General features: G+C 37.5%; 2 long non-coding RNA genes across 3 annotated transcripts; one reads left to right on the top strand and one right to left on the bottom strand.

Moving 5' to 3' along the window:
• Nucleotides 1–25,226: 25,226 nt before the first annotated feature.
• On the top strand, nucleotides 25,227–90,427 carry LOC135296528 (uncharacterized). The gene is made up of 5 exons (XR_010358615.1): nucleotides 25,227–25,506; nucleotides 48,058–48,135; nucleotides 61,775–61,981; nucleotides 69,139–69,249; nucleotides 89,964–90,427. It is a non-coding gene; the product is annotated as an uncharacterized LOC135296528 (long non-coding RNA).
• A 13,569-nt stretch (nucleotides 90,428–103,996) lies between these two features.
• On the bottom strand, nucleotides 103,997–143,826 carry LOC135298064 (uncharacterized). 2 transcript variants are annotated; one of them, XR_010360034.1, is made up of 4 exons: nucleotides 143,726–143,826; nucleotides 142,821–142,910; nucleotides 107,904–108,029; nucleotides 103,997–106,323 (listed from the first exon to the last, which is right to left on the bottom strand). It is a non-coding gene; the product is annotated as an uncharacterized LOC135298064 (long non-coding RNA). The 2 variants fall into 2 exon arrangements; XR_010360033.1 differs by lacking the exon at nucleotides 143,726–143,826 and adding an exon at nucleotides 143,062–143,156.
• Nucleotides 143,827–144,179: the final 353 nt, after the last annotated feature.

Raw genomic sequence — 144,179 nt, 5'->3', positions numbered from 1 at the left:
ACCTATTCACATATGTTATTCTTAGTCCTACACAGTGACTTACAGCAGTTTATAGGTAGCAATATTGCTGCCTCAGACTTTGTATTGTAATATAGTTTGTATAACATGCTGAATTGCACAACATAAATTGAGAGTAAAGCAACTGTTCCCATGTAGACCCAACATATAACTGAGATCACCTTAACAAAAATGAGTAGGCCAAAGAATTCCTCTTTTTCATGACTTCTTAGATCAACTTGAGTTTAAATGGTTATAAGTCAGTTTTGTATTACACTGAAGGAAGAATAATTCCACCTTCTTCTAAAATAATCTTTTTTCATTTTAGGACAATGCTAGCTGACAATTTTTATTACAAATGTGATGAGAAAAATACCAGGTCAATCTTCATTTTAGGTCAAGTCTTCCTGGATGATTAATAGACACTGAAATTATAGTTGCACTGGAATGGTACCAGTGAAGCCCTCGAGTGACAACAGTGTACAGTTAAAGACACACTGCTCCAGAGTATTACATGACTAACATGTGATTTGCTAATATTCATTCACTTGTCATTTATTGTTCTGAAGAAGTTCTGAAAAAGTTCTGAAAAAGTTTAAAAGAATATCTTTGCATTCAAGCGTCTTGAAATGCTTGAAAAACTTTAAGAGTTTTCTCTCTGAAAGTCATTAATACCTGTTCATGCTTTTGTTTCCAGCTCTCTGAAAGCTATTGCATAGGTTACACAAAACTTCTTTGAGAATGTAAAGAGCTTCATGTTGTCTTTCTCCTCCTAGGATCCCATTAGCTCTTGCAGGAATGTTCTTAGATTCAGCCTCCATTGACAATAATTTATGTGTCATTCTACAACATCATTTAATATGGCATGGTCTTTGTAACACTGGTACTAAAACAACTGAGAATTTCTTGAGGCTAATAGAATTGGATTATTGCTTTGAAGTAGTGCCACAGGCACTGACAAAAGTTTCTCATGCTGTTACTCTGTCTACATAATGTGGCCTTGGTCATACTGCTATTTACATTTTTTCTGTACACAAACACCAGTAAGATAGTACAGAATTATTAGTCCTCATTGTCTGGTTTTTGTTTCCCCTAAAGATGCTGCTGACAGCCTCGAGGCTCTCAGCTTTTTCTGTCTGAGGGCTGTTGTGCAAGGGTACACTTACACTGTGAAGTGTAAATTTGAGGGTTTTACCTGTCTCATATCCAAATGTCCTTTTTTAGGTAACCAACACTTATTTGGGTTTATATGATCACAGGATTTGTCTGTCTGCCATTGGCTATAAAACCACCTATGCAGCTAATTTTCTAGGGTTTTTTACTGTTTATTATTATTATTATCATCATCATCATCACCATATACTAATGTATCTGTCATTTAAAATTATCAAGACTTCTCTAAATACTCATGTAAAACCACAATACTATAGTACAGTAGTACCAACCACAGAAAGCTGGTTCTGGAAAGGAGAAGCAGGTGTGAGAGTGCAAATTAGATAACAAAATGCACATAGAATGATCTTCCTGAAAAAGCAGCCCAGGCATTCACTCATTCAGCTGAGTCAAGTCTCACAGCATGCTAAAAAGCCTTGGCTTTTTAGCATGCTATGAGACTTGACTCAGCTTTGGATTTTGTGTTCTTTGATAGTGTTATCATGAAACTGCATTGTTTGATACCACTAAGACACAAAAATAGGCGTTTGGAAGAAGACAAAATGAGGACTTGCTTCAATAGATACATCTCACCATATAGACTCAAGAGAATAGCATCAGCTGTGCTGGGGTTCAATAGTGCTTCCACTAGTATGACTGTGATGGATTATAGCAATGGTATTGACACACTGTGTATAAAGCCATTTGGGATTTAGGATACTTGCCATGAGTAAAATAATTTGATTGTGTGAAATTTATGCATAGCATGAAAGAAAAACTTTTTAAAATCAGAATTATGGTATTTGTTAATATGCTAATCATTGTAGAATTTTCAAGCAGAAAATGGGTTAAGATAGTTAACAACCACTTCCAGTTAAGATAGTTAACAACCACTTCCATTTCACTAGAGCATTTCAATAGTACTGTGAGCTGCAGATATACTCTAAGGATTGCCACACATCACTGCTGGGTATCTGGAAGAAAATAATTAAGTCTGAACACAGACAGATAGTTTTGTGAAGAGTGGTTGATTTTGTCAACCCATATTTTAGGAAAAAAATTTATTTGAATGTAATTGTGTGAGTTCTTACCCTTTTTTAATTGTACTTTCAATAGCAGATTGATCAGGATCTCCAGGCCAAATGGCCAAATGGCATTTTTGTTTAATTTAATTTGCATAGAATTTATTAGTTATAACTTTTCATGTTTTTGCTAAGGAGCTTCAGTGCGATTTTGGATTTGGAACCAAACTGGAAGTCAAGTGATTTCATTTGTGGATTTAATGAGAATGCTCAAGCCTCTTTACAAATCCATGTTCTGGTTTCACATACATAATGTAACATCTTAACATGATGCAATAGCAGCTGCATACTGTCATCTTTTGGATCAAATGTAATATAAACACTATTATGTAAATGTAATAGGCACACTGAATACCAGAAATAAGAAAAATATCTCAGGGCACTTTTATAATTGAAGCAGAATTGTTGTCTTGTTTTGACTCTAGTAGTTAAACACGTTGCACTTTTTCAGGTTTTTCCTTCAAAAGGTAAAACTGATGGTGGAACTAGACCCCACTGGTGGAGTTATATTTGTACTGAAAGCACACATCTCTGCTTCTCCAGCTGCAGGCCATCGCAGCATGCTGCTTCTTGGCACACACTCCCAGTCCTGTAAGACCTCATTCAGGTGGTGCCTTCAGGATATTCCCACAGCCCAGCTCCACTCCATCTTCTGGGCTGCCTTTTATACTCCTTTCCCCTTTATTTCACAGACAGTTGAACATACATAAAAGTAGTTACAGCAAAAGATCTGCTCTTATGTTTTCTTCCTGTTGGGCAGTGGGCCATTCCTGTTTCTTGGGGAATTCTTGTGGGTATTTTAGCAACCTTTTCCCCCAAATGAATTTCAATAGATTCTCACATTTACTCCTAAACAAGGTGGCAGGTTTACCCACTGTTTTCAACATTTATTAAATCAAAACATAGCAGTATTAAGGGACTTTCTTAAGGGACTGATCTAACAGTTCTTAGATGAGTAACTCTTCCAAAATATCTGTCTGACTCATTAGTTTCTTCCCACATAAACTCCCTTCTAGTTTCATTTGGCTTTGTGACACTTTTCACTTCCTGTCCTAAACTATCAGACAGTGTTTCTGTGAACTGTAAACAGTGACAGGGTTTCCACGTAAGAAACTTCTGCAGTGGGTGATGTGTAGAGACAGTTTAGGCAAAGTGTGCTGGAAGGCTTTGCAGTGTCAGAGATAGAATCCAGGTAGGGGGTCAAGTTAACTTCAAAATTCTGCAAAGTCTTCTTTACAGGAAACATTAAAACAAGCTTGTCACCCATCACAGACAGATGGTCATCCTGCTTAAGAAGCATATTTCTCTGTTATTTATATAATACAGTCAAGGCAGATTTTTCATCCTCTTCTGCGTTTGATTGCAGCCACTCTTTCTCTCCCTTTGTGCTCCGTTGCCTGGAGAGCTGTCCTCTCCCCGCTCCACTGTCACAGGCCACTAGTCTGTGACAAAGCTCAGTCTCAATCTCCCACAAAGCTGAAAAAGGAAAAGTCACAAAAGAGTCCTTTTTTCTTCCTTTTGGGTTTTGCCTTTTTCTTCACCCTGGCTGCAACAGGAGGTGCACACAGCATGGAGATATCTTGCAGCAGATGAGAGAGGGAGGCATGTCAGAGGTAGGAGCTGGCAGCAAAGCCTCTGTTCATGATGCACAGGTGGAATATCTCACATCAGAGATACTGCTGCTGTCTCTGCCTTTGCCATTTTTTACTTTGCCTGCATTGCTGACAGGTCTTTTCCTCCTTCATACTTTTGAGAGGTTCTTTCACTAAACTCTCATGTAAGCAAGGCTTGGGTATTTGGGGACAATTAATTCAAATGGAAATAGCATTCTTGTTCTTTTCAGGGAAATGCATAAATGAACTGAAATGATGTTTCCAGGAAAAATTAAATTAATATAGAATTTTATACTGCTATTTTTTATGGACTGATAGTTCAAAGGTGTGCTGATGTCACCATCAGAGCCTAAACCTGGCTAAAAAGAAATAATTACTACTAATGACATAACCTGAAATTCACAGAACAGTGCGATAAAGTAGAAAATCTACTGGAGAATCTGATGCAGGGGTTGTAGCTCACACTGATTTTCAAGTCCCTTAGAGTATTGCTTAGTCACTGATTGTTTCACTAAGCATATTTATATTGCTTAATGTACATCTGTTGGTACAGATTTTCACTGCAATGGCGATACAATCTAGACTAAATCAATTCCATGACCTTAAGAATCAGAATCCTCCTTTCATTTCTCCTATGGAATGTCCACTCAGGTTCTTCAATAACAGGTAGGTGGGCTTGAGTATTTAAGGTTGACACCAATGTGAATGAGAATGCCTCAAACTTTAGGCATCTCTATAATTTTATTCTACATGTGGAATTACTGAGAACTGCCTCTCTTCTATGGTGCCTGATTTGTGACACCTGTCTTTTCTTTGCATCCTTCCACAGTCTTCTGCTGAGCTATGCTTTGGAGATTTTTTTGGCAAACATTCACAGAAACCATCCTCTAAAAGGGCAGAGATAATCACAAGCTTCAAATGATGTTTTCACATTCATATACCTTTTCTTAACTTAGTAGTATATTGTAGTTATAGCACACAACAAGGAAGTGGGAAACTGAGGTAAGTTTCCTTCTCTGTTTTAAGGTCAGAGTAGTATTGACACAAATTCAAATTATAGCATACCTTCTTCAGTTTGGCACTACTGTTTTTCTCTGACTTCCGTAATCTTCCTGACAGTCGGGAGACTTCTGGACTAGGACACCTCTGTGGATTTAGAGGGCTCAGTGCTGAAGATATTCAGCTGATGTCACTCTCCTGCATTTCCTTGTAATCATTATGATAGAAATGCTTCATTGCCACACTCAATGAAGAAGACAGAAGGCAGAAGGGGAAAAAGACTAATTTTATTCCAGTTTATCAATTGGACAAATATCAATTATTTGTCTGCAAAAAAACTGGAATCTTAGTTCAAATTATGTACTGGGTTGGGAAAAGCTAGAGTTTGGAGTTCTATTTCATACACCAGCAATTTTCTCCAGTGATTGTTTCATTCAAGCATCAAGGACAGCCAGAGACAGACATAATGTACATCTCCCTTTAATCAACGATTGATTTTTATTTTACTAGTTTGATTATTACCAATGTAATTTCCTTATAAGGCAGCACTAAACTCTAAATAAGATAGATGTCTGTATAATCCATGGCTTAGAATTTAGATTATGTTTAGGAGTTTCATATATGATTAGTTGTCTCACTGTTTTTTGTATGCATTCACCTCTGTATTACAGTTGTGTATGGGAAAATGTGATCCAGATACACCACAGCTTTCACCTAAATGATAGGGGTTTTTTTTTGTTAAGTTCTGTTATCACTCCATTTCATATAGCAGAAAATGTGTCTTTGCTAAGCCTTTTTTTTTTTCTTCATAGTTTTACAGGGTGAACTGAAGTTAGTCCTGGAGTAACTCCAGTAAATCTAATTTCATTTTCCTGGTGAAAAATGTCTCTACCCACAGGAGAGGAACTAGATGAACTTTAAGGCCCCTTTTAACTCAAACCATTGTATGATTAAATTAACTTTAACATTGGTTTGGCCCAGTGTATTTCTAGTATGAAGTGGTAAATTGTCCATAAGAAGTGTAGTCTTTTACTTTGCATGTGGTTAATTTCACAAGAATGACAAGTATCATTTCTGAGGCTAAACATCCTAGGAAGCAATCCTGTGAATCATGCTGAGAATGAAAAATATCATGTGTACATAGCATCAAAGGCACCAACATAAAGCTATAGTTTAAAAAGTCAGCATTCCTGTGGTATTGAAAGGAATTAATCTGAGGAAGGGACAGACATTATTCCTCTGAAAGGGGCAACACTGATAAAATATGTGTGTTAAAAATGTGTAAGTGCTTTACTGTTGTCTAAAATTGAATTAGGTTCCAAGTGAATGAAGGGAAAATAAGACTGGAAAAGAGCAGTCAGTCATACTAGTTGATTTAACATCAAAGAGAGAACATGACAAACTGTGGCCCTCCTTCACCCAAAAAGAAGAGAACACCATGTGAAAATAAAATCATCAAAGAAATCTTCAGAATAACATGTACAAATCATAGAATTCTAAGAATCAAAGAATATCTCAAGTTAGAAGGGTTTAATACAGATCATTGAGTCCAATTCCTGGTCCTCTCAGGACTACCTACAACTAAACCATATGGCCAAGAGCATTGTCCAGACACGCCTTGAACTCGGGCAGGCTTAGAGGTGTGCCAACTTCCCTGGGGATCCTGTTCCAGTGACTGACAGCCCTGATGCACACCCTGACCATAGAGATGTGCAAATACATCTTTGACAAGGAGTTATCTTTGCTACTTGTGAGGAGAGTGACATGAGTTACTTAATTTCACACCGATTCCTCACAAAGTTTTCTTAGTGGAACAGGAAATTCTGTTTAGAAATCAGGACATACAATGAGACTCCTTATGATTAGATTCAGTTCAGAATTACAATTCTTTAGCAAGGGCTTCTATTTACTGAATGAGTAATGAATTGCATCTCTGCTTTCAACACTATTTCAAATCAAGAAAATAAGGCAGGGAGTTGTTAAGCCCCTATCTATCCCATTGAACTATCATGATATAGGCCCTAGAACTTAGGTACGGTGATAAACTCATCTTGTAATTACCCATCTCCTGTGATAGCATTCTTCCACTTGGAAAAATTTTTCAAAATCCAAGCAAAAAAGCAGCAAATCTAAAAGTAGTAGCTGGCTAGTTTATTAGTTTATTTTCTGATGCAACACCTGGGTTTCTGTTAGACAAAATGCACTTACTGAAAGTGGAAAATTAAGAGAAAAGACTAAAATATTCTACACCTTAATGGCCAAGATTCTTTCCTAAGAGAAAAGTTAATGAACAAGACCCAGATGTCATAAACTGTCTTCTACAGTATTTTTTTTTTCTGCAGCTTTTTTTTTTTTTTTTAACTGAAATGTGGTGTATTAGCTTGCTTAGTTGGAAAGGTGAATAAGACATGTATTACAGAAGCAAACTTTTTTTCTTTATTCTTTCCAAATAGCATTATTTTCTCTTTCAATTTTCCTAAGATCAATGAATTTAAAATCTCTTCTTTGCAAGTTCCCGTTACTTACAAAATTATTTGATTACAAAATAATTTGGATAATAATTCACCCCTGGAGGCCATCTAGACTAATATCTTTCATGCGGCAGGACTAACTTCAAAATTAAATCAGGGAGATGAGGTCTTATACCATGTCACTACATCTACTCAAGCTTTTGAAATCTTCAAGAAGAGAATTCTACCTTAATTGTTAGAAAAGACTATTAACTCCTGTTTTCTTTATTCTCATATTTTAGGTTTATACCTGATAAAAAGCTGTAGTAAAAAGACAATCTTACTTAAATTAGTCATCAAGGACAATTTTCTCTTGAAAAGGCTTGGTTCTGTAGACTATGAAGGAATGAGATATATTTTATGTCTTGTACTTCAGGATAGCAAGCTTCAGCATCTTCTCTGGGTCATCCTATGAAGGAAGGTACCTCTGAGGTCTTAAAGAACTTTCCTACTTTTGGATTATGCTTTGATTTTCTATACTTGCCAACTGTTCTTCAAAACAAGCATGAAAGCAAAAAATCCTGTTTTATTATTCTGAGGTGTTTTGATTGTATTTATTCTTGTACAGGAGTGCTTGTATGACTTCACCACATGGGTTCATTTTATGCTTACTATGTAAATTAAGACTCGGTTTGATTTTGAGCCAGGCAAGTTGCTGTTTATTTGTGTGCCACCGTATATTCATATGTGCTTCCAGAATTTACACTGTATTCAGTTCCACTGTTTATTTTGAACTTCATTCTTCCTTCATTTGTTGCATCACTAAGAAAAAATAAAAACAAATCCAAACGAATTTTACAGACTCCTGTGAATATTTACAAGAAATAAGTGAGATAGTGGTTTGTCTCTGCCTCACAATCAGAGCTTTATTCTCCAGTCTCTGTTCTTGGACAGATTGTGATTTTAATCTCTGTTATTTTTGCAGAAGATCATATGGACTCTGCAAGACATTTGCTTTCTTTATAAGACATGATACCCCAGAGCCTGATGCCCTTGAATTGTGACTGCCCCCACATTTATTGTGTTTGCTGTTGCTGTCTCTACAGTTTATTTATCCTTGCCTTCAGTCTTTCTGACCTTGCATCCACTTTGTACCAATATATCTCAGCCCTTTGACTCTTTGTAAGCACTGCCATTTTTAGTTCCATTTCACTGAAAACATGCATTCATCATTTTAAAAATCAGGTAAATTTCTGTTGGTGACATTTCCTTCAACACTGCCGTCTCACAAAACTTTTTCACTAATTAAGCTTTTTGTTAATGCTGCTTAGTTCAGTTGGTTAGATTTGCAATGTAATCACCAACATTAGCAGCTTCTTGTTTTTGCTTTTAGCAAAGCTGTGTCTTTCATTTTTTATTTTCTATTTCTCCTCTTTCTCAGTACAGGGGACCCTAGACATGAATTGCTTCTCAAAATTTGCTGTAACCTTTTCTGGCCAAGGGGATACTTCATCAATCTTCTTGTAGTTCCTGGTTAGAGCAATTAGGTTATGCTTCACATTATTTCTTCATTGGCTCTTGAATCATTTAAGAGGACTAAACTGCAGGTATAATTTTTCTAGAGATTCCTATTTGGTGTCTGTCATTTTAACTCAGTGTCACCCTAAAGACACTGAGACCTTCAGCTATGCCCTATGTTTGATTTCTCATAGATTTCATGTAAATTCTTTTCAGGCTACCTAACATAATATTTAAGTTCTTAGTGTTCCCATAATACTTTGCTTTTAAATGTATTAATTTTATTCCATCTTATTTTGTGTATTTCTCTTTTCATCTGTAACCAGATCTCAAGTCTACATAACATAAAACACTTTTACTGTCTCAAGTTTTCTATACCTTGGTCTTTCTTAGAGTACGGGTCCTGACAACAAAATCTAGAACTTCTATTTACCTTCTAGACAGTCTGTGCCATCTGTTTCTAGTTTGTTACTTGATTAATGGATTTAATAAGCTAAACAGCCATATTTTTCCAGTGTAGTATTCTTTCATCTTAATTATTTGAATTACCAGATGAATGCTGGATCCAGGGAAAAGAAGGAGGTATAAAGTGGTGACAAATTCATTAGTCTGCCTCTGTAATAGTGAGGAATTGTTGAGATTGAAAAGATGTGCTTATGAAACCAAACATTTCTTAGCTTTTTAAGTTAGTCGCTCTCCCTATGAAAATGTAACAAGCTTTCCTGCTCTTTCATGTACCTTAATTTCTTGCTTCGAAAAATTTGTTGTGCGTTATGTAAGATTTCTTGATAGTCCCAGTCATAATATATTGATATCTATGATATCAATAAAGATGAACATTTCATAGGTCTTCAAATTCCTTATAAACTTGTGCATTTGATTTTATACACATTTTCCAAAATCTGTATTTCTTGATACTTCTTAACGCAGTGTTAGTGAACTTTGTTAAGCCAACAAACGTTATCAAAGATCAGGTTTTTAGGTTACAATAATTTGATATCTGACAATCCTCTTGTCCTTGGAGCTTTTCCAGATATCTTTTTCCTCCTGTGATTTAGCTTCTCAAGGCTTTGTGTTAGGTCATTCCTTACTTCCTTTCCTTGAATAAATATCCAAGAGGATCTGGATATGATGTTGTTCTTGACCATTTTGACTGTAGTCCATCTACAGTCATTGTCTGAGTCTTAAATAGAACCTATCTCTGAAGATTGACTGTGCTTTCATTTGTTTGGTTTTGTCCTTGTCTAACTAATTATATTACCCCATAATTATAATTTAAGAAACAAAAAGCTTCATTTTTATCTTTTCTTGCTGTCAACCTGATACCTTTTTCCCCCAAATAGTTGTCTTCCAAAAAGTATTTCCAATTATTAAACCTTTTATCTTGTCTACCATGACATATGAATACTGTATTTTTTTTATTTTATTTTAAGAGTCTTTTGGCTCTTTTTAATTTTGGTTTGGTTTGGTTTTGGGTTTTTTTTTTTTTTGGTTTTGGTTTTTTTTTAAGTCTGGTTTGGTTTTTTGTTTTATTGGGGGTTGTTTTGTTTTGTTTTGTTTTGTTTTGTTTTACCTAGTCTCTCAACAGAAAAGTGACTTAAATTCTGAAGACATCTGGTCTTTGATGCATGTTCACTCTGGGTCATTTTCCTACCCTATTGATCGCATCATGTTGTGAATGATATTTATAGTCTCTTTGTCAGCTATCCTTATCTAATCTCTGGGAGTTGTCTCTCTGATTTTAACATGATGTTTTAAAGTTTCAAGCTTGTTAACCTGCTACCAGCCTTTTTTTTGTCTGTCTTTGATATCCTATGTTATAATTGACTCATGCTTCTTTTGTGTGGTTCTTTCATGCTGCAATTCTTGCTTTCTTGCACTTTCTTATTTGCTTTTATGAAAGAGTGGCTAAAGTCACTGTTGGCTTTTGGTAGTCAGATGTTAGTCCTGTCTCTTGAATCAATAAATACACGGGGCTGATTGTAGTACTTTCATTCTTTTTCAGTGACTTTGTTCAGCACTTTCAGATCTTCAGTGAGCTTATTGACTCCAGCTTCTGATCAATAAAATGTGTTTCCAGGAAATTCTGGAAGTGTTACAGGCAACTCTATCACTCTCCACCACATTCCTCCCTCATAAAACTGTCAGATTTTTTGCTATGATTGTTCTCTTTAGATATTTAATTTTCTTAGGCACCACAGCTATGGTGAAAAGGGCTATTGCTAGGAGACTGTTCTGTGTTTCTTGGCCATGCTAACCTGACATGTGCCAATAAGATTACCAAATGTCATATTCCTTCATCATATGACAGGAGCCAGCATCCACTTGAAACAAATGCCTACTAGCTGAATGTAGCTCTTGGCAGCATTTGATTTTATAAGTGGAAAACCATTTATTTTTCTCTTTTTATTTATTGTAGTAGCATAGAATATGAAGGTGTGGTTTTTTTTTTCTTTTGGCATCCACTGAAGTTTTATGGAAGCCATTGCAATTTAGAATTAATTAATATTTGCATATAGCAAAGTGTTGACAATTACTTTCCAAAATTGTAAATCTGACATTTAGCAGCATCATTTAAGAGAGCAAGAGCTTTCCCAACTGCAGTTGAAATTAAATTAACTGTGATATAAATGTTTATAACTTTAGTCACTTACTGAGTGGCTAAGGAAGTTTGTGTTACAGCTGGAGACTTCCACATGGATGTTATGAGATACTTCCTTCACAGTTACCTTGCCAGACATTATGTTTTACCTCAGGTATTTCTATTCAAAATGCTCATTCTTTTATCTTGCACAATTAAAACTAAAATTCTGTGTACCAGGACCAGTTTGCTTTAGTGATTTCTTAATTCAAATGTTTTAACAACATACTACTGCTTTAGTTCATAGCCTGTGAAGGATTCCAAGGCAAGATGTTTGAGGACACTGGAAATCATACTCAATAATGGCTATCTGCCTCTCTCAGACCTTGTGTTCGTTTACTATGTCAAAATGATTCAGTTGTCATACCCATAATTTACATATTTGCCCAGCAAATGAATCAGTTTTTAATGTACTCAGAGAGAACCCTCTAGACTGTTTCCCAAAGAGCCTCTTGAAATGGTTTTTGCCTGAGCTGTGAAGAGTTCTAAAGTTCCTCCAAATCACTTCTTTTTTAGAAAAGGGATTTAATCCTTTCTACTGACTGAGGGACTTGTCTTTCCCTATCACATTCCAGGGAGACAAGCGTGCATCAGATGTTTGGCTTTTTACACCCACATTAGTATTTGAAGAGGTATGAGGCAATAGTTGCTCTGTTAAGGCATTCCCTGATGTCAGTAAACAAGAGTCCACAGTTACACTAAGTGATTAAGTGGGAAGCTGCCAACACTTGTTTGATGAAATTCATAAGGCCATTGTTGAGACTGTATATGTTGTACAGATGAGCAGTCATGACCTTCAATCTGGGAAGTATTGATGCATGTGCTTGCATCCATCACAGAGGGACTAATTATAAAAGTAATAAAATTTACCTCTTTGTTATTCAATTCTGTGCAGCAAGGGTGAAGGAATGCTTTATTTACTAAATGACCAGGACATGAACCCTTGAGTTTCCTTGTGCATTACAAATGTTGGGAGTTTCTCTTTTTCTTCCATTTAAGAAGATTACATATAACATATTGTTGTGATGATGATGAACTTTCAGCATAAAACGTGTGTTTCAGTACCTGAGCACTGCTAAAAGTGTCAATAGACATTTATGCAAGACCAACTTTTATTTTAAATAAAGCTAAATAACTAACAGGTATTTAGCCAGCTAGATTTCCTTCCTTCCTTCCTTCCTTCCTTCCTTCCTTCCTTCCTTCCTTCCTTCCTTCCTTCCTTCCTTCCTTCCTTCCTTCCTTCCTTCCTTCCTTCCTTCCTTCCTTCCTTCCTTCCTTCCTTCCTTCCTTCCTTCCTTCCTTCCTTCCTTCCTTCCTTCCTTCCTTCCTTCCTTCCTTCCTTCCTTCCTTCCTTCCTTCCTTCCTTCCTTCCTTCCTTCCTTCCTTCCTTCCTTCCTTCCTTCCTTCCTTCCTCCCTCCCTCCCTCCCTCCCTCCCTCCCTCCCTCCCTTCCCAAAATAGAAGGTAAGGGGGGAAATAACAGTTAAAAAGAGTAATTTTTTTATTTATTAAAAAGAGTAATTTATTTATTTTTTTAGATAGCCTTTTCTGCAGCTCTCTGTCAGTCAACACCCACTCCACCCTGCCCAGAGAAGGGACTGTGACAAAAAGTGTGTCAGGTACTTCAGATCCCTCTATACGTGGCAGAGTTAATTAGCTCTTTTCTGTGAATTGCTTGTTTGTCCAGGTGTAGGAAAACGACCCTTTATCGACAACTCATGGCCCTTTAGCAGTGGAATGTGCAGACAGACTCTGCAACAGGGGATTTATCTGGCAGTGCTACTACCATGGAATGTTTCTTTTCTGCCTGTAAAGCAGATCCTCCCTCCCCACACCCTTCCATCCCTCCACTCGGTATTTGTCTCTGTAGACCCATGAGTCTGTGATTTACTACCTTTCCTGGAAAGAGGAAGACTAAATCTATTTTGAAGTATAAAATTATATTCATGTTAGAGCTAGAAAATTAACTTTCTTTTTTCCTAGATTATTTTTCCTTGATTTTTTATTTTGTTGTTGTTGTTGCTTTGTTTTCCTCTGGTTTTTGTGCAGATTTTCATAGACTTACTATTGTAAGTATTGACTTACTATATCACAGATATTTTCAGAACATAGACAATCAAAGTGAAATGACAAATTTTGCAATGGGTTATACAATTCTAGAATCAAAATCAGAACCCTCTTGCTTCATGTCTGTCCAGGTAAGTCTCCAAGCCTGCCTGGTCTCTGTGCCTATCATTCTGTAGCTAACAATTAAGGTATCAGTGGCATGAAAAGAATTTTATCAGCACAATAGCAGATCTTTATATCACTGGGGATATCTCTAAAGGAGTCTGTTTTGGTGGTCATTATGTGTAAACCTTACATGCAGAATGTTTCATCAGTGATGAATTTGACTGTCCCCTTTGAATGGAGTGGTATTTGTTTGCTTTGCAGAGACAATGACTGATAGACAAATATTTCTGTCTCTTGTCTGGATCAGATGGGTTATCAGAACTATTCAAGTATCATTGAATAATCAAGGATAAGAATGCTGAAGGACTACAGACAAGTTGCAGTGGAAACTAGAGAAGACATGAACTGTATGTGATGGAATGAGTCAAGGCCTTTTTAATGTATAGAGTCTTCATTACTGCTGAAAAGGGAATTTGTCAGTGCCTATCAAGAGAGAGAACCATCCTTGAACCTCTCTTGACACATTTTTCTCTTTTCCTTTTGCTTTCTGCTACTGTCCCCTTGAAGGACTATATAATATTGCTCGTGTATGATAATGTACCTCTACCTCCAGTATTTGCAAGCTATTTATGTGTGCTGCTGCTCAGTAGAATGGGCAATTGCCCAGTGCTCTTGCATCATGTTAGCAGTTCTGTAGGAGGAAATAAGAGATTTCACTTTGCTTACAAACTGACATTTGACATATGGTCTATACATGTTTCATCTTGGTTTTTCAGACGTCTCTAGAGGTGTGCACAGAAGCCATGCTCACGGCATGTCTGACAGCTTGCAAATACGCACTGTTTATGCCATAGTCTGTGCTGATTGGTTCTTCTTCCCATGTCCTTGGGGATATTTCTCACACTGGAGGGGCAGGCAGCTCACTCTGCCTACCAGCTTCTTGTCAGATGCAGTTCAAAGCATTGACCATCAGCTGTATACCTTCCTCCTGTATAAAAGCTGAAATGCTACCCCCAATAAAAATATGCATTGTTATTTTTTTTAAGAAAAATGTAATTGATTTTAACTGTTTAGTTAATTGAATAAGCACCAGTACCTCATTTGTCTTTGGATGGTGACCTTGTAATGGATTACTACTGGCCTAATTTTTTATTATTCCAAACACATTTCTAATCTCAGTCATCAATTTTAAAATGTGGGATTTGGAGGGCAGGAACTTCATTGTCATACATGGTTTATATAGGTGTAAACTGTTTCTGAAACTCCAAGTTATTGTTGTCCTTTGTCCTTCCTCTGCCCTCATACTCACTGGAAATGGGCAAAATCTCATTACATAGTATGAGAGATGTGACCTGAATAAAACAAATTTTATTGAGAGATATTTTGTCCAGTTGTAGTTGTCTCAAGCAGAAATGTCTAAATTCTTGTGATTGTGAGAAGGAAAATTCATCTGTCCAATACTGTCCCAAATCCAAATAGAAAAGGCTCATATTTCACCATTCCATTAACATCTCTACCTAGTGTTATTATTTGCTTATGCCAGATTTTTACACAAAACAGACAGAACGTGACACATGAGAGTGATATATTTGTCATTAAGTGTGCCAGATCTTTGGTGTATACAAGAGCTATGTACTTCTGGGGAGCTTCAGACCCACCCTGTGCTTGCTGTGGAGTCAATCACTGCACACACATTAGATCTGGTGTGGAGCTCTAGGCTTCTTCTGTATGCAAGGAAAGCTGATGCTTCAGTGTGCAGGTGATATATCCAGAATCTCTTCTGTATAACCTGGAATCCTGGGCCAATACAGGAAATTCTGCTTGGCAGAATTTCTAAACATAAGAAAGAAAAAGGCACAAAAAAATGGTGGCATAATAGCTCTCATACTACAAAGAGCTGCCAACCTCATCTCACAATGAATCTCCATTATGGGTCATTTTTCATCCTTCTGTGGGCAAGGACCATGTCTATGTAAGTCTAAACTCTGAGCCTGTGTAGATCCATCAGCATCAGGCTGGTTTACTTCTGCTCCTGATATGGCCACATTCTCTGGCTTTTTATTAACTGATTGTTGGTTGTTGGTGGTTTTTTTTTTATTTGTTTGTTTGTTGTTGTTTTTTTTTTTAATTTGATTGTTTTTTAACAGTCACACAGTAGTAAATGATAATAATAGATTGCTGCACCGATGGGTGTATCAGCATATGTCTGTAGGGGGATGTGAGAGACTGAACCGTGGGATGACCTCCCTGACATTCTCCAAAGCCTTTTTTTCTTTTCCCAGGCTTTTTGGGAGGGTATTTTTCTGAGGGGGGAAATTCATTAGGTATGCTGGAGAAGAGATTTCTTATGTTTGCTTGCAGATCTTTATAGCTTTCATGGAGTGGGATGCACAGTTCCCATAAATATGTGATAATGATCATTTGGAGTGTGAATGTTAATTTGTGTAATGGGTTCCCAAAATATGGGCCATGTGCCTGCTGAGTATGTCTTATTTTAAAATAAATGTGCATACATAATACACACACAGACACATGCTGCCTGCATATGCATCCATAATTTAAAATCTAAAATTATAATTTGTTTCTGAAGGAGACAAAGCAACAGCTCCCCCAGTACACCCGTAGCCGTTGAGCAGGAGCTCAGCCGTCAGGATGGTTTTGCGAGCCCTGCCGGAGATCACAGTCCCACACGGACAGCTGCAGCTACAAAGCACCCCAGTGACCTAGATTCAGCTCTAGATTACTGTGTGCTTTGGCCTCTGCCTCCCATCACTGCACCAGGAGTCTGATTTTGTTGCACAAGCTAACTTGCTTACTGCTCTGACCCATTTTACCATAGCAACCTGGTTTGCTGTACCAGAGGCTAGAAAAAGCACACAGGCGACTTTTTCAGGATTCCAAGATTAAATTCACTCTCTGCTCTTTTTTTTTTTCCTTCACTGCCCTCCTTCCCCCCCCAAGAATGTGCTTAGCAGACATGACGAAGAAGAACTAATGCTTTCCAACAGCCCTAGAAGCCAAGAAAAGATTTAGGCGAGGTATTACTTATGTACTTCTAATACATTGCTTATCCTGATGAATGTTTTTGACTTATTTTGCTTTCCTTGGCAGAATTAACCAGATGTTTCCCTTGCCCCAAATGCCTCTTTCTTGATTTTCCCTCATTCATCCCCAACTTTTTCTCCCAATATCCTGCCATTTTTGGTTTCATAAGTATATTTCATTTTGTCCTATTATTTAGATTTTTTGATAACACAGGAATAAGTGCAATCAGATGTGCAGGACTAAAGCTGCTCTCACTGCAGCAGTATCCTATCCAAGCATTTGTATGTTTACAAGGGTCTATGTGTTAGAAACAGGAGGAGGTGGTTTAAAGGCAGCTCTTCTCACACATTAATTTAGTTTTTTACAGATGTGATAATCTGGGATCCATCAGGCATAGCATTGCCAGCTGGGCAAGGGAGTCCTGCTCTGCTCTGCACTGGGGCGGCCTCACCTCGAGTGCTGTGTGCAGATTTGGGTGCCAAAATGTAAAAAAGATATAAAGACATTAGTGAGTGCCCAAAGCAGGGCTACAAAGATGGTGAAGGGTCTTGAGGGGAAGTTGTATGAGGAGCAGCTGAGGTCACTTGGTCTGTTCAGCCTGGAGAAGAGGAGACTGAAGGGAGGTTTCATAACAACCTGCAACTTCCTCATGAGGGGAAGAGGAGGGGCAGACACTGATCTCTTCTCTGTCGTGACCAGTGACAGACCTGAAGGTGTCAGGGGAAGCTTAGGCTGGATATTAGAAAAAGGTTTTTCACCCAGATGGTGGTTAGGCACCGGAACAGTTTCCCCAGGCACATAGTCACAGCATCATCCTGACAGAATTCAAGAAGCATTTGGTCAACACTTTCAGGCACATGGTGTGACTCTTGGGGATGTCCTGTGTTGGACTTGACAATCCTTGACTGTCTCTTCCAATTCAGAATCGTGATTCTGATTATGACTGAGAAAAAAAAAAAAGATAACCCAAAACACTATGTATAACAGTGGTAAGATTTCAGAAAATCAGATGATGATGATGATTTTTAAATATTTTGTACTTTTTTTAATGTTGTTGAGGTAACACTTCATGTTTTCTAGGCTTGGAGATGTGCACATAGATATAAGAATATGCAAAAAAATATGCCAGATCATCAGAAAGTCAAAAGGAGACAAATGTTATGAAAGAAATTAGCTTTCTCCTCCATGTTTCATGTATTTCTGAAATGCTCTTGAAGCACTTGAGCATTTTTGCTAGCCAGCCAAAGCAACTTTTCTCAACACCTCCCAAGCCTGTCTGTGACTCTTCCTGCCCTCATGGGTGCTGGGAATGGTTCAGCCAGGCTTCCAGGCTGACAGACACCAGAAATACATTTCATTTTGCAAAATAATTTGGGAATCTGTTTTGCAAATCACACAGAGAGTCCCAGATATTCACAAATCACAAAATTCTGGAGTCTGCTTTTGGCAGTGCTGCTCTGGGTGAGTGTTTGATTTGGGTTTCTTTCTGCTGTAGACACATAACTCCTGGTGGTGTTGTCTCATTTATTTTTAGCTTCAAAAAGCTGTTAAGTGTCTTCCTCTTTCACTAATCAGCACCAGTATTATAAAAGGTTCAGACTCCATATTTGTCCCAGCTGACTAGTAAAAAAAGGCACAAAAGTGGTACTATGTAAGGCTCTCAAAAGTGGTTCTGATGAAATTGAAAAGTACATCTCTCAACATTCCTCCTTCAGAAGAATTGTTCTTATCTCCAGGTATGTAAATATTTGAGCTGTTTGAGCTGAGCACTCTTTCAGACATTTTGGTTTTAATACAGGGGCGAAATTTCTGAGACAGCTGATAGCCAATGGCTTGAACTTCATCTGGCAAGAACTTGGTAACCAGTGATCCTTCTAACCCCACATGTAAGAAACATCTTCAAAGACATGGTCAGAAGAGCAAATCAGCACAGACTAAGGGATATGGTGTGTTTGTGAGGCCTGCCTATATAGCTCTCCTTGCCAGCATGTTGTAACACCATAACTGGGCTTACCTCAGAATCGTGTATTGTACCATATCCTTCATGGAGGGCAGAAGTTGTATTCTGTGTAAATGGCTTTCCAAAGTTTCAAAGTGTAATTGCAAGACTGTACATGAACAAACCACTCTGGAGAGGGGCAAAGAGGAATACATCAACCTGAGTTACACTCAGAAAGTTTCAGACTCTCATCAAAAGACTTTTAATAAATCACATCACTGGTGTCTTTTAACCCTGCAAGAACATCCAAGAACCTCAGACTTTCTACCTTATGGACAACCCCTATCCAAAGAAAAAAAAAAAGTAGTTGAAAAAAAAGAGTTGGAAAAACCCTTAGTAGTTGCTACTTACTCACCTCAGCATCTGGTTATTTGACATGATTTCTGCTCAATTGGACTAAAAGTCGTCTCTGGTCCTTATGAAGAGATTGGAGATCTGGCTTCTGGTGCAGACAGGCCTGACAGGTGCCAGGGCCAGAAGGATGCTCTTGGTGGGCAGCACTCCTACCACTTATACCTAGACTGGCTGTACGCTTTCCTCCTCTCCCATGTCCTTTGACAGACCTAACTGTGACTAGCCTTGCCAAAATAGTGTGAAAGCCAATTTACTTTGGCTTTCAGGCAAGTAAATATCTTTCTTCCTTTGTTAGTGGAACAAACCTTGAAATTCTCCAAACCTAGTCTTAATTAAGTCAAATTAATGAAGTTTAATTGCAATAGGGTTTCAATATAAATGGAAAAGATGCTGTGTTGACAGTCATTGTTGTGCTCATGGTACAGGAATTCTAAATTTGTCCTCTAGGCTGGCCTAACCTGCATGGTGAACATGGAAGTAAACAAGGAAATAATTACAATGCACAAGGAATGACAACTTCAAAGACAAAATTACCCTTCTTCCAAGGTTTCAGAGACCCCCAAAACCATAGTGTTCCTGAGAAATTCTATCTTCTAAACATTGGTACTGAGCATAATTTTCTAGGCTTCCTGAAGAATTTAGAAACTTTTATGTGTAAAGAGAGAGAGTCACTCTCATACATCCACTGCTATATGCCCTTCAGTTATTTCACAGACTGCATGGGAGTCATTAACTTGTCTCGTGGATGGACTCACCTTAGTGAACTGATCATTTTTTATTGCTTCCTGAGGCTTTAATGTTCCTAATCATGGGGATTATTAGACTGTTTGCAAGATGAAGAACCATCAGTTGTGCAATTTGCCAAATGTGGGGTATAAAGAAAGAAATGGTATGTAGCTTGAGCAAAATTACAATGGTTCTTGGCACTGTAGGCTTTGTCACTGTGCAGAACCTTGAATATCACCCAAAAATTAGATTTCTAGAGGCCTAAGTGTTGCCTTTTCTGTAATTTCTCATGTAAAACAGTTACCAACTGAACAAGGGATATTTCAGACCCTATGACCTCATGGTCCATATATCAAGTAGAGGGAAGAAGGAAGAGAGGAATATTTGGAATGATGGCATTTGTCATCCCAAGTCATTGCTACATCTGATGGAGCCCTGATTTCCTGGGGGTGCTGAAAACCTGGGGGTGCCCATGGGAAGCAGTGAATTCCTTGGTTTGCTTTGCTTGTGTGTGCAACTTTTGCTTTCCCTATTAAACAGCGTTCAACTCAAGCCATGAGTTCTCTACCTTTTGCCCTTCTGATTCCATTCCCAATCCTGCTGGTGGGGGAGTGAGTGAGCACCTGTGTGGGGCTTGGCTGTTGACAGGGCTGAAACCATTGCAACCACAAACTGCAGATGTTGTTTCACAGATCCTAATTTTAGTGTTCCCACATACCACAGACAAAAACTGCAATCTGCACTCTCCAGTACACATCACCTTTGACCTGGCACAGTCTTTTAAATAAACTTCTCTATTCCTACTCATAATTCCAACTCATCTTTAGAAGCCATTGTGTTTAACTTACTATTTTCCATGCTCCCAGAGAGCACCTGGAGGTTCTAGCTAAGATTCAAGAACGTACAAATGAAGTTTTCCATTTCTTTGTCATATATTGGTGAAAGATAGGCAGACCTTTCTCCATTTTTTCCTGAATGCATAGCTACAGATAAGTACATGGTAGCTAGAAACAGAATGGAAACAGTTTATTTAGTTAGAAAAAAACTAGAAAGTACTAGAGAGCTATGGAAAGATGGAAGCATGTAAAGGAGACTACAGCAAGCAGATGTAATGAAGCTGGTACAAGAGAACTTGCAAGAGAGCTGGGAGGGGATGGAAACACAGATCTCAAGAGTATGGGTAGGAAGTTCCTCAGCTGGGAATAGTGAAGCCAGATTTGGAAGATAGCGCTAGTGTCCAGTGTTTATGAAGACATGCAGCTGCTTCTGCTTTGGATGAAATTTTTTTGCAGCTGCTGGCTCTGCTTAGGAATGTCCTCTGCCTTTGGGGCCATATGATACACATCAGTGTTGGAAAGAGATGGAACACTAGCAAGCGTTTAATTCCATCCTAAACTGTGCTGTCACACAGGATGAAGAGAAACATTTTGTGTTTGAATAATAATTTAAACGATGTATTTTTATAATTGCCTAAGTTTTTTTGTGTTTTTTTTTATTTGTACCCACTCACTTTTCCAAAAATATTTTCACAGTAGGTAGGACTGTAAACAGGTACATTTAAAATCACATAGAAACAAGAGTTTCCTTGATTAATATTAATGCAACAGGAACTAAAATAAAAGAAGAAAAAGAAGAATTACGGGAATTTTCAAAGCCAGTGCTTTGGGATAGGTGATAAAAAATCACTTTATTTTTAATGTCAGATAGTGGTGTTTGGGGCCTGGATGGTCTTACCAAAAGAAGAGAATGTGGTGGAAAAAGGAGTCTGTAAGATTGAGACTTGAAGTGCTGGGTTTGCTTTAGTTGCCTCTCCTTAGATGATATGAGAGATGGAGATTGTGACATGCTCTGCTTTTCCCCCACCTCTGAGTTACTGATGGCAGTAAGATTGATTCTGCTTTGCTTAGGTGACAGAGGTTCACATCTCTTTTGAGCAGGTTTTGATCTGTGCAGACACTCTAGTAATGTTTGGATTAAATCTCAGTAGGACTCTTCTAAGAATCTCTGTTCTTTGTGTAATAGGTACAACAACAAGAAGGGTACTTTGAACGATGCATCACATCGATTAAAGAAGAAGGCACTGGGCTTCTTAAAGGCAAGAGACAGAGGATACAGAAGGCAACTGAAGTGAAAAGAAGAATGGCAGGACTGAACCAGGACATGTGCTCCACAAAGGAGGCAAGGATCTTGTTTTAGTTGGAGTCAAGTTGGCATTGAAGGAAATGCAACTGAATTTAAGAGTTCAAGAATGTCTGCTCACCAATTAGCCCTCTGTGGTATGCATACCTTTCCAGAGTCAACACCACTGAGTGTACTGCTAAATACTGAATGCCTATGAAAAATGAATCTTGACATCTGATGAGGAAGAAGATTCCCGTTTTTACAGTGTTGTGCCATATTATTCATAGGGTTGTGAACTAACAGCATAAGGGGCTTTAAAGTTTACATTTTGTGTTGTAGGAAATTATCTATGGTCAAACAAATGCTTCTGATTTTACAGGTGAATGGTATTATACCATTTAAAGCTTTTCAGATATTGTGATATGAGCCTTGTTTGCAATTTCTTATAGATAAAAACAAAAATAAAAATAATTTTAATTTTTAATAGTTCTGTAAATGTAGTATAATAAGCAGTCTAGTTAAATAAGACCAATATTGAAGGTATTAGACTCCTGTAAAGCAGATGAAGCTGTGCCACCTGAAAAGTGAAAAAAATTTAGTATCATAGTTCTGTCCAGTGCTTTCTAGTAGGAGAAATATTTGTAAGAAAAATAAAATATTAATATGTGACAGAAATACAAGAGCATCAACATGTAAATTACATTCATATGCCTATAGTCAAAGCTTACAACATTTTGTGACAATACTATTTAACTGCTTTGGATATTTTCCCCCATCACACCATCTTTAGCTTTTTCAAATGTAAGCAGGTATATAATTGTTGTGCTTAAAAGTGCATGAAGTTGTTCATAATAAGTAGACATTTTGTTTTTATTGAAGCTTATCTGCACATTAGCAAGTGTGCAATCCTGTCCAAGTGGGTTGGACAGGAATGAACAGAGAGCTGAACACCAGGCATCTGTAGCACATACTTTTGCAGTGGGAGTTACTTAGAATTAGCTGTGTCTAATCCTGTGGATCAATTTTCATAGTAATTTACAAAACAGGAGAGCAAATCCTGAAGAAAACCTTTTGTCTCAGCTTCATCCAACCCCAAATTTAGTTCAGGTACTCCAAGTCTGCTGTGATATGAACAAAACTACTCATTGTAGCTCAGGATGCACAAGCTATGCCTTTAAAAATGCACTAATATGCTAATGTAGATTGATCCTGTTTTACTGAGCATTAGAAAATTTGTTTCACATGGCACAAGAAGCTAGGAAGTTTAATTTCTGTCAGTTAAATTCTTAAAGCTCAGATAAGAAAATTCCATCCCACTGTAGGTGTAACAAAGCTGTCATGCATACAGGGCACGTAAGACAAGTTCCAGATAATAGTATTGATGGCTGCGGTCCCAAGAAAGCTAGGCATGCCTTCGAAAGGTGAAGATGTGCCATGCTCTGAATAATCTGGTCTCATTTACAGTGTTCTGGTTTGTTCTTCGTGGTAATTACTGTGAGGTTAGAGGTCCGGTCTCTAGAGATGACTGCAGTTTAATGATGTTTGGTTGCCAGTGAGTTATCTTCAAAACTCTACTTAGCACAGAAAAGGATATAAAATATTTTTTCTTCCTCACTTTGTGGGAAAGAAATCACAGAGTAATTTACGTTTGAATGGATCTCAGTAAGTCATCTGGACTAGACCTTGTTCAAAGCAGGGCTAACTTCAACTGTCTTCAAAGAGAACTAGCACATGCAATCATATAGCTTCCCCCAGTAGTTTAAATAAGTATTTTCCCATTTATTTGTCTTTACTGAGCACTCTATAGCAGATGCCCACCCTCATACCCACCTGTTGACCTTGTCTCTGATCCTAGTTTATGAGTTTGCCCTCTGTCCCTCAGCCGTTCCATAGTTTTGCCTTTTCAAATAACTTCTCTGTTCCTGTTTCATGATTTTCCCAGTGTCATTTTCCATTTCTTATGAAACATTTTGTCTCCAGCTCTTTACAACTGCAGGCACAGTCAATGACAACAAAAAAGCTTCTGACTGTGTCCTGGAGATGCACATAAGCCAAGTCATTACCTTCTTTTTCTGCTATGCTCAGAGAGTAGAAAACAGGAGAGACATTGAAATTATCATCAGAGAAGAAAAAAATTATCAGAAAACACAAAATCTTAGAATATATGTAATTAGAATGCAATGTAACTTTCCATTTTTTTGCCAGACAGTAAAGTTTGTTGCTGTATATTTGTGGAACTATTTGAAGTAGTGTGAAAAGAATGAAACAAAGACATAAAATATGGCTTCAATAGAAGAAAAGGGATTTAATAAAATTTAGGGAACAATATTATGTATTTTGGGTGCCTCTCTAAAGATAATTCCAGGGAGATTAATATCTATATCTATCTATCTATGGAATATCTAAATTTATATATTAGTAAATAGCTGTTCATCAGAGTAGTTTTGTCAGAAAAGTGTGACTTCTAACAATTTTTCCTTTTTCCAGATTTTCACCACCATTGCCTGGGTAGACAGTAGGGAAGAGGGAGCAAAAATATTCTTACATCCATTCTGTATACATGTGACAGTATCATATATGCTCAGAACAAGTTGCAGGGATGTGGAGACTCCTTCTAGTTTTCTTATGAAAAATCCTGAACTTCCTGAAGTTAGTATAATTCAAGGAATCAGAAATTCACTCATTTACATGATGGTGAAGTGAGGTGTTTATATAATATTTCCTTATCAGTTTTTGGAGATATTCTTAGAAATATGCACCATGAGTGGTCTTTCAAAACAAAGCTTCTGTTTTATATCAAAGCCCTGAGATTTAAAAAAAATCTTGTCTTTACATCTTTTATGCTGAAGTAAACAGTGAAACAGCAGAAATTATTTTGTATCTCCATTAACTGAAGTGGGATTTCTCCAGCGTATTGCCTTCATGAATGAGGCTGGCTTTCATTGTTTAAATGGCTATATGGAAAAATGTGTCTTTTCAAGGGCATCTCATCCCCAATAACAAATAATTCTTCTATTTATAGCAAATTAGCAGTCCTGTAGTAAAAAAAAAATTTGTACACCAAGGACTATGTGTTTATTCTCCAGTTTTCAGTAGTTCTTCATGTCTGTTTTGAAGCCAGACTCTGGGAATGGGACACTGAAATCTTCAAGTCAAACGCATGCTAAAACAGGACATCCTGCATAACAAATTAGACATGAAAACTACATGGCTATCCCTTTACTTAAGAGGCAATTAAAACCACTTTCGTGGATAAATAGCTTGTAATTATTATGACAGTCAGGAAGATCCAGTAAGGAGTTTATGTAGCTAAAAATGAAACAGGAATCAAGTAATCTCTAAGGAGAAAGACGGGAGGAGAGCTGAAGACAACTTCTGCCTCAGCCACCATTTCACTTCCAGACATTTTTTTTTCCTTTTACATGAAAATTGAAAAGCGTTCATGGCTTTAGCAACAGGCTTTTGGTTGTTTTGTGTGCGTGTGTGTGTGTATGTGTGTGTCTTTTCATATGTTAATGGAGAGATGCTATGGCAACCATTGAAAACGAAGGCTTGGAAACAAAAGCTGAAGCAGCAGAGGAGCAGTACATATTCACTGTGTCTGCAGGAGGAACGGCAGAGACTCCCTCTTCAGAAAGGTATCTGATGGCAGCCTCTAAAAGGGACGGCTTTGTTTTAACTCAGGCACAGTTAACTCACTCGACAGTTAGTGACAGGATTCCATTACTCCCAAGTTTCACTGTACGTTGGGTTTGGTTTTTTTTTTTTCTTTTTTTCCCCCCCACAAAACCATATCTATGGTAGATGTGCAGTTAATAAGTGGTTAATGCTGGTCTCATCATACTTTGGGGGCAAACAACAGAAATGGGAGACAGAAAAGAAGGGGCTTTGCAGCCAAATGCTACTAACTTCCTCATGACTGGTTACAGTCTCTAATAGAATTCACATATAAATAGTGTAAGCAGGATTGAGTCTGTATAGGACTGATGTAATGTGAAATCAATGCTTAATTGTAGGTTATGAGTAATTACTTTTATGTTGGTCCAAAAAAGGGTTTGTCATCTGAGCAAATGGAGATATGAAATATCAAGCCCAGTTGTTTGCAGAACAGCAAATTACTGTTTTGGTGATTGTGCTTTCCCACAAAGATGAAGCATCAATCTATGTTATGTCATGTAAAGTGATAGTGCAGACATGAAATAGCCTGTAGGACAAGTTACTATAAGTGTTCCTATTATTGACTGCAGGAAGAATATAAGTTCATTCAAGCATGACTTTGGAATAAAGTAAACCAGAAATATTTAAAGGGACAACTGATGAAAAGTAAAAACTAAGTTGAAGAGCAAGTTAAAAAAAAACCCCACACTTTCTATTTGCTCTGTAATGTCACTATTTTTGCACTACTTAGTTTAGAAACCATCACAATGTAGAGATATACTGAACTGATGATTACATTAGGTCGTCCTTCTATTCTTGTTTCAAACATTTTCTTTTTCCTTTAACCATATTACAATTTTTAGTAAATTATTTTATTTAAAAAGTCAAACAAAATTAAGAAAAAAATTATAGGCAGGAAAATTTTGCTAATGCACATGATGATGTATCCTCTGCTTAAAGTGATACTGTGATTTCATTAGCATGAGTTTCCAACAGAATGCTGCATTACCAGGATAGTGCTACAAAGTGAACACCCAGTTCATCATGTTTTGCTCTCAAATGACTAACAGTCATAATATCTCATATGAGATTTAGAATTATATGCCAGCTGTTGAAAAGTAGAGCTGCACATAATTTTCCTGTCACTGATTTTGCAAAACTACCGTATTTACAAATAAATTAATAAACTCCCAGTGAATGAATTCCAGCATCCCAAATCAAAGACAGTGTAGGATTACTTTTAGATTCATTGATAAATTGTTTTGGAAGCTTCAGGCCAACTTACACAGATTCCAGGTAAAAAGGTAAGAGTTGAAAAGGAAGGATGAAATGATAAAGAACAGTTCTGTAAATAACAAAGTTCCATTACCAAGGAAGGCTGGTTCACACTGCAGATTTATTTCTCAGATCTTACCAGTTTATCCAAATATTTATTTTCCTCATACTGATATGCTCTTAGACTTTCATATGAGTCCTATAAACAGATACAACATACACTCTTTTTCTCTTGTTTGTGCGATTGTGTCTTTTTTGTTCTGGATGCAAGTTCACTCCAGTCTGTTACCCTTTCACGGAAAGTTGATCACACAGCAGTCTAAAAACACAAGGGCTCCAACAACCCAGGCTTCCTTACATGCTTCAAAAACTTGAGCTCACACTCTCCAAATATCTCCTTTCCACTCAACACGTCTTTTGTTTTGCAAAGTAGTGGAAACAAGCAAACAAACAGGTATGTTTTATAAAGTTTCCAGAATAGCTTCTGATTTGATTTTTAACACCAAAAAAAAAAAAAAAATGTGTTGACTTAGTCAAACCATAAAACTTCCTGCATTTTCTTGAGTAATTTTTCTGCTCAGTCTCAATCTGTCTTTGAACTTAAGGAAAGTCTCTGGCTGTTTGATTCTCTTCTTCCCATGCTGGCCTTCTTCAGACACTGAATTTTCTCCCTCTTCCTGACCTTTCCTGATGACAGGGGATCTGAAGATGTCGAAGAATTCTATATAAAAGAATTGCACCAGATAGAAACTGAAGGAGAAAAAAAAAAAACAAAACAATTAATACTGATGACTAGCTGTAAAATATTGTATGTTTTTTCCTTCAAAGAAGTCTTTAATAGCAGCTTGTGGAAATTCCACTTTTTCTCTCTTCCTTTTCTCGTGTCAGACTCTGGATTTCCCCAAATAACTTTCTGAAATACAAAAGCAGAAATGATGAGTGGGGGCTTGTGAAGAATTCTGATGCAAATATGAGAAAAATATTGTTGCTCATTTATTATCAAAGACTATATTGTCTATCCTCTGCCTGTGATTCCCCAACAGATTTGGACTTAAAATGCTTAGTTTAACTGCTAAGTTAAAATAGAATGTTCAAAATATTTCACTGCAATTTAGTAGAAGATTGGTGCCCCTCCACCAGAAACAGCAGATATGGACACAGTCACGTCACAAAACATTTTAGTTTCAGACTTGCTCTTTATTCAATTGGAGTAGATTATATGTCTGCTGAGTTAAATGAACCCTATGAAACAATGTGGATTTGATATAATTTTCATGTAAATATGATGAATATGGAAAAACCAGTCATGCCATGTCTGGCCTGTGGTCACTGGATATGAACATAAAAGTCTCAGCTCAAGTCCCTGGACAAAGAAAGGTGCCTACTATCACTGGGGATGCTCAAGGATGCATGGAATTATATTCTTCTTGGGTTCTATTTCCTGGCCCGAAAGCATGTTTTCTTTGCCAGTCTGCAGCTTCTGGCAATCCACCTTGGAAATGGCATAGTGTGTCTCAGAGAGAACTAGATTACTTACTTTCCAGTAACTTATATTGAAACAGATAAAAAACTATAAGAGAATATTCCTGGGCACTGCAACTCAGTCCTCTGTATAGTTAAAATCTTGCCACAGTAAAAGGCATGGTTTGGGCTCACACCAGTTAATATTCCCAAAATAAATCTTGGGCATAATTTTGCAATTGGTGGCAGCCAAAATGGCAGCCAAAAACAATTCCAATCAGAGTTTGGACATCACTACATTATTTTGGAAGGTAACAGGGTTTTATTTAATTTTCAAAAGGAATTTTTCTGGGTTAAATTCCCTAAATTCTGAGGAAGAGACAATATGTGAAGCAACTTATTGAATCCTCTATTCAGTTTTGGGTCCCTCATTGCCAGGAAGATATTGAGGTGGTGGAGTGTGTCCAGAGAAGGGCAACAGAGCTGGGGAAGAAGTGGGAGCAGAAGTCTTATGTGAAGCATAAGGGAGTTGGTTTTGGATGCCTGGAGAAAGAGAGGGTCGGGGGAACTTTATTCCTGTCTCCCAAGTACCTGAGAAAAAGCTGTAGGGATTTGAGGGATCAGTGCCTTTTCCCATGTAACAAGAGATATGACAAGAAGTATCAGACTCAAGTTGAGACAGAGTAGGTTTACATTGGATATTAGGAAAAATTTGTTCACAAACAGGGTTGTCAAGCATTGAAACAGCTCCCAGAGAAGTGGTGGAATCATCATCCCTGTAAGAATTTAAATGATGTATAGCTGTGGCTCTTAGGGACATAGTGGACTTGTCAGTGCTGGGTTAATTGTTGCACTCAATGCTCTTAAAGGTCTTTTCCAACCTCAATGATTCTGTGATTCTACGAAGAGGAGAGAGAAGGGAAAATCCAACATATAGGGGAATAACAAAGCTGAGAAACATTTCTATTTAGTTAAAAGTGACAAAAGAATAATGAAGAGAAAAGGAGAAGTAAAACTACCCTATTCAAGTGTCATAATGGTTAGTCTTTGCTTACTTTATGTGAGATATTGTCATCAGGCATTCTGTCATGTAGGGAAGATAAGACACTAACATTAAAGAAACAGGACCTGATACTCTTCAAGAGAGCAACATCCCTGTTCATAAGAGAAAATCCACTCTGTTCACATAAGAACTTTAGAGGCAAAGAGTTGATTCAAACACATTCATGATGATGAAAATCATTAAAATAATACAGTGACAATACATAAAAGTATTTTTTTAATGAAAGACAGTGCAAAAAAAAATAAACCAACCTCCATAAAAACAATGAAAAAAATGCTGAAAACAACACCCATATTATATAAATGTGGCATGTTATAACGTGCTTTACACTTTCTTTTTAAAACAGCAAAACACTGCCTCTTGGACCAGATGAAAGATAAGGAGTGAAAGAGGCACTCGTGGTGCTCTGGCATGATCATTAAAGGTTGAAAACGTTTTGGCTTTGACCCTTTCTGTGTGAGTCATTTGAGACCCTCTGTATCACTGTACCTTGGATGCCGGGGCAAAGAGGCAGAAGGTCATAAAAATGCATTGTGACCTTTTTTACAGGCAATGTGGTTGGAAACACTATCCCAGATCCATTACTGAATGAAAGCTTTCTAGCCAAAACCTGTCTATTGACCTAGAAATGTTAGTTTGAAAGACTTGAAAAACCCCCCTATTAGATATATCTTCTGGCTAATAGAAATGAAAAAAAAAAATTAATTCCCCCCCTTAAGCTGTGTAATTTTATTTAGTATATTATATGTGCCATGTCTATAAGTATCTTGGACTAGTATTTGAAATTACAATCAGTTAAAGCAACAGCTTTGGGAGGATTTATTGCTTAGGTAAACTAGCCTGTTGAGTTTTTGGGGTTTTTCCCCCCAGCATTCAGAGGGATATACAGGCTGAAAAAAAGTACTGACGTGTGTATACCTAACTTTCATAGGCATTGTATTCTGTGAAACCATAGCTTATTATAAAAAGGAAAAAAAAAAAAAGATTAAAAACATTTTAAAAAAAGCTAAATGGCAAAAAACCTGTGCCCAAAGATACAGACTCAAATCTGTTTTCACAGAACTTGATGTTGTCTTCACATGATACTTCATATAATAAAAATGTGTGCATATGCTTAACTTCAGGAACTAAAATATTTCTCTTCAGGTAAGAATTTTCTGTCACTCAATGTTAAGTATATGTTTAAATGTTCTGTTTCATGAGATACATCATCATGTTTTCTTGAAAGTACCTTTTGACACAGATTTAGTTATAGACACTTTATTCTACTACAGTCAAGTGGCACTGACTTTCCCATGATGAATCCCAGGCCTACTGAATATTGCAGCTGATTCTACGATATTAGATGCTTCAGTTTTTCACTTCATATTTCAAGGACTGAATAGGTGAAAAAGCATAGTAGAGGAAACAGAAATGGGCTCTGCTTTAGCCCATTTCTCTGTGCCTGTGAATTCACATTAATTCTACAATGGAAAGAAATAGAATTTGCATGGTAAATATTTGCAAGGTCTGAGCATGTTTCTCTATTTCACCAGTTTTTCATTGACTTCCCATCAGCAAGTAAAAACAATTGTCAAGTCATCTGATGTATCCTCTTGACAAAAACCACATTCCATTGACATCAGTATGAGGAGATGTTTGTGGAAACGTGTACAGAACATTTTGTTACCTTGCACACTGGTGCTGGTATCACCAGCAAGTGTGCTGCAGTTAGAGGTGACAGCAGTAAGTATCAGAAAAAAAAACAAAACAGGCTCGGTATCAGGTCCCTGCTTGAGTTTGCTATGTTGGTGTATAAAACATTCTTTGCCAGCAAATATGGTATGGCTGTTGCTAAGAATAAAATTCAAATCTATGAAACCAGCTCTGACTCCTCACAGCAATATTGTAACACTGACACTGTCCTCAGAGCATGTGAAGGAAAACTTGCTTCCTGTGAATGCTCATGCAAGCAAAGTGTTTGGAAAAAGAGGCATGAGCATAAAAAAGCCAATTTGTTTTTTTAAATTCAAGTTAATACTTTGCAGACCCTTTTCCTCCTAGAGTTTTCACAGCTCCAAATAACACTGTTCTAGTGATAAGGTTTCACATTTTTATGCTCTTGCAATTGATCTCTCCAGTACACATACTCTGACAGAAAAGTTCCCTGTGGATTATTTTTTATCTCATATATCTATTTCCGGAACCTGAAAAACACTCCCCAGACATTACACACCTCTTTTAGAAACGGAAGCTTTGAATTTCGTCACCACCTTTTCATGATCAGCCCTTTGAAGAAAGAGGTTTTGGAAGATGACCATTATAAAATATAGTACAAATACAATTCTAGGTTGTTGTATATATTGGAATGGGGACATTCTGTTAGAAGAAACATGTTTCCAGGTTTTACTGATCATGTCTTTGAACATATATTCTCTTCTTTTCACATTCCCTGGCATTGAAACTCTTATGCAGACAATGCAGGAGAAATTTCAGATTTGAGGTGATCAATTTTTCTGATTGCTGGTAGGTGGGAAGACTCCATGTAGTGAAAACTGTTTTGTAGCACCAAAGCTAGAGATTCATGTAAACCAAAACAAAAATAAAAATATTTGGTAGTTTTGTCTGGGATGGAGTTAATTTTCTTTATAGTAACTGGTCTGAGTTTATGTTTGGGATTTGTTCTGAAAACAATGTTGATAATGTAGAGACATTCCTATTCTGCTGAGCTGGGCTTACACAGCACCAAGGCCTTTTTGGACACTACCCCACCAGAGAGGGGCCTGCTCAAGGAGTTGGGGGGAGACACAGCTGGGACAGCTGACCCCAACTGACCACAGGAACATTTCATTTCACATGGCACCATACTCAGAATTTAAAGCTGGAGGAAGAACAAGGAAAGGGGATTGTGCAGAGTTATGGTGTTTGTCTTCCTAAGTCATGGTTACATGTGTTGGAGCCCTCCTTTCCTGGGGATGACTGAACACCTGCCTGCCCATGTGAAGTGGTGAATGAATTCTTTGTTTTGTTTTGCTTGTGTGTGTGTGGCTTTTGCTTCACCTGTTAAACTGTCCTTATCTCAACACACAAATATTTTTCACTTTTACTATTCCACTTCCCTCTCTGATCCCACTGCTGAGGGAGTGAGTGAGCAGCTGTGTGGTTCTTAGCTGCCAGCTGGGGTTAAACCACAACAAAATACAGTAACTGAATGTGAAAAGAAAGAAACAAACTCTAAAGAAAGTGAAGAGAACTGTGAGACCACGGCCATAACTAACTCAATGTCCACTGACATCAGCAGCTTTGGGGTTTTTAAGATTTTTTTTAATGAGATTTAAACTGCATGGCAGAGGGTAAATACAGAACTCTGAATTAAGTTGATACGCAGTTGTGTAATAGGTGATTGTATGTAAGTGCCATATCCAGTTAGGCTGACTCTGTGTCTAGAAGACATGAAGGACCAGTTACCAGACTGCCAGGAGTAGAAGCAAAACTTGGACTGCAAAGTACTTGCAGAAGTTTATTGAAAGTTTGCCTTGATAGAACCAGAGGTTTTTGGCAGGTTCCACTTTACCTGCATGCCAAACAAGTATAGAAAGGTATTACTCAATGTGGACAAATCCTAATTTTTCTGAATAATGTAATTAATAGAATTTGATGCTGAATATGTCCTTAAGAGATTTACCTAGCTTAAATTAAAGTGACTCCATTACCAGGCATTTCTAATATTCAGGAAAGTTATTCCTTGATAAGAAAGTATTGATTGCTGTGTCTTTTGTTACCTGAGTCTTCCCTAAAATGCAAAGTAATAGTGAGCAGAAAATGTAAACATAGTACTGGTTCTATTTTAATAAGGTGCATCTTTGGCCTGTTTAGCTCTCATGAATTGGAAGGCAAGCCTTTAGGGAATACAGTGTAAATTACTTGAAACTTTTCCAAAATATTTTGTCTTATCCCACAGTAACTCTATTTCTTTATCTTACCTGGGCATAAAGGGTTGCTATAATCTACTAATTATAATCCACTGATTGCAACACAGAGTTTTGAGTTAAATTTTATGTTATTTGTCATTAGTCACCTCCCAGGTACTATGAAATAACTTTATATTGGTATTGAGGATGTACAGAAAAACAACTTCAATTTTTCACAATGATTTTTATTATTAACATTCTTTAATGGAAGATGTCAGATTAGGGAATTTTATTGACAGGATTCAGTCAGCTAGTATTAGCCTAATTAATGTCTGCTGGTGTATATCTGAATATGTATGTGTACCTCAATGAACATTTGCACACCCAGGGAAGTTCCCTTGAAGTCTAGACATGCTCACATCTCTCCAAGAGAGAGAAGTCTGGCAAAGAAGTCATTGTAGCTGTGTTTTCAGCACTTCCTGGTCCCAGTGTTAACCTTCATGGGCAGCTTATATGAACCCCATCCTCTTCACAGGGGAACTGAGGTGACCATTTGCCCCTACCTCTCACAGGAGTGGTAACTCATAGGTGCTGTTTCAGCACTCTTCCTTCTGCCCATGAGAGGCACTGGACATGTCACAAGTGTAATATGCCTTGATATTTTTTCTTTAACATATCTCAACCTCACAGGAGCCTGGCATGGGGCTTGTTTTGGTAAACAGACCATATTTCCTTCAAGCACTTTCATTTCTGCAATCCTGGGTGTGTGATGTGCTCCCCTGAAGGAAGCTCACTGCTGTTGCCTTGCTTCCAATTGAGCTGCCGTGGCAAAATGCCTTCCACCCGAGAGGCTTCAGGGAGGGTTAGGTAACAGGCCTGGGTTAGTGAAAGAGCCACTTTTTAAAGGATGTGCAATTAAGCCATTCAGATGCTGCTTCAAAGCTGGGGAGCTTTCTCAATAATGGGGAGATGGGAATACCATGCAGGAAATTTGGGTGACCTGGATAGCAAGTAAGACGAAATTTGTGTTATGGTAGACAAAGTCATGCATTGAAGGATTATTTAGGCTTTGTGTGTCATCAGTGGCAAATAAGGAAAGAAAAGAAAATGGGTGAATCAGTCAGCTTCAGGATGGCTGTAAAAAAGCCTCGAAAAAAGTCAATGGCAATCCTAGAATGAAAACTGGACAAAGTTTTTCCAGTTGAGGTAAAAAAGTATGACTGCACCATGCAGGACCCTGAGGAAGTCATAATCTAAGTATTCTACATGGTTTTAGTCAGCCAAGCTCCAGCACAGTAAGTTGAAATGGGAATGTGTGTAAAGGGAAATAATGTATCAGGCAAGCGGAGTACCCACATTGCAATCAAAGTCCAAAGTAACATAGTTTCACTAAGTGAATTCTTCCCATCAGAAGGTCAAAGTGGGTAAAAAGTAGGGATGAAAGAACAATTTAAAGTGGATATGACAATGCAGGCACAAGACCAAGTAAGTATAAATGTGCAAGAATTCCTTGCATTGTGGTGGAGGAGCAGCTGAACTGACCCCAGCAGTATTGCACACCAAATGAGCTCAAACCAAACAAATTGAGCATTTCTCCACAACACATCAACAAGTGTCTGTGGGAGTCCTTTCCATATTCTGCTCAAAAAACAGTTTTCATGAGCTCAAGAATCAATCAAATTAATATATGGGAGAAAAAAAATCCCAGTGAGGTCTATTAAACAGCTTTCAGCTGAGGAGTTCCACAAGCTGGGAGCAAGTTAGGAAGTCCTTGAGCTAAGAAGACATGAAAGTTTCAGGGGGTTGTTGCCACATGCTTATACCATTGTTATTTTCTTCCATGGACATTCATTGTTGATCACAGTTTTCAGTGTGTTTTCAGTAGTTTCTCATAAAGCAGAAAACTAATCAAAGGAAGAAACAATGGACCTAACACCAACCCTCTGTCAATCTTTCCCCCCTCAAAAAAAAAGCCACCAAAAATCCATAATCCCCTAAGCTATTTTCTTTCTACTAAATAAAAATGTGTGGGATTTTTTTGGCATGATCTTTCCTGCCTGTAGCCTGGAGAAAACAGAAGTATCCATCCACATAGTAGACAGTGACTTTGGTGTGAAAGGACAGGCTGTTTTAAAACGCGATAAGAAGAACAGAAAGCAGTAGGCTTTGTCATTTGAGAAAGCATAGTTCAGAGGGCCTCTGAGATGCAGTGGAATAAGACAAGATGAAGAAGTATCATGAAATGGCCAGTTTTAGAAGGCTGAAAATTGAAAGCTGTAGCAAAATTGTTTTGGTGCCTTTGCTGCAGAAGTGACCGCTGGAACACCACAATTGAGCGTGCTCATGGATGAGATTTCTGCACAAGAAAGGGTAGCTGGGAGTCAGTTCAGTAACATGAGCAGGTGATCAGTCTCTCTAACAAATCTTCCTTGTCTCCTCCCCTAGGGGATACCTATCCATTTCAGTATAACCTGTAGTTCTTGTTCAAGAATAGAGTACAGAATTGAATCTTTCAGGAGTTTTTGAGGTGGGTTTGGCTTTTTTTTTTTCTTTTCCTTCTCTATTATCTGTATTTTTTTTTCCTCTGGTAAGGCAGGACTAATTATTTCTGTACTACATCAAAGTGGGACACTCATATATCTGTATCCCAAGTACTCTGCTCCAGCAGTGATTGGCTAATACTATCTGCACCCCAAAAAGATGAAGAGAAAAGAAGTTTTACATGAACTGTTGGAGAATAACCTTCTTCCAGAAAAATGTTCCTTTTTTCTCTCTGTAATTGGAAAAATCTTTTCTGCAATTTATATAATACTGTTCACTACTGTATTTTTAAAAATATTCTAGTCATCTATGCAATAAATATTCTTTTTCATTGGAAAATATTTGCATTAACATTAGACAAAAAAGGTAGCAAGATTACCTGTACCTTGCTTACTGCTTATTAGTTATGAATATTTTTCACTGCTTGCTGCAAGGGCACATTCCACTATATGAGTTAAGGAGAAAAAAATTCTGGTTGCCTCTCTGCTCTCCACTGCCTCAACCTCTGTCCTCTCCCACAAGGCTTTATCTTTTTATTTTTTCTTAGAGAGTCCTGACCTTCATGTCCTTGCTAAATTTTTTGTACCTAAATGCATGTCTTGTAATGCTGCGGTAATTTCTGCTGTGAAGAGTTACAGAGTCAAGTCCAAGTCAGGTAGCACCACTTCCTTAATGCAGCAGCATCTCTTTTTATCATTATTTTTGTCCCTTCTGTGCTTTGGACTTCTTAGAATTCTGCATGTTAAACTGACTTCCACTATTGATAGAGAAAATATCTTCACTGCCTGTTGTCAAACCCAGGTCCATTTTAATACCTTGAGGCAGCAGATGTGAAATTTTGCCCACAGCTGAACTGTGGGAACAGGGAGCATGCTGGCTGCATCATGACTTCATACCAGGATCCCTGCCCTCCCTAAAAAGGAAACCTGGAAGTCATGGACCCAGATGTCAGGCTGGGAGGAAAGGGCAACTTAGGGAGTACACAACTCTTCCCAGCCTGTGAGGTGATCAAGCAGCACAAATGGCTTCAGCTCTGGCATCAGGTTCCTTCTTCCCTTTTGCTGATGGATAAAACTTGCCTGAACTCCAACTGCCTCTAGAATGTTCCTATTCAGAGGACTTTGCAAGACTGAGGGCAAGGACCCAATGGATTGCATAAGGCTTGCAGCAGAATTTCTGGTCTTTACTGTGGATGTCATTTATTACTTGTTCCTCATGTTGTTATCACAGGAATCATAAGATAAGTTTAAAAACATTCATTAACAATTTTGTTACATGGCTTTGATTTTGATAATTACCTCCTTTTAACTTTGCTTGTTTCATTCCCTTCACTTTTCTTTGGAGATTTTTTTCATCAGTAAACTTTCTGTAACAGAAGTTCTTCAGATAGCATATTTTTTTTATCAAGCTACTATGGTTACTGACTATTTTGATAAAGACTTAGTGTCCTGCATGTGTAAACCTATTATTATTCAGAAAATTTCAAGAAAACATTTTTTTCTTAATTATAATGCAGACATATTTATTTATGAACAATTGCTTAACAATTTTAAGTTTCTAAATTATGATATTTGTTCTCTTAATAAATAATTTTAATAAACATGTCCAGATTTCAGTAAACATAGGAGCTTCCATTTAAATATATTCTCTGCTCTTGAGTTCTTTATTAAAAATTTTTTCTTTTTTTATATATGACAGCTTTCATTACAATTACTTTTGAAAAAAATATATTGCAGGCAGGTCCCATGCTGTCTCACCCATGTTTGTTTCTGCAAATCACAAATTGGAAGGGCTTATGAATTTCTTTTTTTCTGCTTTGTTTTCCAACATTTATTGATTTCCAGTCATAGAGCATCATGTATTCTCTCTGGAGTGCGATACAAGATGGTGTCTTTTTTGCATCATTTGCAATATCATCCATTATTAGACTAATATTTAATTTACTTATTATGTACATAATTATATAATTAATTATGTATATTAAGTAATTATATATGGTGTTCATAAACAACAAAATATTATGAAAAGTCACATTTTTTTTGTTATCTAAATTTATTTCACATCTGATAAACTGATCTGAGACTCCAGTGTTTCTTTTCCCTTTTCTGTTTTATATCTATTAATGCCTTCCTCCTACTTTTATTTTCTATTGCAACATTGGCTCAAAAATGACTACTGAAATTGAATATAAATATGAAAAACACACTTATTAGATTTAAACACGAATTACCTCATTCCATCCCTGGCCTGTGATTCCTTTTCCTTTAGCCTGCCGTGTTTCTCGGAATGTATTCATTTTTGGAACAGTTAATTACCATACCAGATTCTTTCAAACAAAATAACTTCCATATTCAGACATTAACAGCAAAGAGCATCTGGATGGCACAGCCAAATGAGAGATGTGCAGCAGCACAAGTCCAGACTGCACTTTTTAGAGAAAAACTAATTGATTCTTCTCTCCTGTCTCCAATCTGAGCATGGCAGCTGTATTTTCCCTCGCACTGCGGATGTGTGACACAGTGCAAAGGTTGACACAATGCTGGGAAAAGCAGAAGAAAAGTGAATGGGACTGTAAAACTCCCTCTTTTGGCTCAGTGGGGAGTCTTCAGAGTTTACTTCAGCAGGGAGGAACTCATTTTGAGTTTTCCCTAAACAAAGCAGCACAGTAAGAGGAGCAAAACTGCCTCCTCTCTCTTTGTGTGCATCTGTTTCTACTTTAATCACTCTTAGCAGGAATATTGTATGGTTTCTCATCCCTTGAACATAAACAAATCTGGTACTCTTCTTTCTTCCTAGAGGATTTCAAGCAGTTCTCCAATATTATTCTATTAATGTCTGCATGTGTCAATCCATGATTCAACAAGTCCCACAAACCGTGCGTGCACACAGGCACACATACACTTTCAGCAGATAGTCACAGAAATAATTAAAAGCTACCAGAAACTCAGTTACCCTGTCCAAATAGCTATAAGCACTTTCCTAATTTGCACACTTTTATGCCAATGACATTTTATTTCACCATCACACCTCTAGTATCTATGGCCCTAAGCTGCCCTTCTGGTAGAAGGGTCCCCATTATCACAGATAAAAGATCTTTTGTGTTTTAAGAAACATATATAGCAGTCAGTCTCAAAGGATATCTGTTATTTCAGTAGGACTTTTTATTAGTGTGCTTTTTTGTTAGTTTTGTTCATGTTCTAAAGCATCATAAGCAATTATAAAACTATTTAAAATTATAAAACTATAAAACTCTCATCTCTGAAAAAAATAGGTTTCACTTGGAAAACTATACTGAAAACAGTATATGAGTGGTAATGTTTGTACTTTTCCAATGTAAGTAGATACACATGACTTTTAGAATTCCTAGTCCAGTTTACTGAGTCTTGTTGGATTAGCCAAGTGAAAGAACCATGTTGTCACTACAGAACGTGTTGATTTGTTGACCCATTCAGCCAGGATCCTCGCTCTAAAAGAGTGGTGAGTGGTAGATTAGCCCCCCCAAAGCTTTAAGCTGCTGTCCTCAGTAAGCAAGGAGGTCACTACATGTCTTCCACAGATCATTATTAGCCCTCAAACATGACTTCATTAGCTACCTACTGTGTAACTGCTGAGTTCACCACAAGTTGGAATTCACCCAAAGAGCAATGATGCTAACAGGAATGAACTAAATTATATCACCAGTTAATGTGACAGTGGTCTACAATGATTGTTTTGCTGTTAAAAAAAAGAAACCTAAAAAACCCCCAAAAGTCAGCAAGCAAGTAAGCAAAAACTACCCAAAAACCCACTCCCCACCCCGCAAAAAAACCCAAAAAAAACCCCAAACAAACCCAAACCAACAAAAAACCCACAAACCACCACATTTGTGAGAAATCAAATGAAAGCACCAGGTTTCATTTGGGGGATTTGAGGAGTCTCAGGACTCCTCATGCTCACAGTCACCCACATGCTCAAGCGCTTGGGTGTCTCAGTGCTAATAGTGACAAACATTGCTACTGAAGTATCACTGGAAGATTTAGGGTAAAGCAAGAATCTCTTCGATAATGTTTGCCATCGATGAAATGTTTCTTCTCACCAAAGTATTGCTCAGATTGTTTCTCTTTGTCTCTGAATTACAACAGTTGTGGACTTTGTGCGGGCACAAATGACGTAAAGACACAGGGCTAAGAAAAGGGCTTGATTGCCTGTGCTGTTTAATTGCTAGCACCCTCCCCTACAGTTTTGATCTGCATCAAGCAGCACTCCACAGGCACTGCTCGGGCATGAACAGGAAATAAATCAAGGGATGTTTCAATGGACAGTGTGATGCAGGTGAGACCAGGGCAACCATGTCCGGGCACCAACCCTATGGGCCAGCAAACAGCCCCTCAACCTCTTTTCTTTTGTATATTTGCAGAAAAAGCATACTCTGAGGGTGTAGATTTCAGCATGAGCTAACCATCAGGTCATTCAAGGAGATTACCTTTTGTCCATCAAAGCAGCTGGGACATAGTGAAGCTGAAAGCCTTGGCATGGATCTGACTCTACTGCTGCCCTCGGTGCCCTGCTCCCCACCTGCCCTGGCTCCCTGTCACTCTCAGCTTCTCTTCTCTCTGCAACTGGGTAGGAGACTAATTTGGCTGAAACTGGAGAGGCACAGATGGTACCAGGGTACTGTCTCCAAACATACCAGCTGCTATAAACCTTGGAGTTTTTGTCAGCATCCCCAAAATGGCTCTGTTAATAGTCTGTGCAATGGAAAGAGAAAGAGAGGTGAGAGACACTGATTTTTCAAGTTCTTAGTATTAAGTCAGTGAAATTTTTTCACCTTAGTATTTTAAAAAAAGGGAGTCAGTAGATTCCCAAGGTCTCTACACTTTTCCTGTGAGCTACAGTGGCACATTAAAAGGAGCTTTCTGAAAGGCAACCTTAGAGTAAAAAAGGAACTGGCATTTTCTTGGTGTCAGAATGGGTGGAATGATTCATCAGGAAAGAAAATATGTGGCAAAAACTGAGGCCTTGCTAAGACATCTGGTGTTTGTAAACAATGACAGATAATCAGAAAGCAAAGACAAAGCTTCTCCCAGCTTTGAAAGACCATTTATTCCACCAAATATGGTTACTGCTCCCTCCCCTATTCCTTGCATCCTCTGTTTCTGAGGAACGATAGTTTATATAACATTCAGAGTTCAGCCCGAAAGAAGCAAAAATTAATTTTGTACAAAACTAATACTGACTTTAGAAAAAAGCAAAACAAATTCATATACATTTTGATTTTAACTCAATTAAGTAAGACTTTTAAAAATTCTTACCATTACTTCTCACATATTAAATATAAAATAAAGGATCAGATAAGGATTGTAGCTGTCTTAGGGCACACAGGACTTACTTTTTCTCATACTCTCCATGACTTTGCTCTTGTCTGCATTCCTGAGGTATATCATGGGTCATAGATCCAAAAGTTGTTTCTACTGTTGTTATAAGAGGATTACAAAACCTCGTATAAAAAGTAAAGAATGTATGATATGCATAGTTTAGTTCTACTACATATGCATCTAATCAACTAGCATATATCTGTATATTTCCTGGTATATACAATTAAAATGTAACTTTATTGTAACAGAAAAAAACCCAAACAAACAGTAAAACTCATTCTCCACCCTGGTTATGAGCATACTTTCTTTCTGTGAAAGTATAAGCAATGAGAAAAGGTAGTATTTTAATATCTCATTTTTGTCATACTTGAATAGCAGGAATATTGCTTTCCTCTCCCCTACTAATGATGAATCAGTCACTCATTTCATAAGTATGCAAAATCCCAAGATATTCAGTATGTTCTTTGTAATAATTGATTTGTCAGTCCTTTTAAATATAAACTACTTTATCTGTCTATCCATGCATGCATTCATCCATCTTTTTGTTATGTTTTATTTCTTAGTTCCATATTTTATGTAGCTTCCAAAAACACAGAAGACCCAAAAGAACAATTTTGTTTATAAATTGTCTCCAGGAATGCTTTCTACTAGAATTTCCTATCAAATGCCAGTAAGAATCTATAAAACTCAGTCAGAAGTTCACAGGCATTAGAATCCTTGTTATTGATGGGTCTTGGGGTCAGATTCAGCTAATGGTAAGGGATCTTTCTCCTGGGAATGAGTTTCTTCAATTATTTGGCCTTCTTCCCCAGCTAACAGTTTTATGAGCAAATGTTGTTGCAATATCTATCTCTGAAATTACACCCTGACCATGTTAAAATGATATAATGATCTCAGGCCCTGTAAAGCCCAGTGCTAACCTGCTACACTCACTGATTAGCCTGGGACTGCTGCAGGATATAAATAAAGCTGGCAGTTGGACTAAAAGGCAACTGGTAGGGCCTGAGCAGACTGAGAAATTTTGGCCTTGGTTATTTGTTTTCTTGCCAACCTTCAACAAGCATGATGCTGCCACTCTGTCCCAGAAACTTTGCTTTAGCCTGGTGTGAGAACAGTCAAGCAACTTTTTAGCCTCCTTTGAGGAGAATTGGAGGAATGGATAAAGTGTATGGAAAAGCAGTGCTCAGACACTTTCAGAGAATAACAGGCTGTTAAAAATGCTTGTTTCCTGGAATCACTATATTTTGTTTTGTAGATGTTCCAACACAGCAGTACAAATACTTGCATTTTCCTTTGGTTAGATACCATCAGGAAAGTAAAATTCAAGTGAAAGTAAAATTTAAGTATTTCTGAAACAGGTATCCTTTTCTTTGGTAGTCTGCCTGCATGTTGCAACTCTCAGTATAGAAAATTGAAAATTAACAAAACCATTCTATATCCACAAATAAATTCTATGGGCATTTACTTAGTTAGGTTTAAAAACCCCAAATTTGATATGTACTCCTAGTTTTAATAGGGATGTATGGTAGAAAATGGCACAAAGAGACATGAACCCCAAACTGGATGGCCTCTACCATCCCCAGAGCTAAATAAACAAAGACCAAAACACAAAACAAAAAACAGCCAAAAGAAAACATAGGACAGCAATCACAAAATATCTTGAAGATGTTTTTGTTTATTACACAGAAGCTGGAAGCACAGGACATTCCACTAGAAACTCTTTTTAAGAGATTTCTAGTATGATTTCCCAAATCCACGAAGTATGGCTAAAATTCTACACACCATAGGGTTTTTCTGTCTTGTGGTTTACATGACTAGGTATTCTAAGGGTCTGTGATAGATACACACCAACCGCAGGGTTGAGTCATTCATAGGAAATTAATTCATCATTAATGAATATTAATTCACTTGAGAGACATCTTAGCAATTGAGATGGGTTAAAATGTGTCAGTGTTGCCAACAAGGAAATACACGAGAAGTAGGCATGGGAATATTGCCCATATTTTTCCGGCTCTAGAAATTTTTACCAAAGACCTACACTTCTGTGTTAAACAAGTCAGATGCAGCCAGCTGGGAATGAAAATAACACTTCAAACTTTCCTCTCAATTGAAAGGTAAAAATCCAAACAGAATTAGCATCTGTAAATCCCAAAGCTTTTCAGCAGCGCTTTCTGTCTCTGATTTGAAATGCATTTTGTGCGGTTAATATAGAATGAAGGGGCCAAGATAGCTGGACTGTAAAAGCATTCATTAGCCAGCCATGAAGATGGAGTTCACGATTAATATTTAGCGTTAAGCAGCACCATCCTTTGGGGTTTTTGCTCACATAGATGTGAGGTATACATTTCTTATCATGTCCTATAATATTTTAAAGAACTGCCCTCCTTGAAGCATTACAGTATACAAATCTTCCCTGGCTAACAGATATTTCATGGAAAGCAAAACCCTTCATACCTCCACCCACAAGGAGAGATTGTAATTTTGGCAGAAAACATTGGAATATTTATTGTAAGGAAAAAGAAAAAAGAAGAAAAATAAATTATTTGGCCATGTTGACATGAACAATTTTAAGTTAAGCAAAACACTGTATTGTGTTTTCATGAAAACATGACTTTAGATAGGTCTGTTAATTGCTGCTCATTTTTGGTACTTTTTGGTAATTTTGAGAAATTGTGGTGGAGAATAGAAATTGAAGTTGGAGAGGATGTTAGGATCACCAATTAGGAAGGGCCAAGTGGTTTCTCAATTCTGGTGACTGTAACAAAGCTTGATTTTTCTTTAACTTAATTTTCAGTTTAGCTTTGTTCATAGCTAATTTAGACCCATTTGGTCTTGGGTCAACTTAATCTCATTTTCAGTTTAAAATATTTGTTTCTAGGCCAGCTGTTTGTTCCATCAAATTTTCATGCAGCTGAAAAAGGCTACCCATTATATGACAGTAGCTAAACCTTGCCAACTTTTCCATTTCCCATAAAAAAGGGTTTTCCCTCACCTGATAGTATCCCAGGTCTACATCTGCTCTACTTGAACACAGATGGACTAAAGCAGCAAAATCTTTTTCTTCCTTTATATCCCAGTGTTATTTCCACCATGCAAGGTTCTCGTGCTTCACACAAAGGAGACATTTTGCACCATTTAATGGCATACTTTATTACTTGTTAATGCTCCTTAAAATTGGTGCAGGACCTGAGCTGAACTCACTGCATCAGTGCAACTTCAAACTGGTCTCAAAGACTGGGGTTTGGAGCCACAGCTGAGTTGTAAGTACACAGTCCTCCACAAGGGTAAGGTTGACCACAGAAATTATGCACTCAGCCTTACATCTCCTGGCTAGAACACAAAAATAATAATCCATTTGGCCTGTTCATTGTCTAATAGTTAATATTTTTTAGCCAATTTTGTTGAGTCAACACTCAGGCTGGAGTGAGAACCAATTGTCAACAAGTCACTATAAACACTTAAAAAAAATTACTTTGTTATGGGTTCCTGGTGTGTGGGTTCACAATAGAGTGAATTTTATGTGTTCAAGTGTAGCCTAAATTTGGTGGTTAACCAGAGAATATTGGGCTTCTTGTTCCTGTGTTTAGATTTCCTCTGGTGCCCAAGCTGGCCAGAAGCCTTTGAATTTTTCTGAAGTAATTTCTGTGATCATGGTGTTGTCATGTCCAGCACTGTAAGGTCAAGAAGGGCTTTGGACAATTTAAAGAGAAAAAAGAGACCAGTACATTCCAATTGTCTGCTTCCCAGTAGTGATTTACCTACCGAACAGCATTGTGCTCTAAACCTTAAAACCCCTTAAACTGCCTTGTTTTGAAATATGAATGTTTCTAGGTATGTGAAATTCAGACTTCACAGCATGAGTTTGGGTGTCTTGTCAGTGCTTCTGTTACCAACTGAAGAATATGTATAAGAAAAGAGCTGTGGCTCAAGATCTGAGGAAGTCTGTGTCTTGGTCATCCTCTGCACAGGGAAATGTAAAAAACCACTGTTTTGCAAAAAAATAACTGTGCTGTGGCCTGCAGGCAGTGGCTTTTCAGGAACTTGTCTATCTCAGATTCACAGAAAGTAACTGGATTTGTCTGGGTGTTGAGATTCAGTTTCCACAGAGAAGTGTACAGAGAGAGACTTATTTTTTAGTTTGTGGGGTTTTTTTAATTCTGAGAAAGTGCACTTAGAATTTTATGTAATGCCTCTGATGCCTCCACACATAGGGGACAATTAAGGTGATCCTGGTAGGAAATATAACAAGAGAGAAGTTGCACTATAGCAATACCTTACTTCTTCTTTGCCCAGAGACTGGAACAAAACGTATCTCAGTTTTCACGTACAGTAGAGAGCTCTTCACAGAAAAAGTTGCTCACAATTGAGATCTGATGTGGAGGAAATAGCAATTAGAGATTTGTTTATTTCAGAATACTCCAAAAGAATGTTTTACATTGATTTGCAATGAAACCAGTGACATAGAACTTCAAAGATTGTGGAAAAAGAAACTTTATGATTTTCTATTTCATTTTATTGTTGTCTTGTGAGAATTTCTATGGCTAAACCCTGTATGGAAGGTGAGTACATAATGCTAGTCCAGAGTTTATTGACCACTAATGTGTATAAAAAATTGATAATTCTCCTCTAACTGCCAGTACCTGGACACATGCAGAAAAGGAAGGAAACTACCTTCTCCATACAAATACATGAAACTAATAAGAAATCATAATTTAAAAAGCTCTTAATTAAAAAAATAAAATAAAGGCTACAAGAAAGAAAATGTGTCTAATTTTCATGAAGAAACACTCTTAAAGCTTTTCTCCTTCAATAAGATTGAAGAATGGAGTTGTATAAGCAGAGATTGCAGAGAGACATTAGTTCTATCAATATTTTGTAGCAATATCTTTATTTGATCTTTCCATGATGAGAAGACTGCCTTGAATACCTTCAACTATGTTGCCTGTTGAAAGACATCTACTGGTGTTTTTGTGGCCACACAGAGTCCAAGCTCCTAGGGCAAGAAGTTCTTCTGGCAATTGCTTTGGGAGCATGCTGAGGGATGTGTTGTACCACCTCTTTTCATGAAGGACAGTGTGAAGAGATGATCTGGGGAGAAGCTGGATTGATCTACAGCCACTTTGCTGTGATTTGCAGAGCCAGCATGTAAAGACAGATGAATGAGGGAAAGTGGAGGGAAGGGATGCGTAATACTTTCTTTATAATGGGTCAGCACAACTTTATTACAAGCAGGGATGTAATGCCAAAGAAACCACACAGCACTTAATTTTTTCCTTCTTCTTTTTACCCAAGCATTTGAAAAGAGACAGAAAGAATTTCAGGCTTTAACAGGGATCTCTGAAAACACCTTGCTTCTCATGCAAGTCTGTCACAGCCCTCCCACACCCTTTGCTGTCCAAATAAACAATGCAAGAGAATGTTCTTTACATTCCCTGTTGAGCATGTATAGAAAAGATTGCTCTTGCACAGCCTGCTCTCTGTTGACAACAATGCTTCCTGTTATTGTGGAGGACTCACAGGCCTGCCTCCAGTCCAGATCTGGGGAGCGGTGGTGTCACAGATGTTTTTTCAGGTGTAGAATTCCTGTTGGCCACACAGGCCGTTCACACAGGATAAAATGGGTGTCTTCAGCTTGGCTCAGTGTCTCTGTTTGCTCAGTACTGTGCTGAGCCAGCTACTCTTTGTGGCAGTGATGAAACTAGGGAATGTGGAAGGGAGTTTTAAAACCCTTCCTGTTGCATATAGGAAATGTTCTGAAAACCTGAGATTTCACTTTTTGTGCCTTTTGTGTGTCAGCTAGGGCAGGGGGGAGAAGAACAGGGAATTGTGAGTTCAAGGACTGCATGATAGGAAAGAGTTTCTTTTTGCTGGAAGAATGTGGTTGAACTTTCTCCCTGAAGAAGATTTATCCTGTTGTGATTTCAAGGACCCTTAAAAAAGCCAGCCTTAGAGAGCCACCCACACAAGACAGCAGCGTAGCAGCTGCATAACAACGCTATCATGGTTAATGACTGCAAATACAGTGTAGTTTTATGAAAAGGTCACTGTGAGAGGGTATCCTGCTGTGCTAGAGCTTATGCAGGTGCTGTGGGTGTATCCATAATAGTATCATATCACTGGTGGCAGGGAATTTTTAGATACCAGCCTTCTCTGTATTAACCTGGAGAGAACTCTGCATTCCATAAACTTATTTAACCCCAACATGAGTGGTTTTACAGTACAGTAGCTACTTCACTAAAACTCATTTCACTGTCACTTTGATGTACTGTCAAAATGTGCTTTTCTTTTTCTTTCCAGTAAAAAATCTTTCTTGCTTTGTAAACACTTTGTTTGTGTTAGATATGTAAGAATACTCCTCCTTAAAATGGTTGTTTTGATGAAATGTAGACTTGCCTGATATTACTTTTCCAGTAAAATGTGGAAAGGAAAACTGTGGTCTGCTGTAAAAGTGAAAAACCATTGCTGAGCTTTGTTTGTTTAAAAAGAAAGCTGCAAGGCCCAGGACCTGCTGTTGCAATGAGGGCAGGCTAAGAGTTCAGATGATCCATTTCTTCATTCTTTCACTCAATTGTTTTTTCACAATGGTTCTTCAGTTTGTTGGAGACAATCCTGAAGCTAACAAAACAGCCAATACTTTGTATTAAAAATCAGTTGTTAAATATTGCACATGGGAAAATAAATGGTTATTTGGCATATTTCTAAAACATCATCAATGCTTTGCTATTCAACATACACACATCACTTTTTGGTGAATTCATATGAGCAGAGGCCTAAGATCAGTGAGAAAACCCAGCAGTGCTGAAGAGAATAACAATATTTTTCAAATATTCTCCATGTTTATCTCTCATTTTGAAATTTCAACAAATTCTGAGAGATACTATAGCTGTGGAAAAGAGGTAATGATGACAGTGCAATTGCACTTTAATTTATTTATTTTTTTCACCGCAGATCAAAAACAACACAGAAGGAATAAAATACCTGGTTCTTTATCTGATGTGTCAGGACAGCTACCAGTAAGTTATTCAGGTAAAATATTTCTCAGCTCACACCTATGCACGCATAGATGCACACAAATATATGTGGGTGTGTGTACACTTCTTTAGGAACAGCTGTCACTAACAGGGGGTTTTTGTCTACTTCAGTGGTAACAAATGAAAATACTAGATCTGATTGAGTTGGTCAGACAATGAAACACTTTATTTTTATGCACCACCTTTCATGTAAGCATATCATGAAATTCTTCAAAGGCAGTTTATCTACACATTCCTGAATGCTGCAAGTAAAGTGCTCAGATTTACAGGAAGCATCTGTACATGTTGCAGGGCAGGGGTGAAGATGGAAACAATGGCCAAGTTTCAGGAGAATGATTGAATGCTAGAAAACTGGGAAGTTCATACAGTGGAATGAACATTTTTTTTAAACAGTTGGAGAGGCTCTGCCTACTGAGCAGATGACTCCTGGAAGGAATTTGAAGAAAATTAGTGGGAATGGCTATTTCAGATGGCAGAAGGAATCAAAATAGAAAGCTAGTTCCTTAGGCCTGGACTGTCTCCTTTCAAGTCTGAAACATATTTCCTTTCTCTCTTGAATCTTTTGTATCCAAGAGCTCTTTATCCTGCTCTGATAATAACAACCCAGAAGGAAGGCTCCAGGGGAAAGAAACTGGGGTGAGCTCTACTTATGACCCCTTCATCACTCAGGCTGATGTGGATAGGACTTGCAAACTTTCTGCCTGTTGTGGATTCATAATGTTTGGATATTTTCTCAGCACACCCCAACAGGATCCCCCAAACTCCCTGCCCTCTCCCTAGCAGCAGTATTCAACAGTATCCTCCAGCTTGTAAACAGGCCCTGGCTGAGTACTGTCTATTAGCAACAAAAGGAACATGTGATAGATCTAAAATGATAGATTTTAGAAATAGATCAGAGTAGACCTTGGAAAAATTGACATTATTTCTATTTTGGCAACAAGAAGACTCATATTCACCCGATAAATATCAGAAAAATTGGCTTCATTTGACAAAATCATCATGTGGAACAGAATAAATTTAAATTATAGAAGTTTGTACTTCAGTTCTTTTCCTTATAAGGTCTCTTGCTATTAATAGGCAAAACTACATACACAGTGTATGTTCAATAGATGTGATTTAAAAAAATTATGAAAATCTCCAGTTTCCATTTGAAAATGATACATACAGCAAGAGTCTGAACTGCAGATTTTAATAATGCTCTGACAAGTTTAATCGATACATATAAAATGCAATTTTGAATTACATGGTGGAAATCCTTTTGGTTTCACTCAGGCAAAGTTCTTATACTGGTCTTGCTATTTCCTAATTTTTTTTCTCTCTTCTGGGCTGTGATTCCCCATTTTTCTCTTACCTCTTTTGTAGAGTTTTGCTTCAGTGTATTTTTTAATGCATTATTGTTAGTAATTCTTTCAGGGGATATGGGGCATAGCTGTTACACTTATAGTAAAAAAAACCCCAGCACTTCAGTACACATGTAAAGAGGGGAATTTTCTCTTTTCATAAAAAGAAGTTATGATACTAATAAGATTTCAGCATCAACAAAAATTGACATCTGTAATTAAGAAGATAAACGCAGAAACAGATTTCAGGTTGAGTCATCAGTGGTCTTCACATCTTGCTGTGGGTTGCAAATCAAAGAAAAGCAAAGCTGAGTGAAGTTGGTATAAGGGCCTTTGGTCTGCTGTGCTTCCTTGTGTGCTGAGTTAGGTGCTCTGGAATACAGGTGATAGCTGAGACATTCTTTCACTCTCAGAGGCTGTGCTTAACTACAGGCAAAAAACAAGGGACCTGGTTGTATATAGTTTTATGATCTTAGAACAGGCAAGTAATGGTGCTTAGTGGGTCAAGGAACTTGGGGCATGATAAATTGAATTTCCAGTTATCTATTCAAAAACAGATGGTAACATTTCAAAACACTTTGTTGCCAGCATGCTAACTTGAAAGGTCACACAGTGCTCTCAGCTGAGTTTTTCTATTGTTTGAGGTTTCTGCTTGCAGGCTGAGAGCAATATCCTGCACATTTTTTTAGCCTGTGGTGATACTAGTCACTGTAATCTGACATAAGTATGGCCTGCCACCCCCAACTGGATGTTCTCTTTACTCTTTAGGTTAGGCATGAGATTTGTGCAGCTGCTTGGTGATCTGACTCACCCTACAAATACTAGTTCTGGTACTGTTGATGATGGTGGGAATAGGCAAGCTGTGAGAATATGGGGCCATCCTTTCTATCAGCAGGCAATATCTACATCAGTTCACAATATCTGAAAGATAGTGTTGAAGTAAAATCATCTTCAGCTTCATGGATGAATTTGAAATATTCTGTAGCTTGGGTGCAACTCCCATACCTTTTTTGTATTGCTTCCAAGTATTATTTAATCTGTAGAAGAAATTTCACATCATGAAATGTTAAATTAGACAAACCAAACTGTGACATCCTTAACAAAACTATACCTGAGTCTCATGGCAAAGGCTCTTTACACTGGCAAATAATTACATGCTAAATGGAAGAATTTGGAGAAGCTTCAAGTTTATTGTTCTCATTGGTTTGTCTGCCAAGGCAGCAATGAAAGTAATTAACTGTTCAGTCACATCTAAACCCAAGTAGCAGGAAAGAAAGGATAATAGAGGGTAATAAATCCGTTTCTATGTCCTGTCTGATTGTAGACTACCACAGTTCTAATATCTTAAAATATTTATATGGTAACAAAAAATAGAGATACAGAGACTCTTCCGCAGTCATCTGTTTCAACCACCATTTCTCATAGTTCATTTTCACTCCATCACATCAGTTTTTTACCTTTCCATATTAGGTAGGTAATTCATCTAGATAGTTTTTCTTTCCTTTATTTTTTTTTCTTTAATATAACCAAGCTATCATTTTTCATCACCTGATTTTTCCAGTTCTGTCCAAAAGCCTAGGTTTTCACCCCTGGCCAGCTTTTAAGGGTTGCTTCTCAGTCTTTTCAGTTAATGAAGAGCCAGGCATGCAAAAGGAAAGAAGAGTCTCCTGGTGACACTGAGTTGCATTTTCTGAGTTTGTCTTTTACCAGCCTTTTCCCACTTCCTCTCCAAGGGGTATTGCACACATGGATTGTGAAGGAAAAGATATTTAAACTCTAACCTCCAAAGAATTAACTGTCAGACTGCGATCTAAAAGAATTAGCTCATTTCAAGCAAAGGGCATTTTTGTTGCATGATCAGTGACACACCACTTTTTCTCACACACTCTTGTTAGATCCCTTTTAGTAGGTACTGTTACATATACCCAAGTGGAAGTGAGTATCCCCAAGAAGAATCTGTGCAGCACAAATTGCTTCAATTTTCTCCTGGCTCCCAATACAAGTGGTTTTTGGCCATTGGTGGTGGTGGTGCTGTGGTTAGTTATTTTTTGTTGTTGTTGTGGTTTTGTTTTTGTTTTCTTTGGGTTTTTTTTTTTTTTTGTTTGTTTGTTTGGTTTGGTTTGGTTTTTTAAAACTAACTCTTCCAGCAGCAAACATAATGTTGATTTCTGCTATTTGAGGCAGTATTGCCTATAATCAGTGCTTCTAGGAGTAATTGTTCAGCCATACTGAGCACTGTTGCAATGCCACCTCTCAACGCATTCCTAGAGAGTACAGCAGGCTTGCACCTCATGCCACCATGTACAAGCCTGCTCAGGCTCTGCAGCACTCTCCAGCACAAGGTTTCTTCTCCCCTCTGTGCTCTGTGACAACACAGATGAAACTGGTCTGGTTTTTATGCAGCTAATGGACCTTCTTTGGGTGTCTGTCCAAAGCAGATTTGTGTCTGAGCACAAGTGCATGTGATACAGCCTGAACCCACAGATGATGTCTAAGAAGCTGCTGAAGAGAGAGATGAGATCACCCATTTCTCTCACAGCAAACCTCAGAATCTTTGGAATGAAGACACAAAGAAATAAGCTAGGTCTCAGAAATTAGTAATTCTCTTTATTCTCCACAAGATGATCAGGATGAACACAGTGAAACAATTAAGTCTACTGGGATACTTCTAACATCTTCCCAATTACTTCAGGGAATAATTCCATTGTCTGATGATCCCCATATTTTTCCTGGGAAACCTATGCCTCATAGATGTTGCTTTTTCCTTGCCTATGTATTTCATTACAATTATTTTTTTTTAATTTCTTGAACAAATTACTAAAAGTATAAATATGTGTTTCAGATGCCTTTAGAACTCAAATAATGTCATTATTTTCCTTGTAATACACCTTGAATTTTTTTCCTGAATGATAGTTTTGAAACCATATTGACTACAAGGCTAAAAGATAGAAGTAGCTTTGCTCTCTTGAAGAGCTGTCTTTTTGCATAAATTCTATGGTAATATCTTCTTTTTCGACAATTACTTTTGTACTGTTTAAGCAAACAAGTTATAATTTGGAAGTCTATTTTCAGGTGTCTACTCATTAATCAGTGATTAAGAAATACCTCTCAAGGCTGATGTCTGAAGACAGCTGTAGTCAAATAAGGATTTTGATTAACTTCCTTTGGTTTTTTTTGTGTTTGAACAATACATTCTTTTATCCCATTTTCATCTTACAATGCCTGGAGTTTAAAACTACTATTGAATGGGCTATTATTATTTTGGAAAACACCAGGAGCATGATTACTTCTTCTGAAGCTATTTATATGGCATATGAAAAATGGAATTTTAATGTACATGAGTAGAGAATTATGGTATATTGTAGTATTTTCCATGCTGCCCAGTTTTCACAATTGTGATGTCCCAAGGTGCAAAGGAATGCAAAATCATGTTCTTGATTAGGAATTCTTTGCCTTTTCAAAAGAAGTTTCAACTGGTAATTTCTTTTTTGTTTCAATTACAGTATTCTCTAGTTGATGCAATTTAGTGTAGCCTGACCTGAGTCAGAAGCATCAGAAAATCTTTGTCTTTGGAATTACAGTTATCAGCTCATGCACTTGGGCAGTTGTTTCCTGCATGTTGGCTTGTTTTACTCTGCAGCAAGTAGCCAGTACACGTGACAAACTGAATGTTGTGGCAATGCATGATCAAGCTGCATGCTTATTACAGATTTTGGAAAGGGAATCCTTTTACAGATGTTGTCTCTGAGTAAAGCATGTCTGTCTTCATATTTATTTGTGTCAGTATTTTCTACTTTTACCTTATGTGAAGATATTCAGTGGTAGAGATGTTGTGCTTGCTTAGAGCTAGCAGTATGCTCAACTTTGTACAATACTCAGCAGCAGACAATTACTGCCCTGGAGAGCTTAAAGTCTAAAAATACCTCAGCTAGTTCTTCCGCATTTTTCAGCCTTTTAACATTCTCAAGATTTTCTTATTGTTTTGTTTCATCCTAATAAAACTCAATTTTAAACTGTCAACCAAAGCAAATCAGCTTGGTTTCTCTCTGAAAATAATCTCCTAAAAGGTAAATTATTCATTTTTAGATATGAAAATAGTGTGGGTTCAGTCCAACATTCACTGCAAAGCAGGATCCCGTTGTTATGGATCCCTCTACTTGTCTACCTGCTCCCAGTAGTGCCTGCAAAGCCCTATTTTCAAGCCCTCAGGCTGTATTACCTGTCTTCTCTCTGGCTGCAGAGAGCAGTTAAATTGAAGCAAACTGCTGGAGCTCTGATTGCAAATGAGGCCATCTGGGTAAGACATCCTGATGCTTTTGTGAATATATGTGAGTATTGTGAAGCAGTGAGAGGTATGTTTCTCTAGTGAGTCTCAATTCAAAGCTGTGCTGTGGGGTTTCTTTCCATCAGGACTGTCAGAAGCAAGGTGAAGATGAGTGTGATCTGCTAGTTCAATATTAGGCAAGGGAAGGATGGCATGAGATGACATTGTGTGCTAATGGAAAAGGACTAAAGAAGAATAAGGAAAAAAACTTTAGCAGAAAGGCTTTGCAGTCCGTTGGATACTGTCTTTTTTTTGCTGTGGATATTTTTGTGTTTCTGTCTCTGTGGTTTCTCCTTTCTAAGAACAACATCAGTCAGCACTGAACTGTGGTATCTCAGATTCTTTCTAGGGATTAAGCTGCAGGTTTAATTTTTGGACTAGCATAAGGACCATCTGTTCAGTGTAGTTTGCAGGCAGAGTGGAGATATGTGTGTTGTGAACATACAGAACACACTGTAAGAAGAGAAGGCAGAGAATAGACTTTAAGATCTTGTTATTTTCAGTTTTATTGTTAATTCTGTTGTGTTGGAAAGAGGGTGCTTCTAAAGGATGAAGCCATCAGGTCCTGTTCTATATATACATGGTGAGTTAAGGGAGGACAGTATCAGGCTCCTCATCAGAGGGGTTGAACTGTGTGATGTCTTACAGAGTTGGTGAGCTATTGAGACATTCTCTGTCCCAAATCTACTACTATATGTTGATGGCTACAGTAGTTTAATGATTTTGAGAAAGGGAGCATTTTACTCTGTATTCACACCTTAGAATTTCCTATCTCCTCAGCACACACCTTGTACTGACTTCCTCTTCAGCTCCATTCTCATCCCATTAAACCACTGTATATAAAAAATTTGTCTTTGCTGTCCCATCTGGCATGAAAATTGTGCCACAAATCACTGCAGGCACTTTTGTGTTTTCCAGATTAAGCCCTACACCCGTATTACCCCCACCTGACTAGGGCTGCTTCTGTTTCATAAATCAAAGCCAGTTCTCAGCCTTGACATGATCCTGGATTACCGAACTAGTTCTCATGCCTTCTCCTACAATTCAGCCTCCATCTTCTCCATCATACATAGGGCTGGTCCTCGCCTTAAGTTATTTTCTTATTGCTTTCAAAGATGTCAAGTTGCTACTTTGATTTAGAAAGAGTATATTGTGTCTCTTTGCAGGAAGAGAGAAAGTACAATAGGAGGGCTCACATCCAAGAGAAGATTGAAGAGTTAGAAAGAGAAATGAAGGAGGGATTGAAAGGGTCACAAGCTACACTGTCACATAGACTTAGCCTCTCTTCCCATTTCTGCTCCATCTGATGTTAACACCAAAGACAGGATATTGGAGATTCATAGGAGAGATTCTTCAGAAGTTCATTACTGACCTTAAGGTATACCTCATATTCCTTAGCTACTGCCCTTACTGATCTCCTATCTGCAGCACTTCAGTCTTCACTGGGAGCCCTATTTGTTTTCTCTGTAAAAGGGTTAGTAAATGCTAGGAGCTAGATGAATGTTTAGAGCTTGAAACACAATGGGCCTCATTGAGAAAGAAAAATATAGAAATTTGTAAACAATTGTGATCTATTTTCAACATCCATTTGGTATGTTTAGGAGGACATATGATGGAAATCCTTACCAGAAACAACTATGCATTTGAATCACTGAGTCCTGACCCACAACCTCAAGAAGGCTAAAATGAGACAACTATGAAATATATCTCTTCCTCGTATACTATTTGCATGGACCTTCTTCTGACTGCAGATCTAGATTAGGTAATCTTGTGGTATTCCCTCAGTCATGAATGATAAACATTCTTTTGTGTGCTGCTGCTGCTGCTGCTCACAAGCACCTGAGCCATCCGTGTGGGGTGGAGAATACACATGGGGAAATGAGAAGCTGATAAATGGACATGGGAAGACTTCACAGTGATCCTAAGCCATGACTGTGACTCATAAATCAGAATCTTTCCTCTAGTGAGCACATCAAAATATAAACAAGCAGATGGATTTTTAGAGCAGTTCATGTACAGAGAAATGAGAAACATCTTGCTACCATAAACTTTTTCTCTCTGCTCCTCACATATCTGGCCCTGTCAGGTCTGCTGCCCCATGAGCAGGCTAGAGTGTCTTTCAGCCAAATTAACCTGATGAACAATCTGTGTTCCTTAATACATTTCACCAGATTGTGCATGTTTAATCCAGATTAGGCATGAATGTGTGATCCCAGTCCTACAAAGTTATCTGTAGAGTGTGATGTATATGCTGACTTTATGCTGGTTTGCACTGGCTTCAGGACGGCAGACCATTTCTAACACAATATGAAGATAGAACAACACATACAGACAGTACACGAGGTAACATCAGGTCTGCTTGGACAAAATTGCCTATTTAGCATTGTCTGAACCAAGCTGAAGTGGCAGTGTTTGTACTGGTGTAATGCTCTGTGCTATGCAGCCACAGGGTTTTTAGCTTGATGCTAATTTTCAGATGCTTTTAAAAACCACTGCATGCTTTCACACTTGATTTATCATCTCATGGTGCTATAGCATTCAAAAGTACTAAATGCAGGTATTTCCTAGTACTGTTCTTTTTCACTGATGCATTGTAAAAGAATTGCTGCTTGGCAATCAGCATAACTGGATTTCCCTATTAAAAGTCAGCCTACAAGCAAAGTGGTTCAATACTCCTGGATGTTTCTATTTTTTTTTCCAGAAAAATGCAACTTAGCCTAAGCAAATGCTAAATAAGCATGAAAGATGCTCTTCCTTTACATTTGTATTAATAAAGTTTCAGGTACGCTCTGGATGTTTTCTACTAGTAGTTGTAATACACAAACTGAAGGGTGTTTTTCAAATGTAATTATTCATTTACAGAAAGGATGACAGAATGAGAAACAAGAGACTGTAATAATGTTCCATCTCTATTTTTTGGAAAATTTTATTTCACACAGTCCTATTTTCCTCCAAACTCTTAATTTTTGATGGGTGACAATCAAGTTATAGCCTAGACATAAAAAATTTAGTACTTTCCATGCCTTCTCTGTACTGCTTTTATATGAAAGGAGGGAACTGTGGTATTTCAGGATGACAACTTCCCAATGAACTGCATATGAGAACTTTTTATTTAGAATAATTCCTTATAAATATATTGCAGCATCAAGATGATTTTTGTAGAAATACTTTTTGCTTCTTAACTTTGCCATTGCAATAAAAACATTCTGTCATCATGTGTTTTCATATTCATTCACCTTTTACTGTATTTTTACTGTATTTCTCAGCTATACCATCATTTGTTGAATGCAAGAAGTCTCCAGGGTGAATACAGAATAACAAATAGGCAAATAAATGTCTTGTTCATAAAATTCAGGCACCTGGAAAAAGGAAAACAGTAAAGATTTTATGGAATAAGTCACCTGGTCTGTAGAAAAATCTTTTTAGGTTCCTTGAGAATGATTGCTCTCTTACAAAAAGTAGAGTTGCATTGTCTGGACTAACCCCTAGGTACCCAGGGCACCTAGACCTGGACTTACATTTCTACTGCTGAACACAGATGAAATACTATTTCTACAAGCTAGCACTCAGCCCTGCACCACATGTGGCTCTTATAAACCCAAGGTGCCTCATGTTTGAGTTTATTGTATCTGAAATAAAATGCATGGTCTTGCATCCCAGGAAAATGATGTTTTTGTAGCAAGAAACTGTTGTGCATCTACTCCCTGTCATGTGGGAGGATATGTAGGATATGTGGGAGTACTGGGGAAAATAAACAGATGAAAAATCCATTGGGTCAGGATTGCAGGAGAGCAGGATATCTGACATGCCATACTGGTCCATTCTGTAGAACTTCTGTCACCTGCATTGTACGTGGGCACTATCTGGAAGACCTGTATGTCATCCCTGTGTCATACTACTCTCTCAGTTTGACAGTAAAACAGCATTTGGGGCTAGTGGTCAAGAATGTGTCAAAAACAGCAGGATTGGACAAACCTTGCTTAATTTTCCAGAGTAGAGATTATCTGAGTGCCTAATCATAAATAAAAAACTTTGTATGTCAGAAAGTGAGACGGATATTAGATCAAGGAGGGTCTGGTGCCAGGTTTAAGAGTAACACTTAAGTGCTTCCTTAACATTTACATCAAAGCTCATGTGTCTGAAAGACTTTAAGACTCACTTCCCCCAAATTTCTGTCTGGGTGGCTAATACATCACAGTACTCAGCATGCACTCTGCATAATAGAAATCACATTTTTAGATATCATTTGGTATCTAAAAAATTCCTTGGTAGTATGACTTTGGTCTATGAAAGCACTTTAGTATAGGATGTGAACACCAGCAAATTATAGCCTATCTTAGAAAGCTTAGGTAGGTTGTCCTAGATTACTCTTCAACCTTATCTCTCAGTTTTGCAAAGAATGTTTTTAGGAATGTTTTTCTTCTGATGTTTCCATTCACAGCAATTAAAGCATTTCATGCTCTTTAAAGTTGTCTTGCAACTGTCTTTTGTAGATGTGTGAATAGAAGAAGAGACAGTCTCAGAAAACTGAAGCTAGCCCTGCCCACTAAATTAATTGAATTTTTCAGATATATAGCCTGCAGGCAATTTGAATAGCTTTTAATTCAATCTGGTCACCCCATCACATGCAGATTTTATATTTCAGTGATATTGAGGGAGGCATAACTCCCAATTTTTTTCCTTAATCTTCCACCACAGTGCAGCAAGGTACAGAGGAGGGACTAGCAATCCACAGCCACTCCATCCATTTGTACCCAGAGAGAGATGGGATGATTCTGCTGTTTCATCCAGAGGGGCTTTGTAAAGTCTTCTTTCCCCTAAAAAGCCTTTCCATTTGACAACTTCTCACCTATATGCTAATGCTTTTGGGAGCTAGGTGTGAAACCAAGAGGAGAAATACACCTGTTTGCACAGTGATTTTTTCTAGAGTTAATAGTGGGAAGTATTATGTAACACGACTTTTGCAAACAACTGGAAGTTTAGCTTGGCAAATGGCAAGCAGCCTCTGCACAATATTGTTCCCTGCATGTGGAAATTCCCAGCATGACTGATTCGAAAGTTTAACATAACTGTCACCTTGCTGGAAAAAAGTATCTCAGACAAACTGAAGTCTCTAAAACACTAGGTGCTCGGACATTAATCTAGCAATACTGAGGAATTTAAGCTGCTCATTCCAAAAAGGGGAGAATAAAAGAGACGAAACCTTTCCTTTTCGTGTTCCGAGCATCTTCATTTCAGGAGAATGCTGCAGTGGTGGGTTTAGCTCCTTTATACATCAAAGGGTAGCTGTAACCCATTCTAGAAGTGGGTTAACATGTGATAATTAAGTGACTTTAAATATTCATTGTCCTATTTAAAAGTAATATTGGCAAAGAAAGACATCTCTAATAAGAGATAAAATTACATTATAAACATTATTCCATTAAAAATGGGGTTATTCAAGTGTTTCTTTGAAGCCAAATGAGAACCGATCCAGTGTCTGAGTACATTCCCAGGGTGCTATGAAGAAGCTGAATTCTTTTCATAATTGTTTGGCAAACTTCTTCTAAAGCACACAGCACACAGACTTAAAATGCATTTTTCCTATCTTGTGTCTGTGTTTATGGGTGAAAACCATGTGGACTTCAGTCTGAACTTTGCTCATCTCAAAAACTTGGTGAGAAGACTCCATGTTTCAGTTAGCTGTTTCCCGTTAAGCAGACAAAATATGTCCATCTAAAGGAACCAAAAATGACAAAGTTATTTTAAGGTAAACAAGCCATTTTTTTTCCCTCAGGGTGTGGAGTAATTTTGTTTTTGTTATCCACATCTGGATAAATAGGACAGGTTAGGTATCATTACTGTTAACTTCTGCTTCTCTCAGGGAAACAAAGACAGGATTTGAATAGGAAGTATTTATATAATTTGAAGGCTAAGCTGACCCTGAAGGCAGTGATCAACTTAAAGATTTGTCCTATAGTAGCATATCGATGTGAACGTTGAAATGAGGTGGATGTGCCTGATTGACACAAGGTCAGGCAGGGCTGTGTTCTCAGAAGGGATTCTGAAAACTGATAAAACTGATGTAAAGTTATTATAAAATTGCTGTCTTTTACAGCTTAATTTACCAGCGATAAAGGAAAATGGGAACATTTATGTAGATTATATTTCATGAATGTGACTCTGTACCGTGGTCTATCTCATGCAGAGCAGTGACTGCAAACTTTCCCATAGGAAACAATCATCAGTAATAATACATTGTTTGGTTAATATAGGAAATGAGTGAATTCTGGTATTGAGTTTTTTTCAGGTCTTTTTTTTTTTTTCTGAAAATGTTGCTTAAGGCCCAATTCTGCTGTTCGTGTGCCAAAAGACATTTAACCAAATGAATGTTGAATATAGTTCTCTGTCCTTAGTCAATTGTTTTTTGAGTTAAATATTCATTGACTTCAACAAGAGATTTTTGCTAAGAGCTGAATTAAACTAAGTAGAAACATCAGGACCTAGCTAAGATACTAACTTCTCCCACGTCCTTAGAGCTCAGTATACTGGAATTCATTAAGTCTCATAAATGCAATGCTAAATGTTGATGTGTTATTGAGTAATGATAAATGGAGAGTAACATACATGCATTAGAATACTTGTTTCCGATTCTAAAATGCGCAGTAGGAGACTGTTTCCCTGCATAGCTTTTGGACATTATGATTATGATTGCGAAACCATGATGGTTAAAAACTATTGGCATGAAATTTGTAAAACTCTCAGTGCTCTGAGTGTCTTGATCTAGGCAGGTGGTGAAAGAACACAAAACTGGCTGATCAATATGATTCTCAGAGTTGTGCCTTTTATCTTGATGCAACTTGTAATTCAGTGATTAAGTATGAGGAAGAAAATCAGGAAGAGGTTAGAGAGGGTTGTGTTTTAAATTCAATAGGGAGTGAGTGAAATGAAGGAGAAATTCCACTGCTAAAATTACCGACCCATTTCCATACTGAGATGGACTTAGCATAAGACTAGCTATAGTAAAAAACATGAGAAGCAGAATCTGAATGTCAGACTGCTTTAAAGTTTAAAGTAAGGCAATTTCAAGAATATTCTCCTCTACTCCACATGAACATGTTCCCAGCTGATCAAATGGCCACTGACAGCAATGAATTCTGCTGTACTGCCTACCAAGCTGACTTGTAGAAGTGCCAGGGCAGCAATAAAAACATTGACAGCAAGATTTTACATCAAGAAAAGCCTCCTTACAAAGAGAAATTCTTCACTGGCTTGCAGAATAAGTTCCCTATGTTATGCTCCTGTTCCATTCTTAATTTTGACTAAGGGTACTATGAAATCTGAGTTTCCTAAGGAGAACAGTATTAGAAGATATAGGGCCTCTTTGCCAAATTTTCTGCTGGTCTACTTGTTGGTACCTGTGTAGACCATTTACCTCAATGGAAAAGTGTTGTTTCTTCACAATGAAAAAGTAATTTGAATTGCTCTCCACTCCAGTTAAAAAACTCTCAGAGATTTGGTGTCTTTCTAAAACCAGATTGTTAATGCTACATAATTTGTATGAATATCTGATTTTTTTTCATTAATAGATTCTAATAATTAAATAAGATTTCTGTTCTTTGCGGTTTTTTCATGGGTTTGCGTACCTTTTCTGATTGTTTTTCTTGAGACTGTTAGCACATAGAGACCAGAAAAATAAGATTGTATATTGACCTAAGCAGATTCACTCCTAAACAAACTATTCCTCAAAGATTTCCAGAAGGCACCAGCAGCTCTTTAAGAAGTAACAGCCTACAACAATGTTATTTTTCACAGTTAAGCAGACTTTGGTCTAAAGCTGTGCAAACAAGCCTCTGAATCCTTGTCGCTTCCAGAGACTGTTTTTGGGTGTGTGCTGATCTATAAATCAAAAGGATTTGAAACAATGCAAGAGAAAATGTTTAAAGAAAACAAATACAAAAAGAAACATTTTTCTCTTCTCCCTCCTGCAGATCGGGGTACCTTCCAAAGGAGTCAAAGGCTTCACAGGGATGCAAAATTTGAGTATGAAAGAGGAAACTAAAAAGTGCCTGGTCCAAACACCAATGAATTAGAGCCAAACTTGTCCTTGACCAGAGTGCGTTTTTGTTGAGATCCCATGCTCTGATTTTGGCAGTCAGGTTGGCTGCCACATCACAGTCCACTTCAGTTGGAAACAGGTAAGATCCAAACCAGAGCAAAGGAAGTTAAAAAAAAAAAGAAGACAACAGATGAATGTGGACCCTGCCAGGCTCCCTTATAAAGAGTATGTGACTCTTTGTGAAACCATATACAACACTGGCAGTAGTGATGAAAGGAATTTATTTGCTCTGATGGGAGCAGAGCTAACTCTGAACAGTCCCATTTCCTGATGTTGATGTCCTCCTGTTGTCAAAATCCACGCTTGAGTTCTTGATATCCAAATGCAGTAATAAAAGTTATGCCCACCCAAGCAACCTAAACACTAGAGTGCAGTTGGAGGTGAAATCTCTGTCTATGAGAATACCCGTAATAAACAAACTTTTTTTTTCCTGCCAGGAGATACTTAGATGGAAAAATAAATAAATGGCTAATTTGCTCTCACTATTCTTTTTAATTAGAATGAAGGTGACCATTTTAGAAAGAAAACAAAAGAAAATTAATAAAAAAGCTCAGCAGTCATTTAAACAGCTGTAATATTATTTGGTTTAAACAATAAAAGTGTAAGAAAAGATAAAGCTGGATCAGGTGGTGTTAATTGCTGATTCTAGGTGGGTTTTTTTGGGTTTTTTTCCCCTCCATGCATGCACTGACACTCATAGGAATCTTATCTATGACTATCTATGACTATGGAATTCCTTATCTAAAAGGAATATAAGAATCATCTTAATCCATTATCAGTATTAATCATTGAATAGCCTGTCTATAAGAAAAATTGCTTCTCTGAAAAATTGGTGCAAGCTTATCCTTTGCATTCAAGTCAATGACAGTGCTGTTCACAGAAAAGCTGTCCCAATGCAGACATCCAGAATCTCTGAGATCTGTGAGGGAACAGATTTTGTCCCTAAGGCTTTCCTTTGTAACTTTTTGATTAGCCTGCAAGAGCATAAACATCACTAGCTTTAATGAGTGTTAAAAAGTCCAGCCAGTGTCAGAGCTTCAATAAATGAGTGTGTGTGTGTGTGCATTACTGCCAGGTGGTGCTTGGGTGGGCAGTTTTTTCACTAGACCTGATTGCTTCCTGCCTGCACTGCACAAATCTTACTCTTGAGGTCCCATTTAGAGTCAATCAGCTGCATCTCTTTTGAAACAACCACGGGTAAAGCTCTGGGGTAATCCCATTCCTGGGACCACTACAAATAAGCACTGTGGCTAAGGCTGCACAGTCATGTATTTGCAATCTTCCAGGAAATTTTGCACTCAGTCATCTCCAACACATGCAGGGCATGCAGAGCTTAACAGCATAAAATCATAATGCTGATATGCTCCATCACAGTCCTCACAGTGTTTCAGACCCTTTGAACTGAATATAATACACAGAAAGTCATAATTGTCTAATGGCCTGAGGATACCAAAGAGAGCCCAGGAGAGACCCAGGACCAAGTGCTCTGGAATGTGAATGCAGCCAATGGCCTTCCCCTTTGGGTGGAAGGGTATAGAGCAAGATAAATATTTACCTGCTCCAAGTGTATGTCAGGCATGGCTAAAAGGAATTTGTGTATAAAAGACGATAATTAACATGATCAAGTCTTCAGTATATTTTTCAGAACTACTGATTATAACAACTGATGAAAACAGTCAGAAGAGTGACAGGCTGTGAGATTCAGCAGACCTCAATCTTTTGGAAATTTAATATGGTAATTTCCCATTTACTAAGAGCAAGGTGCCAGGTCAGTGCAAGTTTAGATTGGGACATTTAGTATGACATACTATCACCATTTCAAAAACTGCATCTCTCTGACAGTTTCTATTTTCATCTCCAAACTACAAGTGTGACACTGTGAACACTGAAAACATAGAAAAGACATTTACTTTGGTTTCCCTGTAAGAGAAAAAGAGGCCTTTTGGTATTATATTTGTAGTCAAAGAAGCCGAATGTTTTGTCCATCAGATCTCCTCAGAGATTTCTTCTCCTGTAATATATTTATCCTGCTGGGTGAGTTGTTTTTTTTTTTTTTTTTTTTTTTGAGTCATATTTCAGTATGATATAATTTTTAAGGCAGGCCAGGGAAAGACAGAAATGTCCTGGTTCATTGCAACATTACCATGGGGAGATGTCTGTAGTCCTGTCAAAATAAGACACTCTCATAAGACCCATTCTGCAAGCAAGAACATGTGCTTATCATATTCTGTACTGTAGATGATCAACTCATTTACTAGTGTTTGTTAATCTTACATCACTGCATTGCAATTCTAATAAATGTTCCCTCATCTTTCTCTCACATCTCATTTCTTACATCCTGAGATGGAGGACAGTGTGTATTTTTTTTCATTGGACTGCAGACATACCCCTATGGAAATGCCTCTACATAATGATTGGACTAGATGATCTTGAAGGTCTTTTCCAACTGAAACAATTCCTTGATTCCAACAGCTGCAGAGAAACTATATGAGACATTTTGTCAAGTCATTGATAAGCACAAAGGACCCTGATTTCTAGAAGTACTGCTGGGAGACATCTTTAGTCACTGAAAACCTGATTCCACAAAGCAAGGAAACCATCTTAGTCCTTTAATGTGATGGATTTTCCTAGGAAAATTTTAGGAGCCCCTGAGGGTCTCTTCCACTGCATTAATGATGTAGTTTAGCTGCACCTGCAACCTATTAAGATTGTGCTTTCTAATCCGGATGGCAGGCCACCAAGGGTAAATCTGATCAAGGTTCCTTACCCCTACAAAACTCAATACATTTAGAGACAGAACAGAACTCATTTTTTCATGGTGTATGATGAAAAGGAAGGACAAAGCTAAAAAACTAGCCATGGGGCGTGTTCACCAGCCAGGCATATTCTTAAAAAAATTAAATGCTGAGAAATTCATTTTCTGGATTTCAGTATGTCATTTCATGATACACTTTCCCTGTTTTCATATTTGCATAATGAAAAGCTGAAACAATCAAAAAGTTTTAGGCTGAAAAATGTAAGTCTTTTTCAGAGCAGAAAAGTAAATCCAGTGTCTTCTTGAGCTGTTAAAACTAAATTTTGTGTTTTCAGAAGTTGTTTACGTGCTTCATATCTGCAAGCCAGAAAGCATAACCCACAAAGCCGGACTTGTCCCCATGACCCACTGACTTTTTGACATCTTGAGGTCATGCATCCAAAGCATGCACAAGCAGGAAACGCAAGGCTTCTTCCAACCACATCCTGGTGTGTCTGTAGTGTAAATTAGAGCTGAAAGAGCTCTGGGAAAATTCATCTGGCAAGCATGCTATGTTTCTTTTCCTTTTTCTTATAAATTGTGCTAAAGGGTTTGAGCTTAGTCTGAGTCTAATTAAAATTAATGAGAATTAAATGTAAGGGAAAAAAACCAGAGATCACCCATAAATAATTGGTGGTAGGGATGTAAAACCTGTATATTGAGCAGCAGGAACCTCCTGTACTTCAGGACTGATGTAAGCGATAAGATGCAAGAGAAAGATGAGGGAACATTTATTAGAATTGCAACACAGTGATGTAAGAATAACATATACTAGCAAATCAGCTGATCATCAAAATCATTCAAGATAAGATATGTACACATTTTTGCTTGTGGAATGGAAGTTATGAGACTGTCTTTTTGGTGGGGTTTTTTTTTTACAGAACTACAGACTTTTCAATTTCCAGTCCAAATAGAGACCATCTTCTCTTCTTTTACTTATCTAGCAATTTACTTATCCAGCAACTGCATTAATTCTCTGCCAGTCATATCCCTGTCATGTCAGCCAAATCTGGAAGGAATTACTGAGATGTCACTGATCCCTGCTGAGAACCTACTATTGAAGTGTCTCAGATTGCTCTTAAAAATAATCATCTTTTATGAGGCCTATGTGAACAAGAGGCAAACAAGAAAAATGAGACGTGAAGAAAAAAGCAGAAAGTGCAAAGGGATTCTATCTGCATTTGGCTTCAGGATAGAGTCAGCTGAGATTCAAAGAAATTAAATTATCTTATCCTATACAATTCTTATCCCTGGTCCAGTTTAAAAATTAATAATATGAAGCTTCAAAGTGATCATCTGAATATGAGGCTACTGAACATGGTACCACATGGCTGAGTGTTGAATAAATATCATGGAAGAGCAGGGGCATTATGATATCTAAAGAAAGGGGGATTGCTGAGATTCTTTCCCACATAAACAAAATCAGATAGGACCATATTTCCTGCACTGGAAAAATTTCTGAATGGCACAAAAAAGTTGTTGGTACAATTGAGATAACACTGAAATGGATTGGCAAAAGAATTATCGTACCTACATCAAACAGGAAAGAAATACACAGAAACTGTAAATTCAAAAATTACCCCAAGAAACAGTTTGGGAAGAAGGGCTTATGCAACAGCATTTTTAGTTTTGTTTACAAAGCAAGAGCAGGTGCAAGTGCAGCTTGACAAATACAATAAAAATTCTGCATGTTTGCAAATTCTAAGTACTGCAGTACTGAAGCACCCAACTGTTCAGGCCTTGAAGATTTCAGCTGGATAGATCATCACATTTATGATCCATTGATATGGAATGAAGGTTGTCAGCAATACACAAGACTAATACTAACATTCAATGAAGCATGAAATCTCCAACTGACAAGAGCAAGATGTCAAACTGGACAGAAAGAAGTGAAGCTCTCAGAATACAAGTTCAGTAATAATGAACAAGGCTGACACTTGGGATCAGAAAAATAAAGATGATCTCAGCCTTGGTACATCCCATAACAGCCAGCCTCTACTTTTGACCACTAAGCAGTGCAGCAAATGTTGCTGGAATCTACTTACCTCTTTCTGACTATTCAGAATGAAGGACTTCCATAATAACACCATGTTGCAAGCTCATATTCTGAGTTCATTGTCTGATATGATGTAATACAGAAAAGTTCCATTAGCTGCAAATTAGCAATGCCATAACTAGCCCAAGATGTTGCTTTATGACTTAGCTTTGTTTCATTTATCAAAAGATTGATGAAAGAGGTCCGACTGATATCATTCAAGATATGCTGCAAATACTGAAATTTTAATATTAAAATTCTATAATGCATCTCTGCCCAGATGTTATTTATTAAAAATAGACTTGATTTCTTCATTTGTGTATTTTCATTTGGCAGCTCATATAATCTTTCCTGTAAGTAGAAAGTAAAAATTCCATGCCTTTAAATAATAGAAGTCTGGAATAGCTGCAGTGAGTGCAGTGCAGAAGGTTTACACAGTACATGAAAGGGTGCCTGTAAATGTAAGCTGAGTGAGAAGCCCTCTGTGCACAATATTCCCCAGAGCAAGACAGCAAGTGTGTCAGGTGACAGTACAGAAAAAATTTTCCATAACTGTGTCTGAAGCTCTCACAAGTCTAACATAGCAGTACCTGCAGATTACAGTACTCAAGAAATTTGAAGGCAATAAAGAGGTCATGAAAATTGAAAGATTTTTAAAGACTTCTGATTAAGATTTCTGTTTCTCCTTAACAGATGAATTAAACTAAATTTATATCAAGGAAGAAAGGCTTTGCCTGCAAGAAAATTTTGCTTGTGACAAATAAATGTATAATGAGAAAAGCTTTGTTAGGTGATTTGTTTAATCTATAGGGGTTATAGAGGGTATATAAAACTAATAATTTAAATTATGAGTGATCACTGCTTTTACTTCTGTCTTTGTATTAGAGAATAAGTCAGGAAACTGCTTCTCTCATAGCATGTTTGAACTATCAGTCACTGTTTGACTGGCTTGTGTATTTCACAAAAGGCAGTACTATGAGGTATGTTTTTCTCCTACTCACTGTAAGCAGCTGACCCTGAGACTTTTTAAAATGACATTGAAAAGACATAAGCATCAAGCATGGTACTGTGGAATGCCAGGAAATACGAATTGAAGACTGACTGCCTATAAAACCTAAACAAATATTTCCATCAGTAAAATGGGTAAGCGCTTTCAGAAACATGATGCAATTAACAGTTGCTTATGAATGTGCAATGGTTTACCAGAGTTCTGCTCAAATCAGTACTTTGAATTTTCTTCCAATTTTGGGAGTCAGGTCACATATCTTCTTGGCAGATAGTGTGTGGGTATCTTAGCAATGATTGCATTTCCTGGAGCGTGCCATGCGCTCACAGCAACATAGCACAAGTGTGAAAGAAGATTATTATCAGCCTTAAATCAGTAACTCCTGTGGGTGGAACCATTATAAAAATGAGCCATTTAATATTTTGCAACACTACTACACATTCAGCTTCGTTGTCCAGTCAGTTTCTCTACTGCAATACATCATTATTGCTAGTTTGGGAAGAAACTGTACTTCTAGTCGTTGAACATCTATGATTATGGGTATGTTTATGTCTTCCTAGCATGTTGCAAAATGCTTAGCCCTTCATCTGTTACAACTGTTTGTAGAGCTGCTTTATCAGCCAGGTAAGAAATAATCCTCCTTTCCAAATGATTATTGATTTCAGGCCAAAACAAAATATATTAAAACTCCCTACAATAGCTGTTTTACTCCATTTTGTTGGATCAGCTGATTTTCTTTAATACTTTTTTTCCAATAGGGTTGAACACTTACAGTTGGTGCCACAGTTTTCTGGCTCAAATTAAAAAAAAAAAAAATTGTATTTCTGTCTTCCCACAACTCATTTAGCTTGCATTTTTCTTCCCTTGCCCTTCCCTTTTCCTTTGAAAGTATAGTTCTTTGTACTCCTGAACTGTCAGTTCTCTCCAGGACCCTCATTCTCAGATTCAATGCCCAAAGTGTACGTGATGTGTTTAAGGACATATACACCCAATTCCTCCTTTCACTCGTGGCAATCCTTGCAGTTACGGCCAAAAGAGTAATACTAACCAGTCTGTACCCTTGGGCATGCCAGTCCTCCTGCAGCAGCTCAACCCAAACACTGGCATGAGAAGGCTCAGCAGAATTGGTCTTACTGCTGGTCAGCCTGCTCACCTTGCTGAAAAACATGTTGTTCTCCAAAGGGGGTGTTGAGGTAGCTAATTTGTTTTGGTCCTCCTATGTTATGCCAAAGGTAAGGTAACAAAGAAAAGGTCTGACAAAGGGGCCAGTTGAGACCTGTATCAACTACCTACAAAGAAAATTATGGTGTTTGATCCACTGTTTTCATCTTGGGAAGTATCACTGTGAAAGGAGTATCTCTATGGAAGAATAGCAGAGCTGTTTTTCTCCTCTTTATTAAGGACATGAAGGAAAGGGTTCGGAGACAGCTTCACAGCACGTCAACTAGCGCAGCTGAGGATCTGCATCAGGAGACAAACCTTGCAGAAGGCTTCAGGATCAAGAAGAACTAGGTCTGTTTCATTTTACCCAGTTAAAAGATTTTTGTAGAATTCAAACTCCTAGATCCATGTGATTACAGATGCCTCAGGAAAGGCTGAGGGTCCTGGGCCTGTTCAGCCTTGAGAAGAGGTGACTGAGAGGGGACCTCATCAATGTCTATCAGTATCTGAAAGGGGATGTCAAGAGGGTGGAGCCAGGCTCTCCTTGGTGGTGCCAAGCAACAGGACAAGAGGCAATGGGCAGAAACTGATGCACAGGAATTTCCACCTAAACATGAGTCAGAACTTCTTTACTGTGAGGTGACCAAGCACTGGAACAGACTGCCCAAAGTGTTTGTGGAGTCTCTCTCACTGGAGATATCCAAAAACTACCAGGACACAATCCTGCGCTGTGTGCTCTAGAATGACCCTGCTTGAGCAGGGGGTTGGATCAGATCATCCACTGTGGTCTCTTCCTGCCTGACCCATCCTATGATTCCGTGATTCTTTTGCCATTGAAATTTCTGTGTCAGTGAGTCACAGGAGCAAGTTTCTCTCTCCCACTTCATGCCCCCACAGACACACTTCTGGTCACACTGAGATATGTCTCTTAAGGATTAATATTCTCCTTCACTATGGAAGAAAGGTGGCTTCAGCCACAGTACACCACAATTCTTCAAGATTTGCACTTCAACAAGAAAAGATAATGGCCCAGTAGAGGGGTGTGAGGAGCAATGAAGTGTCCTAGTGGGAGAAGATTTCTGGGCTGTATACCTGCACTCAGCTCTGTGCCAGAGTCACATTGGGACTATTCCTGAGTTTGGAATTTCAACCTACATTAGAAACAAAGAATTTCAATTTTCTTTTAGGTAAATCTTACCCTCAATGAGAATGGATATGACCCTTTCATGGAGAAAAAAGTTTTGACAGCACTAGTATGTTGAGCTGAGCTTTCAAAGTGATTCAACTGAATTGTTTTTCTAAAAATCAAAAAGCAAACCCAAACCAAACCAAAAAAGCTAAAATTTTGAAAGCAGATAAGATTCTGCCTTCAGAAGTTAAAATGGTTCATAAATATATTTACAGACATTAAAAAAAGAATGCCCAGTAGATGGAAGAATCTTCTTCAAACTAGAGTGACTAATTTTATTTTAACTTAGTTAATATTTTCTCTAAGTGAATATTCTTTGCGGCCAAAACAAAATATTACAAAATTCAGACCCATAATAAAAAATAAGTTATTTATACTCTTTTATGATTCCTTTGTCAAGTCTGACTGGCATGATATGTTGAGGTCACAACATTACCAGGTAGAAAAATATTGCAGCAATAGATATTATCTCTCAGATCATTCCTTCATTTTCTGGTATCCCCTCTTCCTCCACGACCCTATTGCTCTTTCTTGGCTCCTCCCAAAATAATTCTCTTCTGTTTTCTTTTTTGCTGACAGTTTCCATTTAAAAGACCTTGGTTTCTGCCCCTTTGTATTCATTACAGAATATAAATCAGAAGATCTCTGATTAGCTTACTTCCTTGTTTTTTTTAGTCAGGATGATGTCAGTACAGCTGAGGGAATGAAGATTATTGGTTACATTGTGGGCTCTCTGCTAGCCAAGTCAAGAGAAGCTCAGAGGTATTCAAAAGAGTGGAAACTTGATGTAAACAACTATAATTTATATTGCTTGGAATCATGGTGAGAAAGAAAATTTGCGTGCTAGACATGAATGTGTTCTGTGATCAGGCACGGGCCTAGCCCAAGGAAGAAGTAAAACTTAGTTAAAATGTCACAGCTCCCCTTTTGTTCTGCAGGACTCAACCTCCCGTGTACTTAGTGACTCATTTGTTGAAAGGTGTGTTTGGCAATACTCTCAGAACTATTACTTAAAACTCTGACATGGAAAAGGTTCAGTCTCTTTCCTGATAAAACAACTTATTTAAGATTCACAAGACTCACAAACCCTGAGGAGGATTTAGTGTTGCCACAAAGACTGGCTCTTCAGTGGAGTGCTTGGTGGCATTCAGGTTCCTACAAAAGATAGCTTGAGAGTATTCTCAGTGCTTTTTCTTATCCATCTTATATGGTTTGTTTTAGGCAACAGATATATTTAACACTAGCCAAAAGAGCGATAGTATTTAAAAGCAAGGCTAACCTTTGTCATCTGACAAGTTAAATTTGTTGTTCAGAGTCAAAATCGCATTCCATTAGGAAAAGTCACATCAAGTCATATCCCCACTGCTCTTTTTATTCATTGAGAAAGCATGTTCTCACCTTATTCCTCAAACCACACTGATCTGTTTATTTTAGAATGAAGTACTTTCACAATGAAGAAACATAGATTGCATTTTCCCAAACATGAAATAAAATTTCTTTCCTCTCAGAGCAGCGCCAACTGCTGGCACTTCAAACCAGATTTAAATTAGTGACAATTAGCCTTGCTTGTATCATATCAGGGTCTCACGCAGGGCTGTGAGAGAGACACTTTCTTTTTGTATTTCCCCCAAATCTTGGTGCTAGCCCCTCACACTGAGACAGGAGTGGTTTTTGCAGGGTAGTAATGCAGTCTTCTCTATTGTCCAGGCACAGAGGGCTGAGGGAACAGCTGTGAACAGCTTTCTCTCTCCAGAAATATTACTGTGGCCTGCATACCCATTTCCTGGTAAAAAACTAGCAGTCTGCACAGACAGGCAAATAAACCAAAACAAACCCATGACACTGAGTTACAGCAAACCTTCTGACATGAGGCAGTTTATTTAACTCACCTTGAAGTGATGAGGTGTTGCAGTGAGCTTTCACACCTGCACTCTGAAAGGATCTGATGACCCTTGGTCAGGGCTGTGTCCCTGTGCTCTGTGCAGAGGTTTTACACTGAATATCTTAGGGTCTGAAAGCTACTTGCTCTGGCTGCAGGTCTTCAAAGCTGCATTTCATCTCTAAATGTCTGAGATTCTGTGAAAATTTAAAATAATGTTCACAGAATAAATATAATAAATAAATAAAATAATATTCAGTGGCTTTTCACTTTGCTGGTAGTTATTAGAACACTTGTTATTTGGAATCACAATGATATTATGCTATTTTTCCCCCACTGGAATAAGGACAAATTGAAAGCTGGCTTTTTTTTTCTTTTTTTTTTTTCTCCTTTAAAACAACAGTTCCACTTTGAGAATTAAATCTGAAGATTTCTGAAAATGGCTTATTTATCTGGGCCACCTCTATAAATGGAGTTTAATGTAGCTGATGTCTGACTGAGGTCTTTGATAGTTTAGAAGATACTTTGGGGCTACAGGAATCTCTGCATGATTTGGGTCAGAGAGCCATCAAGTATTTTCTTTTAGTTTAAGGGTACAAGAAATTTGAAGACTGCATTTACCAGAACTAATTGCACAATCTGCACTGAGTGGCTTCTCATTTTTGAGTCTCAAGTGGGCAGAATTTGGTTTGCAGAATGCCACAGTTTTTGTCTGGCTTTTATTAATAAAAACACATTTAGAGTAATTGATCCATTTAATTAAGTAGAATTATTTTTTTTACTAGCTGTAGACAAAATTAATGTTGAGGACCCTATTATATGAATAATAGGTAGCAAAGGATTAAATTTAGAGGGACATGCATGGTTATTCACAGACACGCATTGTTTGGAAATAAAGAGTCAAACATTGTTTTTTGTTCTCCAGTCTTACACATGTTGCCAAAATGCCACAGCCTCTAATTCTTAGCACAGAGAAGATAGGACACAGGACATGAGCTAAATCCCAATTTACAGTGAGGATTGTGTAATCATTTCCTATCAGGCAAACAAGAAAGTTAGCACAGAAGCAGTCAGGCAAAAAGAAAGAGAAACTACCTCTTACTCAAGCTCTGAGTTTTATAGCAAATCTGAATAAATATTCAAGGCCAGGTTGCATGAGGCTTTGAGCAAACTGATCTACTGCAAGATGTCTGTGTCCATGGCAGGGGGCTGGAGCTAGATGGTCTTTAAGGTCCTTTCCAACTCAAACCATTGTATGGTGTTATAATAATCACTCAAAAAAATAACTAAAAAAAATCATAGAATCATTAAAAAATCTCTTGAGTCATTGGGTCCAACATTGGGTCCAGTCTAGCAACTGACATATTCTGTGTGGTTATTCCTGAATACAGTGCATAGCAGAGCAGGAAAATGTCACCTTTTTTTGTACAAGCTTTCATACAAACTCCTCAACAGATGAATGCAACTGAGAATTTAGGATGTGAAGGGCTGAGGACTTTCCCAGTTGAAGGATGCCAGCTTCTCTACTGTTTTGGAATGGTCTTAGCTTGGTATGGAAATGAAAAAAATTTCTAACATACTGCTCAAAACCAATCAGCTGTGTGAATACCAACATGACTCAGGGTGGGCAGCCTGAATTGCTCCTTGCAGCAAGGGAACTGATCAATCCCTGCAGGGCAAGAACAAGGCATGCAGGCAGGCCAGGGAAAGGTGAACATGCTCTGTCTCCGCCTCTGACGGAAACTGATTTTGCAATCTTCGCCTTCCTCTGGCACCAGGCTGACACTCCCCCTGGGCACACAGATTTGCATGGCAAGAACTGTGGTTCTGGACATATAAACAGACACAAGGGCTCCTAAGCCCCACCATTTATAGGTTAGCCTGTTAAAAACATGCTTGTTGGAGATTAAAGGCTTAACTACCTATGTCACCAAGAAAGCCATCATGAGTTTTCCAAATTAAACATAAACATTCACCTCACTGTAAATGCTGTGGTCAATTATGTTAAATCCTGCAAATAGCTTTCCTGTAAATAACTATTTTGTTAGCAAAATTAGAGGTCATCACTGCTGATTAATAGCGATAGATCACTACTTCTGATAAAATCAAATCTTAAGCATAAATTTCATTCTCTCTTATTAAATTTTAAAATCAGTACTTGTGCAAAATGAAGCAACTCTTCTTCAGTAATATCGGTGTTTTCTCAGTCACTAATATTTCTACAAATTTCAATGTACCAGGAGAAATCATTTAACCTAAGGGATGAGAAGGCAATAAATAGAAGGAGAACATGATGCCACATCAATAAATTAAAAACACTTTATGAAAATGCATGACCAAAACTGGAGTATTACTTTTCTTTATTTTTCCCTCTATAGCTCCTTCCAAAAAGGAAATATAAAAATGGTGGCTGAAAAAATGCAATTACAATATTTTTTGTACCTCAGCACACCAGCTGCAAAGTCTTACCAACACTTTGGTTTTCTGTCCCAGAGATCTTAAATACTTAGTGAAACTCACTAAATTACTATCTAGCAGAGCGTTGGTCAAAATACTAAATTAAGTTTTGGTTTTCAGCTAAATGTTGGAAAATTTTAAAAAATGTTAAACAGGAGGGTTAATTTCTCTGATAAACGTGCAGTTTAGAGAAATTATCAAGCCACTGGATTTTAAATGAAAGGCTCAAATTTCTGCATTGAGCTTCTCAGACTGGCACTTAAGGATACAACTTTCTTATTGATCTAACCATCCACTCATCAAATCCATCTCTCTCCAATGTGTAGAGAAGGATGTTGTGGGCGACTGTGTTGTGGGCTTTACAAGAGCCCAGAGAAAATTATTTCTGTAACTCTTATCTGCTGCTGGAGTCCCTCAGCCCAGAAAGCCTCTAGGCTGGTCAGGCAGATTTTCCCCTTGGTGAAACTGTGATGGCTGTCCCAAATCTCTTCCCTGCCCTTCACGTGCCTTAAAACAGCTGTTAGGAAAATCTGTTCCATGATCTTTCCAGGCACAGAGGGGAGGCTGACAGGTTGGTAGTTCCCCCTTTCTATGGGTACAATGTTTTCCCTTTTCCAATCACCTGGGCTTTCCTCTGATTGCCATGACTTATCATGGAGAGTGACTTGGCAACTAGATTAACCAGTTCTCTCAGGACTCTGGGATGCATCTCATCAGGCCTCACAGACTTATACATTGAAGAATTGTAATGTTGCAGTTGATTCTAAGTGATTTAGGAATTCCCCAAAAATATCTTTGAGACCAGGCCTTTTTGCTAACAGGTGCCAAAAACATTCTGGAGCCTAGTTTGTGCACACCTCAGTCTGTCTACTCATGTGAAATTCTGAAGTGAAAGCTTTCTGCCACCTTCTTTCTGACAGTCCTGGTTTTATCCTTTTTATGTGCTTGTGCCATTGCCAATTGTTACACTCCATGTTTCCACTTTTGCTCAACCCCCTCCTGTGCGGTGTCTGCTGAGGAAAGGATTAGCATTCCAATCTAGTCCAAAGAGCTGGAACAAACAGAAAAAAATAGTTAGCATTGTCACTAGCTTCTTGATGATCTTTTGACATGCTTGGAATAGTTTACTTAGGCCATGTAGATAAGTAAATAACCTACCAGGTAGTGCATGAAGTTTGAGTATGTAACAAAAAGAAACAATTGATTGTACTGCTGATTAAAGGCAATGAGACAATATAACTGAGAAAGGACAGTGAGATTCAAGAAAGTGATTTCATGTCAAAAAGAGACCAGGTGTGCATTCCAGAACAATTTTATATTTTGGATGCAAAAATATTAAATTTGCTTTGTATACTTCCTAGATGCTGCTTATGGCTTGTCATTGCTAAACCAAACAGCTTAGCAATACAACATCTTTTTCATGCTGGAAGAGGAAGTAGGAGATTAGTTTAAAGAAATAAATTGCATGAAGCTATAAGAGAAATCGTAACGGTTTCCAACATGTAAAACATTAGAGACAGCTTGTTTTATGTAATTTTTAGTGCACATATGAGTGTACATAATGTGTTTTCCTAAGGAGCTCATAATGCATTTTATTTTTTTCTCATTAATTGAAAAAAAGGTCTTTAGTGCTATGTATTGTAAGCTTTCCATTTGGAGTTTATTTGTATGGTTTTACTTTTGCTTTTTTCCTAATAATCTGTTAACAGAAAAGTCTCTGCTCTTATAGGATATACTGATCTGTGCCTTTTCAGTGCTAATTGTTAATTATGGCTTTATCGGTTGTGTGCAATTTTCTGTAAAAATTTCTTTTACTGTCCCAGTGAGCCACTTCACATAAATTAAAATAAACATGTTAGGGGTGGATATGATATCATTCTAGTTTGCGTTTTAAAACCTATACCTTCAGCACAATTTGTGTTGGACTTTGAATGCAAGAGTCCACTCTTATGAATCTGAGAAACATGGCAGGAGTTAAAAGGAGGCTGACAGACATGTGGACTAAGCCATGACCTGAACTACACTTTAAGGACTGTTTTCATGTAATGTAAGCTGTATAGCCTAAGAGCCATCTGTATTCTGATCTCAGTGAAAGTTTCTTTCACCATTTAAAAAAAAAAAAATTATTTTGGGTAAAGAGGCAGATTTAGTGAAATCAAAACATTTCAAGAACATGTTTTGCCAAATCTTTCCTTGACAAATGCAAACATTCCAAAAATTCCCTGTGACAAACTTTGACACATTTTAAAAGTTATATGTTGCCAGTTGAGAACTGGAATGATTTCACAATTTAGAAAAACACTTAATTTTTTTGTTGTCATTAGAGAAAAAATACAGCCTCAAACTCAGACCAAGAAAACAAGACACTGATTTTCTTGACTCCAAGGGATTTCACAAGAACTTTTTAATCTGTTTAATGAAAAAAAAAATCCAAAAAACAACATTTAAGCTTTTCTATGTGCGAACATCTAGTAAGCCAAAGGAATAATGTTTTCATCCTGCTTGACAACCAACTAACAGTTTCACTTCCCTTTCCTCCATGGGTAGGCATGAAGTGTAGGTGTCAGACCACAGGAGTTCCTTCAGAGCTCTCTGCAACATGACCATGGGATAATTGACCTTGAAAGCAAGAGCCCTTGACTAAGCAGTGACATATCTGTGGAAATTTCAAGCTGGTGAGACAATTGCATGCAAGGATGAGCAGATGCAGTAGCAGCTCCTTTTTCTTTTCTTTTTTTTTTTTTTTTGGGGGGGGAGACTTTATTAATGTGATAATTGAAGACAGAAATGTAGTCTCTTTGTATTTTTTCTTCATCTTATGTTCAGCAACTGCTGCTTCTCCCCTCTTCTACCTATCAAAAAAAAAAAACAAACCAAAAAACAAAAAAAAAAAAAAAAAAAAAAAAAAAAAAAAAAAACTAAAAGAAAAGAGAGAGGGTTAAAGTTATGCTAGGATTTTGTGCCATGGATAAAATCCAGGCCCCTCCTCTGCAGCTTCAAAGGGGCCGTTTGCAGTGGAATGAGTGTCATTTGGTGGTGGAAGCAGGAAGCTATTTGAGCAAGAGGCACGACATAAATGAGACAAGAGGTGGGGGAGCAGGACCTGAGGACTGGTGTAGAAGGATTTCCACCTATGAGAGCATGCAGGTTGTTTCAGCTGCTGGGATACAGGAGGCAATTGCAGGGCACTTGCTGCCGTCCTGGGAGGGGACTTCACTTCCCTTGGCTCTGTGCCCTCTTTCCCTGCAACCCCCACCAGTGCTGAGCCTGGGCACAAGGACTGATGTTCCAGTGCAAGAGCACGGAGAGGACCATCACACTGAAACTAGGAGTGTCCCAGAGTTCCCTTTCTCTTGGGAAAATCTGACTTCACCTCCTGCCCTAGCTCATACAATTCTGAAATAAACCACAGAGCCTCATTTGTGCTTTATATAGTTTAATGAGCCAAAAAGAAAAATGCCTTTCCTTCCCCCTGAGAAGTGGACCTTTACTTTCATAAAGACAGAGCGACCTAGTCCTATCATATTCATTGCTGCATGCAAAAAAACTCACTCTATAACCCTTTTCCATCCTCACTCTTTTGTTTGTGTGCAGGTTTTTTGGGTGTAATTTATCAAAGTTTTGCTTGCCTTATATTCCTGCAGGCCTCATTTGGATACAATACATACATGCCTTACTTCAGTTCCTGTAGACAGTGATGTATTTGATCTGCTGGCCTGAGATATGCATTTCTTTCAGAAACCCTAATGTAAACACTGGAAGTAGTTTATGGCTGTGAATCAGCATCCAATGGCCATGATGATTTAAGACTATAAAGAAGTGACTTAAAAAAAACCTCCTGCACTCCAAGTCTTAAGGTGGTTCTCCATTCCATTCTTGAAGCTGCAACTAAAAATATTATAAAAAAAAAAAGATCTTCTGGATTTCTTCTTTTATTTTTCTTCTGTTTTACTTTCCCTATTTTTTTCAGTTTTGGTCAAGCACAGGGAAGTATTTTTCTGCTGTGTTGACTTTTTTCTGTGCAGCATACTTGGAGCTGAAACAGAGTCTTGCTGACAGGATTTAATATGAGGAAGTGTTGCAATATGCTTTACAGCTGGTGTAAAACTTCTTGGTGAATGTCAAAAGGTAACTGCTGTGATAAACTAGTTAGGTATTGTTGAGCATATTATTTGAACATGACGCTTTCTTCTCAAACAAACACTTTATTTGGTACATGGTTCTTTCAAGACATCCACCCTAATTGTTAAAATCTACCATTTAACCAGCAAAGTAAGTTTATGTGCACTTTAAAGAAGTGGCAGAGACAATCCTTAAGAATTGCATTGTTTCCAGTGTTCATCTGCAAATAAAAAGGTAATTAATTACTTCTTTCTGTTTTTTTTTTGTAATGAATTTGTCTTAAAAATCTGAAATGGTTCAGAGTGACACGGAGTAACTAGAAAAAAAGGGTGTTGTGTTTTGCTTTGTTTTCAAAAGGATTTGAAAAGTGAAACCTGCTTTTGTACATCTTGTTAGCACATTTCACTGTAGTTGGCGGTTTGTCAAGGATGAAAAAATATGTTTGTTTTAGCTGGCAAAGCTGCTTAGTGTATTGGCCTGAGCAGAGTTCTGAGCATCTGGATACCTGGAGTTTATTCCCAGCTGCACCACTGCTTTGTTGAGTGACTCTGAGCAAGCACCTCTTTGCCTCTTTGCTGCCTGCTTCCCTCCCATGTAGTTCCTTGTGTCTAGCTGGCTGGTGAACACTTGGACCAAACACTTTCAAGAGATTTTTATCTGTACAGCACCTAGCACAGCTGACTCCTATCTCGCTTGGGATCTGCAGGTGCTTCAGTCATGCAAGCAGTAGCAGCAAAATTAATAAGGTCTAATAAAGTCTTGTTTCACTGTGTTCATCAGAAGAGAATGAAGTAAAAGATAAATGAAAATGTTCCCTTTGTTTTTTTTTTTTTTTTTTTTTTTTTTTTTTTTTTTTTTTTTTTTTTTTTTGTGTGTGTGTGTGTGTGTGTGTGTGTGTATGTTCCCAGAGTCTTTCAAAGATTGGAAAAGACTAATCTCTAATTAGCTACGATGTAGTCAGGGAACACCATGCCCTTTCCTGTGACTCTCACTGTGTGCCCTTGCAGTCATCAGAGTCCAAACAGAATTATTGTTTTTTTCACCCTTCTAGACAGGAGAGGAGTTGAGCAAAACCAGGGACACAGCTGAAGAATAATCAGTAATAAACAGTAAATAGCTACTGATTGTTTCAGTTTCTCTGTAGTTCTTGGAACTCCTATAGCTGCTCCTGGGTGTACACGACTAAGCAGTTCCTTGTGCATGTCTGAGGGGCAAACCGCTACTAGTATGGAAAAGTTAGACACACCCCCAAACCTATGAGTCACTGCTAATATTATGCAGATAATCAATAAGGTCCTTGCATGTTATAGCCAGCAGATTACTTATTTTCTTTACTTACCCATCCTCAAATGGGTTTTGAGTTATGCACATAGGCTGTTTTGCCAACAGTTTTACTGCATCGACCGAAGCCTTCATACCTTTCATATGGGTATGAAGGAAAGTCAAATCAGGCCAGGAGCTGAGCTTGTGGATGCAATTATAAGTGATCAGCATTGTTTTTGTAATCTGCTTTTTTTGTTGCTCTCTTGAGCACTACAAGTGTTTGAGACTCGCTGCCTGGTCAGTGCTGGCAGGTGAACACGTTCGCCTCCAGTGCAGAATCCTTGTGGCAGTGTTAAGCCCCCCTTAGTGCTTCCTACAACATGCTGACTTTGCTGGACAGCAGTTTTATACTTCTGTAGCTCAGAGTGAGTGTGAATGTGAAAGGTGGATGACACTTCACACAAGATGAAAACTGTTTCATGACCTGAACTAAATCCTGAAACTTGGAGAATTATTTCCTCAGCTCATCCTGAGCATGTGTTTTTCTGAGCTGCAGATCCCAAACTAAACAATTATTGCTTCAAAGTGTTATGTTGTTAATGATTCCAACAGGATCTGCTGGTTCACTATTTCAAATTAAGTGATAAGGGCTTGGAAAGCTAACCGTAGGCAATTATTCCAGAAAATTTTGGACAACATCCTGTAACAATATTAATTATTCAGAATTAACAATCAACTATTCAGGAACACATTTGGATGATGTGTAGTAAACAAGATGTGAGATCATGCAGAGAATAAGTACCAAAGGAGAGAATTTGAAAAAATATTCTTAAATGTTCTTAAATCTGTACTCACAGAAGTAAATGAAACCTGGTCAGCTAATGTTTTCTTATGTTTTCCCCACTTTATTCTAAAGTTTTAGTATTATTTCAGTGTGGGCTTTTTCTAATAAAATGTACACTGGCCCTTTGTTATACTGCATTATTAATTAAATATGAAAGCATAACATATATTTAGAAAAAAAAGTTAAAATTAAAATGCAGTAATCAACCAACTGTAGTCCTCTGTGACCTCCTAACCTTGCTTTTACATGCTTCGTCACTTGCAGTCTATTTTACTAATTCAAAGAATTTACAACATGTGTCTCAGCCATTTCCAGGAATTTGAAAGAGCTTTTTTGTTTATTCTCACTTCCAACAGGCTTCTTCACAAAATTCTTCAAAATATACCAAAGACTTTTTCTCCTCTGAAACAAAACTTTAGGCACCTAAAAATAACAATCTTTTTTTAATGGGCTAATTAGTGCATCAAATTATTGCTCAGGCCCTTTATCTGACACTTTGGGTAAAATCCAAATGGAAATGAGCTTGGCCGGTGCATTTTAACCTACATTTGTCTGCCTCACAAAGTCACCACGCGATTTAGCCCAGTTGGCAGCTCTGGTGCAGAAACAAGCAGGGCTGGCATAGCTGAGATGCTCCGAGAGGGGAGGACTGCAGCACTCTGGCAGGACTGTGGATGCACGCTCTCCCTGCGTTCCCTTCTCTGTGCGTGCTTCTAGTCCCTGCTCCCACTTCCACCCTGGCAGCAGCATCTGCTGGGCTTTGGTTATTTGAGACTTGCAATACAAGTGGTTGTTAGGAAAACAGAAAAAGCATCTTAAACACGGACATCTGCAAAAAGAGTAACAGCCTGCTTCCAAAGCAGAAGAGGGATTTCTCGGCTTGGTCCCGTTATTTACAGCTTGTGCCAAGCCAAGCAGTGCTTAAAAACCTCTCTGGCCAGTGTGGCCACCCCGGGAGGCTATTCCCAGGACATGCATTCACGATGTGGCAGTGGTGTGAGCACAGTGACAGATGTGTCCTGTTTGAGCTCCTAGTCTGTGGGGTGTGGGCTCTCCTGTGCAGGCTCTGGAGTAAGGGTAGTGATGGTTTGACTGCTTTGGCTGCTTCCCAGGACAGCCCTGATGAGGAGATACAGTATCTCAAGGAACCATCCTGTTACAAAACCATAAAATAAACAAACAAACCAGGATATTTTAGGTTCTGAGCTATTGCATCACAAAAAATGGCTGGAGAGAAGGTTGTATCTCGAGCCAGCAGTGAAAGAGGGGACTTACATGCACAAAAAAACCTTTTAAAATTCTGACCAAAGCTACATCTGCATAACCTCTATGAGATATCAGAGACATTGGAGAAATTCCTCCTTCAGTTACAAATCACTATATTTTGTTCACTTTTTTCCTGACACCTGATTACAAGATCCCTGTGATGTGTATCTCACTGACAGCACAGTCCTGGATAAGCTTGATAACTTGTAATACAATAAAATCAACAGGCAAAAAATAACAGTCAATCTATCAAGGCTAGGATGATCATCCCTAAAGAATGAGGCAGGGAGGACGGTAGGCACAGCTTTGCAAAGCAGCAAATAAACTTTTGCAGAGGTTTGAAAACAGCTTATATTTTTAAGGGACAGAGGTGAATAAAATCAAAGCCTAAAAGCATTAATAAATTCAGTCTCATTGCTCATGGGAAAAAAATAGGGCTTGTGCAACTCTATTTTCTCATTAAAAAAAAACAACAGATAAGCATTATCTATTTTATGACTTGTAAAATGTTTGGTAGAAAAAAAAAATTGCCTCATGTTTTTGTCACTGAAGACTCATAAATATATTAGTATACTTTTATTTAGTCAAAAAGTATACTAATATATTTATTAGTATACCCTGCAGATTTTTGTCATGCTCCTAAAAATGTCTTGCAAAATGTCCATGGAATATGCAGAAACATTTTCATTGACAAAAATCTAGTCAATCCTTCTTATTTATTTTTAATGGATCCATTTTTCTTTCCTCTCTAGAAATGTACTTCAGGGGGGACACTTAGTCTCATACAAGATAGTGAGAAGATCTTCCCAAAAGCAGAATAAAGAGGGAAATAATTTCATTTACTTTCATTTTATTTTCATATAAAATTACTAGTAAGAGCATTTCCAAGGTTTCTTGTGTTTTTCATTAAAATCCTTCTAAAGAAGTAGGTGTTATGTTTTTATGTGATAGAAGTTGTCCCTTCATATCTAGGGCCAGAATATTTGGATAACAAGTTTCTGCTGAAGTAAAAATAATACCAGCAACTGTATTTCTTTTAATAGCTACCAAAATCCTGCAGGTTTTGCAGATTTGACATACACATGGAAGATGAAAAATAGAAAATTTTAAAAAATACAATTTTAAAAGAACAGCAGTGTTTATATATTTATTTCAATTCAATGAAGGCAAAAGAAAACTAATTTTTGAAGGAAGCATTTTCATTATTGTTTCAAATTTTTATTAAATTATATTTCAAAAAGCACCAGGAAAATTACATTTCTTGTTCAGCAAATTACATCTTCTGGTTAGAAGATGTGCATTTGGAGAAAAACATATTTATCTCTCCCTTATACCCAGTACACTCTTTTTTTCTCTCATGCAACACAGCCAAGACAGTTTGTATTTTTATCCTTGTTCATTGTTCAGCTTCATTAAAAATATCAGTGCAGGTAATACAGGGTTTACTTAGTTAACACCTCCCTCCTAGGACCAGCTACCTTTAAAAATCCTTGTCAGCTACCTACCTTGTCACTAGGGTGCTTGAAAAACCTGGATTAAGACGAGGTAGATGACACAGCTGAGGTGGTCAGGGAGCTGCTGCATAAAACCAGGCACACTTTTCCAGATCCTTGACTTTTTATGGTATTCCTCATTGCTCACTCCTTACATTTTCTTTTCAGTCAGGATTGTGCAGCAGTGCAGGAGGTTATCCCAAGGAAGTGGGAGATGTTTTACTAGGGGCACAATGGGCTCTTTAGGACAACAGTCAGCTCTCAGTGAAAAAAGTACCATGAAACTTTCATGTGGCACCCCTTGCAGCCCTATTTTCTGACATTCTGGGACTGTCTCATTAGTTTTGTTAATACCTACAAGCAATTATGTATCCAGCACAATTTTGCCTTGAGTGAGAGAATTATTAACGAAGCTGAGTCAAATTATAGCCTAGGTGCATGTGAGCAGGTTACACATCCAGAACTGAGAAAGTAGGCAAAGGTCTGCACCAGACTCAAGAAATGCAAATCTCACTTAAGTGTGAGATACCTCTCTTTTTATATCTAGGTGGCTGACTAGTGCAAACTTTATAAACTAAAAGAAGACCTCTTGGTACATCTAGTCAGAAAAAATGACAGGACTATTCATGCAGTCTCATGTGCTCTATGGAAATCCAGTATTTCCAGTGCTGTGAAAGTACTGAGAAATGGTTTTGTGTAATTTGATGAATTATGGATGATGACAGTTGGATATCTTCTTCCCCTGGATATTGGGAAGAAGTTCAGAACTAGGTTACAGAAATCCCATTAAGACAAAACCTGGAAGAAAGGAGAAAGAAGAAAGACATAAGACTAATTTAATTGTTTTCATTATGTCAGTCTCTAGAAATGTTAAGCTTCAAGCAAAAGTAAACTGTTTAAAAGACAAACATTTAGAAGAGACAATACAAGAACTAAACAAATAAGAAATTACCAATCTCCTGGTAATAGTGGCAAGTTTTGTGAACAGGTTTGCTAAGGTTTAAACAGTTATTTTCTATTATTTCAAGAATCAGACTTAAGACAGAATGTACCCAAAACATTTGCACTTTAGAGATTATAGGACCATTCATAATATTGCAAAGAGAAGAACATAAGTGCTGACCATGACTGTTGTTGCACACAGCATGCTACATTATTATTGTCCTTTCTTTAATCCACAGAATTTTACTAAGAGTTCTGCCCTGTTATACTGGTTGCTTGCCAGCAGGGACAGTAAATTACTTAAACATCTAAGTAGTTGATTAAATATTGCTTTGCTTCCTTAATAGATGCTTTCTGAAGTGACAGCTGTAATCAAGAAGATTTCTCTGGACTTCACTTTGATAAAATGAACACTAATATGGTTGTGGAAATAAGGATGTGGGGCCCTTGCACCAGAGCAACAAGGACCAGTTGATGTCACTGTCTATCACACAGAATCACATAATTAATTATGTTGGAAAACACTTGAGAAATCACCAAGTCTACCTATGACCAAGCACCACTTTGTCAACTAGATCATGTCATTAAGTGCCACATCCCATAAACACCTCCCGGGAAGTCACTCCATCACCCTCCTGGCCAGCCCATTCCTATGTGTAATCACCCATTCTGTGACGAAACTCCTCCTGATGTCCAAACTAAATCTTTTGTGATGCAGCTTGAAACAGGCCCTTTCACCCTGTCACTTGTTGCCTGGGAGAAGAGGCTGAACCTCTATTCATTCAACCTCATTTTGAGTAGCTGCAGAGTGTAATGACACCCCATAGCCTCATTTTCTCCAGACTCTCCAGCCCCAACTCCCAGCCCCAATTCCCTCAGCAGCTTCTCATAGGGCTTGTCCTCTAGGCCCTTAATCAGATTTGTCATATATGATGTTTCGTGGTGTATGGTCTGTGGCACAGTCTTTGCTAAGGTGTCAGCTGATACAGAGAAGAGATGTTAATTGCAGGAGGTTGCACATGGTGTCAATAGTAGTGCAAGAGATTAAAGGCTTTACATGGTCAAGCATTTAGAAAATACTTGTATAGAAAATTTGAAAGCTTGTTTGAAGTTATGGTAAATCTCCACTTTTCATGTCAGACTCACAGTATTTTGCCTATCAGACTATTCTTGGTCTGGTCAGCAAAAAGACTGCAATGTAACCTGCAAATCCTATTTCACAGAATGCATTGGCAACAAACCAATTCTATTTGTGACACCTCTTCCCTGCAAAATTTACACATCATCCTTTGTCATTTGTGTTTTAAGAAAAATTAAAACTGACACTAAACCAGAAAATTATGGTTCCTTACCACCATCTCAGTTTTCTCAGTTCTTCAAAAGTCACTTGCGTTTTAGCCACTTAAATAGTCTTCAATAATCATATTCTTTTAATAAGCTTGTGTTCTTTGTTCTCCTACTGCAAGTCGTAATAGAATGGTTTAGCTAGTTTTATTAAAAAATTAATTTGTGACAATGTAAATAAATCTACTTCACATGCTTCCTTATTGTCACCATAAATTCTGTATCATATGATTTGTACTTCCTTGGGGACAGATTCTCAGGTGATCTACACGGGCAAACTGCTTAATTGAATATGATTTCAGTGACTGGTATCAACAGAAAATCCTACCTATATATTAAGTTGCATTTTCTTTTATTGGTTGCTTACCTAAGTCATACTTCCAAGGCAAAGTAGCAGTAGCTACTGCATAATTAACTCATCATGGGGCTGAGTTAATTATGCAGCCCGAACAAATAAGCTGCAAGAATGTTGGTTTAGATTTGACATAATGTAGAAGTTCTTCACTGTATGGGTGTAAGACAGTGAAGGTAAGACAGGGAACAGGTTGCCCAGAACCAGTACAGATGCCCCATCCTTGGCAAAGCTCAAGGCCTGGTTGGATGGGGATTTGAGCAACCTGGTGAGGGCAGGAGGCACCGTCCTAGAGGAAGGTGTCCCTGCCAAGGCAAGGAGATTGAACCAGATGATCTTCACAGGCCCTTTCCAAATTAAAACTTTCTGTCATTAGATACAATTTAAGCTGTAATATCTGCACTTTGGAGAAGAGCTGCTCACAAAGAGTGCAGCAATGAAGAACATTTCTCTTGGCAAAGTTCCTTTAGTAAACCAGAAGGGCTGGATTCAAGTCAGAAATTGCTTTTTGGGGGAGGTCCTGTGGTGACTATTAAGCAGGATACATGACCAAAATGGTCCCTTGTGCCCTCCAAGTCTATTCAGCTGTAGTCTGAATTAATGATAATTGTGAATAATTTATGTAGCAGTATTCTTGCAAGAAGGCGAATGCAGTAAGGAATAACTTTTGCAAAACCCTTTGTAAACAATGGTAATGTACTGGGCTTGCCTGCTCTTTGTAAAAATTGGTGGAAGGGGTGAAAATTTCCACCTTTTTGCAGGTGCCTTTATGAGGCAGTGCCCTGTTAGGATCAGCACTGCAATTAAAAGACCCTGCTATGTCCAGCTTTGAGATTATTTTCAGTTTTTGTTTCCAGTTGCACTCCAAGATACTGAGTTAAACTGGGTTGAAGAAATCAGAATTCATAGCAGTCTTTATGACTTTCTCTGTATGTTCAGGTATCATCTTTCACTTTTTGAGTGGTATGGATTTGGGAGGATTTTTTTTCCTTCTTTTCCTTTCCCTCCGCCCCCCAGAGTATCTGCTACTTGGCTTTGTTAGGAGATGTGGGAAGTTTAGAGGGAAAGAGAACTTTTGAATATTTGCTTCCCCTGAAGTGTTAATGAATGTTAGAAAATTTGCTATATTATGTAAGTTTCATGTCTCTCACTCCTACTGAAATATAGCACAGAGGCCTTGATGATATCACTAATGATGAATTTGGTCTCAGATCACTATCTAAATGTATTATTCTGCTGCTTTCCAGCCTTACTTGAATAGTAAGCAAGCTGGTTTCCCAACCCACCCAACCCTTTCTAAGTGACTTAAGAGAAAACAATCTTGCTGAGTTTGCTGCATTGCTTCAGGGAGGGTAAATTTTATAGACCAAATTATTTACTATTGGCCTAGACAAATCCAGTCTGCAGTATCCAAAAGAGAAAAAACCCAAGCAAACAAGGATGCCTAAAAGCATGTGCAGGCAGCTTTAACCATTTATAACCTATTCTAGCTATATATTAATCTGTTTTTGGGTCAAGCGCTATTGATTTAAAAATACAATTTTTTACTTCTAAAAATAATCTGGCTTCCATGAATTTGGCATTTGATTTCATTAGCAAGAAAAGTGAAGGAAAACTGAAGCATGTTGGATATCATACAATTAATTTATTTCATTTTATTAAGAATGAAGTTATTTGCATATCACATGTCAATATTTTTTGTGATGGAAGCCATGGATTTTAGGGGACTGCGACATACAGATCAAGCCAGTTCCCTAGAAGTAGGAACTGAAACTTTTAAGAAAAAGTGGAAGAAAATCAGAAATGCCTGTGCTGTTTTGTGTCATGAAGGCCATATCCTGGTTCCTCAAAACGAATGAAACCCTTTGGAAGGTCGGGATCCCCTCAGGCTCACGCTTCCAGCGAATCCAAACAGTGGGGATTGAAAAGGAAGGTGTTTGCAGCACAGTGAGGCGGCGCAGCCTTCTTCCTCTACTGTGGGAAGGAAGATCTCTGGGGAGATAGTGCAGAGAACGAAGCTGTTCGTGGGGGAGATGTGGATTCAGTGCATACCTCAGCAAGCTCTTTCAACAGGAAATGAAAGCTACCCAGATAAGGTGTTGATTGCCTCACTGACACTGCCCTGGGCTGCAGTTATTGCAGCTCAGGCTACGTGCAGACTTGAAGAGAACTTTAAAAAAATTAACTGGGAAAAAATCCCACCACACATGAAAATCAACCCCTTTTGTACCATTCTTGCCACGACTTGAATCTGGAGTTCACTGATTAACCTTAAAATGTTGATAGCATCACCAACAATCCCAACAACTTCAGGAATTCAGCAACTTCATACCTCTAAGAAGGGAACAGTTGTGGCAAAGACATGCAGATAACTAGCACCAACTAGGTCCACACAGGGAAAAAAAAAAAAAAAAAAAGCTTAATTGCTCTGATTTGAAGGTGGTGGTTGATTTTTTTAAAAACTTTTTATATATACACCTTATAATGCAATACTACACTGGCTTCACAAGCAACACTTAAATACTTCAGAACTTTTGGAATTATGGCCCTAAGGAAAAATAAGGAAAAGAAAATGTGAATTTTACCAGCCCCATAACATGATACAGAGAGAAGTAAATCTCAAATAAAAATCTGAAATGATGAAAAATGTTCCAAGACAGAGCTGTGGTGGCAAAATGTAAGTAAAAAGTTACAAAGTAAAACAGTGATTGAAAGACAGCTGAATTCACACTGGCATATTAAAGAGTGTTGAGTGATAGGTGATAAAAGTTCAAGTTTATGTCCTTTTTATTGCTGTAAGCAGAGAGCTTAAGATGATGAATCTGACCAAAAGCATCAAAGAGTGCAAAAAATCACAGGATAGTTTGAGTTATTTGGAGAATGATCTTCAAATGCTTCTCCTTTATTTCCCTTGAGAAAGCCAATTAGTAAAAACTGAGTTTGTGGAGGGATATACAATGTGGAAGATTCTATGCAGGCTCAACAAAATAAAGACAAAATATCTTGTGTTGCAAGGAGATAGATTTATTAGTATTAAACTCCTCATGATATGAGCCCAAGCTGGGAAAATAATTTTTGTGGGATCACTATGAATCTGTTTCTGTTATTGCAATGCAATGAAACTGCTCTGAGTCTTGACTTTATATTCTTCTAAGAAAGTAAGATCAATAGACACATCTCTACTAGTGTTATTAGTTCAGAGAACATGTGAACCTTGGAAGAGCATGTTCTTTTTGTCCTTGCCTATTGCACTTAGGCTCTCACCATGGAACTGCCTTGGAAAAAGCAAAATGGGCTCCTCTGGGGTGAAGTGAAAGCAAAAGATGTGCTCCTCTAATGTCTCTTCTCATCTGAAGTAAAATCCCTGAAACACCTTTAGCAGAGATGGTGTTAGATGTTGAACCTTCAGCAACAAGTGTTTTGCTATAGAGAGGTACTCTTTCTGGATTATACCACTTGTTGTTGTAGGACCCAATGGAGTGTAGCTCTTTTCACCTAAATTTAGATATATTGATGCCAGCAGCTAGAAGGAAATAATGACTGCAAACGTGATTTATCAACTGGAAAGACATAGCCTCTACTCAGATGAATCATATTCTAAAAGCTACCACTTTCTCTGCACAAATAATGAGAAGAGTCTAAATAACAAGGTGATGGGTAGAGGTTAACTCAGTGAATCCTGGTCAGTTTGAACTCAGAGTATTGGACAAAGAAGAGGAAATAGATTCACAATGAAATGCCTTGACTTTTCTGAGACCAAATCAACAGACCTGTGCTAGAGATGGTATTTGAGCTCATATTTTTCAACTCCTTATAAAATATTCTCTTTTTATCCACAGTAATTATTACTGCTTAGTATGGTAACTTCATCTTTATGTTATACTAAAAGGTTTTTTTTTTCATTTTAATTGCAGGCCAGAACTACCACTGATATGGCTCTTTATTTTGTATCAATTAAGAAGAATGTCTCCATTTTTTCCTGCATTGAAAATACTTTCTCTTTTGCATTCTTTTCATCGCAGAACTTATTATGAGCATGTTATTCATTGAATTGCACTATCTGTACTCTGATATCAGTTTTAATTTGTTAAGCAGTATTTAGTGAGGTGTTTCATGAACAAAAAACAATCTAGTGACCTGGACACAGTATCCTTATAAATATAAATACAAACCCGAACTAGAGAAATAAAACTATACTTTAGTTTCTAAAATTGTTGCTTTTCAGTTAATTAGAAAAATATAAATGATGCTATTAATGATTTGTTTCCTGTTTCCATGTGTCAGAAATACTGTTAAAAAGTGGCATAAAAATATTCATGTTGTGTCATGCTAAATGTGTTTTTCCAAACTATATGGAAACAATAATAGCAACACTTTTAGAGGCAGATATTTATTTGTTTGGTTTTTATTTGCAATGAGTCACTGACTGAGGAATCTTATTTACATTTTACAGTGTGGCAGTAGGTACAATGACTAAGTAAAACTGAAAAAACAAGGTTTTCATGCAGAGAGTTAAAAAAAATGCACTGGGAAATCCAGCTGCCTAAGATTAGACCTCTTCAGTTAAAGAACTATTTTAGTAAATACATTTTATTAATATGCACCCCAATGCCTGGGCAACCTTTCTTTGGTGCTGCAGAGGCGGAAAATAATTTTAAGAAATGCAGTCAATTTTTTGGGAGGAGAATACCTGCAAAGAAATCATAGTTGGAAGGACTCTGTTTGAGGTTCTGAGGTGAAGTAAGCTAAGAAAACCCACAGCAGATGGCTAATGAGTGTAATCATATTTAGCATTTCTCACTTCACAAATTCAATAGCCATTTTGTGCCAGGGAACCTGGATGTCCTTTTAATCCTGCTCATTTCTCTTTCTCTTTCTCTTTCTCTTTCTCTTTCTCTTTCTCTTTCTCTTTCTCTTTCTCTTTCTCTTTCTCTTTCTCTTTCTCTTTCTCTTTCTCTTTCTCTTTCTCTTTGATTGCCAGCCTGATTCAGACAATGTTGTGAAACTAGAGTTCCAAACAGACTGTTGCTCTTTCTGGCTATCCCACCACAAAGAAATTGGAGAGACCTGTTTCTTCTGCCACATCTGTTTCTATGCCACCTGATGTACTTTTCAATATCTGTTTTAAATTTAAATCTTTCTAAAGAAATCACAAGTCTTAAAAGCTTTCTTAGTGCATGAAAAATTGAGAAAAGGACCTATGTTCCCTGATGAATCTTCAAGTGTCTCTTCTGAGATCCAGGTTTTATTTTGAACTGGAACTCAAGGTAACACTTTTGTGTAACCTAAAGAAACAAGTCCAGCTTAACATATTTTCCACTTCAAGAATAATGTGATGATGGGCAGCACCATTTTTTGTGCACTTGAAAAAGGTGTAGGATCTCGCAATGAGGAAGTAAATACTTACTGTTATGACCATGACACTTAAATAATTTTAAATATAACTCCTTGGGGCAGGTAACCTGAGGGGAAACAGCAGAGAAGAGCAATTTTTATGACTGATTCAAAGTCTTTTTTAAAGGGCATTTTTTTGGAAAGAGGAGTCTTTGAAAAGGTATGGAAGGAATTCACACGTTCAAGGTGCAATGTATTCTGAAAGTATGCGCTGCCAAATTCAAGTCCAGATGGTGAAAGCAGTACTGTAAATGGAGATTGAATGGGGACGTTTGAGCAGTGTACAGACAGCATACACAGAAAAAAAGAAGACATTTATGTTGTAATCAAAAGGAAGAAAGACTTTCTCTTCCCCTCCACTAAAGCATGAGGCAGCATCCCTAGAACACCAAAGTGTGGTCAACATGGGACATGACCCGTGCAGTATGCTTCTGTAATGCAAGGTGAAATTCTCTGGCTCTACCTGCTGTTTACTCAATTCCATGCAGAAAAGAAAAAAAAAAAAGATAATAAATAAAATGAACTATGTAAACAATAAAATAATATTTGTTTGACACCAGCTGAGGTACTCAATCTCCACTGTTTCCCCTGAAGCCAACTGTGTTTGATTCTGGTTTATTTGCTCCTCAGTCAGAAGTGCTTAATAGTGCAGATTTCTACCCGTGTCAGACCTGTGTAGGAGTGTTCTAGGACTCAGAGTCTTTTCTTCTTGATGTCTTTCAGCACTGCAGATGCATATTAGTATCTAAAGCAATCTCTTCACCTGTGCAATAAGAGAGCTGATTCTACAAGCTTTTTAAGTACTTTAATCTGTAAGAACATTAGCTTCAAAGTGAGCACCTTGGCGCTTGGATTTGGAGATACACTTCAGAAGATTGCTAAATTTGCTCAAAACACTCAATCTGAATGAAAGAAATGTTTTGGTCTTGAAGTGTGCCTTATCCCGAGTGTGCTGACATTTGCTTTAACACACAGCCTACCTTTGGGACTGTGGACTGCTGGTTAGATGTCACCTAATGCTTTCTTTACTGCACTTGTTTGAGAAGGACTTGAGGATTTGTCTTTTGCCTTAAAAATGTCTTTAACTGCTGTGTCTGTGTGCAATGTCCCAGAAGTATGCCAGAAACAGAGAAAGGTGACAAGTATCTTGTAATATTAATAGTAGCAACTAACTTTGGTCTGATCTGTAAGTTATTTTCCTTTAGCTTGTGTGGCCCTTTTGCTCATGGGACATCTGATAATGTCACTATTGTCAATGCATAAGGTATAATAAAAATTAAATATTTAAGATGTCATTTTACTGTTGGCATCCAGAGAAACGGTAATATTTGAAGACTTCACTGTTGCACAAAATATTGATCTTTATATAAACACTATAAAAAGAAGCCCTTTTAAAAATATTTTATGAAATATTGACTTTTTTAGTGATAACCTTGCTCAAAAGAAATCTATACAAGCATCTGAATTGTTAGGTAAAATGTTCTAGGAACAAAACACATTTATAGTAGACAGTAGAATAATCTTTATTTAAATACTGCAGTCATATATAGCAAGATGTGATATCTGTGTGTCAAGATTCCTCAGCAAAGTAGGTGGATTTCCTCACAAAAGTTTAGAAAATTGTTTACTAACCCAGTGAAATATAAGACATCTTTCTTTTATTTGTGTTTCTTCTATATCAAATTAAGTTCATTTCCTTTTGGGTAAGACAACCTTCAAATTTACTAAGAATAAAAACAAAAATTAATCTTAGTTTTTGGATAATAGAGACCAGTTTCTTGGTTAAATTAGTGTGTTTGCAAGACATATTGTTAAATATAGTTCAACAAAATCAATGTAAATTATCTCAAGATTATATTTTTTCATATTTCAGATTACATCTCTTTTGCACAAATTTTGACACAAATTTCTGATACATAAACAATACATTTTGTCTCCATGGAGTTGCATTTATTGTTTAGACTTAAGGGCCTAAGGTCTTCAGTTCTACTACATCCTGATACTCCTTCTCCCTTTACAGAGCTAATATGGCATGGAGGACCTTACAAAAGTCACCTGGGTTGTGCATGTCAGGACCAAAAAATATATATCTTAAATTGACCAGAAGTTTACAATCAGTAAGAGAAAAATTTCTCAATTTCAGCTGGACATTTTTTATATAGCTCTAAAACCTGATCTGATTTCTACAAGTTGAAACATGTAGAAATTAAAATATTATCTTTGTGTACACTGATTTTATGGAGTGAAGCTAAAAATCTCTCCTCTCCTCTCCTCTCCTCTCCTCTCCTCTCCTCTCCTCTCCTCTCCTCTCCTCTCCTCTCCTCTCCTCTCCTCTAATAGATCCAGCTGTTCCATAGATTCCTGCCCCTTTTCCTGGATCCCAGCCTTTAAATTCTACCACTTCCCTACCTGAGCTTTGTTCCTGCAATGTTGTCATTGGTCGCTGTCAAGTAGCTTACAATAAAACAAATTACCAAAAACAAATCCCTTCCATACTTCCAGGAACAAGCTTCGGGATATGAATCCCAGTGAGAATTTAATCAAATTGAACTCCCCTTGAGGCTTCTCATTGAGAATATGGATTGCAGGCATCTCAAACCTGCATACAACAGGAGGAAGTGAAAAGTGAAAGAACATCCCATTTGTTATTTAAATCATAAAAAACCTGGTTTCAAGTGATATTTAGGAAACTGGGAGCCTTATTTGTTCTATTGAATGCTTGTGAAAGCAGTACTGCACTCACAAGTCAGCTTGTTCTGGTGACCCCCCTTTCTCAGCTGCAGCCAGGCAGGACGTGCTGGATGCCCACGCAGAGATGCCCCCTGCCTGGGCGACCCAGGGCCCAGCCCAGACAGCATCTGCATTCCTATTTGAAGGGCCTCTGCTTCTCACTCTGAATAAAAAATCTGGCACATCTGTAAAGTTTTTGTCAACACAGATCTTTGTGCTGTTTCCAGGAACCCAAAATACCGAAGACTGGCACTGGCATATCTCATATGTTGTGTCAGCCAGTTTTGACTATCAAGGGATTGCAAAACAAGCATGAAAATTAAACCCGAAACTGCTTCAGTAGGCAACTTGGAGAGACATTCCTCTGCTGTTCCCTTTTTCATTTCTTTGCTTTGAACAGTTGTTCCAGTTGATGGTAAATTCCCAACCCCCAGCCTGTCTACCAGATATCTAATATTGGGTCTTTTTTTTTAAAACAAAAAAGCCTTTATGCTTGTAAATTTCTGTGTTCATAGTTCTAAACACAAGACTGATCACTCTACTATGTTCTCATATTTAAGAGCATGACTTCTGTCCTTTAACAATTTCTTTCTGAAACGTATTTCTTATATACCATTTCCCTGTCTTCTCCTACTTAACTTTTTTTCTTTATTTTCAATTTCTTATTTCTGATGAGAGTAAAGGGAGGGCAGGGTATTCTGATCCACCATTTCAGATTCCACTGTGGAACAGAACCTGTCTGTAAACTGAATCTACACCATCCTCTTTCTCATGCTGAGAAAATTTGTTGTCTGGTGCTTGTGTCTAGTCCTGTCTGTGGGAAGACTGTTGCATTCTTTTCCATGAGCCACAGTCCATTGTGAAAGAGTTCAGGGAATGAAAAAAAGGCACAGAATTTTTTTATTGTGTTATCTGAAATAGCTCAAAAAACCCCCATCTGCTAGATCACCAAAAGCATTCCCTAGATTTAGAAAGAAAAAAAAATAAATTCTAAAATAACAATTTATTGCAAATAAAATTTTATAATTCTCAAGAATTAAAATATACTGTCTTTCCATTATTCCAGCATTCCATTTGATTAAAAAGTGAAACATTATATTGAAAAAGAAATAAATATTTGGTGAAAAAATGCTGTTACTGAAGCTTGTGGTGAAAATAAGTGTACAACAATAGACTCTCTGGTATGCAAACTGAATTTCAACTAATATTTTAGCAGAAGTTCATTCATTAATTAGCCTTGTTTCTGAGAGAACAGCAACCTGCAGCAGTCAGGTTACCTCTGTGAACGATGAGCATGTAGCCTATCCAGAAGTTATCTGAGTTAATTGAGATTAATTTCTTGTGAGCAGAGCTTAAGTCCCCTGGGGTCTCATCAGAATGATGGTACTTCTGATTTATACCCTTGTAGCAGTGTTATTTATAGAATGAAGTTCCTCAAAACAAAATCAGAATATTCCTTACTTCCCCTGCATGACAGCTGTTCTACTCAGCAATATATTTGTAGTTTCTCTCTTTCTCAGAGCCTTGAAATCCTTTAATTTAGATGAATTCAGAATTATTAAATGTAGTGAATCGTCATAGGATAGCTATTAGCAGACGATATCTAAAAATGGTGTTGAATTCTCTGTATTAAATATGAGATGAGGATAGTTTGGCTTTTTAAAAATTGTTTTCCATTTGTCACAGAATCACAGAACTATTTATGTTGGAAAAGACTTCTGAGATCATTGAGTCCAGCCTATGACCAAGCACCACTATGTCAACCAGACTATGGTACTGTCACATCCAGGCTTCCCTTAAACACCTTCAGGCATGGTGACTCCACCATCTCAGTGAGCATTTAATTTCAATATCTAATCAGCCTTTCTGTGAAGAAATTCTTCCTAATGTCCAACATAAATCTCCCCTGGTGCAGCTTAAGACTGCTTCCTCTTGCCCTGTCACTTGTCTGGGAGAAGAGGCTGACTCCCACCTGGCTACAGCCTCCTTGCAGGTGGCCGCAGAGAGCAATGAGATCACTCTTGAGCCTCCTCTTCTCCAGGCTAAACACCCTTCAGCTGTTCCTTATCACCCTTCAGCATGTGCTCCAGACCCCTCACCAGCTTCATTGTCCTTCTTTAGACTTTCCCCAGAACATTTTCATGCCCTTCTTGAAGTGAGGGTGTCATAATGACACAGGACACAATGAAGATGGCAAAGGAAAGATTGTGTTATACAGTTTGACTCAAATGGGAAAATCTGGCCAAAAAGCCGTGGATCCGAGCAAAGGTGATTCCTAGAGCAGCCATCAACACATGTTGTAGACCTTTGCATCTCTTTTCCTCCATCTTTATATCCACACAGCTCCCTCTTTTATCTTTGCAATGTTTCAGAGTTTGTGGAAGGTCACTGGCCTAGTACATTTTCCCTCCTGCCTGTGAACACAAATGTTCAGAATTGCTACTGCACTCCTGAATGTTTCTTGACACGACCTCAACTAGCTTTAAGTCAGGTGTCTTGAAGCTTTTAGATTTAGGAGAAGAAAGTACTGTGGGAAAGCTATCCAACCTCTTTTGCAACAGGTTGCATCTTCTGTCTCTGTCTCTTCTTGCGACTGGGAATTTAAAACACAATGTGGAAACTCTTTTAGAAGTGTGAAGGTTTATCTTGAATTAAGAGACACTAGGCATTTATAGCAATGGTAATAAACAGAGAAGAATCTGGATCTGGAGGAAAACAACAGAATCTGGTAGATGCCCCTTCTCAGAGATGTGAAATCCTGGGACTCATTCTGAGGAAAATGTCTGGGACAATAGATGAAAAGAGGGCATGTCATTAAAATATGCCATGCTAATAAGTGGGTAATGCCTCTGCAGAGACTGTGTTTGTGTGTGTGTACACCCACCATTCCCTGCCTCTGTATTTTTTAATCTCCCAAAGGAGTATAAATACCTTGAAAACTTGAAAATTTTTTATGGCATGACACATCTTATCAAGAGGAAGAAACTTTGAACAAATTAGTTATTTTTGTAGAGACATTGAATGATATATGGATGAATCTTTATTTTTAGCTGATCTAACCTCACAAGAGAAGAAATGCAGAAGAGAACCAACTCCTCTTATATTTAACATAATTTAAGGACTTTTTTGGCAGCACTACAAAGGAGTAATCTTTGGTGTGCAAGCGTATGCTGGAGTTTTTTACTGGTATTTAAATCTGGAACAGGAATCTGAAATAAGTTGCATCTTCCCTCTATTGAAATCAAAGCTTTCCCCCAAGTTTGTTCACCCATTCCAATGTCTTCTAGAGCATGGGCGTGGGGAATTTCTCAATTTCCTCAACTCTTTTCTAAAGCAATCTGTGCCACTGCCTACTAAAGAAGCTCATGGAAATCACATACAGACAGAGGAGAAGTTCTACTAAATGTCAGGGACCTGGTGTCTGCACCAGACTTAATACCATTACTTGCTGTCCTTCCTCTAAAAGGCAAGAACAGTTCCCTACAAACTGGCAGTTTGTAGTATTCTTGCTTTTTTAATAAAACACCTTTATAAAGAGACCTTAGGCTTCAATACCTGTGCACAATCTGAGCATCAAGGCTTTGCAGAGAGGCAGAGACACAGCAGTCCTTACGTGGATCTTCCTCCCTGCCACTTGTATTTGAAAGGAGCATTCCCTCCTTCCCAGGACTATATAGCTAGCATCCCAGGTAGATGGGATGGCACCAGAAAAATCTGCATACCCTGTGCAAGGCTCCAAAGAGGCTTCCCTGTACCAAAAGACAGTGAGGTATTGGCCCCTTATATTGAAAGGCTTCCTAAGGAAATTACAGTTTCAAACATATTAGATGAAGAATTGCTCCAGCTTGAGGAGGTATTTTCTAGATCCTTGTGAACAGAAGTCAGGCCAGACAGAATTTGCACAGACTGATTCTATTGTAAATGTTTGATTTGTTTGTATTTTTTCAGGAAAGGCACAGGGATCAAATGAATGCAATGTATCAGCCATTTTCAGGCTTAAAAGGAACTCCTTTGAGGTTCAAAGCTTTACATTGATTTTGTGTATAATATTTACCTATCTTCTCGTATTTTGGAGCTACCAATGTGACCTCTTGCAGTTGCTATAATTTCAGAATTTGGAGGGACACTCATGTGATGGTGGCACAATTCACGAGAGCTTCAAAGGAAATCAGTAGCTGAAAGTCCAACATGTAGAAGTCTTTTTCTAGGAAGAAGTAAAAGACAGTGGAAAGGTCTCACACACATCTCTACTGTTTGAATTTGGAAATGTCTGAAACTGGACATTTCCCCTATATCTAAGATTTCAAGTACTGCTCTAAACTAAATTAAAAGTTTGATATTTCTCAGTCCATCATAATTATCTCTTGAATCCTTTATTTTTATTCATGGAAATAAGATACATTTATCCAAATGAATGAATACCATTCTTTGTCAACATTATGGTAAAGCTGGCTAGATATTTATTCATATGAATGAGGATGAGACATAGTTTTCCCACAGTGGTAAGATAATATTTCTCTTTTGGAGTACAGTGAGGTACCCACTGACATGCATCACAAAATGTCCCAGCTGCTTTCACAAAAGAGAAAAAAAAATTGCAGACCTCCAAGCACAGGATAAATATGGGAAGAAATAAGAAACAATTACCAGGCCCTCAGTCTTAATATGTGCTGTCTCCACAAAGTCCCATTTGTGGCCTCAGAAATTATTTCATCTATTTTAGTTTGTTTTTAAAATACAAGCCACAGAGACACGAGCTTTCCAGCACTCAAATTAATGTATAGAATACTGCAGTGGTAAAAGAAACTATGCAAGCAATGTGTATGTAAATTTATTTCTGTCTTTGAACTCTGTTTATACATTACTCTTGAACTCAGCTGCTAATATTTAGCACCAATATAGTCCTTGCTTACAACATTTTACTGCCAAGGAAAAAAAAAATAAAGGATTTCCTTTTCTTTGCAAGGGCTTTCAATAAGAGAGGGAGAAAAGAGACTGCTTTTGTTGAACTTACCTCACACATAACTTTTTTTCATTAGCTGTAAAATGTCCACATCTGCAGTTAGAAACAAAACCGATAGATTTCAGTGATCCGAGGTGATACTATTATGAGGGAAATATCAGCAATCTTGTGATACAACATGTACTTTTCTTGTAAAGGAAAGCCAAAATGAAAATATTTCTGCATCTGAGTTCAATAAAATTCTACTAATTTTTAAGGACATATTCTCTTGAACTTCAAGAAAAGTCAAGAAAAGTAGTACAAAACTGCATTGCTCAAATGTCACTGCTTTTTTGAGAACAGTAAATTTTTCTAACACCCAGATCAATGTAGTGTATAGCCTTAATCAATTTGTACTGAAATACTTTGAAGTTACACAAAAGCCAGCTGGTGGAAATGTGCTGTAAAAAGAAATTGCTGAATTATTCATAACAAATAATCTGTGTTACGAACTTACCCTCCCACTGCCCCACCTCCTTTTCAGGGGTTGTTGGCAATGCAGACCTCATCTCTGTGAGTATTTGGCAAGTGGTTTATATTAATGTATTTTGATATGTTCCAAGAGTTGCTGGATCCCTTGAACACTATTATTTACGTTGTTATATTTTTTGACTTACAGCATGTGAAGGCAACACCATATAGTAAATAATTTTATGGTAGTATTTCAGTACACCAATGGGCTGATTGACATTTCTAAACCTAGAGAATCATGAAAAACAGAGCTCTGCTCTTTGGTTGTCTTTGTAAAATGAACTGATATATGATTATATTTTCTGGCCTGTACTTATCCCTTGAAATTTTAGGCAGTAAACAAAGGTGGCTGAGATGCATAAACATAATATATAGGCTCTTTCTTCAACTGAGGGTCAACAGCTGGCACTCAGAGAGGCTGAGGCAGATCTTCTGTATGATTATTACTCTTTGGAAGTGCCTATCCATTTATTATATTTATAGCTATTTATATAATTATATTATATTATATTATATTATATTATATTATATTATATTAATTATAGTAATTATAGTAATTATAGTAATTATATTATATGACATCTATTATATCATTATATTATATATATTTATTATATTTATTATAATATTTATTATTTAGGGAACATAAAGAGTCTATGGGATAACATCAGGTTGAAATGATAGAATTCTCCTGTTTAAAGTCATCCTTCTGTAACAGAGACAGAAGATGTCCCTGTTACAGAAGCAGCTAACAATGGATGACTTCTCTCTAAGGTTACCTTTATTGTCAGTAAGGAAGCATAAGTCCTTCAAGGGAGCAAACCATTTCCTCCTGAGTAGAAATGAAACAGCTTATGAAACAGCTAGATGGCTTATACCCTAAAGGTCTTATTTCTCATGGGGGCCTGTGATGGGAATTTAAATAACCAGCCCATATCTATGTATCTCATACCAAGGACATCTACATCCATTCAAATCAATTTCTTATACAGATCTGCCCACTCAGATTAGCACTGATAAATATTAGCAACACCAGCCCTTTTTCTGCTACTGGAGAAGAATTTCTATGGATAACACAGAGTTTTCAGTGTCATTGGTATTTACAAAGCATGCTGAAATATTCACTGTCTCTTATTTTTTTCAGAGCTATCAACCTAAAAATCATAATAAAGAAATATAATGCTACCTAGTTGCTCTGCAGATAGATTACTACATTAGGGACCTACTTACATATTTCTTAAATAAGTCCTCAAAAAGTCATCTTTATTCTCCTAAGAAAATGCAGGCTAAGTGGATGCTACACAGCTCAATAGATGCAACAGAAGGGTGATGAAATATCTGAATGATAAGATTTTTGTGCACTGAGTCACAAATAAATCAGTACAAGCTTCCTGTTAATGAATTTAATTGTGAAATGAAGATAATTCTAGCCATCAAAGTACTAAACAACCTTTGAAACAGCCTTCCAAGAGATCATTAGTGATAGAAATGATGGAGTTTGATAGGTTTATGAACAAGACTACTTGAATAATATTGTGTCTGTTTTAAGAGGAGGCTGGACTTTAGATGTCCATTCTAATCCTGTGTCACCACTAAAACCACTGTTGACTCTTAGAATCATTGTCTGTCAGATGTTTGAGCACATTAACCATATGAAAACTCATGTTAATTCTATTTGGTGTATTCACCTTCGAGAGTGAGCTAGCTAGATAAAAGTGTCCAACTGATTGTCATGCAAAAGAGCCACTTTCCTCTGAACACCTATCTGAGTCACTTCTGTGCAATGATGCATGTCTTTTGCTACACATGCTCATTCCAGTTTTTCAGGAATTCAGGTCTTGCTTTGGCTTATCAGCATCTGCCTGTTCATTCCTTTTACTATGTATATATTCAGAGAGGCACATAAATGCTCAGTAATCTACATTCATTTCAGAAAGCCACATATATATAAAGATATCTATACATGTACAGAAGCAAGTGATAAGAACTATTTATTATATGCAGAATAAACAAACAAAAAAAATGCTATTAGTTAAAAAAATTATAGGTCATACATATAGTTCCAGGAAAAGGATCATTCATGGAGACAGGATCAAAGTATGACCTTAAGTGACTTCAGGTAATTTTTTGTCTTTGAATTCAAACTATTTGCTCAGCATATATTCCAGTACAGTGGTGATGGAAGGAAAAGAGGGGAAGAGAAAATGTTATTTTATTTTTATATTCATTCTTCTATTCCCTGTTTGGCTGGTATATGACCTTACATTTTCTTTTACCAAGTGCAACAATTCCAAGAGTAAAAGTCATTAGCCTCATATAATGAAATCTGGAATCACTCTGGCATAAAAGGTCTTCTAAGAAGCTGGAATGGTGAACATAGATTTTGCTGGCTTCTGATGTGTTGATCCTTTGCCATCAGGAGAATTTAATAGAGTTCAACACTACTTTTGAGAGATTTGTGTTGGCTTTTCCTATGGAAAATAGGCACAATGAGGATTATGTCCTTCAATACATGATGTCTTATCTGCAGTGAAGAATGTGTTCCACCTTTGGCTATGCCTTTTGTTTAAACTTGTCCCTTGAGTTTCTCAAAATAAATGGAGGATATGAAAATTCACTACGGGTGTCTTGCAAACTTTGTGGCCAGCTGAGACCTGCCAAAATTTAACTTTAAATTGGTGGTTCCTAGCTACTGGGACAGTAGTGTTGCTAGGGTTGAGAGGGTATTGAAAGATACAAAATGTTCTTGCACACATGATGCTGCAAAAAATGCAAAATCAGTAGCTTTCCTAATATTCCTATCTCTATATCTCTGACTTTCAATAATATTTAAGAGATTCATTCTTCTGTCAGTCTTTACTGACACTAAAGTCAAATTACTGTGTGTTATGGGTGGAATGCATCCAAATTAAAACGATTTTATTTTATGTCCACCTGATACTAGTAAAGAGGAAATTATATTCTGCTTATGTTTGACCATCTATTCTTTAATGATTTGGACTATGCTTTCCTTTTGGGGATTTCCAAAAGAAACACTTTCTACTAAATTTATCCTTTAGTAATTTTAAGATATAAAAATAAAAAAGGAAAAATTTCCAGTTTAGACAAGGCTGTTTTCAGAAATAAATTTTTCAGCATCATTATTTACAGCTGGATTGAAATAATGGGATTTGGGGGTCAGCATTGTCCTTGGGGAGGGTTTGCTTCTCACAGAGGATGATGCAGCAGAAATGGGAACCCACCTTGCACAGGGGCTTTCTGAGATCTGCTTTAATTGATGAGAAGAGTATTTTTAACAGTGTTAGTCTTAACCCTGTCCAGTCGTAAACACATTCTCACTAGCCTGGAAAATTTTGTTGCTCTAACAGCCTGAGGCAAACTTGTTACTGTCTGGTGACTTGAGCTCTTCCTGGCAGCTTGTCTCCACCAAGGAAGACTTATTAACGTATTACCCTGCACTGAAGTCACAGCTGATATGTACAAGGCAATGACTTTCATATATCTGCTTTATGAAATAAATCCCTTTCACTTTCTAAGTACATATTTTCTGTAGCTGATATGACAGCTTTAACCACAGTTATTTTCATTTTTCCTTTAGAGACGTGGGAATGTGTACACAAATACTGCTACAGTACACTTGATACACAGTCATAAAGCATCACAGAGAAAAGATGATTCAACAGTGCTGGAAAAGAGAGAAAGTTACAAGTGACATTGTGAAAAAAGACTTCTAGAGACTAAGGCAGCTTTAAGTCATAAAAAATTATTTTCTTTATCTAAGAACATTATTTATTTTATACAAAAAAGCAGAGTAAAAAAAATTCCAATAATATTTTATTGCTATGAAATCTTCCTTGTTTCATTTGGATGAAAATTGAGAAGATGAGGACATTCCAGATATTGCATGTGCCCTGTAGGCTCTACAGCACAAGGCTCTCAGTGAGACTGGTGTGCTTGGAGCACAAGGTCCTCCAGACAGAAAGCTGTTATAATACAGCTAGGATTCTCTGCAGAGAATCTAAATCCACAGAACCTTTTCTGTATTCCCCACTGGTGATTCATATTCTACGTTTTGCACAGACAGCATGCTCAGAGCCACATGTTCTAAAGTAATTTTGAAAAAGCCCCAAGATTGCAATAAAAGTAATAAGATTCAATTAGGAAACTTTAATAAATTTGCTTTTGAAGGATTTAAGATAGAAACATTTTTCTTTTTTTTTTTAAAGAGATTTTTCAGGTGGTCAAGGAAGACCAGGTTTAAGAAAAATGTTAATTATAATGGGAGGTGCAACAAAGTTCAATGAATTTGCCACAACCGCTGAAAATAAAAAAAAATCTGAGGAGGATAAGTGATATGAACACACAAAATTTATTAGATCTCCAAATAAACAACCTGACTATCTACATTCTGTTTCCAAAATCTCCAGCTACAAACTAGCCAACTAAAAGGTATTTCTATTTTCCTAGATAGATTACTACATAAAATGTCCATTGATACCTTTGTTAATTTCTCTTTTCATTAAATTTCTGTGGTGGTTTCCTTGCTATATTTTCTCTTTCATTAAGAACCCTTTTTGCCTCTCTTTTTTTTTCACCTGTAGTTTCTTACACAAGTTTATCAGCTTGCTCGTCTGTTGTATATTCTGCTGCATATTTTATAGCACTCTGTTTTAACATCTCAAAATAACACTTTTAACATCTAAAAAACCCCTGTGTTAAGTCTATCAATCCTTCAAGGAGAATGGGAAAATCAGAAATCATCACTGATTTAGTTAAATATCATCTGTTGATAGTCCTATTCTTAACACAATGTGCTTTATTGAATTTAGGATGTGAAACAAGCAAACCCGAAACCTCAGCTCTGTCAGCTACTTTTTTTTCAGATATGTGAGACATGAATACATAAAAGGCAAGACTACTCATTACCTTATTTGCATTCCTCTTCTTTTTTTTTAGTTTGAAGATATTAAAAATAGATCTCTAGATGTATATATTGTGCCTGTATTATTCAGTCGTTTCTTTGCATTGATTTATATTACAAATGTGTTTTGTGAAAACATTTCACAAAAGAATAAATGTTAGACTTTAATTTGAGCAGAGCACTTGAGGAATCATTAGAAAATGAGATAAAGATAACAGAAAAGAGAACAGAATTACTTGGCATTAGGCTGGGCCAGTAAAAGATGCAATTTCATTGATGGGCCTACAGGGTACTATGAACAAAAAAACAAATTTAGCTAAAACTCTCCCCGTGTAGCCATATATATACCATTTCATCTCTTAGTGATATTGAACTGCATTATACTATCTGCCTTCCATCTTCTCTTTAATTTTAGTGAGAATATGAAGCACATCATGTCTCATAATAGTGATAATGACAGATAGAGCTCTGAAAGTAATTGTATCCTTGAGATGAGATACCCAAAGGTAGGATTTGAAGAAGTGGTAAGAGCCTGAAACAAGCCTAATACTGTGTCTTTTAAATTGTTCTCTCATGGCCTCAGATCTTGTTAATACAACAGGAAATATCCCACCATATGGTGGAAGCTAAACCTCTACTGCTGTGTTTAGTCTTTAACTTTCTTTCAACATGAATTGTAAGACAACTGTGCTGTCTCTATGGATATGCTGTTGTGAATAGTTTAAGCATGGATGTGAGGCTGGGGTTCACAACCATGAGTCCTATTCTAGATGCACCTCCAGGGCACTGCAGCCAGGATCCTTCTCTCTTTTAAGACCTTCAGCAGCACTACACAGGGATTTCTTCGCAGAAAGGGCACCTGCAGCATTTCTAGGCTTTCCAACCTGCACAGGACAAGGTTTGCTTCCAGCATCATATGTGCTTCTTTAGGGGAATTGAATGCAAAAGGAATTAGAACCCCATCTGGAAGACAGGATTCAGATCACTGAAACAGTGCTTGAAATATTTAACATTAAACTTCATTTGCATTAATCAAAAAAAGTCACAAAGAGGGCTTTCCAGAGTAGATGCACAGGGGTTAGCAGGGTATTGCACAAATTGAGCACACAGCTCTCCCTGGTACAGTGGTTTAAGCACTCAGTGCGGAAAAAGAGAAATTAAGCAACAAAAATGTGAACTAACTAGAACAAGTACTGGAAACTAAGCTAAAGCAAGGCCACTCTGGCAGTCCATATTTGTTAGGACAGGGATTGTGGGAGTATTTTCCTTTGTTTCCTTCCCCAAACTTTAATTACGCAATAAAGGAGCAGGACCAGGCACTCCACACATGTTCCCCGACAGCAGCCAAGGCGAGAAAGTAGGAGCAGGCTCTGTGCTGTCGCATGTGGTGAGGTAAGAGCACAACACCATCCTACACAACTGAGCACACCCCGCTCCTGAACACTCCAGCCAGCCTCTCACCTCCCATAGCCAAGCTGGGAACCAAAGCCTTCTGGCTCACACCCTGAGCTACCTGCCTGCTGCTGGATCCTCCTGAACACGGAGCAGGCAGGGTTGTCTGTACCAGACTGCAGTAGATGTCAGACAGCAGCGTTTTCAGTTCTTGTCTCTGCTCTGGCCAGGAGAAACTGAGCTTCCTTTCCACAGCAGCATCTTCAGGCACTTAGCCGTGCCCTGTCTTCATCAGCAGAGCAAGCCTAATGAATTTTCATGGATTTGGAGGCTCCTTAGCTAGGCTCTCTGCCTTGGGCACTGCCTGTGGAACAGGAGGGTGTGAGTTATCCATTTATTCTGGCATGGTTCAAACCAACAACTTCCATTCAACAGGAGAATGAATAAAGGAGTAATGCAAATAAATAAATCAATTGTTTGTGTCTCTTGAACTAATTTCTGAAGGAGAAGATGGAGTTATTTCATTATCTGGCTTTTGCCACATTGAAGATTGTTGAAGTTTGAAGAAATGAGGTTCGGGAGACATGTTTGTTCTAAGATCAGTGGTATTTGTGACACTCTACTCAAATAGATCATTAATACATTATTAATCCAGATACTTTATGCTGATATGTTGCTCTTTTTTCTTCAGTTGGGCATATTTTGTGAGCCGACTACCTAAAAAGAGTAAAACAAATGAAAATTCTATTGAAAATACAAAGACCTCTTAGTTAAACCTTGTTATGTTGCAGCAAACATAATTTTTGAAGATCATACGGTATAATAGAATCCCAGAGATTAAGAAAAAATGTCAGAATAATGGTACAAGAAATTAAATATGTCTGTCCACTTAACTCATTAAAAGGAAACACTAATACTCTCAAGACAAAAAAAACCTTTTAGATCTTTCACATAAACCAAAAATATTTGTAGTCCCCTCTAGTTCAGTTAAAGGCTAATCTCTTTTAAATCCTCACTCTTGTCCATTTTTTACCGAGGCAATAAAATCTGATTATTAACAAAGGTGATGGAGTGCTTTGGCAACCAGCTGCTGTAGCTCTGTGTCAAGCAGAAAAGGAACTGGCTGAAAAGGCTCAGAGGAATACAAGGAGAAACCCGTGCTAGCATGAGCACCTGACAATATCCAAAGTACTTCTCAAAAAGACAGATGGCTAAGGGAAAAACTCCACCATAGTAATTTAACAACAAAGAGGAGACCTAGTAAGAAAACATCTGAAGTCATCCATATGGGTGGAGAAAATGAACTGCATTCAAATGGAAATATAGGGAGCAAGAAATTTTCCAGCAAAAAAAACCTAGCTGGAGCTAACGCAGCTGGAGTCAGCTGGGCTCTCCTGAGGAGACAGGAGAACGAGTCCCCTTGGCGAGGTGGGGTAAAACCAAAGAGTTCAAGAGAAGGTTATGGCAACTCCTGGACACAGCGTCTCAGGATGCAGCCTGTGCTTGAGAGGTGTACAGCTCAGCATGGGACACAGAGAGGCGAGAGATTCTGCCCTGCACTGCTTTGGTCTTCAGCTGACCGAGTGAACTCATCCTGTCTTTCATCATATGGAGCTCTCTGAGGCTGGATCCCGCAAGCTTTCTTATTGACTCTGGGTGAGCTGAAAGCAGACAGAGGCTTTATCTAAAAGCTGCACAGACACTTCCCAATTGTGCCTTTGTGTTTGCCTCCTATTCCTCCACCCCAGTGGTCCTCTCCCTCTTGAGAGGATGACAGTGGCAGAAGGAAAACAAGGACATGTTAGACACCTAATGACAGCATCAATCCCACATCATGAGGGGAGGGAGGGGAACAAGCTGTGAGATGATCCCCCCAGGGTTAGCCACAGCAGAAACAAGAATCTCTAACAGAGGATACTGTGATTCTATGGTGGGGTAACTTACAGATATTGTAAATGACAAGATTCCTTCACTCCAGAATGAGGTTTTGATTCCCACTCTACAGGATCCAGACTGATGAGCTTGGAGGATAAAATTTCCTCTAACTCACTGATCCACTGAGAGTTCTACCTGCCAAGGAATGAGAAAAACCAGTTGTTCTTTCATAGGAATCTGCACCATGATGTTGTTTTGATATGAAACAGGTTGTAAGTATGCAAAGCTGCCAAATTTACTACAGAAATACTCTTGATTTCTCTCAATGGAGACCACTTTTCTAAATGAGAACCTTGCAATTACTGTGATATGAGCAGAAACAATCAAATTCTGCTGTGGTTACACATCACAAAATGTCACTGCAGTGGTAAAAAACATAGAGATGTAAGTAATTATTAATTTTCATCATTGCATTGGCTGCAATATTTTATATGCTATATTACATTTGTGCAAATATTGCTGGAAAAATTAGATTTGAATTTTAACATCAGAGTACTATTTTCTTTGTCTCTGTAATTTTTGGAGTGCAGAGGTTGTCAATTCACACTGTTGTGCATCTCTTTTGATAGCAGAGAGGCTCATTCATGGCACTGTCTTGTCTTGAATTTAAATTTAGATTGCTTATATGTGTTCATATTTTCAATTTATATTATTAGATCCACTCCTGCTCTATTCTTTGCTCATTAGGGACCTCTGAACACCAGCCTGAGGAAGTTCTGTTAAATGAATCTCATGTCCTTTGCAAGAGCTCTGTGAATGACATGTGTAATTATTGACAATTAACAAGATGCTAATTATACCTTCAAATTATAATCCTACTGAGCAAAATAAAAATCCTTTATGGAAGAAAAAAATGTTAAAGGCACAACATTATATTAAACCAAATGACAAAAAGTTTGGCAACTTCCAACGGTATAAATCAAATAAACTGCTGAACACATTGTGCAGCTTGCCAGAATGGCTTTCTGCCAATTAGCTTTTCCTTGCATATTCAATAAGCTGGGGGAGGGGAGTGGGCAGAAAAGTGAAGGAGGAAGAGAATTTCACTGGTGTGTCTCTGCTCAGTCAGTAAAATAAGTCTGAAAAGCTGTAATGATTTAAACATTGCAGCGTGTGTTGTCTTACAGTCCCATCAAATTGACAGAAGGGGTTTGTCTGAAGGGTTTGGAGCTACAGCCACTTTAGCAAATCCTATGATTGCAAGAAAAGCAACAGGAAAGAGCTTCCCTGTGAACATATCTTGGATTCAGTCTTGTAAATGCACACAATGCATTTGTTTGGTTTTTTTTCAGCAGTTGGCATAGGCAGTTTTGGGTCTTTATTTGCATGCAAAGACGGAAACTTTTACGAAAGCAGTGCAGCTAGAATTAAAACTCCAAGTTCACATCCTCTCAATTTACATTAGTTATGTTTACCTCTGGTACAATTTAGCCTAAGTATCTTGTTCTTCAGTTATCCTGGATCAAGGCAGTCCTCCTTAAGGACTTGCTCAGCTCTGTTATCAGACTAAAGTGCTCACAAAATAAAAAAAAAAATGTGTCTAATCTCTTGAAAGCTTAAAAAAAATCAACAAAACAACAAACCCCAAAAAACCAAGGGAAGCAATGAAAATACTACCTACCTGCCCACCCCCCTAAAAAACCAAAAACCAACCAAACAAAAAAAAACCACCAAAACCCCCCACCCCCACAAAACAAAACAAAACAAAAAAAAAACCCCAACAAACAAACAACAACAAAAGAAAAAAAAGGAAAAAAACCATTGGTTTTCTCAGTAGAGTAGAATTATCAATGGTCTGCCCTGCAAGCATGTCTGCAATTTTGGGCAATAAATGTGAGAGAGGGAGAGGACAGATTTTGCTGTCTATATAATTGTTCTTCTGCAAACACAGTGGGGCACAGTTAGGGTGTTGTGGATTTTTTTGTTTTGCTTTGTTTCCCTATGGACAATTTCCAAAAAAGCAAGAATTGTTTTCAATCGCTCACTGAGGTGTATTAGGTGATCTGGTTGGCCAAAGTAGTGGTTGGGATATGTGCCATGTGGCTTCTGGAACGGTTTTCAGGTAATGAAGAGTGATCTGCAAACACTCCAAGTGAACCCTTTGGAAGCATCTGACAGGCTGGAATTCACACACAGCTGATTTGCCAGCCTCCACAAAAGGCTCATTAAAAAGTCGATTTGTTTCCAACAAGTACCCTGTCCAACTGGAATTTTGAAATTCAGAAATCCTTGGAAGTTTTAACTCTATTCTTTGTTTTACTAGGAGGAGTTTCCAAGCCAATGCCTAAGTTTTTTAGTTATTTAAAATAATGCTGCCTCCTTTTCTACTGCATAAAAAGCTACAGCAAGGGTTTTTTTTTCTTAAGTGAAAGTAGAAACTACTCAGAAATTACTTCAGAAGACATGCCATCAGGAAAGCAATGGGAAATTGGATGACAGCATTTGTCATATTCCATCTGTACTTAACTTTTCATAACCTATCTTATCTAAACATGGGAAGGGAAGACATTGTTTAATTTAGGCCTCATACTACAACCATTTAATAGTCATTAATTACTTTCTTCTCTATGAGAATACAGGGAAAAGCAGTCTCATAATTAATCTAGATTTAAATATCCAAGAAAAAAGACATCCTGATCTGCCAGGACTGCATGCAGCACAGTAAAAAGGAATCCTATTTCCCCGCAATCCTCTCCTGGAAACTGAAGGGGCTGATGACTGATGGTTGGCAACCAGATTCTTTTCCGTACCACCCCCCACAGGAACTTCTCTAAGACATCTTTAATGTCTTATTCTTTTTAAATCACTGTATACATCAATGTAGTTTTCCAAAACATGCTAAACTCTTCTGCTTTACTTATCTTTGTTTGTTGTTAGATTATCAGTCCATTCTTGTGTGGCATGCCTGGATTGATAATGTAGGACACTCTGTTGCTACTGCTTTACAGACCTGTAAGAGAAAGAAGTATCCTATCTTGACTCATGAGACTGTGCCTCTAAATATTTTAGAACGAGCAAATGATCCTGCATCCTCTTGTAGAAAGAGAATGATTTTGCCTTCTAGACACAACTGGTCAGTATATGAAGATGCTGAGTAGTTTTTGCAAAAAAAAAAAAAAAACTTTCCAGAAGGTCAAGTGTTCCCAGCTGGCCTGGCAGCAAACAAGTGCTATGAGCTCCTTAATCTCTTCAAGAATTACCTGAAGAAGACCTATCAAAACCAGGACATTTAGAGTAGTATATTCCATACACAGAAAGACTGAAAGCTTTAAATAATCTTTTCAAAAAAGGAGGAAAGTAAAAAGTATGAATGAGTTCAAATGTCAACAGAAAAATTGCTAACATGAATTTGTAAACAGTTACTGAACTGAAACTAAATAAGCTTCTTCATAAGTTCTATTTGCAGAAAAAAGGAAGTGTACATTTTTCCCCCCCTAAAAAGGAAATAAAACTGATGAAAGAACATAAAAAAACTTATTTGGTTAATTTAAGGAACTTCAGAAGAACAAGAAGGAAGAATGAAAATATAGTTCTATATAATATATTAATTGAGCATGACATAAATCAAATTAAAATATTAGGCAGAAAATTAAAGAGAAAATTAAAGAAAATTAAAGAAAAGCATCATCCTGCTGAGCAGAAACAAAAAAGCCCACTTCAACAGGAAGATTCATAGAAATAACATAAAGTAATAGCATGAAACAACACAGCTTTAATTATATTACATAAAACAACAGGATACAATGCAACAAAGAACTTAAACATGTGTTGTGCTGTTTCCTATAATGTGTGGTGAGTTGGACACACCTTCCTCCTTAACTTCTTGTTTTATTAATAACTTCCACTTCTAAGTTACCAACAGATTTTCTCATAGCTTCATTATTGATCCTACTCTTTTCTGAAATATTGGCGTATTTAACCACCTAGTGAAGTATCAATAAGGAAATTTAAGGATATTTTTTTTTCCAGAAGGAAGTGTTTCTAAAGCAAGCCAGCCTAGTCAAGCTAGTGTTATAAACATAAGGATGAGTATAGGAGACAAGAAGACACTTTTACAGAAGTGTCTGCCTAAAATGACAGAGCAGTAAAGGAGCTGTGTCAGATTTCCGTCCGGAAAACCTCTTTGCAGAAAGGGTCTGGGGGTTCTGCCAGTCCCTGATGTGATCACTTGACATGGCAAGCAGCCTCCTGGGCTGTGCTCAGTGCAGTTGCCAGCAGGCAAGGGAGGTAATCCCTCTCTTCTGCTCAGCACTGGTGAGACACGCCTGGAGTACTGGGCCCAGTTCTGGGCTTCCCAGTACAAGAGAGACATGGACATACAGAGGAGTGCCCAGCAAAGGGCCACTACACTCCTGGAAAGATTGAATCATCTCTCCTGTGAGGAAAGGCTGAGAAGACAGGGACTATTAATCTTGGAGAAGAGACAGCTCAGGAAGGACATCATGATGGAGTGGTGCTGGGGAGTAAAGAACAAAGAGCCAGACTCCTCTTAGTGGCACCCATTGATGGGACAAGAGGCAATGCAGAAGAAAACTGAAGTACAGGAATATTTTTTTAACTGAAAGCCTGGTCAAATACTGGAAGAGGTTGCCAAAAGATATTTTGGAGCCTTCATCTTAGGACATATTGAAAATATGTCTGGGCATGGCTGGCTATGATCAAATTGCTCTAGGTGACCTTGCTTGAAGAGAGGGATTGGATTAGATGACCTCCACAGGTGCCTTCCTACATCAGCCATGCTGTGATTTTGTGATAGTGAGTTGAAAATGAGAGAGACTTAAAGAGGACAAAGTCCTGCTATGTGAGTTCATTTTCTGCCTGCGTATGTAGGTAAATTTACCTAAAGGGTAATCAACTGTAAATGACTTTAACAAGTTTCTTGTTTTCGTGGAGCCTTTCCATTTACAGAATTGTGAGATAACAGACTAGAAATAAATTCAGCCAGTTTTCATAAGCCTGAAAAAACAGATACCTGCTTGTGGTGGGCTGGATAGATTGAATTTCTTTTCAGATATTTTAATCACAAACTACCATGAAAACTAAGAGTATGCTATTGTTAATCTTGAAAAGACACAAGCAGCAGGAGAAAGAAAAAAAAGAAACTAGAAAACATAGACTCATGATGAATCCAAAAGTGTAGATGAGTGATAGAAAAAAATCATACTGCTCTTTTTTGGCTCAGAGTAACCTTTTATATTCATTTGAAAAAGGATGGAGAAAAGGTAGGTTTGTGATACTTCAAAGTCCATACAGGTGACTAATCCACCTATCTACCTTATCAAGACAGAAAAACAGGTGTGCCCTCTTTAATGCCAGCTTGCAAGCACTGTATGCAAACAAGGAAAGCTTTATTTACAAAAGGGCAATATAGTCATAGCTTAAGACAACCAACTCTACTTCTAAGTAATTTTAGAAGCAATCTTTCTAACTTTTCTTCATCACTGTCAGAACCTATCTTCAGAACAGTTCTTTTACTGCATCTTATTATGTGCCAGTGAACATCTTTCACCAGCAGGAGAAGGATAAGGACATTTGGTTTTCTCTTCAATGTGGCTGATGCCAAACTGTTTGGTAAACCAGATTCACCAGACGCTATTCCATTCTCATCTATGATGTATTTAATAGGATTTTTTTTAAATCTGTTCTGTTTCTCACCATAAAAGCGGTATATTTGCAGTAATTTTTAGTAATTAATGACTGCTCTTTTCTTGTCTGTGGAAACTCAGTTCTTCCTACGTAACAGTAACTCCTGAGGTTGCATGCTAGGAGCACTGGTTGGCAGCTTATGCAAAGTAAGCTGTCTGGCATCCCACTCCTTATTTGCAGCAGACAGCTTCTCCTTCTCTGGTTTGATCTGGATTTTGGGGAATGCTTGGGTGGAATTTGCTCCAGTTCCTCCCTGCAATCTTGCAGCAGGATTAAGTATGTCATTCTCTTAGGCTCATTTCTGTAAACACTTACGCATCTGTTTAACACTTGTGAGCAGTTCCACTGAGACCCACAAGCAAAGTCCAAGTGACAGAGGATCAGGGTGTGATTTACAAGGGGAGTGTATAAAATGGCTGTTTAGATCCCCCTCTAGTCTAGCAAGGGTAAGTGTCGATTTATGCTTCTTCTGAGTGGTCTTTTGAATTCTCCTCTCCCTTCCAACACTTTAGGTGCTGAATTAAATACAGATTTTCTCTTTTACACTGAGAGCTATATTAACTAGCTTGCATAAACAAAACTAATTAAGCTAACTGAACTCAGTAGCTGACTTTTCTATATTGGGAATTAACTGGCAAATTCAAAATAGAAGGAGAGAAATACTAATTTTCTAGTTTATGAAAGAATATTTCACCCTCAGACAAAGGAATGATTCAGTGGAAAATAGCCAGACTACTTACTCAGTCATATGAACTTCTGCAGTGACTGCTGTGTAATCTAGTGCTGGCTGAACCAGGAAAAAGTGTTGACCACTAAGAATCAGATATCAATTATCTCTGTATGCAAACACCACATGTAACATTCCTCTGTCTCCTCATCTTTTTCTCTCCCTTTGCAAACAGGGTTTCTCCTGGCTGCTCACTCATTTCCGCATGCACACACATACCTTGTGCATGCACACCACTAGCCAGACCTGCTTGGACTTCTAGTTCAGCACTGCCATCTTCATCTCACAGGACTCCCTGTGAAGCCTTCACCAGTGCACTATTCTGGCACGATATTTAACTAGTACAGAATCAGGAGAAAGTGCTGAAAGAAATGCCAGGTCAAGTAGTATAACAAAGAAATATTATCTCCAGACATAAAAGAAATTCTGAATCTGCTGGTGCATGAAGAGCTGAATGCAGTAAAAAAATAGTAAAGAAAAATTGGGAAAATAGTAATACATAGGGATTTTCTAAAGAATAAGAAGGAAGATTAAAGGAAATACTTTGAAAATATGAAAATACATAAATAACATAGGTAACATATTTCTTAGCATATCAGCAATATTATATAGCACCAAAGCTACTGGCATAATTTAAATTATTTCTGAAATGTCCAAGGTGATCAAGGAAGCTTAATATACTGGAATACTGAAAAAAAATAGAAGCAGACTGTTAAATAAACTTTGCAATGTACATATACACTCGCAGACTCATCTGTTCTACTTAAAATATCCTTTCATCTCTAACAAGAAATACCTACGTATTTCCTCAAATTTCTCAAAATGCTATTCAAAAACACCCACTTTGAAGTTTGCCCTAGCCAAGTGAAGACAGCTAATAACTTAGCCACCAGAAAGATAAACATGAGGTCAGAACAAAGAGTGTACATTTTTTAAGAAGGAAATGGATATGAGGCTTACACAAGGTTATATGCTGAAATTAAAGGCTTTTTATTATCAAGTTGAGGGAGCTGAAAATAGCTATGGGTACTGTAATGTTTAGGTGGTAAGATGTGTAAACTGAAGTTGGTTAATGCTGGCTCCACAAGTGGTTTCCTTGATTTGAAATGATTGTGCTGATGGGAAGTGCACTTGAGCAACCTAACTGTAAATACGGAATTTTGGGGGTTTCTTAAGGTTATTTTTCCTTCTTTTAAGTTTAGAGAAAGTATTTCTCATGTCTCAATTTTTAAGCTCCTGATTTCCACATGAAGTCTTCCTGTATGCCCACTGTGTTCCTCCCCCTTCTACTTGAAATTACATCCCTTTCCCTGCTGCCTTGAGCAGTTTCCTTTCCTGATAAACTGCTCCTCTGACACCATCCCTCCTTATTGTTCATCTTTCTTTTTATATTTTCTATCTACTAAAAATATGCAGAACTCCACATGGTCTTTCCTCACTGTCTCTATTACACCACTGTAGATGTCACAAAAAGCAGAATTACAGCTAGAATTTGAGTGTTAGAGAACCATGGGCAGAGAGAGAAAGAAGCCTGAAAAAGGGACTAGCAGTGGGAAAAATGGAAGGTTGTAACAGGAGATCTTTAGCCTGTAGGAAACTATCAGGTTGTAGAAAAGGTAGGCAAATGTAGGCAAAATACTCCTGCCACAACCCAGTTATCAAAAACAATTTTTTAAAGAAATAGGAAAAAAATAAATTATTCCTGAATACTTAATTCCTCTACCACACCATCCACTTGAGGGCATGATCTAGGATGAAGAAAGATTAAGCAGTCTTTTATTAGAACGTTGACCACAAACCACCCTTTCCAGCTTTCAAACCTTCAAAGAGTTCTGATATTTTACTCATCAAAGTGATTTCCAGGCTATACTTTACTGCACTTATTTCAATTACCGTCAATCCTGGTAACCTCAGCCTGCCAAAGATTAATACTCAATTACTTACATATTGTTTACATTGATAACATGCCTGTTACTGTATTTCCTCAATAAACAGAAGAAAAAATGGCTTTTGGGAGGTTGCCTTAGTCTGTCAAGTCAATATAAATGTGGGATATTTTAAGGCTGTTTATACTTGATATCATCTTTGCTATAAGAGATCTGTCTTAGTTCTATTTTTAAGTGAGGTTTATACTATAATTCTAAGTACTTTACAAACATGCTACTGGAAGTTATCTGGCATCTTGTACAACATCATCTACCATTAAAATATAATTTGCTATTCAGAATAACTTGTTTTCTTACCAAAAATGTCTCACGAATGCTTATTCTCATTACTTCAAATGTATATGAAAAAGTTATTGTTGGAGTTTAGGGGCTTAACAAGTTCTTGTTCAGTCAAATGTTTCTGGAAAGGAGACTGACCCTGAAAACACATACATATTTAAGTGATGTACCAGCAGGTACCTTCATAATTAAATCTCTTCATTCCTGTCAATCTCTGGAAGCTCTTCTGTAATCATAAAAAATGGAAAAATAAGCAAATATTTAAAGATAGTTTTTCTTAAAATGCAAAATAAGACTACAATAAACCTGGTTTTAGTTGAATGCTACCAACCTCATGGGTTGTGAAGCAGGGAAGTCTACAATGTATTATCATAGCTTTAGCAGAAACATTAACAGAAATAGGTCAATATGATAAAAAAGATGCTGTGATCCTCCCAGAGAAACAGTCCACTCTGAAACATAAAAGAAAAAATAACAAGGTACTTCCTTTGTGCTCTGTACACACACCCCCCATTTATAGGCCAGAGCATTCTGTCTGAATTCTAGACATGAGCATTACAGCTGTCCTGAATATTTCTTTTTTTTTTCGTTCTATAAGGAGAATGTGCACTAGCCTCAGTCCTTCCACAACACTTTTGATAAACGATTTATACATGCACAGAGAGCAAGAATATTAGAATTATATGTGTTTGAGACTTTGGGAATATGGGACTGGACAGGACATTTACATTCCAAGCCAAACATACCCAAACACAGGTCAAGTTGGATGCAATTTTAATTCCAAAAGCCACAAAACAGTCTGTTCAGCAATAACTGGGGGAAAAAAAAGAGACTGTCTCTGATGTAATCTGATATTGTTACTAAATACAAGTCCCCACTCTCTGCTTAAGCACTGTTGATATTGTGACATGAACTGACAAAAACCAGAAAATTCAGCAGTACACTGACACCTCACACTTTGCTCATGGCTTTGTGAAGCGAAAGGGGAACAGATACCAAAGCTTGAGCTGAAGACAGTATCAATCAGCCCGAGTTTTCTGGCTCTTGGTCAGTTTGCATCACAAACTTAATGTTATTTAAACACAAGCTTATAGTATAATTTGAGGGAAAGAAGACATTATGAAGCAAACATGCTCACATTACCTGTAAGATTGAAATAAGTTTAAAATCTGTTTTTACAAATAGAAATGAAGTAATTTAAAAATAATGTTAATTTACCAGTTCCACCCCCTAGTAAATTCACTTATACAAATACTACTTGCTAGGTTTGCTTTTTATGTTCCTTTATTGTATAAATGGCAATTATGTATTTTGGTTCAGGGTCAAAGCTTTCTGTATTTACATTATTTGTCAATTTATAATGGTTTCTGTGGACATAACATGGTTCATTTATTAAAAAATATTAGTTAGTTCTTGAATTAATTTATTGTACTTGAATTAATGTATTGTACAACCTATTGTACTAATCCAGCTGTCCCATGTGTGTATTAAACCATAGAGAAGATGTGTCCTATTAAAAGTAAACTAACTTGCTCATTCCCATTCTGTTCCTCAGCCAGCCTTCCCCCTTCCAAATTCCTAGACATGCTAAGCTATAAATGAAATATTTGTAGTAAGCTTACACTTTATTTAGCTGTATGGAAAAAAATCATATTTCACATAATCCAAATAATGTTTTAACACATCCCAGATTAAAAACAAACAAATAAAAACAACCCAAGAAATTACTTCCCCCCTTTTATTAGTATCAGCTAGAAAATTACCTAGTTTGTAAGCTAAATACACTCCACACAAATTGAAGAGTTTTCCTTGTCTTCCCAACCAAGCCTCTGAGTGATACTGCCACTCATCCCTGCTGTATTTCTCTTCCCACAGCTGATTACCTTTGCCTGTAGATTAAAGTGGGACAGGTGAAGGACTTGACCTCTGCTTTTGGCCTCACTCATACACACTCTTGCTCAGGCACAACTCTCCCAGACACACCCATGCACCATTTAGACAACAGAAGGGGCCTGGGATCATTCCCAGTGGGCATTTTGGAGAGGACTACCCATTTTTTTTGTCCAAGAAGAATTCAGCTTGTACATGCCAACAATATTGTTCAGTTGGGCTTAAAGACAGAAAGGTGCATTCCACTTCACAGTAGAGATGTAATTTAGCTTATTTATGATCCATCCATACAGTGTTCTCTTCTTTGCTCCGAACACCACACATGAAGAGGCAGGAAAGTGTCATGGGCAATTTTCTCTGTTATCTCATTACAGAATTGATATACTCTAATCTCTCTATCTGATTCCATGAGTCTACATATTTGAACAAATAGGTAAGTTAGATTGTATAGCTTTTGTAATATGATGATGGAGAAGATCCCCTCAGGTTGGCCTCAGGAAGGCTCTTTGGGGGAAGTCATCTGGCTCAAGGCAAGCTAACTTTGAAGCCACATCTTTCTCCTCAAGATGTTACTAGAATTCTGTTGTCATTTATGGATTAATAAAGAAAGTATTGTTATTCTGTTTGAAAATATCCAAGCAAATTTCACTGTGAAAGAGCAAACATGACATCATGAATCCTTTTACATCAGGATAGACTAATTGCTTCAATGTATGTGCCAAAACTTTAAGTTAAGAAGAGAGGTACGAAGCCACCCAGCTGATAGCAGGGCTCATAGAAGGGCCAGAAAAGCCCTTTGGGCCTGAACTGCCTTAATGTAAAAATGGTCTCTCTCAGTTTTTAAAAAAAGTACTATACCTCAAGATAAAAATATCACAGGAGGGGAACAAAATCTGAGAGAGTCACATTAGATGTGTTCCTTCACACAGGAAGGACACAAGGTACTCTGAGGGAGAACACTTATGGGAACTGTTCTTGGCTGATACTGTAAACGTGAAATTATGCCTCAAACTGATGCGATTCAAAATTCCAACAGGACATTGATGTAAAATGTAAAACCAATCATTTTTCCTCAAATACATTTTTCTGCAAGAAAATATGTATTTGAATGAGAGACGTGAACTTTGTTTTAAAAAGGTCTTTTTCTCCTAAGAAAAAAAATATTTTCCAACCACGAAAGTGGAAAGAATGTTTACCTAATGTAGGTTCTCAGTATAATACTGAGAAATACAATTTCTGAGACCTTTTATTTACAGAAACAGGAGCCAAGAAGTTAATGAAATTCATGAAAACCCAGTTATACATGGATCATAAAATTGGACAGATGTGAGAAACGTTTAAATCACAATTTTCAAAGTGGGATGACAGCAATACATCTGAAGATGCAGGGCACTGTAGATGTTGCTAAATGCAATTACATTCAAAAGTATGTCTTTTTACTTTCTTATGCTGCCTCCAGCACTCTCACAGTAGAATATTTCACATGCTTTTGTTTTTTTATTTCCCACTTTGTCCCAGGAGAAATAGCTTGATTGGTATGTAGTCTGGATATCTGTTGTTTCCTGTGAACAATTTATTGTTGAGCAATAAGGTTGAAGAAACTAGTTCTTAATTTGAGTCAGAAAGAAGATTTGCAAGCACTTGTAGCTTGCAGAACAAGACATTTCAAAGCCTATGAAAGGCCTATGGAGATTTCACTGGCATCACAAAAATGTTCCAAATAATTCAGTGTACATGAATTATGTATATGTGTATATGTGTGTGAGTCTGTCTGCCTGTGTACAAGTTGGGGCATGAAACATTTTCCCAGAGACAAAAATATTGAGGTAACCAGTTGAGAATATCCAGCATTCTTAGAGGCTTCTGCTTTGTGACTGAAACAATATTAGGATGATGGGTTGTTGTGTGATGCTGCTGTTCTGCTTTTTTTCCCATGGGGCTATCTGAACTTCCAAGGTAGAACCAAAATAAAAGCGCAGATGTTGAGAATCATTTTATCACTCTGAGAGCAATGGCCCTTCATGGCAGAGGACACTGGAGAAGAGTTTGAACCAATTATCCAGCTGCTGATTTGGTTAAGGAAGATAGGAGTGACTTCATATTTAGAGTAGAATTAAGTGATACAAAGAGGCTTCTCTAGAGCTGCCTATCATCATTTTGACATGGGCAAAACACTCAATGAGGCCAAAATGGGCCATATTTGATAGCCCTTGGGTGTTGCACAACAGGAATTGGAACCAAATGAAAATACTTGCATTGCAGAATCAGATCAGGAGCAACGCTTTCCCAGCCATATCAGCATTACACAAGGAATAACAGCGATTAAGACCCCTACATTTTCTGGGAAATTAATGATGAAAAATGAATATGATCATTTGATCAAACTCATGAGATAGATTCTCGATAGTTGATGTGTTAAATTAATACAGGATAAAGCTTTTACTTTATAAATGGTTCACTGAGTAAATGCAAAACAATCCCAAATGTTTCTAGGAACTTTCTAAAGTTGCAATAATTTTCTTTATGATCTCACTGTTTTTATTTATTTGTCATAACACCATAGAATTTTTGGTCACATTGGATCATATTTGGCAACTATTTTCAATGAAATTACATATTTTCTGATCATTAAGAGATATGTTGATCTGCACACATAGGGGGAAAAAGTAGAAAAGAAATCAATTAATTGTAACAGTCTTTAGACAATTGAAAGTGAAAAGTTTAATCACTTGAGGCACAAATAATCAACAGTCAGTGAAGATTTTCCAATTTCTAGACTCAGTAAGACAGACTCATCATAGTATATTTACAGAAGCCACAAAATCATTAAACTTATTAAATGATGGAAGAATTAGATTCAGACTACTAATGAAACAACTCCCATGTAAAATTCTCCTGTCTAGGGACACTTCTTTCCTTTTCTCTCTGCAGAAAAGGGAATGGATGAAAGGAGAAGGAGGGTTTTGAACTGAATGGTCCTTAGAGCTATCCACTCTTATCATGTAATGGAATCTTCTAATCTTGTGCTCAAAAGATCTTTATCGTTCTAGAGATTTCAAATAAAATGTCAACTGCCATTTAAACTAATGTATTAAAGTGACTTAAACACCACCTTCCTTCACAACAAAATGGATGGAAAACAAAAGTAGTTTATAAATTATGATTCTGAGAAAAATCTCTTCCCAGACTCAGAATAAAAATATAACCTTTCATTAGAAAAATGAAAAAAATTCTAAAAGCATTCTAGTGCATGATTATGTTATTTTACTACCTCTGCTGCTGCCAGATTATAAATGAGTGAAACAAACTCCAGCATGAAGCATACCCTTGCCTCACTCATTACAAACTCAGAAACTGCAAGGAATAATATGGGGAGAAAAACTTGTCTTTTGTGCTTCAGTAAGAACAAGGAGAAGCCAAATTATTTACAGGTAGGTTCCCATTAGTCCACAGAGCCTGCTTCCCATTTGGTAAAATGGTAGTTCTTTTCTTCCTAATCCCATAGATCCTTCCCGATCAGCTAGTAGCATGCTTCAGCATTCAGCAAGGTACCTGAACACTAGCCATGGAGTTGCTCATGTGTTCTAAGCCAAGATCTTGCTGCAGCCCCTTGCTGCAACAAGCCTCCTATCATCTGGAATCTGTCTGGAGTTACTATTCCTGCTGCCATACCTCTTCCATTCCTCCTTCAAAAATGAGAGGGAGAAAAAAGTGGCTTCCTGTTGGATAAGTAATGGATCTATTCTGTCAGAAAGGCTGTCTCAGACCTCACAGACAGAGCCAGTCTGGAACATCCTGCAAACTTTCCTAGACACTATCCAAAATATATGGTGCCCTGCTTTTCAAATATCACACCATTTATCTGGTGCTTTCTGGAAACATTTCAGACAGACATACGACATACCAAGATGATTGCTACAAAGTAGAATATTCTTTATTCCTATCTAAATGAAAAATGATGGCAGCTCTTTCTTTGGAGTAAAATTAATGTTCACCAGCACAGCACATGCAGAAAGATCAAGTCATACTCAAATTACAAAGTGAGTGCAAACACAGTGGGAGTTTGCGTGAGGGGGAAAAAGGATGATGGAGGTGATATTTGGCCAAAGTTTATATGAATGTCACCATCAGTGTTAGACCTGTATAATTACATGCATATATAATTTTTCACCTGTGTATATATTTTAACTGTCAGAGAAATTTTTGATTTGCCTTTTTGTGTATTAAAAATCAATACATTAATGCTGATAATAATTCAGCTAAAACATTATCAACTTTGCCTACTTAGAACATAATCAAATAAATAGGTTTAATTGCAGCTATTGATATCAAATTCTTCATGCAAGTAGTCTTAGGAAAAGCCCTGTTATTACTAATTGCAACCATCATTCAGTTCATTTTGGAAGGAATTTGCAAGCCATCCAGCCTGTGGATAAATAGTAAATGGGAAAAAAAAAAAGGTGTAAAAGTTCTGCAAACACTTTCCCCTTATATGCAGTGGTTTTATTTCTTTGTGAAAGACATATCATATTGTAATTTTATCTTAATAAATTTGTCACACAGGACAAGAATAATAATTCTGTTCTTTAAAACAACTCAAGCGGTGCGTGTAACTCATAAACAAGAAGTGCAAGGATGGTGCAGAGTTTTCCCTGTGCTTTACTCAGGTGCGTAAGTGAAGGCCCTTGGTATCCTTAAGCCTTTTATGTTGTCAATGGAGAAAGAGAGAAGCTCCCACCAGGGAGTGCTTCAGAGCAAGGATTAATTTTAGTGTTCTGAATTACTCCCTGGGAAAGACCCTTAGAAAAATACAGAGAAGGTCACCAAGGGTGAGCAATGCTTTCTCTACAGGGAATGAGTAAATCAGCTCTTCAACGCAGAGAGAGCTAGCTAGGGCATGAATACAACACAGGCCTATGGAAACATGAAGGACACTGAAAGGGTGAATGGAGATCAATTTTTATTTGTCCTCTCTGCTTTATAAGGTGGTGACCATCAATAGCAGCTGGCAAGTTCAAAGTACAGATGAAAAGGCAATTCCTTATCCTGTAGCTGGGGAGCAGTGGAACTCATTTCTGTGAGAAGGTTATGTATATTAAAAACCAGAGTGGACAAGATGATGGTAGGGAATTACAGTGCAATTTGTGAGACATTGCTATCCCTGTCTTAGGAAGTCCATAAATCAATCTACTAGACCTTGGAGAATAATCGAGGACTAAAAAAAATAAACTTTCCTTTCTCTTCCCCTTGGTACCTCTGCCTGGCTATTGACAAAACTGAGCAGCAGGATGAAAAAACTTCAGGTCAAATTCAGTTTGACTTCTCTATTCCTACATCTTACACTATGTCCTTCGCAAATTAACTTCCTTGTATAAACAAGAGTATTAAATGCTGAAAGTAGATTTCAGAGTAAATCTTCTGTATGGGAACAGGTTATACTCTTGAACATGTGAAGACAGAGAACAACTGCAAAAAACTCCTAGTGCTAAAAGTTAAACCCTGAAATATAAGGTGAATGCATTCAATCACACTTTCCTCACAGCAACCCCAGAGACAGACTGGTGCTCTCTTAGTGAGCTCTTTACTATTTGTGGGGAAATATCTGACACCACATGTGTTTCAAACAGCATCTCCTGGCTGAGTCAGCACAAACACGCTGGTTGATGTTTTCTGGAAGAACTGGGAGAGAGGATAGGATTATTTATCCCATCAGACTCAGTCTTGGCAAACACACAGAGGGGAAGTATTTACTCTCTGAAAATTATCTCTTGAGCTTAAAACTGAGATGCCTAGAGAATAAGGGGACAGTTTATGACTCTCAATTTTCCTGTATGGCTAAAAGCCAGGCTACAATCTGGATGTAAGTTTAACACTGTCTTTTCTCAGATAAAGTCCAAACTTGAGCAGCCAGAATTTGTCAGAGTAAGAATAGAGTAAATAAAACATTTCACATCTTTAGATTTAAAAGTAGATAGAGGATGAAAGTTAAAAAAGTAGATTTGCATATTTTTTTATTTCCTGAAAAGGTAATGATAATATATTTTATCTCTCCTGAGGCACTTAATTGATAAAATAATCTCTGTTGGTTACTTTCTCTTTAGCAAATAGGTCAGTGGTTTGAGACAGCCAGCAAGGCTGGATCACATCTTCAAGTCTAATTGCTTTGCTACAGCTTTGACTACTTAAGAGTCCATTGTGATTAATTTGAATTTAGGCACCTGTTTTCACAAATAACTACTGAGATCCATCTCCTGCTGTGGTACCAGTTTGAGCTGCTTACGACTTAAAAATATTTTTCCTAATTTTTAGAGAAACAGCAGCAATGAGGATTTCTTGTCTTGTCAACCGTGATGTTATAGACTACAAATTAGCACAACAGGCAATTTTTTTTCCATCTCAAAATTTAAAAATCTATGACTATTGTGAGTTTCAAGATTTATTTTGAGGCAAATAAGTCCTGTAGTCAGAGGAGGAAAAACTCACCAGCAGTATCATGGAAAACCAGGAATTCTGTTGGGGAAATTTGGAAAAAATCTGCTTTCAATGAATTACAAGTAGTTCTTTCTCTAATCACCTATGTTTCAAAAAGATAAAATCTGGCACTAAAGAGATATTTACAAAATAGTTTATATTAATTTAAAATAGATGTCTAAGGTAATTGAGATGATCTGTTCCAGGACTGCTTGAATTTTTGTATTTATGGGTGGAGCTTATATTTATGCATGGAGCATAAGTAATTTAAATTAGATGTATAACTTTTGGGTGGCTGTAGTCAGGGGAGTTCCACTTCAATTTTCCTGTTGCATAGTTTCTTTTTTGTATTTCTTCAGCTGTCTGTGCATATCAGCAAAAGTGTCTCAAGGATAATAGTGTCCCAAGGATTTCTTGATCGCAGAGCTAAAGAAAAAGACACTAGATGCTTCCATAGATTTTTAGGCAAAAGCAAGTGAGTGGCAGATACTGAGGATAGGGATAAGCAAGAATGGGCTTCTTGACAGTAAGAAAATACAGTAATATTACATGCTGGAGAAGCTATGACACTGTTTCTGTAAGTAGCTCTAGACAGATAGTTTGTCAAAGATGTAAAATTACCAAAAAAAAGTATTTTATCTCTTGGAGTAGCAGGGACTGAGGAAGCTCTTTCTGCTGTAGAGTGTGTTTGATTCTGCATCTCTGGAAAGTGTTAGGCTTTCCTTGCCACAGTCCCTTGAAGAAAATGGTCACCTGCATCCATTAATGTATAAATCCACAACTGCATTACTCTTAATTCACAATAAGTTTCAGTGAATACCTTGGGCATAGTGCCACCTGTGAATGGTACGTGGGGATGAAAATGGAATTATATAATGACGTGTCACATGTCGTCTAATTGGGACAAAATTTTATCGATTTCGATCAAGGTGGACAGGCCACCTATACTACCCTGGAAAAGGAACATAAACAAATTATATGTATTCTATAAATAACCCCTGTTAGGTAGCATGTGTAACCACACCATCATTTAATGTGTGATCCTTGTTAAAATAGAAAGATGGTTTTTTCCACCTTCCAGTTTACTGGAGATTTAAAGAACAGTTTGAAAAATGTTGACATCAAGAAACAAGCTGAGATGCTGAGAGAGCAAGCAATACATGCGTCTCTGTGTGCTACATATATTTATGTAACATGCATATATATATATATATATATATATATATATATATAATGACACACATCTGTTGCATGTCTATCTGCATTAAGGAAAAGTGTTAGTGGCATTGCTATAGAATATAAACCCTTTCTGGGACTCTTAGTACTTACAAAACATTAAATCCTATAAAATTTTTCATTGGCCCAGTTCATTAATTCTTAGAATGATGAACTTCAAGGAACAATTTAAGCTTCTTTTTAATTACACAAGGTAAAAATTGAGTGGTTCTAGCTCCCAGTTAACCATGAATGAGGTTAATGTACAGCAAGGAATAATGTGAAGAAGGAACCAACAGTAGTACCTCATGGACTTTCTCCATGTAGCTCACTCCTTGGAAGCCATAAAGTCTGGTTGGTATAACAGAAGTGTTTGCAATTAGAGTTAATGGAGTTAGTTGAGACCACAGGAGGGGGAGAGTAGCTTTGATCCCAGGTGGCCTCATAGCAAGAAGGCTCACAGCAAGGGAGCACTCTGAATTGGAAAATATCAGAGGCATTTGCTGCAAAACCAAGAAGTCACTGCTGGAAAATGCCTAAGAATTTACAAGCAAAACTAATTTAGTTTCCCGTCTCTATCACCTCAACTTTCTCTCCAATCACAACATTCAAAATAAGGATGAATTTTTTCCTGTGATCTATTTTTTACTAAACATGGTAATTAATTCTTACTGTTTACACTGTCTTGGCCACATTGTCTTAATCAGGAAAGAAAAAGGTAGGATGAATAAAATCTACTAAATCATTCCAGAAAAGGAAACACACATTCATTTTTATTATGCATGTCAAAGTACTGCTTCATAATAGCTGAATTATTAATTGTCAGAGCTTTTGGGATTTCCTATTGTCACTGTTACTGAGTAGCCACATTTGGAAACCTGTGTCATAATACTGTATTTTATGAAAACCATAGTGAGATTCCAGTTGGCTGAAAAATAACATTTTCAGTTATTTTATAATAACTCTATAGTATTATCATTCATTTGGGATAGAGTTTGGAATATTACTTAAGAGATTCAAAATTATTCATTACTTAAAGCCATTTGTGACTTTTACAAATGAACTAAGCAATCACTTCAGATTCAGCAGATAGATCATTTGCAGAATATATTTTTTCTTCAAAAATATTCTTTGAACTGTACTTGCACTTACCTTGATAGAGGATGAAAGTTATAAAAGTGGATTTGCATATTTTCTTCCATACTCAATAAATAAATTAATTTAAAAGTCTATCCCAAATGTCTTGAGTAAAAACGAAAATAATCAAAAGGAAGTACAAATTAAGGAAAAACATGAAAAAAGTGTGGAGGGACTTTGTCTGTCTCTGATAATTAAGGTTGGAATGAGAACTGCTGAGAGGGAGTGCCATGCTGTTATTCCAAATAACAGAATCTACAAAGACAATCCAGTAGTTTGCTGGTATCATTACTTGAATATTAAAGAAAGAAAATTATGTTGTGGTACTTCAGGGGGCCTCAGGTTCATAGGAGTTTTTTTTAAAATGGGAAGGTGACTTTAAGTCTATATGGGGATGTATGGGAGAAGAGCAGCAGCTATGATCTAGTGACACATCCCTGCATTTATGAAAAGGGAATTAGTGGGCCTGGGTTTTGAGGAATTGTCAGGAGCTTTTGAGGAAAGGATCCACAACAAACTTGCAGAGGAGACAAAAAACATGTACAAGGGTCTTAGCAGAGCAAGGCTGATGTACTGTGACTGAAGAAAGTCATAAGAATTGTAAAAAACCTCTTAGGATCTAGACATTTCAGATGAACCCATGTGTATAGACACTTACCAGTGAAAAACCACCTTTGGTTGTAAGCTAACCAGGAGCAATTATATGAATGGCAAAGGCACTTTTCGTAGCAATTCAGCAGCACAAATGATGGCAGAATGGAGAGTCAATTGGCTGCATCAGCAGCTGCAGAATACATGGTCTGTGAAGACACAGCAAAAAATTATTGTGCTGTGCCAAGAAAGGGCTTAATACTTTCTGCTTAGTAGAAACAGAAGTCAATTTATTATTTAATCTAAAACACTGGTAAAAATTCCTAGTAAATAGAGAAACCTTAGAACGCAGTAATAATGATAATTTTCTGAGAACATTTATGCAGAATTTGAGCCTTGGAGGTGTTCAGCATTTGAAGTGTGGATTATGTACAGACAAATAAAATGTTGGCTTTGGGAGGCAGAATGAAGGCAAAGGGAGTCTCAGTGCAATTAAATATAGAATCTTGAAGAAGCTTGTAAAATTTTTACACAGCCTGTTGTCAGTGTTCTCATGTTGATGACCTCATTTTCCTGCATTAGCAATAGTAATTTAAGTACAAATATTTCAGCTTTATATTGAGTGTCAGAAAGACAGAAGGAAAAAGACAACAAACAGGCTGACCTCAGATCTCTGCTAAATTCTCCAAGTTCTCCTCTGACATTTCATTACTTCTGTCACAGGCATACAAAGAGATTTATGCATCCATCCAGTCCTGTAACTGGATTTATTAAAGATGGTATTTCCGGCTTAATGGAAGTGACTGCCAACTCCATCTATTCCCACACTAGAGCAGCATTTGGCAAAGATAAAAAGGAATTTATCAGTAAACTTTTTGTTTTGTTTTCTGTGCACCTTTCACTCCCCCATCCCTTATTTTTTCACTAAATATCAACACTGTGTATGGAAAACAGCCACTTCCTTTCTCTCTGATTAATATCAGCAGTGAAGGAAGGGGAGGAGGGGGATGGAAGGGAATAAAGAAAGAACCACCCAGCACACTGGGAAAAACGTGAGAGTAATCAATTAATCTGTTTTAAATCTATGAGCGGTGCTGTCTTGAACTCCATTATCTTTTACTTATTGAAATAAAATTAAAAAAATTTGATCTGATTGAATATGGTAAAAAAGGGTGAGTCAAAAAAACAGTAGGAGTTTATCAATGACAAAAAATCCTCAGACCCATTAGACAGATTCCTGGGAAATCTGACATTTTCTAAACTTTTTTTTGCCTGGTGTTTGGATTCCAGCATGTTCCATATACTATGGTTTTGATTGCAGATGAGCCATCTTTTCCTTGGGCCATGGCAAGTGCATTCCCAGCATATAAAAAGGAAGGGTTTTTACATGCCAAAATCATCTGTGATTTATTGCCTCATGGGCTCATCTGGATTTAGTTTTGGAGTCTGGCACCAATTCCTTAATTACTTTGGTCAGTTCATTCCATTTCTCCGTTCTGAAGTTCCTCATCTGCAAAACCAGAGGAATGATAAACACATAAGCACACCAAAAGCCCTGTGAGTGACTTACTGGAGCCTCTGTGAAAACAGTAGGGACTTTAGCCATGGTCTGAGAGAGCAATGGTGTTACCCTGCAGGATCTTGCCAGATTCCCATCCCTTCCATTCCAAGTCCTGGAATGTCACCAGGGAGGTAATGGGTGTGGGCTCTGACAAACTGAGGTGGGAAAAATTTGCAGGTTCTTGCTTCTTTTGACTTTTATCTAGAGCAGAGAAAAGGGAATTCTACCATGTCACCACCTGTGATCTCCCGTTGAATAGTGCACCTGGATTCATGTAATTACTTTCTACTTGCTGACAATGCATATTTGCAATACCTGGGATTGAGTGGAGATGGGTCATAATGGCAAGAATAACTATTATTTTCCTAATATTTTAAGAAAATTTCATAGGTGACTATAAGCTGGCCTGTAATTTAAAATAAATGCTGTTTACTTTTTCTCATTTGATGTTCACTGCAAGTAAATGGAGAAAAGGAAAAGAAGAAGCACTGTCACGTGCTGACCTTCTTCTATGGCTTACCAATAATCAAAAAAGTATTTCTCTAGAAGAAGGCCAAATGATATTAATTTGCTTTCCAAGAAAGATTTTCAGGCAGTGAATAAAGCAGGAGACGACTTTCCTTGCTGGAGAGAATTTATTAATATGTTCTTGGCCAGGGCAGAGGCAGGCTTACACTTTTACTAGATGTCCTTCTGGATTTCCTGCCTTTGGTCTCTCCCAACCTCAACCAGTCTGTGAGGACAAGAAAATTGTAGCAGAAATGAGAGTAGATTTCTTGAATCAGCTGAGAAAAGGCACTAGCATTTGTCCCCTAGTGTCATCTCCTTTTTTTTTTTTTTTTTTTAAGATTTTTTTCAATATTTCCAATAGCTAGTACAAAAACACATGGAAGATTTTCCCACTGGCTTGGAAAATAGAAGAATGTGATGGAAAACTTATCAGGAAAAAAAACAAATCAACAGTACAGGCCACAGAACTGTAAAACAGTGACAGTAGCTTACAAATAGCATAGCCTAAGTACAGATGGCTGATAGAAATATATGTCTGATAGAAACAGAACTTGGGTAAGAATTTCTCTTACCCACGAAGCAGTGTTTATCCTTGAATAACATTTCCTGTGATCACACTTTCAAATATAAATATTATTTTGTATGCTGATAGTGGGCAAAAGGAAAAATTTCTTTTATTCTGAAAGATAAGAAAACAAGCAAGTATAACTGAAGCAACTTTTGTCCTGGATTCAAAAAACTATAGCAGATGCTTTCTCTCAGTTGCTCTTTATCAGAGAGAATATTACATACAGATGTATTTTAGAAAGTTTATTTTTCTTTAAATTAAAAAAAAAGCTTCATGGGATAGAGAACACCTCTTTCAAAGCTTGATGTGCCAATATTTTAGTAGTCATGGGGGAATTTTAGCATATAAATTCTTTTCTAGGAAAGAAAAAAACCCAACTTACATATTCTTTGCCTGAAAATGTGCAGAAAAAAAATCAAAAGTTATTTAACTTATTTAATTCAGAAGTTATATAACTTTAAACATAGTGAGAATTTCTGTTGGCAGTATTTGCCTGATTTCCAGTCTGCTTGTTCTACCCATCTTGGGTTCTTCCTGCTGATGCAATATGCCATTGTTCTCTCTGATGTATTTCTCTAAGGTTAAAATTATTTCCATTATCAGAGTTTCCCCAGCCGTGTCCTCCCCATCCATTGTAGAACATTGTCTGGATGGCTTTTGATGTTCCTGAACATTTGTCCATGACTTGGTAGCAGAAGGTCAGCAGAAGATGCCTGCAAGTAGGAAAAGCCGTATGCATTCACTGCTGTCCTGTTGCCATGTGGGAGCAAGGAAGAGGGCTCCCCAAGAGGAGCAGGGAAAGGATCAAATGGTTGACTGCACAGCACACACATGAGATGCCAGTGCTTCTGCAAAGCACCACATGTGTTGTTCCCTTCTTATCTCAGTCCTGCCTGGGCATGTCAGGTTTGCTGTACACATGCAATGGATGTGTGCACATTCATTTCTGGCGTGTCTGAGGTGCCTGAGGTGCCAAGGCAATGCATCTCAATTAAAAGTGACTGAACAGAGGGCACTTTAACAGGTACATCAAAACATTGAAGGAAATGCCTTGCAGAGGCAGATGTAGATTGTCCTCAACTTTTCATCTGCAGTGTATCACTCCTTCACTGCAGAGTCTTCCCTCACCTGAGTCCTGTGGTTCTTGCGCCCTCTGTGCTGGTAGCACAGACCTGTCATGTGCACACTCTGTTTAACATGCTTTTGCACTCTTCTTATACAGAGATATTTCATAACTGGTTCTCTTGGTGATTAAAAAGAACAGATTTATATCAGCTTTTATTTAGAGATGCTGTCCAGAACCACAGAAAATAATTTACCCTTTTTTGGACTTTATGAATGAAAGGAACTACATTTGCAATTATAACAAGGAAATGACAATTTTCTCATATAACATAAAAAATAGTTTTCCTTTGAAAACCATTTTAAAAATGCGCACTTCCTCCCCACAGTGTCCTCTTGGTCTCCTTCATGTGTGAAAACATCTGAGTATAATAAATTAGTGTTCTTCTTTAGAGAGTAGCTATACCATCTCGAGGAAATAAGTTATTTTAACATGCTCCAAAGACAGAAATATCATTGTTAATATGCATTCTGTAAGACTTTAAAGAACAAATATATGCTAAAATTATGTTTCATTTTGTCTTAAATATGATCTTTTTACTGAAAAGTAATCTAGTATTTTAATACAAGGAGCTAGTGCTCAGTATTCTTTCTCAATACGCCTTTTTTACTTCAAGGAGGTAAAACTGAATGTACTTATGACTAGTTCACCTCCCCCCTCATCCCCCAACACATTCACAATACAATTCATTCAGTGAAAAGCCTTGAACTTACTTTTTTTTTTTTTTTTTAACACAAGGAAAGCAGAAAAAGCCAAGCATTGAATTCTCATCTCTCATCGCACACTAGGAGGTAAATCCTGCCTCAGTGTTGGCCAGCCTGCCCTGAACTTTGGTAGATAATTCTGGTAGTGGCACTCTGCACAGCCTCATTTCACTGCACAGAAAAATAAAGCCCCTGCTTTTTATGCAGCTTGGCAAACTTTATTGAGAGGGCACCAGGGGAGAACAAACCACAGTTTTTATTAGCTCCCACCTTACAGCAGCCCAGGCCCATTCAGAGCTCTGCTAAGTCAACTAGAGGTCTTTTGATACCAAAGAGCTTTGAATCCAAGTGCCTGGAGAGAAATTATATGTTGAATACGAAATAAATGGGGAAGGAGGATGAAAATAATTACTCCCTAAAAATGTGCTGCTTGTTCTATGACATTTTCAAGTGACTTTCTACAGAGGGAGAAGTGAGCAGCTTGATTTGCGGCCATTGTTTTGGTCAGCCTAGGCTCTTGAACTGAGAAACTGCAGGAACTAACTTCCAGGGTACTGTGAACGTTATAATTTTATTAATTGCTTTTACATGTGTTTCTTTTACATGTCTGTAAGCAAATGCAATTGTAAGTTGTGGTTTCTGTGGCATTCCTGAAAACAAATATTACTAACACTGATGACAAAACCTTAATAGAATATAGCGAGGAGGAACAGCAGTTATAAAAACAATAATTCTTTTAGACTGTTTTACACATTTTTGAAAATGTGTAAAAAATTATTATTACAAGTATACTTCAAATCAAATGTTAGTGTTTATTGGATGGATATTACACCCTTTAAAAGAAATACTATAAATGTTTTGATGTTGTGGAGAAAGTTAATAGACAGGAAATCACAGAGTTCTGTATAAAAAGTACTTTAAAATCTACATAGAGACATGTTTCCCACTGACTTTCATCTATGTGTTGCAGGCAGAAGATTTCTCAAAATGCAACAAAGCCGATAACAAAACAGGAATTACTAGAGAATGTTCTGCCTGGAAAATATGCCTTATGGTCATTAAAAATATCTAATGTTTATCATATATGGACATCTTATGAAAACATATTTGAATTGTTCTCTCATCCTCTCTCAGCTGTTTTCTCTGATTTTATGAGCCTGTCTGTGCTTTTTCATAATCAGAAAAAAATTGAGGAAAACACTTTCTGTTCTGATCTGTTCTCTAGTGAGAATTGTGGGTTAGTGAGTAGATACATGTTTCAGAAACAAAGCAGAAGATTGCCTAACAACAGCATGCTTTCTTTAGAAAAATCCATGCTTCCTGATTTGTCTGCATCACACATCAGAAATGTTGCAAAATATGACCTTTTTTTTTTTTTTCAGATTCTATAGTATTTCTGTTTTCTAACTACTGCATCATGGTCACTTCCCTGGACAGGACAATACACATTACAGTGATTTACATTAATACATTAATACAGTTAATATCTGTGAAAAGCAACTTCTGCACAGGGAATTAAAAGCAAGTCTGAATAAATATTCAAGAAAGACTTGAGATATTAATACAAGACTAGAAGTGTCACTGACTTGAAACTCAGTAGGCATGTGAATAAATTGTAACACGCAGAGACAGAAGAAATTACAGAAGAATTCCTTATGAACAGGGACCGTCTTGTTTGTATAGCAGTCAGAATAGCTGAATATCATTTTTACTGGGAGTTTTAAGTGCTTCAGCAACATCGGGGAGAATAATAAAAAGAATAACAAGAAGTATAATGTGGGCATACTAAATCCAACAGTACCATGCAGTGATACTCAGCAGTGTTCATTCTTCTTTCAAATGACAGTGCTTAGTAAATAAGGAAGCAAACTCTTCTTTTCTACTGCAAATAGGAGAAATAAACTCTTCAAGTAGCTCAGAATAAGAATGTTATTATATCTTGAGATATTTTAGCTAGTAAATAATGAAAACATCCCCTATGTACAGAGAGTGGTTATTCAGTGAAAGGGAGAGTATTTTAACAGCAGACTGTCATTTGCTATCCAATAAGGCAACTGCTGTCAGAGGGAATAGCCAGGCATTGCAGTCTCCCTCTCCAGCCCCCTGCCTTGGTGGAGGGCAGGCACACAGCCAGTGTATCCCAAACCTTGATCTGGCTGTCTTAAGCTGACAACACAAACACAGCATGGCTAGATAGCTTCACTAACTATATCTGCAAAAAAGGAGGCACTTTGCAGTTCTTCATGTGGGGTCCCTCTTCACAAACAGTGTGACAGCCCTGTGCCCATGCATGCATCCTTTCAGAGTGTATGGATTTTTGTATTTAGCCCCAGTGAAGACTTCACTATTGAGCCTTTTTCATTAAGATTAACAAAACAAGTCAGAGGCCCTGTTTTACATTACTGTGAGCAGTTCCTTATTCTGCTTTTCAGAATGGAATTTTACTTGTACTCTTCTAGGAGGTACCCACCCTGCCTCCCCTCATTTTTCTGCTTTTACATTGCTTCTCCTTGGCCTCTCTGGCATTAAAAGATGAACAATTTTCTAGGCTTAAACCTAACTGAGCTAAGGGAAAAAAAAAAAAAGAAGAAAAGGGGTGGGATAATTTTCTGCTGACTGTGCTTCATGGAGCAGCTCACCGCGTGGCCAGCTGGGAGCAGAGCTGGTGTGAGGGAAGGGCAGGCACACAGCCAAGGGCCTTGGTTTGGAGAGAATGCTGGTTTGGTCGAACAACCTGTCAACTCATCTGTAATGTGAAACCTCACCTTGGCTTGAATGAAGCTTCTTGGTAAATTGTGCAGCAGTGTGATGCAAGGAGGCAGAACTCAACTTTCAGAAACAGAGATTTGCCTTTAAGGAAATTTCAAATACCTGCTATTTGGCACAGAAGAAATACAAATGCCTGTAGCTGTGAATTTTTCCAGGACTAAGGTTCACTGATCTGTTTTGGTCTCAACAGTTTTTGTAATCTAGAAAAGAAGTGTCACTCATTTCTCACTTAAGGCAGCTTTAGTGTTGTCTTTCTTCCATTAATTGATATCACTCTTTGAAAAAAAAGCAGACCACTATAGTTCATAAATGCAATAAATAAAATTTTAAGAGCCACACAAATATTGCAGCATTTTCTTGAAATTTCAAAGCAGTAATAGAGAACAATGCTTGATACTCTACACTGGCACGTGAACAAGGGTAAAGAGTTGTCACTGCTTGGGTAACATTCACAAGACATGCTCTTATTCTCTATTTGTCTGTATTCCTTACCTTGGCTTTTGCACCTTTTCTTCCCTTGGGGAACTGCTACATTTAGGATGTACAAGAGATTGCTCAGAAGGACCCTTGCTTTGCATGAGTGAAAATGCATGTGACTTCTAATGCATAACAATGCAAAGACACAGACTCTTTCTGCACTATTCCCAAGGATGCCCTGAAATGTGATTGAACAATAAGGCAAACTGTATCTTTAAATGAAGGCTGAAAGGGGTCAAAACATCTCTTTGTGTTGGAGCAGGAATATAACTGAAAAGTTTGAGTTGTACTACCTTTTGAGAATGATTTCTTACCATTTCTTCATCACTTTAGTCCATGTGAAACTTTTAGGACAGGAAATCACTATCTTGTCTCAAGCTCTGTATTTTGATCTAGTTATGAACTTTAGGACAAAATCAGACCTAAAGCTCTATAGGCTTCCAAACTCAACAATGCAAAACCTCACTTTGCAACCCATTGTTTTAGTGTGATTACTTAGATTCAAGCCATCTATTAGAGAAAATTTCAAACAGGTCAGCATGAGCCAAACCCTTAATCCTGTGCTTAGACTCAAGTTTTTTGAGTTTAAACTTGGTATTATATTGGTATTATTATTTTTGAGTTTATACTTTTGTCTCTTTTCTTCCCCTATTTATCACAATGAAAAAAATAATTTGATTTCTGCAAAGGAGGGTTCATGCATCACTAGTTCTGTTATGCCTCCAAGAGAGAGTATTTCAAAGCAGCTTCCTACCTGTATCTTCTGTATCTTAAGCTGAACTGGAGGTAATAATATCTTACAGCTTTAGAGCAAATGGGGTGCACTTAACATAATATATTAACAACAGACTTAATTTTGGTTGGTTTTTTTTGTTTGTTTGTTTGTTTTGTTTTTTGGGGTTTTTTTAAGAAATCATTGCATAGCCCCAAGAAGAACATTTCTCAAACTCTGGATGAATGGCACCAGGAAAAAAAACCCTTCCAAAAGCTATTATATTTTGCTATAATGACAAATAATATGCTTATGCAGTTAGTGAATATAATTCTATTGTGCAAGATCATGGCAAAATGAAAAAAAAAACTTCAGCTCCACCTGAATTTAAACACTGCCAAACAGTACATCACAACTAATTTATCCTGTGCTTCACTCACAACCAGTTAGCATCTCCTTTGTGCCTCATCACAGCACATGCCTCATTTGTATTTCCATCCACTTCACTGAGAAAGGCACGTCTCACAGTTTGAGAAACAACACTATGAAATAAGTGCACTCTTTAAATACACTTAGCTTAACTGTTTCCATTCTTCTTGGCCATATCAGAGTTCTCTGGCTTAGATTAATTTCCCCAGTTACATAAAGCATCTTGCAATCAAGTGTTTTAACATTTTTTGGCCTGAGAGTGAAATAAGAAAATGACCTATATCCCCATTCCAAATGTGTGGGTGGTGCAGGAAAAAATATCTTTATTTTCACTGGGACATGCTTTGCTTGCCCCAGACCCCTTTCTAATCAGCTTGGAAATGACAGATCTACACATGCAGCTGTGGTATGCTCCCTAAGCAAAGGCATGTTAGAAGCTGGCCTAGTGAGAGATGTAATAACCTGAGTGAGTGGTCCAAAAGTGGTCTGAGCAAAATGTTTCTACTTCCTTACTTTGCAGTAATCTTCCTCTGTAAGGAAGAACCTTACAGAGAAGAACCCTGCAACACTGTGCAGAAACTAAATTAAAGAAAAAAAAGGACTAGGATGTTGAGGGATAGTATTAAAAGAACATTGTAGCTGAAGAAGGCTGGAGTTGCCCTGTAGCCCACATAAGCAGATAGAGTTCTTGTGGGAGGAACACTGAAGTCAATGTCTTGTGTGAAATGCTGTGGGGGAACCTGTCTCCAGCTATTGGTCACAGAGGGAAACTCAGAAAACTCCCTTCACTGTGCTTTGGAAGTTGCCTTGAATTAATAACTTACAATAAGCCGAGTTTAGTTACTTTTTTAGGCTTATCTGAGTGGTTACTGCACCATGCAGTAGTGTGCTGGTTTCCTGCACTGTGTTTGGGAGTATGCTGTGTAAACTGGGAAAAATGGCAGGGAGCCAGCTCCTCTAAAAAATGCTCGCTATCTGTAGTAACTTCCTTTTACACAGGAGTGGAAGTTCTGATAGGAGTATCCTATAAGCCACTTTTTGCTTCAGAATACTTTATGCAGCTCATATTAAAGAGCCCTTAGGACACCTCATCTTGGCTTTAGTGGAGATGGGAGATGAGATTTTTCTTTATTCCAAGCAAGTTCTTCTAATTATTCAACTAGGGTGTCCTGCTTCAACTTGTGCTCTTTCCTCCTGCCTTAATTACTTCAGAATTATTTTCTGTGCAGTGTAGGAACTTGTAAATATCTTTATATTCTGAAATCAAGCCAGAGTACACTCTAATAGCTTGCACAGTCACCTGGAATACAGAATATGTAAATTCTCAAATGCAGAGAGAATTTAACATGTATTTTTCAAATCCATGGGAAAGTAACCTGATTCCTATGTAGACAGGACCACTAGATTCCTATGTAAACATATGAAGAAGCAGTATTGTGAACTGTTTCATTCTCTGTCCTGGTTTAAAAAGAAAGTGCCACAACAGGAAGATTTGCTTGGGATCCTGTTCCTTCAGATTCACATTTAATGTGTATTGACAGTGTGCTCTGACTGTAAAAAGGATTTCAACAACTGAGTGAAGAATGACTCTACTTTGCCAGCTAATGGAATCAAGAATTTATCAAAGAAATGTGCAGATCTGGGATAACTGGATTAAAACCATAATAAATTCTTGGAAAGCATCCTTGTATAATGCATTTAGGAAGGCCAAAGGAAAATGAAGATTGTCTAGAGATTTCAAATTCTCACTAAGTAACGAAATTAAATCACATAAGCATTTCTCCTTAACGCCCATAATGAATTGTTACAAATTAGAGGTCATTTCACCTTTGAGATTGGCTGTGATTAAAAAAAAAGAAAACACAACAGTTAACTAATTTACACATCCAGGGACTGTAGCTAAATATCCATGGATATTTGTGCAATTTGGCTTATGCATTATTCAAAATACATTGCTTGGGGATTTGACTAGAAGAAAAAGAAAGCTAGAAATAAGGGTGGCTTATGGACAAAAAAAATAGATTATTAACTGGACAATTATTAAGTAGCTAAGCAATAATATTTGTTTTATATTAATAGTGAAAGAAAAAATAAGATCTACACAATAGCCAATCTTGGTCTCACTGGAATACAGTGTCTCTGAAAGCTGAGGTTACCATATGTCTAGGCTGCCTTTGACATGTCCCTTTATTAGCACCAAAAAAAACCCCAGTCTGGGAACAAAAATAGGATTGTGTAATTTCTAAATGAACAGAACATAACATAAATGCTGGAACTCATTTCCTGGACATGAACACGTTCACAGCATATGCAAATGTTACAGAAACCTAGCAGCTGTATTTGCAATTAGGATTCAAGAGTATACTGAGGCACAACCTTGCCACCTTTGTCCCTTGCTTTCAAAAGTGGCAGTAAAATTGACTGAAGTACCCTTCTTCCTTCATCTTGTTGAGTAAGAACTCTGAGAAGCATAAATGGGATCTTATTCTCCGTTTTTAATCTGATCCACTCTGGGTACATTTTTTTTGATTTAAAGACAAGAGTTTGAAACCCCAGAAATAGATAGGAACAGCCTGAAGAAATGGGGTCAGAGAATCACTGGCATCTCCACACACAAACACAAACACACACAAAATCTGTTTTCTAGCTTGCTGCTTTTTTAAAAGGGGAGTCCCAGTGATAGGCAAAGTGTATTTTATTTGTATCTTATGGGATGTTTTGTCTACATGTGGCAGCCTGTAGGATGTCCACATTTTAAAAGAAGAATGGAGAATATAGTTAGAACCATCTTGTTAGAGATGTGGAGAAATCACAGATACAGACATCTGCCTGGCCTGTGTTTGTATCTCCATTGGGAAAAGGACCATAACTGGCTTCAGGGAAGACACATCTCCTCGCAGCTGCAAACAAGCTGCAACACAGTTGGTAAGAATAAAATTAAAGAAAACTTCTGCCTGCAAGTGGGTAGAGAAAGGAGGCAAGGTAAATTCAATATATAAAAGTCAAATGCATTCTGAAAAGAAAACAGGAAAAACAACAAATCAAAAAAGGAAAAAATTAGATTGGAAGGGAAGGCTAAATTGCTGAAGTGGCTCTTCAGAACCCATTCACAACTTAGTCTGAGAAAGCAGGGGCAGCCTCAGTCAGTTTATGTCAGGTAGGGGACAGGACATGATAGTGACCATGTGGATACTGCTAAAATGGAGAAATCTTCAACTCAGAGAAGCAGACATATGCTTACGGTATGAAGGCACATATGGACAGTCTCTTGAAAGAAACTGAAGCATTTCTTAGCAGACAGGATCCCTGATGCATCCAGTCTGGCATCTTGCCTCTGGCAATAAATCATACTCAGCATTTCAGAAACAGCTTCCAAAATCCTATAGTCTATCTGCCCATTTATGTAATGTGAAATATAAGTAAGCAAGAGGAAAATTCCTTTGTGGTCTTTTTGTCAATCATTCACTATGGATTATTAGATTTATTATTGCTCTTATCTTAGCATGAATAATCACTGATGTTGTTACTGGCAATAAAATTATTCCAGAGTTGAAAAAATCAAGTTATTTCAGTTGAGGAGGTTGACCAGGTGGTGCTTACAGTTCAATATTTCGTTTTGTTGACTCTATTTGTATCTGATATAAAAGAAACATGCTTGTGTAATTTACAAAAATGACAGCAAGGGAAAAGTCTTAAAGAAGAATTGCTTTTATCTCAGGTTATAATTTAGTTAATGTGAGCCCAAATGTTGTATGCTGCAGATCCACAGGCAAGAAGAAACATCTTTATAATTTCATCTTTATAATGATGCAGGTAAAAATTATCATACATTAATCCTTTTGAGTTAAGAGTTTTAGCTGATCCACTGTTATACATATGACAAAGCAGAAAAACTATGGGGAAGGTAAAAAATTCCAAGGCCAAAATAAAGCCTAAAATTGCTCTAGAAGAGGCTCTTTTTAACTCTCACACAAACAAAAACTCCTGCTGTAAATAGATACATTATCTGTGAATAAAATATACAACAATTACCACTCTGTAGTGACAAAGTTCCTCTTTTATGTTGCTGCTCCTGAGAGAAAATTGCTGATTTGTTTTCCTACAACTGATGCAAAAGCCAGACACCACTCTTTCTAATTTAGTTACATTTCCAGTGGGAAAAGAGGCCATTCTCTAATTCTATTGCACCAGTATGCTACATATGTAGCATCCATATCACAGACACAATAATCCACATAGCAAACCAAGTCAATGCAGCCAAAGTGTCTTCAGAAATTCATGGAACTACTGAAAAGACATTGTAATGTGGAAAACACTGTATAATGCACAGTATTGTGTATTTATTTTGTGCAGTTAAGGTGGGTAACTAGCAATTCCCTAGTCAAATAGAAAATTCAAGTTTTCAAGAAAAATATAACCTGAGGAATTTCATGTAAGTCAACAATAAGAACTTTGGTTTTAGCCCTTTTTCTTGTCCCACTCCTACGTAGTGTAGGCTGATTTTAAATGAAAATGAAAGATATTTCAAAACCTGTACTTGTTAAATTGAAAATAAGGGTGTCAGCATTTTCTAAAACTTCTTGTTCCCCTGTCAAGTTTCAACACACTTAATGACCTTATTTTCTTTTTTCCTTACTGTTAAAATTAATTATTAATTTGTCTTTCAAATATTATTCCGACCTAAAATTTTATTTTCAATTGTATATTTTGTTTAGCCCCAGAATTGCCTAACTGTGCAAATAAAACACCATGCTTCAAGTCAGTTTTTCTCACATGAGAAACAGGAAATTTCTTGCAAAAATTACAAGTTGTACTTTACGTTACAAATGTAACGTAAGTTAATTACAAACAAAAATTATATAGTTGTACTTTAAGGTGCACATATTTTGTTTTATTTGATACTGACTACCTGGAAAAATACTTATAGAATATTGGAATTTGTGTCAGTGAAGTTGAGGAAAAGGATATTACTGCAAAAGATCAAACGGACACAAGTCTTTAATAGCATTCTATCAATTTACTGGTAGATGAATCAAATCCTTTTTCAGATGAATTCCATTTTGCATTTTTTGTAAAGAAATTATCTTCTGTCTTCACATATATTTATAACCCTTGTTTGGTGCACCTCTGTCAGCAATATTTTATGTTGGCAAAGTGGCAGAAAGATGTGACAGATGATGATATAAGCAAGCAAAAGCAAAAAATTTATAAAAATCCCCACATTGCCTTTATCTATATATTTAAAGTGATGTGGAATATGTATCTGAACCCACTCATGCATATTTTGTGATCTCAAAATAGTTAAGAAACACTGAACATATAGGAATGCTTGATTAGCAGGGGCTTATTAATAATTCAGCTTTGATAACTGGGGTGAAATAAAATTCCTTGTCCATAATAACAAGTTTGTGGGATTTGATTCTGCAGACTCCGGAATATCCGCCCTATCAACCAGACATTTTGTGTCTGTATTCTGTTTCAATTCTACAGCAACAGGTATGGCCAGTTTATGGCAGGACTTGAGGGAATATGAAGTGTGAAAACAAACTTTTAGAAGACTAAAAGGTAAAGGAGAGGACAAAGAAACAGAAAATGATTGTGTTGATTTAATATTGAAGAGCAACATGCAATCAGAACATGTTCAAATTCAGCATTAGGGTGAGGCATTTAACACTCTTTGCAAAGGGTCTGGGGAGAAGAAACCTTTTTCAGAATAAAAGTATGACAGTTAACTATTCTGTCTGCTAGGCTTCTTTTCCTAAAAAAAAAAAAAAAAATCCTGGAGATTTTAGTTTGGGAAGATTTTCCATATGATTTAGGAGCTTAAGAACTCAATACAAGTTGTGGTGAATTGGATTATTCAATCTGTCAATGCCACTACCTGTGACCATGCAGCACTCCCTTAGTTCTCAGTGCAGTGGACTGTGATAATTTGTTGCATACTTAATTTCATAACCTGAAATGTGCATTTGTACTTAATGCATCCAGCAAATTACCCTCCACAGCATGGAGCACATGGCCTGATCTCTCACACTGCAAGATTGCCTTGCAAGGTAAGTGAAAAATGAACAGTTTGGGAAAAAGTAGGTAGTGTCACTTCACTGCCCTGATCATAACAGGGAAAAAGGTTTGCAATTTACTACCATTTTTTTCCAGTCTCTGAACACATACCTCTATCTTCAGCAGTCCCCAAAGTTCACTGAAGCAGTGGTGCTTGTGCTGATTTCATTTCATTCCTTCTGCAAGATTACCTTAGAACATCTGGTAAAAATTAGACAAACAGATTAGTTACAGTTCTCTTTTCAGTTAATTATTTGAAGCCACTGCCCTCACTTATCTATTGCAGAGGAAAGGCATAGATTTCTGACAGGAATAGAGGTTCTAGCTAGGGATTGTGCAGCCAGTGTCAAACCTAATAAGAATTCAAGGACTCCAGGTCCATAATTTGGGATGATGGTAGTGCTGCTGCTGCACCTCAGCTGAGAACACTGCTTGTCCAATACAAAGAAGCTCTCTAATCCAAAGAAATGTGTAATACAGTTGCAGTTTTAATGGAAATGTAATTAGCCTGACTCTAACTACATTTCCTCTGTATTATGCAAAACAAAATTATTTGGTGGTCTATAAACACAACAATGGACTACTTAAAATGTTCAGGCGTGAATAGCTTCATGGTTTTTAACTCATCAGTGCTGTCATTTTTCCTCTTACTATGAGACAGCTGATAGCTACAGTAGGGCTGCTTTAGCAGAGCAAAAAGAAAAGTAAGCATGCTATTTTCTTTGACACCTGGCAGCCATCAGGCTGTGTGATGTGCAGACATTACTGTCACTGTCTCTAATGGGCAATAAGAACTACGAGGAAAATCTGTGGCCAGGGCTGCCACCTGCATGGTCATTTCACACTTCTGAGACTGTTCTATGCCTGAATTCATGTAAGGAAAGGACACCATTGCTTTTTGGCAGTTAATAAAAATTAATATCAAGAGTGGCAAGAAAAGCTTGAAACATCCAGCCTGCCTGGAAGTCAGGTGTTTTGAATGAGGATACCACATTGATGACGAGTGAAAGTGTTACCTTGAGCAAAGCCTTTTGTGCCTCCCTTTGTTGCAGACCTTAAGGTAGGAGCTGTCAGGAGTTCCTGGTGCACACAGAGGGCAGCCTGTCTTTCAGGAGAGACTGCTCCCTCAGAGTACTGTGGGCAGCACTTTCTGCCCCAATAACTTTAGGTTTCACTTAATTCCATCGTCCTTGTCACTTGGGACTTCAGCTGACTGCAGTCAGGCTCCCTTTCTGACACTCAATTGCTAGGCTAAATGTATGCATGCATGTATATATTTTCACACACACATACACACATACATATATAACAGTTATGTTCAATAGCCCTGTACTTAAGGTGAAGTTTCTGAGGATATGTATACAAAACACAAGGATATATTAGGTCTCACAGTTGCTTTCCTCGATTTTCACTTAATAAAGAAAGCCTTGTTTATGCTTTCAGCTATAAACTGTCTGTTGCCAAAACTGC

This window comes from Passer domesticus, chromosome 3 (assembly GCF_036417665.1).
Source record: "Passer domesticus isolate bPasDom1 chromosome 3, bPasDom1.hap1, whole genome shotgun sequence".
Classification (NCBI taxonomy): Eukaryota; Metazoa; Chordata; class Aves; order Passeriformes; family Passeridae; genus Passer; species Passer domesticus.
This window is presented reverse-complemented; position numbering and strand designations above follow the sequence as displayed.